Source organism: Esox lucius, chromosome 17 (assembly GCF_011004845.1).
Source record: "Esox lucius isolate fEsoLuc1 chromosome 17, fEsoLuc1.pri, whole genome shotgun sequence".
NCBI lineage: Eukaryota > Metazoa > Chordata > Actinopteri > Esociformes > Esocidae > Esox > Esox lucius.
This window is the reverse complement of record NC_047585.1, coordinates 7,303,028-7,447,206: the sequence shown is the minus strand read 5'-3', so window position 1 is coordinate 7,447,206 and position 144,179 is coordinate 7,303,028. Positions and strand designations below refer to the sequence as shown.

Sequence of the window (144,179 nt, the reverse complement as noted above, 5' to 3'; positions counted from 1 at the left end):
AAACAGCATATGCTGTATGTTAGCCTAAAGCGTATGTTCACTTAATGTATACTCTACATGCATGATGAACCAACAACCTACAAGCTGTACTTCAAATATTGTATAGACGTAAGCATTTTTTTAAATCTTATTTTACATTTCGATGTATATGTTAGACAATTTCAATCAATAGCCTTGCGAAATGTAACAGTCATTCAGACAATGATTTTCCAAAAAGTGCAATACCAATGGTAACAATTATGGAACATGTCTTGAGCACCAGACTTGGTTCTCAATGCAGATTACTCCGCCCATTTCTCTCTCTCTCTCTCTCTCTCTCTCGCTCTCGCTCTCTCGCTCTCTCTCTCGCTCTCTCTCTCACTCACTCTCTCACTCGCTCTCTCTCTCGCTCTCTCTCTCTTATTCTTTTTTGCTCAAACACACACACACACACACACACACACACAAATAAATTCAAGCAATTGGTTTTAGGTCTCAATTGTTATTGCATAATCCACTGCGTATGACACAGGAATAATACTAATGAAACTCGTTGAACATAGGCAAATCATGCATTTTCAGTTTTAATAATAGAATATCGCCCAAACTGTCTGAAAGTAGGCTATTAGTCACATTTTTTGCTCCATTTTTATTCTATTTATAGAGAAAAAAATACATGTTGTTCACGGTTTTCGTTTTCAACACATAAAACCACAGACATTTATACAATATAATTTCACTTATTTATTTATTCTTTAATAGTCATTTTCACGATATATGATAACGATTTTTAGATATACATTCCATCTTTTTGAAACCACAACAACACTACACATACGGGTTTATAACATTTCCACAGGACCCGTTGGATTGCACAGAATGAAAATGTCTTCACGCGCATATCTTCTTTTTATGATCTCTTCACACTTATAGGATTCAGACCCTTAATTCCAGACCTTGAGTAATTTAGTAATGTTCTTGCATTAATAGCCTGAAATGTAAATGCTTTATCATGTGAAATTGGGAATAATTACCAATTTAGTTACCGAATCCTATGGGGATTCGTTATTTTTAGTGACGTGGCAGTATTTTTCCTGTCTATGAAGCGAATATAGGTCAAATGACTTGTGGGCCAACGTCAACCCTACGCTTACGAGAGATAATTATTGCGTATATTAACGTTGTCCCCAGATGTGGGTAGGCCTAAACATGTGTTTTAAAGTTCATTCATTAAAATAAATAAAACACTATCTTAAATCTAATATATTTTTAACGGTTTTCTTTTCCATCTTACAATTTCAGTGTTTAATACCTGTATGTATATCATACATTCAATGCATAGTTAAAATGGCAGAGTTTCACTCATATAGTTTCAATATAGCGCACGGAGAGAATACAAATTACTTCTAAATTAATCAATAAACATATTTGCGATATTTCTACTTGGTCTATTGATTAACAAATTATGTTAACATCATCCACGATATATATTGTGTTGATTTGTCTGGTTGATAGCCTATTATTTATTGCCATTAAGTTAGTTGCCATCATAATAGGTCCTCATAACAATGTATTCGTTAATAATCACATTTAGTCCCAAATGAAATATTGCAAATCACATAAGAAGAAGTGGCATCATATATACCGCACAATTCTGTGTATACCATTTAGTCACTATGCCATTGAACTATCGTCCAAAACCACATAATTGAATGTAAAATACAATTGCTCTCAAGGTTGGAAAACCACCAACGAGAGATAAAAAGACACTGCTCATTTTGCCATTTTGTTTAGGTCGATTAAACTACTGTAAACCTTCACTCCACAAAAATATGGATATGCATTTGTTTTCATATTTATACATTAAAAGTTACATTTTCCATAACGTTTGCAAATTCAGTTGGTTTGTTTTGTGTGCGTGTGTGTGACAATGCAAATGTTTGAAGAGCAAATGTGAGGACGGCATTCTGAACGTGGATTTATTTCGCATGAATTCTGTAAGCAAGTGCTGACTGCGCTCCGTGGAGAAATCAGTTATTCACTTAGGGGGTGTATCGTAACATTTATTTCAGGCAGATTGGCTTTGCTAATCTTCTATACCATATTTGTACGCTTCTACGAGTCCTTCCATTGAGTGGATGAAACCAGATATGGCGCATATACCTCCTATTACAAATATTGCGACATCAAAGAAAACGTGGTGCCATAGCAGCTTTCTCCATAGCAGCTTGAGGTGGAAGAGGCTGGGAAGCAGAAAGCACAGCCCCGCGCCCGTCAAGCTCCCGGTTAGACCCATGAGAAGAGCAAAATGCGGTACATAAATGGCCATGAGCAACGTGAATACAACAAGGCTGCATCTGAGAGTTAGGCCCCAGGATTTCAGACGTCCGTCGCCTCCGTAACAATCTGGAAACCACGTGCGTTCTCGTTCACAGAAAAATGATTTTTCCAATACTTCAACTGCAGCGAAAAATGGCAATGGGTATGACAGTAAGGCTTTTGCCACTAAGAAAAGGTTCACAACAGCCCTGATGGTTGACGGCAGGTTGTCGGTGATTACCTCCTTGGTGGCATCCGCCCAGGTAAGGTAGGCCACTAGAGCGAACAGGCCTTTGAGGACGCACGCGGCGATATGGGTCCAGTTCATCATACAGTGGAACTCGCTGGGCTTCTGCATGTTCCCCTCCAGCGACGGAAGGAAAATCTGAGACGTGTAACTGAACACGATGATTCCAATAGAAATTGGGAATTTCTTTACATCGATGTAGAATTTGACTTTGTCCCAGGCCCAGTCGCGCGCTCTTGATAGACAGTAGGCTATCACCAGAATGTTGATTACGAAGTGTGCGATAGTGCACAGCAAGCTGAATTTAGACACAGACTTAAGATTCTTGAGGAAAGCGCATGGCAGCAAGGCGGCAGTGGCCACGATGGCCCAAGACTTCTGTGAGATGGGGAGGGTGGGGAAGCTGTTGTACATCAGGTTACCGCTCACTACCACGTATAAGATACACGTCATCACCAACTCAATGATCTGGGCTACATTCACAATATGACCACCTAAAGATGGAAACCTTGGCTGACAACAAGCGTTGGCAATGTCCACGTATGAGTCCCTCACACGCACCAGTTGGCCGTCTTCGTCATCCTCGTACAGGCAAGCGATTAGGATTTTCCCCGTGTAGCAACAAACCACCGCGGCGAAAATAATCAGAAACAGTCCGAGGTAGCCCCCGTGGAGAATGGCGTACGGTAAACCCAGAACGAACATCCCCTGAAAACACAAGAGACCACGGATATGAGAAGTTGTGTGCACTTAATTGCCAATTCAACATAAACAAAATTAAGTCTGCAAGTTGTCGATAATTTGTTGGAGATGGCTGGCCAAAATTACATTAAATAGTTAAATATTTTTTGAATGAGTATTGCAGTAAATAGAAAACATGTCTGCGCTCTAGAAGGTAGCTGTATAGTTAGTGGCGTCGTTAGGCCTTGGCATCCAAGGCTATAGCCCCCTTGTATTTTATGAATAGCCCCGGATTTCAAATTGACCAATAATAATTCTAATAAAAAATCCCCTGATCTATTAATCTATAATTCCGGTCACGCATTATGACAATGTAGACGTGTAGACCGCTAGCATGTACATTTACGTTTTCCTCATGTACATTCAAAGCCCAGTACTTTCTGTCCCGGTGGGTGGGGTGGGGTGGGGGGTCAAACTGCTTGCTCAAGTGTCAAGCAGTGTGGCACATTTTAGTTTTTCCCCTAAAACTAAACAGCGGAGTGACCGAAGGAGCACCTTGATATTTGTTATCGTGTACACAATTTTTTTTTATCATAGGTGGTATGCGTAATTTAATTAGTGATATCTTAATAGATTCCTAGGGGTGACATTATTGTTGGTGGGGTTTCTGGGTGTACATTTCATTTGGCTGTGAGCATGCCCAATCCAAATCAGTTTTGTCTTTACCGATGGCGTGACAGAGACAGCTACTGACGTAGAGGTGACTGCAGGTTGATAGCTTTGTAAACACATGACGGGAGTGCACTTGCCTTTCACACATTTTGTATGTTGTCACATAGGCCTACACAGCTGAATACATTGTAATATCTCAACACCTGCCCAAGAAGCCCTACGCTGTATAATCGTAGTTTATTTAACATAGAAACCAAGACCCATAGCACATGCACGACAGACTTGCGTGTATGGTTGGCTATCGACAAAAGAACAGAGCAGAATAACTTAGGCTATGTCTTCTGGGCTTTGTTGAGATGACTGTTTAGAAGGTCATCTGACCTTTCGAATAGTATAGCAGCTGCTTGAGTGCTCCGGATAAACGCAGCCAGTACAAGATCGTGCGTAAAACTGCATCACCGGTTCGTTACGCGTCACTTTATTTTTGTCATCCGGGGATGCTTATCCATTCGAATATTTTAATATATTTTAAACGATGTTTTAAGGATATATCAGACAACGACATCCTAAAACAAATGATTTCCCCCGAAAAACATACAAATTATATTCAAATACCGAAGGGAATCTACGTATTCAACATAAAAACCATATCTGGTGTGTATGTACTTCAGTTGGACTGGATTTTTATTGAAATAACAAACAACTGGAATATAAAAGTACATACATCTTGGACTCACATTTCTCCCACAATATCAATTTGTTTGTTCACGAAGAGATAATTTGAAGACTAATATGTGGCATATATATTCACTTGGTAAATTACAGGCAACAAAGTACACAGATCAACAACAAAAAGAGTGTGAAAGGACAGCTGCAAGTCTCGCCATGTTTTAACTGGTTACCTGAATGCATCTTTACCTGAATTGCATTTGTGACGTTCCAGCCCGCTTCCCATGCGGTAATTTTTGGTGATTTTCCTTCTTCTCCCAGACCTGAGGCTATAGAACCAGAGGTCGGAGGTCCAGTGCCATCTCTCTGGTAGTGACTGTCCCCAGCCAACATTCCGTCATCTCCTCCAACCATCCCGCCCTCCCCACTCCCTTCTCCGAGGTCTCCACCACTCATGTCATCCGATTTCATGATATCCATCTGCAATCCTTGCCGGTGGTCGTAATCCAAATCATCGCATGCGGCGAATCCCAGCCCCTCCTCGTCTGTGGCGGCCTGGAAGCCCATCCTGGCCATCATCCCGCTCACCTTCGCGGTAGATTTATTCGACACCGAGGTGGCTGCATTTGATAGTTTATTTTGAAACTTGCTTCGGATTAAATGGGCCATTGTTGCGTTCTCTATCTGTCTTGCCTGTCGCGACTGATTTTTTATACTTTTATTTTTTTAAATACAACAAAATGCCAACAACTTTAGAATGCAGCTCTGTTTTCGCACATTAATCTAACTAGAGTACAGATGGTGGTCTTATAAAGCCTTGATTGTTGTTTCAGTTGCTATCTCCACTTTTTGATCAAAGTACGCCTTCTGTTCTTGATCATCCCCAGGTTCATGTCACCTTCAGAAATCGGCGCTCCGTCTCTGCATCTTGTTATGGCACTCTCTCCTTTAGCTCGAAAACGTCCAAACTTGATGCACAATTTTCTCAACGAAAAATGGGTATTACGCAGAAGATTACGTAAAATTGCGCGTTGTCGTTTATAATTCTTACCTGGTTTATTAATATTAATGGTTGAGGCAGCACTTCCACAGTTGGTTTTCTCTGGTTGTTACTGATGCCTATGCGGTACGCTTGAGCCTGGGGGTGGCAAGGAGGAGACACGTGTCATCATCAGCCTGCCAATGCAAGGACTCTGCTTCGTGAAACACGTATCCAGCCCCCAGCGCGCGCAGCCACCCCACAGAAGAAAATAGAAGAGATTTGCTGCATTTCTAGGGGAGGTGCTTGCAGTACCCCGTCTCCTCCCCACCCCCATATTCTACAGAACTTTATCCAAACATCCAATGACATTCTTGGGGCTTCGAGTCTTGCATTACTTTGCGTATAAAAGGATCTAGGCTGAATCTGAAAGGAGAAACCCATCAACTATTTGGACCTGGTTATATAACTACCTGATTTGAATTTGACTACATTTGAGTTTCATTTTGAACATGAGTTTTATTTTGAACCAGAGGACGCTAGCAACATCAGTAGCAACGATAGGTGATGTCCCTAACGGATTAACATGGATCGACTTTGAAAATGTTTTTGACTTATTCTGGAAGAAAATGCTTAACTTCATATTTTGTGATTCAAAATAGAGTATTAGTATTACAGTGGAAGTTTATTTACACGAAGCCAGTCGAAGGATAAATATGTATCTTGCTATTGATTTATATGCTTTTTTCATTCGTTAAGAATACCCTTTTTCTTGGTACGCCTAGGCCTTTTTGTGCATTACAAATCTATTTTGATTGGGGGTTTTAGACAAAGCCTATCATTAATTTCGAATTTAGGCAAATACTGCATTTTCAGATTACATAGGAGGTTTTCTATTGAATGTAAAGAACGTCATCAAGATAATTTTTTCTATATCTCCTTAAAAATAATTTAACATTTTTCTCCTTTCGATTTGGAGAACTAATGCTTTTAATGCAAATAATTTGTTTTACATTAATATGATTTCCTAGTTTAAAAAGGAGAAATTACAGGCCTAAATATTTCTGTATGCACATGGATATAGATTTTTATTATCTAAAAGTAAAGTTTTAAAATAACGTATTATAAAATTAACAACAATAGATAGGCCTAGTTTGTAGTCTTGATAATGGTATTGATAACAATACAAAAAGACTCATACTAGCAATCATATTAATGTTAATAATACAAATATTAAACAATCATGAAAATATTATTATGGTCATAATAATAACAACGTGTCAGAAGGAACATTAAGCACAAGTTAATTAGCAAAGAAAATGTTTTTATATGTAGTGAGATAAAAGCTACTTAATTCATTCAAGCCTGCACATGGGAATTAGATAGATGTTTACATTTTGTCACACGAAAGCTTTTCACTGCTCACGTCACTGGTCGTTTGCATGGATGCTGCTTTCCAGTGATTTAATTCTTTATCTTTCAAAATAAAGAGATAAACCATGACACAGACTCTATGCATAGGATGGGATAATTTTATCAGCCCAATAAAATACATTGTTTTGCAATGCAGAGAAAATCCTGAACAATATATTGAAATTCACATGTTTGTTTCATATTTCATTTTGCAGGTGGTATTAGACATTCTGTCTTAAATACATGTTTTACAAAACTCCTCAGAATTCAGATTTTTGAGGGAGTGGCTGTCATTCTGGGCATGGGGAATCCAGTCGTTAGTTATGGGAGTGATTATGATGACGGGAGTGGAGCAAGTATGTCCTTTGTTTATTTCCTTGATAACAAAACACCAATTTCCTAATTGATTACACGCCAAACATAAAAACTTTTTTTGTTCACATTTATTAGGATTTAGGAACAATTTTAGCAGTGTGGATATGGTGAGGTTATTTCTATAATCATCTTTTAAGAAGAGAAATACAAAAAATCAGAGGGGTTTAGCTATCATTATAACTGTGGCTGTGTTAGCCAGTGACCACCCGGATGACCAAACGTCCCGGGTAGGATGAGCTGAGCGCTAAAAGAAAACATGAGAGGTTTAGCCTATCTTTGTAGTTTGATTGCAACCACATTTAACGATCCTTGCAGCAGCGTTCTATAACACGTTCGCATTGCGAATGATTTATTGGGTTTGCATTTTAGCCAACTTCACAGTCAGTACGTGTAGGCTATATATTAGGTAGCTTATCTAAAAAATAAATAAATAGCCGAAACAAAAACATCTAACCGAAATAATAAAAACACGTTTAAACAGTTTATGGAAAACATATTTGCAAATATATAGATATGCCTATTAGTGTACCATCTAAATTTACAAAACGATATTTAACAATATAGCCTACTCTGTTTAACCTAAAATACCTGAGAACAGGTTTACAAATTGCACATTCAAACGTAAAACGGTATTTTCTGAAAAGTCAGAGATTGACTACACGCAGCGGCCGCCCCCAGAGTAGGCTACGTGAAGGGGTTAATCACTGGCAGCGTTATCAGTTGGTCCAGACCTTCTCTGATCTGTACTTAGGACTGTCTGATTGAATATGTTGTAAAATGAAAAGAACAGCCGTGACTAGAGAAAAGAGGGCGTTAAGGGCTTCGTTTGAGGTCGATTCCCCCAGCAAGACCCGGTTTGGTATCAGCCTATATTTTTTAACGATATATTTTTTTTTATTGTAGTCTATACATTTTATTAATTTTGTGCACATTTATTTTAAGGATTTATTATTACTTTATTATGAAGAATATAGGATTTGACAAAAGGTCAAACGACGTTGCTTATCCACAAGCACTAAAAGAAAAGCACAATGATTGATTATAAAACAAAATAGCTTTCCATAGGCAGTGGTTCTTTCAGTCCACTCACTCATGTCCTGTATACATCCTGAATATTTTGTTGACTGCGCAACCCACTTTTCCGTGACCACATTAATGTGGTGCTATTGACGTCTTGTGATTGCAGGCCATATGCAGGTGCAAACCCCCAAAACTCATCAGTAAACGTTGATGGAATTCACAAATGGAGAGCAATTGAATCTGAAAGAACGGGGTTTTGCTGGGTCTGGCTGTCAGACAGATTTCCTCACTGCCATACGATCTTTAGACACGCATTGCAGTTATGTTACAGTATAACACAGTACAGACATTCTGTTTTAATATTGATAAAATCATGATTTCGATTTCACTTCATCAATGTCAATTTTGGTTTGCAATAATTCTTATATGTGTGTATTGTATGTTTTATACCAGTGTTGTAGCCTACTGATAATATTAATAGACTACATGCGGATTGCATGGATGTGAAATTGATTTTATCTAGGCTAATCACTGCTCAGTTTATCACCGATCATCGAAGGCAACGGCGGGTTGAGATGCTAGATCCCAGGAGGATTCTGTGGTTGTCACCTTGAGAATAGAGATTAAAGGAAGATAGCCAATAAGCGATTGTTATGTATAGCTGAGCCAATTCATTTGTATGCTATATTGTTTTTAACCAGTCATAATTTTTTGGACAGGCATAGGCAAAAAATATTTCAGAAGCAGTGTTTAGCTAGTGGAGTGACTCAAGTGCTCAAGCATTATGATTTTGCTCATTCCTCACATACATTTTCCGGTGACCCAACCCCCCCCCCCCCCACCCCTCTCCGTTCCACCTCCGGCTCTGCTGCTGTCTGCTCAGTCCGTTTTCCCATTACACACTTGGCTAAGCTGGCACAAGGTTTTGGCTTCATGTCCCCTACTCCTCCCGAACCATAGAATGATTAATTAGCTCAATAGGAGCAACTGAAGATAAAATGGGTTTGTAAAATTTTCTTATATAAAGACTACATTTAACACAACCAAACCTATGCCTATATCATAGCCAGTAGCGACAACTAGGTTATAACGTAATAAAATGATGATGCTCATACGCGAACACAATATTTGAAGAGCTGATGATAGAGTGAAAGACCGGCAGACCTTTAACTTTTTTACGTTTTACTGTATCTGAGGTTGTTTATTTCACTTTAGTTGATTATTATTTGTTTAATTCTATTTGATTTTTGGTGCGCATATTTTCCACTTGGTACTACAAACATAATTACCCAACGCCATTAAAGCTTATTTTAATTTAGAAATTGAGTGCGTCAGTGTGTTTAGAGGTTGCTGTCTTCTGCAATAGAGGACGTATTCTGCAATAGACTGCGGAGATAGGAGAACCTTCATTGTCACTACTGTGATTATGGAAATATATGTGTTTGTGTGGGTGGGGGTACACTGCTCTGTGCGCCGGAGACAGGCTGGGTATAACACAGCCTGAGCCTTCAGATCATGCGCAGTACCCGCTAACGCATGAGCTCCCCCAGTCTTTGCCTAAAACAATTGGGTTACAAGGGAACGGGGGATTTGATATTCGCAGATGTACGAATTCACACGAGGCTACTTGTATATATTTTTTAAGTCAGATGTGACCATGTTACGAAAGTGGGTTACCCCGTTAATGTTATGCGACATATATCTGCGTGTGACACCATAATACATAGGCTGCATATTATCCGAGCAATTCATTCAAGGATTATTTTCATACGAACAAAAACCTTTAAAACAATAGTCCGCTAAATTTACCCTCTGAATCAACGTTTCCCTGACCTTGACGGATCTAACTGCCTGATGTGTCGCGTAGACAGATCAAGATCAGCGAGCCAGAAAATAACACACACTTCAATTAATAAGGGAACCTGAAAAGACACTTGGTCTCTGGGGAACGCGCACGGCTTGGGGAAATTAGCTTATCCAGAGATAGCTTTTCTCTCTCTCTCTGGAATCCATTAACATTAGCATCACAATCCCAGGTAGGCAGTGAATACACTATCGTGCTGATTAGCCAATATGAAGCCAAATCACAGTGCCAACATCAATTAAAAACACGTACTATGCACATACTATGGGGATAAAAAAAAAAATATATATATATATTTATTGGAAATACTACAACCTTTACCAGGCATCTTGACTTAATGAATAACAGCCTAAAAACAGACTTTGCAATTGATTGAACAGTGGGTATTCAGCTTTAAGTTGCAGAACATTTTTCGCTGTTTTTTTATGTTTTATATAATTTTTACATGCTTCTGTCTCTGTCAGGAAACTAACTACCGTATTTCTCTATTCCCCCAGAGAGGCATCCAGGTGTCGCGGTGGTAAACGCTAAGAGCCTTTTCATTATGGTTCTAATGCCACTGTTTAATGGCCTATTATGAGGCCCCAAGAGACTACCAGGAGAAGTGGTTTATATTAGCCCTGGTCGGCCGTTATTTGCGTGTCCAGGAATATAGCGTTTATGCAGATCTATTTTCTGTAGATCAATTGTAGGCCTATAGCTTAAACCAAATCTCATTATACAAATATGCATATACAATGTGACTATGTTTATTGCACTTTCATCATTAATGTTTATTTATACCCTTTCATTCATAATGGAGCTACTTTCTCATCATCAGTGCATGTGTGGTTTATGCTCGATTGTGGGTCTTATTCTCTCCAGACTAAGTGGCTTCGTTGTTCTTTGGGTTCCTTGTGCTCCCCAGACGCTGTTTGTTTTTAAACCAGAGTGACTCCACTCACTCCATCACCTGGGACGTTCGTCTTTTCGCCGTAGCCGGGATTTCACCTCCCCGCTGCGACACATTAACATTGTAATTGCCTTTTACCACACGCTTTGAACACAATGAACTCAGCTTGTCCGCTGGGACTTGCTGCTTTTGCCCCGGGCTGGCACAATAGCGATGCCATCGATTTATCACACTAGCTGCCCAGAAAAGGACCACCATCATATCGCAGAACACACACACCTTCGGCTAGCACTCTGGCGTATCTTTTTCCTTATACACTTGGCCTGTAGGTCTTGCAAATAAGGAAGCAAACAGAGCCGTTGGATTTCTCAGCACCACGGACAGTGGTGATAGTGAATCATTTCGACCTTATCCTGTTAGGGCCACCCGTGATCCTTGCCAGAGTTACATTTCAGAAATACAGTTTCACTGTATTTGTGCAACATGTAAATTCATTACATCCTTGACATTTAGCATAGGAATAGGCTAAATAAAACAAAAGGTGACAAATTTGAAGAGGGTCCAGATTAGGGGGTGGAGAATGCTAGATGAGTGCAGTAATCAAGTGGAGTGTCTCACTACCCTTCAACACATGAACACACATACATATAAACAACATGCAGGCACACACCCACATACACTATGCTTTTGTTTTTGTTTGAGTCGCTCTTGGCTAGTTTTATTCATTGTACTATTTGATCTATTCCAGAGAAATCACAGCTGGTTAGACTTGTTGGAATACCATCAAACTCTTGATAAGTTAATCAGATGTGGCTGTTCCGGGCAGCAACAAAATTGTGAAACATCTGGGGGTCCCTAGGGGGAGAGTTGAATACTTCTGGTGTAGAGCATGTTTCAGATTGAACTGCATCTTGCACCACGTACCGCACAGATTTCATATTTTGTAGACCAAAAAAAAAGGGTACTCCACCCCTGAGATGATTCTACCTTATTTCCACTCTCTTTTGGAACAAATAAACTCATCCAGACAGTTTTTACATGTTTTCTTCTTTTTAAAGATATGTTTAACTTCTCCATTCTAAGAACTGTCTGGATGAGTTTAATGGCTCTAAACAAAACTGTTTTTAAAAAGGATATATAAAAACAGGGGCACCAAGAGGGCATTTTCCATCATAGAGGCATCCCATGAGGGCACATTGTCTTGCATGTAGGAGCACGTAGAGGCCAACACATTTTCTAGCATGTAGGGCAGCATACATGGCACTGCATCACATGATCTCCATTGGAAGGGTGCCCACTAGAACACTTCATCACATTTCCTCACACATAGAGGCACCCATGAGGACACTGCATCACACTTTTTCCACTGGAAGGCCCCCATTAGTGCACTGCATCATATGTTCTCCAATGGGAGGGCACCCAGAGGTCACTGTATCAAGTTCTTGCACATTGGAGCACCCTAGAGGGCAATATATCACGTTTTCTTGCACACTGGGCAACCGTAGAGAGCACTTTCTAATTTTTTACCCACCATATGGACATCCAAGAGGGCAGTTATGCAGCGTTTTTTTCTGACAGTGAGGATCCAGGGGAGGTGATTGCCCGCATTAGAAGAAAATACCATTGTTTCATAGAATTATTTTTGCGAAAACAGTCAATCAGTCACACAACTCCTCACATTGTTTCAGGACCACGGACAGTAAATGCTGTCAGAGAGATAAAATGTTGCGCTGTATTCAATGTTCTATCCAAAACAGTCTGTTTTCGAGTCCCTGTTATTGTACAAATTGCAATGCTGACTGTCTTGAGAACAAGCTGAGACCCAGTATCTCTATTCCTGTGTTGATTAGAAATAGAATGAATCAAGTGCATGCAACATATGAGGTAAACCAGTATAATCTGTTATCTGTAACAAATCAACCTACTAGACCAGGGACCCCTATTTTCTGTATTAAGCTGGCTTTACTAAATATCAGATCTCTGGCCTAAAAATCATACTTGGTAAATGACATTATAATATCAAACAACCTAGATTTCATGTTTCTCGCTGAAACGTGACTAACAGAAGACTATAGTGCTACTGTTGTCAATGAGACAGCACCTGAAAAATTTGGTTATATGAATGTGTTGAAATGGTAGGAAAGGAGGAGGTGTGGCCGGCCTATTCAAAGATACATTCCAATGCAAAGAAAATTCACTTGGTAATTTTTATTATTTTGAATAACTCTGTTTTACGTTGGAGGGTGCTCCCAAAATTTGTACTCTGCAAATTTTAATGATGATTTTTCTGAACTACTATCTGTTATATCCATTGATTAAAACGTTTTTATTATAAAAGGGGATTTTAACATCCACATAGATAATGATACGGACAATAATGCCAAATAACTTTTTGCACTACTTGATGCTTTTGATCTCACTCAACATGTGAAAGAGCATACACTCACATAAAGCCACATTCTAGATCTGGTTATCTCTAAAGGTTTCGATATTTCCTCTGTCGTGGTTAAAGACTTGTCCCTGTCTGATCATTTCTGTGTCTTTTTTGAATCACTGATCATCCCGGATGTTCAAGTAAACTCTGTTTCTTTTAGGAAAAGGTACATGAATAAGAGTACCAATGCTCATTTGATGGAGGCTCAAGCGGTCTCTTAGACAAATGTCAGTCAGGCTTCTGTCCTTACCACAGCACTGAAACGGCTGTGATAAAAGTTGTAAATGATATACAACTTAATACGGATTCGGATAAAATAACACTTCTGGTTCTATTAGATCTCAATGCTGCATTTGACACTGTAGATCATAGAACGCTTCTGGACAGGCTGGATTATTATTAAAGAGCTGGGTTCTCTGGCCCTAAAAACCAGGGACTAAGGACGTAATCTTGGTGTTCTGAATCAGATCTCACGTTCACCAGTCATAGCAAAGCGATCACCAAAACATTAAATCATTTTAAAAATCAAGAGCTTGGTGTCCCAAACAGACCAAGAAAAGCTCATCCATGCATTAATCTCTAGTAGGGTTGACTACTGTAATGGGCTCTTAACTGGACTCCCCAAAAAGACTGTAAAACATCTGCAGCTCATTCAGAATGCTGCTGCTAAAATGTTAACCAGGACCAAGAGAACAGAGCACATCATTCAGGTTCTTAAATCTATGCACTGGCTTCCAGTCAGTTACAGAATAGATTATAAAGTGGCACTTTTAGTCTATAAAACACTGAATGGTTTAGGCCCCAAGTACATTTCTGATATGTTTGAAAATTATAAACCCAAGCAGGGCTCTTAGATCCATGAACTCAAGTCAGCTAGTTGATCCAATAATCCAAACTAAACATGGGAACGATGCATTTAGCAGTTACGCTGCATACAACTGGAGTAAACTAGCAGAAGATTTTAGACGTGCCCCAAACATATCAATTTTCCAATCCAGGTTAAAATCCTCTTTTCACATGCATAGGACTGAGTGCTAAAACTAAACTGCACTGTTTGCCTTACAGCTTTTATATCTTCCTCATGGAATCTACTACTGAATGTACCAGTACATTTTATTTGTATTTTTAATTTCTACTTTCTTATTCTATGTAAAGCACATTGAATTGCCAATTTGATGTTTTTATTCTAGTATTTGTTTTTATTCTATTGTATTTTTATATGTTTCTTTTTCTTTGTAAAGCACATTGAACTGCTTCTATGTACACTCACCTAAAGGATTATTAGGAACACCATACTAATACTGTGTTTGACCCCCTTTCGCCTTCAGAACTGCCTTAATTCTACGTGGCATTGATTCAACAAGGTGCTGAAAGCATTCTTTAGAAATGTTGGCCCATATTGATAGGATAGCATCTTGCAGTTGATGGAGATTTGTGGGATGCACATCCAGGGCACGAAGCTCCCATTACACCACATCCCAAAGATGCTCTATTGGGTTGAGATCTGGTGACTGTGGGGGCCATTTCAGTACAGTGAACTCATTGTCATGTTCAAGAAACCAATTTGAAATGATTCAAGCTTTGTGACATGGTGCATTATCCTGCTGGAAGTAGCCATCAGAGGATGGGTACATGGTGGTCATAAAGGGATGGACATGGTCAGAAACAATGCTCAGGTAGGCCATGGCATTTAAACAATGCCCAATTGGCACTAAGGGGCCTAAAGTGTGCCAAGAAAACATCCCCCACACCATTACAACACCACCAGCAGCCTGCACAGTGGTAACAAGGCATGATGGATCCATGTTCTCATTCTGTTTACGCCAAATTGACTCTACCATCTAAATGTCTCAACAGAAATCGAGACTCATCAGACCAGGCAACATTCTTCCAGTCTTCAACTGTCCAATTTTGGTGAGCTTGTGCAAATTGTAGCCTCTTTTTCCTATTTGTAGTGGAGATGAGTGGTACCCGGTGGGGTCTTCTGCTGTTGTAGCCCATCCGCCTCAAGGTTGTGCGTGTTGTGGCTTCACAAATGCTTTGCTGCATATCTCGGTTGTAACGAGTGGTTATTTCAGTCAAAGTTGCTCTTCTATCAGCTTGAATCAGTCTGCCCATTGTCCTCTGACCTCTAGCATCAACAAGCCATTTTTGCCCACAGGACTGCCGCATACTGGATGTTTTTCCCTTTTCACACCGTTCTTTGTAAACCCTAGAAATGGTTGTACGTGACAATCCCAGTAACTGAACAGATTGTGAAATACTCACACTGGCCCGTCTGGCACCAACAACCATGCCACACTCAAAATTGCTTAAATCACCTTTCTTTCCCATTCTGACATTCAATTTGGAGTTCAGGAGATTGTCTTGAACAGGACCACACCCCTAAATGCACTGAAGCAACTGCCATGTGATTGGTTGATTAGATAATTGCATTAATGAGAAATTGAACAGGTGTTCCTAATAATCCTTTAGGTGAGTGTATATGAATAGTGCTATATAAATAAACGTGTTTGCTTGCTTGCTGATGGGCAGGCTACTGACAGGCTGGTTCTGGGTCTGGCTGCTGGCAGGTTAGTCCAGGAGCTGGCTGAGGGTCAATCTCATCCTCTTCTTCAAACTCACTGTCAGACTCCTAATTGACAGAGAGCCAAGGTCCTCATTTTCTGAAAATTCTTGATCTTCCAGAGTTGAAGACTCTCCTTTTACACTAGATTATTTCCTTGAAAAACATTTTGAAGGATCCCTGAAGAAAGAACCCTTTTGCCATACTGACCGATTAAGGAGCCACACATGCAAAACCTATTTATTCGTTATCTCCCCAAATTTACAGCAGGGGTAGAGTATTGAATGTTTTGAAATAACATGGTGCAATTCCCACCTGACATTGTGTAGTTTAAGACACTACAGAGGGTGAATAGTGGGGATATGTGGGAGCAGACAGGTTCTCAGTGCTACAAATGTAGTAATGTTGAAATCTTATCTGTGTGTGTGTGTGTGTGTGTAGTTACACTACAGAGGGTGAAGAGTGTGAGAAAAGAAGACTAGGCAGGTTCTCGGTGCTATGTTGAAACCTTGATTTGTGCTCATATGCTTTTTGTCCACAGAGAAACTGGAAGGTGATATGTGATTTTGAAAGGAACATAAATAAGTCCTTATGGACTGGTAGTGTGTGTGCATGTGTGTTTATTTGTTTTCACCTGTCACCTGTTCACATGTAATATAAGAGTGTAAGAGGGTTGCACAGTGTGCACTCAATGAAAATGTTCACAGAAAATTAGCCAAGATCAATGAGTCTAAGGTTGAAAGGTTCTTTTAGTCAACATTGAAAATTGGTCCCATAGACCCTAGTGTGGGTTAATGTAATCTGTATGGACCATAACAATTCAAAACCAAGTCAATTGTGTAATTCTAGATGAATAATATGTTGGTTATTGACGGACATTTTTTGGGTAATTTATTCATTTCGTCTTATGTGTTGAGATTTATCATCTTGGGTCAAATTTTACCCACAAAAATAAAAGTTGTACCCAAATTATTAGCCAACATGGGTTATGCACAAAATCAGTGAACATGAACCGATCCTTAATGGGGTGCCAATAAGGGAATTACTTAGGTTAGAATGCCTACTAGTCTGAATGATTTCACAGCCAGTTCAGACATCCAGTATCTGTTTCCAAAAGTTATAATTTATAAATAATATATAATGAATCTGCAAATGATTGAAATTGACATGGAGATGGTAACTCAACAATGTATAATCTCTATGGAAATATAGACTTCTCTATTTATGAAATAGTTTAACTAAAAGCAAAGCAGGAACTGTTCAAGACATGATTGACTGTCATGCTACTGGCAATTTATAGAAATCAATGGTTAGCACCAATCCCTCATGTAAGATGTAGAGCCTGGAGGCAGGTATTTGGTTGTGTATGTGTATATGTCTGTAGCTCTTGTCTCCTTGTAGCAAGTACAGCAGTGTCAAAAGGTAGTCACAGACAGACACAGTCGATTATATAAAAGCCTTTTGTTCTCATGAAACTTTAATGTGTGTGTGAGAAATGCTGTTTATGATGTTAGGTCTTCTTGTGCTCCTATTCTCTGGTCTGGGCCATGTTGAGTATAGAGAATTTTTTTGAGACACCAGAGGGTTCAAGTGAACCTTGGCCAACATAAGCACAGATTTCTTGCTATGGTGTTTCCTACATACAAACACCACTGGAGTAAAATGTTTAAACTGACAATATATCACTTATCTTTTGGGGTCCTGGCCCTGATGGGGCTCAAGGAGCCCTATTATTTTTGTTAGTTCCATTATGTGGACGCATATTCCCGTGAGATGGCATGCGTTACAGACAAGACACTTTACCCATAGGTGTATAACGTCTGCCAAATTCATCTATTAGACTATGGGTCCAATTTACCCCTAGGTGGCGATCTAATAAGCAATCTAATTCGCTCCAAAAGCCACACTGGCATTTCCACCCTGTATTACCTAGAAGTCTGAAATTTGGTCCACAGGAACAAATGTGCCTCAAGAACTCATGAAGTCTGCCATCTTGGATTTTTTGCCTTTTTTTTTCTTTTTCTAAAACACTAAAAAGTTATCTTCAACGAGAGCGCTGTACCAATCATCCCGCTTTTCAGTATATAGCATCATGGGTATCTACAGATTTGGTATAATGAATGTTGATATCTTTAACATAATGGCTGATATAGGCCAATGAAAAACCTGTGGGTGTGGTCTCAATTCAAATGCAAATTAATGGAAGATGGTGAGCCCTACTGCAACCAAACATGGTATATGGGTTCAGGCCTACAGCAGGAATGCGAGTCTATGGTGATTCAATGGGAGCCCATGGGGAATGCATGGAAGTCAATGGGGAATGAATGGGAGTCAATGGTGACTCAATGGGAGTCTAAGGGGAACGCATAGAAGTAAATGGGGAATGAATGGGAATCAATGGTGATTCAATGGGAATCTATGGGGAATGCATAGAGATCAATGGAGAATTAATGGAGGTAAATAGGGAACATAGAAGTCGATGTGGAATGAATGGAGAGAAATGGAGAATTAATTGGGCTCTATGGGGAATTTAGGGAAGTCAATGGGGAATGATTTGTGGTTAATATGGAATGAATGGGAGTCAATGGTGATTCAATGGGAGTCTATGGGGAACCCATGGAAGTCAATGGGGAATGAATGGAGGCCAATGGGCAATGAATGGAAGCCAATGGAAAATTCATGGGAGTCAATGGTGAGTCAATGGGAGTCAAATTTCTCTTACCAAATTAGAGATAGTACAATCGCAGTAACCATAGTGGTGTTTTTTAGCAATATTTCCCAGAGAGCTGCTGTCTAACCCACTTTCGCAGCAAGATAGACAAACAGTATGATTACTTTGAATATTCCTCTACGTTTCAGCTACTTAAATCTGAAAAAATTACAAAAATACCTCTAATTTTTTTTGTAAAAAATTACAATAAAAAATTACAAAAATACCTCAAACTCAAGATACTGCAGTAACCATAGCAAAGGGATAATTTTCTACTTTTCAAAAACCTCTCCAATGGAATATACTTTCCAAAACAGATACACAGACATTGGTGTACTTACGTGTACCTAGACTTCTTACCGGTTGAAATGAGAAAAAAACGTGAAGAATTTTACCAAACATAAAAGATCCTGTGACTGGAGTAACCACAACCAAGGGCATATGAGCCAGGGGGGACGGAGGGGTCTTTTTTTACATCTTCTACTCCTTGGCTTGTCTGTACGAAGGGAGCGGGGACTTAGCTAGCTATCAGTGTTTCCGCTCTTGTTTAGCTCCTGAACCTCTGTGGTGCTAGAACTAATATCTGCGCAGAAAACATTTTCCACACCCAACACTGGACTTCCACCTTCTGAATGGATTAATTTACTCGTGGATTTTTTTATCAACTCCCTGTGAACTTTCATCATTGGACATCTCTCCACGGTTGAGGCCCCCCCTCCTCAACCCACTGCCAACTCACTGGCTAGCTCCATGGCTTCTCTCCACGATTCTCTCTTTGGCTTTTGTTCTGGCATCCTGGTCACCTCTTGGTTGCCACCACTGTGCCCCAGTCACTTACAATGATTAAGTTGACACTTTCTCCTTGTATTTGTTGGCGAGGGTGTGCTTTCTCTGGGTTTATGTTAACCGGCCTTGCTGCTGGTTGGTGTGAGTTGGCGTGGCCCGGTTGTCTCATCTATGCTATTGCTAACCCTTCTACTGCTAACTCATCTAGTCGTTGTGTACCTGCCAACTCTGCTTCCCATGCTCCTCCTGACAACACCTACCCCTGGATTACTATGGTTCTCTCCTGCAGTTTTTACTTATTAACAATCGCTACTTTCCCTTCACCCTGGAAACTATTAACAACAACTATTGCCTCCCTTTGGAAGTAGCTAGGCGTGCCCGCTCACTGGACATTCTACGCCGATGCCCCTATATCCATCGAGGCTGTCGACGCAAATGGTCAGGAAATGGTAACACCAGCACCAACATAAGATCTTTCTGTTCTAACTCTCACATCAAGTTCTATACTTCCTCTCGCTCCGTTGATTTGATTGACTTTCCCCAACCTTAGTTTACCCTGTCAAACTACCAATCTTGCTCTTTTAAACACCCGTTCTATGAACAATAAATATTTCCTCTGTCACGTCCTGGCTGTGCCCCTAGCCATCTCTGCGCTGGGCTCGGGGCATAGCCGGGACAGGACAGGAGGTGGCATTTAGCCACCTCTACTCCTTTTTTTGGTTTCCCCAATTGGAGGCAGGTGTTAGTTATTGCCTCCAATTGGGGACCCTATTTAAGTTTAGTTTGTTAGGCCCCAAGGCGTGGTTCATTTTGGTTTTGTGTATCCTGTGTAAGGAAGACCCACGTCACTGGTTGCTGCCTTTTTGTTTGTTGGAGTCCTTCTTTCTTTTGTTTGATTAAACATGGATTACCTTCCCTACCTCTACTCTGCGCCTGTGTCCTTTCCACCCCACGACCGTGACAGAATGAACCACCACCAAGAGACACAGCAGAAATGGACGGTAGGGGAACTCCTCGGTTGGCCGGACAGCGACACCGAGGAGGAGGAGAACCCCTACTGTCCTCTGCGGCACACCAGGCCTCCACAGCATCCACCCCGGAGGAGACGTCGACGGAGGCGACGTAAGCAAACCTCCGTGTGTCCGCCCCAAGAATTTCTTGGCGGGGTGCTGTGGGGGCAGGCGGAATGGAAGGACGCGGCCGTGCCACCCGTGCTCACGTGTGGGGTAGTCCAGGTGCCCCAGCCCTGCCCGGTGCCAGCTCCTAGGCGTCGGGCAACAACGCCGGGGGGGCCTATGAGGGCTTTCCCTGGTGTAGGGAGATGTGAGGACTGGTGGGGCTATCGGGACCCGCCGTACCGGTTCTCGCAGCCAGCGCTCCTCGCTGCCTGGGAGCCGCAGCCAGCGCCGCCAGCGCCCCCCGCTGCCCAGGAGCCGCAGCCAGCGTCGCCAGCGCCCCCCGCTGCCTGGGAGCCGCAGCCAGCGTCGCCAGCGCCCCCTGCTGCCTGGGAGCCGCAGCCAGCGCCCCCTGCCGCCTGGGAGCCGCAGCCAGCGCCCCCTGCCGCTTGGGAACCGCAGCCAGCGCCCCCCGCTGCCTGGGAGCCGCCGCCAGCGCCCCCTGCTGCCTGGGAGCCGCCGCCAGCGCCCCCTGCTGCCTGGGAGCCGCAGTCAGCGCCCCCTGCTGCCTGGGAGCCGCAGTCAGCGCCCCCTGCTGCCTGGGAGCAGCAGCCAGCGCCCCCTGCTGCCTGGGAGCAGCAGCCAGCGCCCCCTGCTGCCTGGGAGCCGCAGCCAGCGCCCCCTGCTGCCTGGGAGCCGCAGCCAGCGCAGCTAGCACCCCCTGCTGCTTGGGAACCGCAGCCAGCGCCCCCCGCTGCCTGGGAGCCGCCGCCAGCGCTGCAGCCAGCGCCGCCAGCGCCCCCCGCTGCCTGGGAGCCGCAGCCAGCGCCCCCTGCTGCCTGGGAGCCGCAGCCAGCGCCGCCAGCGCCCCCTGCTGCCTGGGAGCCGCAGCCAGCGCCACCAGCACCCCCTGCTGCTTGGGAGCCGCAGCCAGCGCCCCCCGCTGCCTGGGAGCCGCAGCCAGCGCCCCCTGCTGCCCGGGAGCCGCAACCAGCGCCCCCCGCTGCCCAGTGGCCGCAGCCGCCAGCGCCCCCCGCTGCCCAGTGGCCGCAGCCGCCAGCGCCCCCCGCTGCCCAGTGGCCGCAGCCGCCAGCGCCCCCCGCTGCCCAGTGGCCGCAGCCGCCAGCTCCTCCCGCTGCCCAGTGGCCGCAGCCGCCAGCTCCTCCCGCTGCCCAGTGGCCTCAGCCGCCAGCTCCTCCCGCTGCCCAGTGGCCTCAGCCGCCAGCTCCTCCCGCTGCCCAGTGGCCTCAGCCGCCAGCTCCTCCCGCTGCCCAGTGGCCGCAGCCGCCAGCGCCCCCCGCTGCCCAGTGGCCGCAGCCGCCAGCGCCCCCCGCTGCCCAGTGGCCGCAGCCGCCAGCGCCTCCCGCTGCCCAGTGGCCGCAGCCGCCAGCTCCTCCCGCTGCCCAGTGGCCTCAGCCGCCAGCTCCTCCCGCTGCCCAGTGGCCTCAGCCGCCAGCTCCTCCCGCTGCCCAGTGGCCTCAGCCGCCAGCGCCTCCCGCTGCCCAGTGGCCTCAGCCGCCAGCTCCACCCGCTGCCCAGTGGCCTCAGCCGCCAGCGCCTCCCGCTGCCCAGTGGCCGCAGCCGCCAGCTCCTCCCGCTGCCCAGTGGCCTCAGCCGCCAGCTCCTCCCGCTGCCCAGTGGCCTCAGCCGCCAGCTCCTCCCGCTGCCCAGTGGCCTCAGCCGCCAGCTCCTCCCGCTGCCCAGTGGCCTCAGCCGCCAGCTCCTCCCGCTGCCCAGTGGCCTCAGCCGCCAGCTCCTCCCGCTGCCCAGTGGCCTCAGCCGCCAGCTCCACCCGCTGCCCAGTGGCCTCAGCCGCCAGCTCCTCCCGCTGCCCAGTGGCCTCAGCCGCCAGCTCCTCCCGCTGCCCAGTGGCCTCAGCCGCCAGCTCCACCCGCTGCCCAGTGGCCTCAGCCGCCAGCTCCACCCGCTGCCCAGTGGCCTCAGCCGCCAGCTCCTCCCGCTGCCCAGTGGCCTCAGCCGCCAGCTCCTCCCGCTGCCCAGTGGCCTCAGCTGCCAGCTCCACCCGCTGCCCAGTGGCCTCAGCCGCCAGCTCCTCCCGCTGCCCTGTTTTCGCCGCCGCCAGGACCCGCCGTGGACTGGCCGCCGCCCGGGCCCGCGGATGACTGGCCGCCACCGCCCGGGTCCGCGGATGACTGGCCGCCGCCGCCCGGGCCCGCGGATGACTGGCCGCCGCCGCTAGGGCCCGCGGATGACTGGCCGCCGCCGCCCGAGCCAGCGGTTGACTGGCCGCCCGAGGCCGCGGTTGACTGGCCGCCGCCGCCCGAGGCCGCGGTTGACTGGCCGCTGCCGCCCGAGCCCGCGGTTGACTGGCCGTCTTGTCCCGCAGCGCCTTCACCTGCCCAGGAGCCCCCGCATCGTCCCACGGCGCCCTCGCCTGTCCCGGCCTCAGCGGCGCCCTCGCCTGTCCCGGCCTCAGCGGCGCCCTCGCCTGTCCCGGTCTCAGCGGCGCCCTCGCCTGTCCCGGCTCCCCCGTCTCCTGCTCCCCCGCCGGCCGTCAACCCTCCGCCGGCTCCCCCGGCTCCTGTTCCTCCGCCGGCTGCCGACCTGCCGCCGGCTCCTATTCCCCCGCCGGCTCCCCCGTCTCCTATTCCTCTGCCGGCTCCTGTTCCTCCGCCGGCTCCCCTGTCTCCTATTCCTCCGCCGGCTCCCCCGGCTCCTACTCCTCCGCCGGCTCTCCCGCCGGCTCCGGACCCTCCGCCGGCTCCCCCGGCTCCTGCTCCTCCACCGGCTCCTATTCCACCGGCTATTCCGCCGGCTCCGGACCCTCCGCCGGCTCCCCCGGCTCCTGCTCCTCCACCGGCTCCTATTCCCCCGCCAGCTCCCCCATCTCCTGCTCCTCCGCCGGCTCCTACTCCTCCGCCGGCTCTTCCCCCGGCTCCGGACCCTCCGCCGCCTCCCCCGGCTCCTGCTCCTCCGCCGGCTCCTATTCCCCCGCCGGCTCCCCCGTCTCCTGCTCCTCCGCCGGCTCTTCCGCCGGCTCCTGACCCTCCGCCGGTTTCCCCGTCTCCTGTTCCTCCACCGGCTCCCCCGGCTCCTGCTCCTCCGCCGGCTGTCGACCCTCTGCCGGCTCCCCCGGCTCCTGCTCCTCCGCCGGCTGTCGACCCGCCGCCGGCTCTCCTGCCGGCTCCTGTCCCTCCGCCGGCTCTCCCGTCTCTTGAACCTCTGCCTCCCCGGCCTGTCCCTGCGGCTCCGCCTCCCCGGCCTGTGCCGGCGGCTCCGGGCGCTGAGCCTCCGCCGGTCCGGGTGTGGTCGTCCCGGTCTTGCCCGCGCCTTTGGGGGGGGGTACTGTCACGTCCTGGCTGTGCCCCTAGCCATCTCTGCGCTGGGCTCGGGGCATAGCCGGGACAGGACAGGAGGTGGCATTTAGCCACCTCTACTCCTTTTTTTGGTTTCCCCAATTGGAGGCAGGTGTTAGTTATTGCCTCCAATTGGGGACCCTATTTAAGTTTAGTTTGTTAGGCCCCAAGGCGTGGTTCATTTTGGTTTTGTGTATCCTGTGTAAGGAAGACCCACGTCACTGGTTGCTGCCTTTTTGTTTGTTGGAGTCCTTCTTTCTTTTGTTTGATTAAACATGGATTACCTTCCCTACCTCTACTCTGCGCCTGTGTCCTTTCCACCCCACGACCGTGACATCCTCCTTCATGAACTCATATTGGACAAGAACCTGGACTTCCTCTTACTTACTGAAACCTGGCAAACACCTGCTGATTTTTTCTGCCTTAATCTAGCTACTCCCCCTGGTTATAGCTATCTATACTAACCCCGCCTTACTGGACATGGTGGTGGCCTTGCTGTTTTGCCTGACTGAGGTCTTACCAACATCATTGTAGTATTAGTCATTTTAAAAATGCAGTCTGGTTACATTATCATCTATCTGAGATGACTTTCCAGTTGAAAAGTCCCACCATGCAAAGAAGTCACACAAAGTATAATTTACCAATGCTAGTTAGGCCTATTGCATATTCAGAAATCACTACTTTCTTTAAGTCAAACTGAACGCTTGAGTCCTATCAACACCTGCAAGACATTGGTCGGTACAGAAAGCATATTGAGTTAACAATATTGTTTGGGGTAACTATCTATTTGCTACAACCTTTCCAGACATAATATGTATTGCAAGTTAGCATTGTGGAAACAATTATCGCTCCCAATATTTTCAACCAGACTACCTCTGAGCAAAACTGTGTTGGTTGCACTGGTCCTTCACTGGTAAATAACCTTTTTTTTTAACCAGAACTTTTCTATATCTAACTCAGAATCGAACTAACGAGAATCGAACTAGAAGTGGATTCTAGAAGTGGAAAAAAACATAGAACTATACATTAAAAATACATTTAGTCAAATGTGTCCCCCCCAACATCAGAGTCACTTCTATGCCCTTGACCAAACCAACAGGATTTTCTGATAATTTTACACAAACATGGATGTCATTTTTAAAGACTTTTCACATTTTAAAAATGTATAATTGTTCAATGTTTGCTCTACCAAAGAACCGACTAAAACTTAATTTGAAAGCATAAAAGCAAGCCCCAGTAGCTTTACTTGTAAAGTTCAAATCAAGTTATTATTAATATTAAGCTAGAAACTCCGTTCAAACTTTAAAACATGTAGACTGGTCCAGATTACGTTGCTCTTTGATATATTTTATACGGATATATTATATACTTTTTAAAATATTTTAACTTTTCGGGGCCTGGAGTGGCCTAGCCAGTCTCCAGAACTGAACCCAATAGAAAATCTTTGGAGGGAGCTGAAAGTCTGTATTGCCCAGCGACAGCCCCGAAACCTGAAGGATCTGGAGAAGGTCTGTATGGAGGAGTGGGCCAAAATCCCTGCTGCAGTGTGTGCAAACCTGGTCAAGAACTACAGGAAATATATGATCTCTGTAATTGCAAACAGGTTTCTGTACCAAATATTAAGTTCTGCTTTTCTGATGTATCAAATACTTATGTCAGGCAATAAAATTTCCGGACCTAACTGTAGAAATCAATGGGGAATGAATGGGTCAATGGGGAATGATTCAATGTGAGTCTATTCAATGTGAGTCTATGGGGAATGCATAGAAGTCAATAGGGAATGAATGGGGTCAATCAGGAATTAATTGGGGTCTATGGTGAACATGTGGAATTTAATGGGAATGGAGGACAATGGTGAATGAATGGGAGTCAGTGGTGATTCAATGGGAGTCTATGAGGAATGAATGGGAGTCAGTGGGGAAAGATTTTAAGTTCATAGGGAATGAATGACAATTTTTAAATGGATGCCATGGGGGTCCTGAAAGGAAAGTACCCTGCCATTTCAGCTTGCGGATATATTTTTTAATTGATGTCAATTATTTCGATGAGACAAGTCGTACCTAAGATTATTGGAGAATCCTATAGTAGTGCATCACATTTCAATTTTGGGAATCCTGTGCATTCTTTAAATAGAAAGGGAATAAAATGTTTCCTTAAAAGTTGCTTTGAGGAACCATTTATTGGGTTTGAAGTGTCTAACATACTTATTCACTACATAGGGCACTATAGTGACTATGGACTGATGTGAAGAATAATGCACTATTGAGCGAGCTGTTTGGGAAACATATCATATAAGAATTTAAATGCACCATCTTGTCTCCAAATTCACAAAATGTTGAAATGTTGAAAGGTTTGTGTTTAGCACTCAGTCACTGCGATGCATACAGTGGGGAAAACCTTTGATTTAATTGAAGCTTACAGCAGAGCTTTGAATTGGAGTGCGCTTGGAGCCTAGCTATCTTAGATTAGCATCAGTCAGGTCAAAAAAACCTCTGTTATCCTTTGAAAATGGTTGATTGTAGGTGGGTTTGTGTGTCTCTACATGCTTGTGTAAGAGTGTGCTCAAACGTTTGTCTGTGTGTCACTCTCTGTCTGGGTGACCCATCCCCCACCCAGCCACACTCGGTAAAACTCAAGCACTTATCATCAGCCACCAGTATCACAATAATAGCCTGTCACACATGCCGAAGTAGAATAGACACAGCTATTGATTTCTGGACCAATGTGCCAGACACTGCACAATGACACTGCAGGAGAACAGGATCTTAGTGTAAAAGGTTTGCTTCGTCTCCAGGAATAATAACTGCACATTTATGCTTTGGTCATACGTAAAACAGATTCAACATATCCAACATACTGATTCAAACATTGAATCAGGTTAGTTAGTATACATTAGTTATGTCTTTGCTGATTCCTCACAATGTTTACATGACACGAGAACCCTCAAAACAATACTACTACTGTTTTTTCAGAAATATCTGATTTTCCTTCATCTCTCCCTGCTCGCCCCAGGGGCTCCCTGTGTTACTGCCGCTCACCGCTGATTGCTTTTTGATCTCACTCATGTTTTGTTTAAACAGCATTGGTCTCTAGTGTGGTTGGCGCAATGGAACACAAGCACAGCCCCAGGGTGCATCACAGCAGCTAGCAGCCAGACCTGGGTTCAAACACCATTTGAAATCCCTTCAAATACTCCATCTGGGTTTCACTGAGATTCTCCACTCTAGATGGAACTGATAAAAAAAACCTCCAAATAGGCAAACCCTGCCCATGTGGCAGCTATGGGCATGCTAAAGTGTTTGAAAAATGTAAAATAGTATCTGAATCCAGGTCTGGTATGAGACGCACTAGCTACCTGTGTGTCAATGGGACTGCTGTCTATGAAAGCAGACATTTAGAGACCTGACCTAATGCTACTTTGGCCTTGTAAGTCTCTCCTCTCTCACCCTGGCTGCCCCGGCTACTGAGGGTAGGCCACAACTAAAGGTCAGATGAGCCCATTCAACATATGTAATGTTAGTTGAGACTGACTAATTAAATTGGAGCGACACCAGAGGTGCAAGTTGCACAAAATACAGGTTAGGTGAAGATATGAAGAGAGGATGAGGGAAATGCTGGGAATGTTCCATCTTTTTCTGTTTTCCTTTGAGCTGTGAAACGCAGATAGCTTGACAATTGTCTACAGATTATTTCATTGCATTGATTACATATACTCTGCTATTTAAATGGAATCTAGTCTAAACCCAAACCTAGCTAGGGTATTGTTCCTTGGCTACTCAAACTCCATGCTCTGGCAATGAACTTAGGTGTTGTTTTTCTGGAAGTCTGAATCTGAGTAACTCCCAGATGATTTCTAAATTCAACCGTACCTCTCAGGGATTAGGTTCATATGGAACCATGTCCTAAACCTGGACTGCGTTTATTATGAAGATAAATCAGTGCAACTATGGTCGCTATTAACAGACAATTAGAAAAATGTCGGCCTAAACAACACAATCCTCCAATAAAAAATGACTTGCCACTCATTAGACTCAAACTTGTAACCATCGGACTGAAAGCCAGTTGCAGAAACGAAAAGCCACTGTATTTAGTTATTGATATGTTGAGTGACCCTGGGGGCCGGTTTCTGATCATAGTTTACACTGATCATGAGTTAATAAGGACCAATAGCCCTGGAATATGTTGATATTGAACGTTATTGCGCTGCTGATATGTTCATACAGAAATCAATTGCGTTTTCCAAAATAGTTACATATGTATGTAATTCCTGTGATGCTGTCGTGGCGCACTGCAAAGGGATGTAGGATGACCGGGACACATTAACAAGAGGGCGTATTTATTTTTTAACCAAATGAAAAACACACTCAATAACAAAAACACAAATAGTTAACGAACAAAAGGATAAGATTCTATGGCAGGCTCAACGGACTATGTGGCTTTGGTGTCGCTATCCTCCCTCCCTCTCTGTCTGGGGCACATCTTCTTTTATAGCCACACCATCATCACTGATGAGAGGCAGCTGAGGAGGGGTTGTGCTGTCCCTTCCAGCTGCCTCTAGAACCTTTCGGACGGCTGCTCTCCCCAATGCGCACTCTCCACACCTGTGACCGATGCGCTGGTCCATGCCTCACAGGTCCCAGAATTGGATAGGTTGGACCAAAGCCTGAACACGCATGGCTAAGGCACTGTTTGGAAAACGTGCCATTGTCTGCTTACTGTGACAACATGATCCAATCGCAGATTACTTTTACTTACTAAATTATTATAACCCCACTCATTTTGATGCCTCCACAAGCAAAGTTTACAGAGGAAGATTTCACTTTCTCTCTACAGACACTAGAAGGCAACGGTTGTTGTGTGATAAATATAACCCATATCCCATGAAGGCAATAAGTAGCTAAGGTTGGTGCTTAGGCTTATCTTGATATTGGGAGCACAAAATAACCACATCATTCAATGCAGAATGCTTCCCATTTCCACTCTCATTTTTCTTTTTCTTCTATCTTCAATGGCAGTCACACGCTTCTATTAATCCCTGTCACAAAGCCTTGCTCTGTCTGACCATTCAGTGTTTGTGATTTGTGTGAAATTATTTCTACTGAGGCTCCTGATATTTATAACACAAGGAAATGGAAGGTAATCTTTTAGTCCATCTCAATCATCCCCAGGTTTCTACATCTACATAACAATATGGAGAAACTGGAATTGCTATGTCTAGGTGCCTAGCCATTTACACAATCATTAGCTATATGATCCTTTTCTATGCACCTATGCACCTTCCAGCCATTTCCCTCACCCTGTCTTTTTGAAAGACTCGGACACAGTTGTCATTTTGGGCCAGATGGTGTTGTCACTAGTACCTCTTACCCCGTCTGTAAACGACCATCCTCCTCCACATAATCACTGCAGTTCAGCTCTTTGTTTTCATCCGTAAGTGCACCAGGCAGTAAGGCTGGGGGAATTGCCATAATTATCCCTCTGTGTGTTTGGGAGCACCACTTCCCAACCTCATCCCCTTTTAGACACTCTTTCAAGTTGCCAGCCTGGTCGACATTATCAGTCATAAACCGGGACAACTCTCATGTCCATTCACATCCTCTTCTCCTCTCCTTCACCCTTTCCCTCTGTTCTGTACCGATCATACCTCCACCCAACCACATGACGGGGGTAATCACCCTCCTAAAGCTGGGTTGTTATCAGCAGCTACAGCTGCAATTCATTACAGGATTGAAAGGACAGGAGATTAATAATACCCTGTTCCTCCCACTCTCTCTGTCTACCTCTCAACCACCCAAACCCCTGTCTTTCTTTCTCTCTTCCCAATCTCTCAGTTCCAGTTTTTGTTATTTCTTACATTACAGCTGGTGCTTTTTGGGGGGATAAAAACACCAAAATCATTTGAAATGCTCCATTTTTGAGTGACTGGCTACACACCAGCTGAATGTTATGATCCGGCTGCGTGGAAAGATATTTGATAAGTCAGGATAGATTTAATACATTTGGATCATTACACCAATTACCCAGACCAGATTTAACATCCCTATGGTTTTAATTGAAATTAATCAAGACTCTTTATATTCTATTAATATTTACAGTGTATAAAAATGCATTCACTCCTTGAAGTTTACAAGTCTAAACCGTAGATTCTGTAGCTTCAGGTTACAGTACAGTCAGTTGATTTAAACCATGTTTGTGTTACTTAAATGTTCATTATTTGCTCCACTCCCACATTGGATTTCAGCTAAAAATCTGGTCTAAACAGCATCAGGGACCACTGCTCCACAGAGCTTTCTGTGCAAAGGGCAGTCAGGCAGAATAAATACTCTGTCCGGGCCATGAGAGAAAAGAAGATCTACAAAGACAGGGCATGAAAATGAGGGTGTTGGGGAAAGGGTTTGTTGTCTGAGGCTGGGCCTTTTTCTGCTGTAGTTTGGCCTAGTTAAGGGGGAGGGGTATCAACACACGGACCTACGATTCCTTGATTGCTTTCTTCCTTGCAGTGATATGACTCATTGAGTGGAGCCCTACTATTGTAAACATGGGATTCCCTGTCAACAGTTAACATTACCAACATCACATTCTGTTCATGAGTGGGTGAGGATTCTGAAATTTGTGGTTTGTTTACAGTTTTTCAGTTTTTTTGCTGTACTGCAATTTTCCAATAAACATGAGCGAACTGTTCCCTCGATTTGATACGGGTTCTATATTATTTGACCACTATACGTAACCGCCGATTTCTAACACTTTGGTGCTGTGAGCCGAATGGTTGGAGATTTAGATGCTACCAAAAATAACTGTTTTTTGCTGGAGATTCTGAGAAAATGCTCCCGCAAGGGAGTAGGTATTTGTTACTGTTTCTTAAGAACAGCTGAAAGGTTGGTGAGTCTGAAATCCACACCATTTAACGAACAAATAGAGTAATACAGGAGCACAGGTAGTAATAGGATACCTAGTTACTCCATAACTAGGCCACAATTGGGCATTGTTTAAATGCCACAGCCTACCTGAGCATTGTTTCTGACCATGTCCATCCCTTTATGACCACCATGTACCAGAGGTGGGGGACTCGAATCACATGACTTGACTCGAGTCTGACTCCAGTCACAATTTTCAGGACTTGTGACTTGCTTGATTAAAGTATGAAAATGACTTGACTTGACTTTGACTTGAGAACAAGTTACTTGAGACTTGACTTGAAGTGGAAGACTCGACAATGACTTGAACTTATAATAAACAAACAGCAATAAAATTATTTTATATGTTGTGACATCAGCACGTTAGTCGAGTTCATTATAGTATCAAATAGTATCGTTTGGATACAAGGACTTTGAACTGGACCGTGTTAAAAAGATTGGCCAGATGCAAAATATGCAACAACGTCAAATTTCATTCGTTATTTTAAAAACCACAAGGAAAGGTAAGAAAGTGATCTCTTATATATTCAGTTTCACTAAGATCTATAACAATTAAGTTACTAATGTAATGAATTAATCTTTTGTTTGTCATAATTTGGCCTTGGTTGCACATTATGTTTTTTTATTTCTTGTTAGAAATGTGACCATTATCATTACTGAATACGTCTGGTAAATAGATGCTGCTATGGACGCAGCAGGATTCTAACTAGAGACGGAACGGACTATTTTCTTTAGAGGAAGCAATACAATCGTTTTTAAATGAATAAATTCCTTTTGAAATCAATATTTTGTGTCAAATTATAGATTTATTTGGTAGGTAGCCATGTAATAAGCGGGATAAGGTATAGCGAGGCGGTTGTTATAGCGAATACAACCCCTTCAGGCTGATTCAAGATCCCTCCGCTTCGTCCCCCCAAAAAATTGTACCGCGGAGGAGAAACATATTTGATTTTGAAATCGAGCTTCGCACCGAGCGCACGTCAGAAACAGAGGACAGTGTGTGTGTGTGTTCATCTCTTTAGTACTGTGACTTGACTTGACTTGAAACTTATAAGGACTCAACCTGACTTGCTTAGGGTGAACCCTTGACTTGACTTGCTTGATTTATCTGAACTGTGACTTAAGACTCGACTCGACACTTGATGGTTAAGACTTGAGACTTGCTTGGACTTGACCATGTGTGACTTGTCCCCTTCTCTGCCATCTCTGATGGCTACTTCCAGCAGGATAATACACCATGTCACAAAGCTTGAATCATTTCAAATTGGTTTCTTGAACATGACAGTGAGTTCACTGTTCTGAAATGGCCCCCACAATCACCAGATCTCAACCCAATAGAGCATCTTTGGGATGTGGTGGAACGGGAGCTTCGTGCCCTGGATGTGCATCCCACAAATCTCCATCAACTGCAAGACGCCATCCTATCAATATGGGCCAACATTTCAAAAAAATGCTTTCAGCACCTTGTTGAATCAATGCCACGTAGAATTAAGGCAGTTCTGAAGGCGAAGGGGGGTCAAACAGAGTATTAGTATGGTGTTCCTAATAATCCTTTAGGGTGAGTGTATAAAGGCTAGATACCTTGTCCGCGCTGTTGGCCAATGGAGGTCGACGTCCGCACATGGTGGCCATCTTGCCACAGGCCGCTCACTCACTCGTAACATTGTGTTTTATGGTGCATGTACTTTTTAAATAACCATAACTTGCTAAAATTTTTACCGATTTACAAACGGTTTGGTTTGTTATAAATGAATATACAAACACAAGGTATTTATGTTAAATCAATAAATAGGCTACTAAAACTCAGTGTACAGAATGGCAACATGACACATACACTTTTGTACTATTATAATAAAATTACTATTATAATAAAATAATTTTTATTATTACATGTTTTTTCTTTCTGCCGGATAACAAGCATCTCTGAACTGACCACATTTCAGCCCTCTAGGTCACTTGATATTACTTTAGAAACACAACTGAGCCCTAGCACCAGGTCTTGTGAAGCTGTGTGCAAAAGCAGATCAATATAGAATGAAACTGAGTAATTTAGACCATAATTTGCCAAGCTATGGTCATGCGTATTGTAAAATGCCCTATGGAAACTCCCCATAGGACTTTTGGTTAGACAAAATGCTGACAATAAAATGCTTACTGTGTGGCAACCTCTTCGTGTAGAAGCATAATGAAATCAAATCAAATGAAAGGTAACACTCTGATGTTACTTGTAGACTATTTACATTGTATGTCAGGGGTTCTGATATAGAATGACTACAAAATATATGGAATAATTACACAAAAGTCGAACTTTTTTAACTTTTATATAAGTGACATTTATTTGCAAAAAAAAAAGAATTGGTACATGATTCCCCTTTACAAATATCCAAAAAAGAAATGCTGTAGAGGGAACTACACTACTGTTGAAGTAAAAGAGGACAGTACCTTGAAAACACATACCTTGGGCTAATGCCCTTTGAAAAGGACAGTTATAAAAAGTTTCTGTCGCATGTTGTTGCTCTGTAAGCTGAGGTTTGTAATTCTGGTGATGTGGTGCAGCCTTAACTTAAAAAACAGGGACACAATTAATTTTAACAGCATATGGTGGTGGCTGTCTATCCCATACTGCGTCTCGCCGATGTGCTCCCCTAACACAAACATCCTCTGAACCGATCCTTTTTCGGAAAATGTAAACAACCTCAAGCAGTTTGATGGGCTGTGATCGTCTGGTACTGCCTGATGACTACCGAATGACCCACTCTGCTGCCCTGACGACCCTCACGGTTCCCTCTGATGGAATCACCAGATCTCCATTGTTTTTTAAAGTCAGCAGGTGGTAGCTCTGGTCCTTGATGGCAGATGCAGAATCTGTCACCAGGCTGGCACGGCAGACATCACACGACAGCTTCTTCAGAGCCCGTCGCACAACAAATCCTGAAATTTGAGTTAGTAATATCTTAACTTATAACAATAATCATTAATAAGCATGGGGAAATTAAGGGAGCACTTCTCTTTTTGGACAATCGTGAGATTGTTTTTCCCCAGATTTTGACTATTGGCACTTTTGGTTATAGGGAAAATTTACTTTCAGTTAGCCTTGACCTGAAATGTACATGAGAGTGCTGTCCACAAGACCATCAAAGTGGACGGGAAGGTAGCAGTGGTCATGTACTAGGGCAGGAATGTCAGCAAACAGGGATGTAAGATCTTCTCCTCCTGCTGCAGAGGACATATCTACAGCTGACAGGCTTGTAGAAGTGTCGATGACAGCTGGTAGGGACTCTGTCATCCTGTGCCGTCACATTGCCTCTGCATGGTTTAACAACCCCATACTGGGTCATCAGCTTTACATCCTAAAGATGTACTTGAACTGGCTGGCATTAGGGTTGTTATTCCAGCCACCATAAAAAATAACAAACAAAAAAAAGATATACGAGTATAGTACACAGATATTCAATACATACTTTAAAATGTTTTATGCTTATATTTTTACAAAAAAAGACTCATTAGAACTAGCCACCCCTGAATGATCTTTCCACATAAATACGTTGAATGACATTATCATACAATTCAGACTGTATCAGTGATGATATGTTCTGCAAACAAATAGTCAAACACACATTTTTGTACAGTTGTGTTTCTAAAGTAATATCAAGTGACCTAGAGGGCTGAAATGTGGTCAGTTCAGAGATGCTTGTTATCCGGCAGAAAGAAAAAACATGTAATAATAAAAATTATTTTATTATAATAGTAATTTTATTATAATAGTACAAAAGTGTATGTGTCATGTTGCCATTCTGTACACTGAGTTTTAGTAGCCTATTTATTGATTTAACATAAATACCTTGTGTTTGTATATTCATTTATAACAAACCAAACCGTTTGTAAATCGGTAAAAATTTTAGACATTTTTCTAAATACTCAAGATGGTTTGTGACACTTCCAGGTATTGTGTATGTCTTAGGGTTAGGGTGTATGTCTTCAGAAAACACATTTTACCAAAAAAATGTAATAAATGTATAAAACTGAAAACATTACAAGCATTTGCTGACACTGTCACTTAGTGTTGCGGCTGGTAAATATAAATTATGAACCCTACCAGATGCTCTGATGTAGTTGAAGAGAAGCTCCAAGTGGTCCAGGCTGAACCTGTAGGTCAGGACATATCGCTGTACTTCAAGCAGCACAGGAACCAACCTGATTGAAAATCATGTGCAACTTTGCTGGTTAGCAGCTAAACTGTAACGTTAGCTGCTATAGGTCTCACTCAAAGCTTATTGTTATTAGCCAGCAAATAACTACAACCACATCCACAAATATTGTAATTTAGACAAAAGATTAGTTGTCATAAAATCGTTATTGGTGTCAGTAAAACCATTATAATTTACTTTTATATAACCATGATACAACTATGCTGCACGATTAAGTGGTTTTTAGAAAAGAAAAGCAACAATTTCAACATTTTCAAGCATTCAGAATTATAGCCACGTTAATAACGTTTGTAAGAAACCAAACCGTTTGTAAATCCATCAAGGTTTCAGCGAGATGAGAGTATTTGTGTTCGTGCTGATCACTCAGCTTACATCAGGTACCACAGAGCCCGCCAGGAAGCCTGCCTGTGACAAGATGGCCACCGGTGATGCCGGAAGTGACTGTGCCATGAGATGTCTAGCCTTTATATATGATGTCTATGGTTGAAACTCCTACAATTTAGTTGCGACAGCCATGCAGACAAATTTAATGCAGTGTGCAGCATATGGTCTGAGCACTGACAGGCTGACCCCCACCCCTTCAACCTCTACAACAATGCTGGCAGCACTCATACGTCTATTTCCTAAAGACAACCTCTAGATATAACGCTGAGCACTTCTTTGGTCGACCATGGCGAGGCCTGTTCTGAGTGGAACCTGTCCTGTTAAACTGCTGTATGGTCTTGGCCACCGTGCTGCAGCTCAGTTTCAGGGTCTTGGCAATCTTCTAATAGCCTAGGCCATCCCTATGTAGAGCAACAATTCTTTTTTTCAGATTTCTTTGCTATGAGGTGTCATGTTGAACTTCTAGTGACCAAATTTAACACACCTACTACCCTTTCACATCTGAGACCTTGTAACCCTAACGAGTCACATGACACCGGGGAGGGAAAATGGCTTATTTGGCCCAATTTTGACATTTTCACTTAGGGGTGTACTCACTTTTGTTGCCAGTGGTTTAGACATTAATGGCTGTGTTGAGTTATTGTGAGGGGACAGCAAATTTACACTGTTATGCAAGCTGTACACTCACTACTTTACATTGTAGCAAAATGTAATTTCTTCAGTGTTGTAACATGAAAACATATAATCAAATGTTTGCAAAAATGTGAGGGATGTACTGCTTTTGTGACATACTGTATGTGGACATTTTAGGCTTCCTGCACCAAAGCTCAGGTCTTAGGAGGTTAACAATGGGGCGCCAGGGTTATATTCCCAAGGCATAAGATGTTATGATCTGTAGTGTGATGTTTGCTGTTCAACAAAAGGGCGCCAGGGTTCTGGAATGTTTGATCCCACAGGCAATCAATGTTACGACAAGTTTGTTTCATGTACCACCCACTGGTTGTGGTTGGTGTATTTAAACCACACAGACCCCAGGTGTTTGTCATTCAGACAAACCTGAGTAAACCTACGTGCACATTACAAAACATTGCAGATTCTAAAGTGATCAAGTTAGAAGACGGGCAAACTGGTGGATCCATTTTCAACCCTGAGATACCAGAAGTCACATTTTATAAATTGTCAGACGGCGAGGAGTTTAAACAGGCTTTGACTGATCAAATGACCTTTAGTGCTAGTTTATGGAGCACCTTTTGAAATGTGTTTTACTTGGGGCCAAAACAATGCAGACATAATATGGTAGATGTGTTTAACATCAAAGGAATGAAGCAGTATGACTGTTAGATTGGAGCTATTTCCAGGAAAATGTCAGCAAGTTAGAGTGTGACTGCGTACTGTTTGACCAAGCATATGGAAATGGTCAGGAACACATCTGGTGACTTGCCCAAATTGGTGTCAGACGGTGTTGAACAAAATGCTCTAAACAACTTCATGTATAAACTTCTAAAATGTTTAAATGCTGACAAGAAAGACTCGGGCACCAGTTATGTGTGTTTACGTATGTAACAGATGTTTGTGTGTTAAAATTGATTAGTAATGAACCTGTGGATGTAGATTTTATTTCAATTTTTTTTACAGATTTTCTAATCAGCAGAAATCAGAATGTTTGTGTAACGTTTCTGAAATTCTTGGATGACATGTAACTCCAAAGACTTGAATAAAATGATGTTAAACATGTATTACTTCTCATTATTGAGTAGAAATTGTTTGAAAAGAGCGTACTTGGAGAAAACCGGGGAGATCTTTAAAAATGGTGGGGCAAATGATTGGCTATTGGCCCAGGATACATACACACTACATAGGCCTCTAGCTATTAATTTTCAAAGAAATAGAGTTATTGTTCACAATATAAATTCACAATTTCAACTGGATTTGGTCAACCTGAGTGTTTACAGTGTGGAAAACAATAACATGAAATGTATGTTAACATGTATAGAGGTAATAAGTAAATACGCCTGGATTTGTGTGCTGAGAAATAAAACTGCTATCAAGGAAATGAGGGCTTATGAAGACATATTAAAAGAAAGGGAGGAAGAACTCTCAAATAGGTCCAAACGGACAAGGGGAAGGAGTTTTTTTATTCACATTTTGAATTGTTAATGAAGAATTGTTAATGTTAACATAAAACATTTTGCTACAGGAAATGATGTCAAAGCAAGTATCATTGAGAGATTTAATAAAACGATTGAATATCACGGCTGCCAACACACATCGTTAAGTTGATGTGACTTAAGAATTGGTTCATGGTTACAACCATAGCTACCAACGGTCTATTAAGATGAAGCCTGTTGACGTTTGTGATGAAAATGTTATACAGGTCCTCAAGAACCTGTATGGTACAACAATGATGAGAAGTGTAAACAAAGTTAGAAGTTCCGAGTTGGAGATACTGTGAGACTCTCAAAGCTGGGGAGCGTTTCCCATATGGAAAATAAATGTATTTTAAATATATTTTTGAATACATTTGGAAAATATATTTCCGAACACATTTGGAAAATATATTCCTGAATACATGTGGTAAATATATGTCAAAATGTTTGAAAATGGCCGCTTAAATATATTTGTAAAAAATGTATTTAATGCATTTTTTTAGTATATCAGACAATCGGCAAGGTGGTTTTCCAAACCTGCAACCTTATGCTTCACAGTCAGGAGCACTAACCACTACACCAAACAGGATTAGGTTGCTAGTAGAGGCAAGTAGTGGTATTATCAAGTTTACTTTAGTACGTTAGACTATATTTGTGACTAAGATGAAATGTATTTTGGTAATGTACATCTATCTAAAATGTGTTTCAACACCTAAATGTGATATTTATCAATACGTCTGTAATTAAATTTCATTATTTTACTTTCACAGGACGGGCCTCTCCGAGAGCCATCACCTTATCGTGATGGAGAGGTTTGTGTGTTCCTATGAACCTGAGGGATTGGGATACTCACAAGCCCCCGGCTGAGTGCCGCTATATTGGAGTTTACCCCAGTGGATGCGAGGGTCGCCTCCCTATGCCTACGGGTTGTGGGGCGGGGGATCTCTGACTGTTGTTTGTGCATATGCCCCAAACTGCAGTTCAGAGTACTTGGCCTTCTTGGAGACCCTGAATGGAGTCCTGTATGGGGCACCTGGATAGGCGTGATAGGGAGGAACGGCCTCCCTGATCTGAACTCGAGTGGTCGTTTGTTGTTAGAGTTCTGTGCTAGTCATGGATTATCAATAACAAACACCATGTTCGAACATAAGGATGCTCATAAGTGTACGTGGTACCAGAGCGCAGAAGGTCGATGATTGATTTTGTGATCGTGTCATCGGATCTGAGGCCATATATTTTGGACACTCGGGTAAAGAGAGAGGCGAAGCTGTCAACCGATCACCATCTGGTGGTGAGTTGGGTTAGGGGGTGGGGGAAGACTCTGGACAGACCGGGAAAACCCAAACGGGTAGTGCGGGTGAACTGGGAACGTCTGGAGGAGGCCCCTGTCCGAAAGATCTTCAACTCACACCTCCGGCGGAGCTTTTCTGGCATCCCTGTGGAGGTTGGGGGCATTGAACCTGAAGGTCTTAGGTGCATCAAGGGGCGGTAACCCTCGAACACCCTGGTGGACACCAGTGGTCAGGGAAGCCGTCCGACTAAAGAAGGAGGCCTTCCGGGATATGTTATCCCGGAGGACTCCGGAGACGGTTGCAGTGTACCGACAGACCCGAAGGGCTGCGACCTCTGCTGTGAAAGAGGCAAAACAGTGGGTGTGGGACGAGTTTGGGGAAGCCATGGAGAAGGACTTTCGGTCGGCAACAAGGTGTTTCTGGAAAACCACAGGAGGGGAAAACGGGGAACTATGGATGGGACACTGTTGAACTCAACTGAGGAGGTAATTAGGCGACGGAAGGAACACTTTGAGGAACTCCTAAATCCCAGTAACACACCCTCTTTAGTGGAGGCAGAGCTGGAGGCTGATGGGGAAGCATCGTCAATCTCCATGGCTGAAGTCACTGAGGTAGTCAAACAACTCCACAGTGGCAAAGCTCCGGGGATTGACGAGATCCTTCCTGAAATGTTTTGCTTTGGGTGTGGAGGGGATGTCTTGGATGACACGCCTCTTCAACATTGCGTGGAAGTCGGGGAAAGTGCCTAAGGAGTGGCGGACCGGGGTGGTGGTTCCCCTGTTCAAAAAGGGGGACCAGAGGGTGTGTGCCAATTACAGGGGTATCACACTTCTAAGCCTCCCTGGGAAAGTCTACTCAAAGGTATTGGAAAGGAGGGTTTGGCAGATAGTCAAACCTCAGATTGAAGAGGAACAATGCGGATTCCATCCTGGTCGCGGAACAACCGACCAGCTCTTTACTCTTGCAAGGATCCTGGAGGGGGCCTGGGAATATGCCCATCCTGTCTACATGTGTTTTGTGGATCTGGAGAAGGCGTATGACCGGGTCCCCCGGGAGATACTGTGGGAGGTGCTGCGGGAGTATGGGGTGAGGAAGTCCCTTTTGAGGGCTATCCAATCCCTGTATGTCCAAATTGAGAGCTGTGTTCGGGTTCTTGGTATTAAGTCGGACTTGTTCCAGGTGGGGGTTGGCCTCCGCCAGGGCTGCGCTTTGTCACCAATCCTGTTTGTAACTTTTATGGACAGGATATCGAGGCGTATTTGGGGTGGGGAGGGGTTGCAGTTCGGTGCCCTGGGGATCTCATCGCTGCTTTTTGCGGATGATGTGGTCCTGTTAGCATCATCGTTCTGTGACCTTCAGCACTCACTGGACCGGTTCACAAACCGAGTGTGATCCGGTTGGGATGAGGATTAGCACCTCTAAATCTGAGGCCATGGTTCTCAGCAGTGGAAATAGGTGCCGGGGGTGCGGCTTAAAAAATTCCAGTTTGTCGCCAGGCGTTTGTTTATACAAATTTATTTTATGCCTTACAAACTCATTTGGAATAGTTGCAAAAGGCATGTTGAGACACGCCATGGCCTCTAAGAACTCACCCCACCCCAAAGGCCATCTAGTGTCAGCAATGTTATTGGTTGCTGTCACACTTGAAAATGTATCTCTCCTTTGAAAATGTATTTTCCATTTGAAGTCCATGAAGTCAAATCTTTAGACCTGAGCCTTCTATTTAGAATATATTCAACATTGTTCTTACTCCTCACAGGCACATTTTCCAAAATGTCATCAACAAAGTTAACATTTGAATCAGCAGTTTGATTATTCTCAGTCATGTTTACTACATCAGCCCCAGTCTCAGACCCTGGTAGATTTAGTCAGTGTATTTGCGTCAAGCTCATCCTCTCTAACAACAGTGAAGAATCTTTGTAAAATGGCAGAGTTTCTTTTAGCTTTTTCATATAAATCAGTCTTCATCAGTATATTGCGTATCAATGAGTCCAAATCATTTTCAACAGATTATCTTACATCAGTGCTAATCGTTTTGGATTCTCGCAGTTTTGTTGCGGCACCAGAAACATTTTCTGAGCATGATCCATGTTTTTAACCATGTCTTGATGCAATTAGACTGGATTGGAATGGAACAGTTACGCTTAGTAACGGTAGTAAAAAACCTCCAGATTGGTTATTTTCTTTGTGACTGAAGTGTTCTCTCTAGACATGTATATAATGCATTTTTCACTCTTCACTTGACGCAGCTGTGATTCTGTCAAAGGTATATTACCGCACCTTAGATTAAGAGCAATTTCACAGAGCGATAGAATGAGGTCTGTGGAAGCGGTTTCTAAAATAACTTTTCGTTGACCCGGCAGTGCCTTAACTTGACGCGTGTGATCAAGCTAGAGTGGTCCCTGAAGCGTACAATAACACCAGTGTGATCAAGCTAGAGTGGTCCCTGAAGCGTACGATCACACCGGTGTGATTAGAACGTCTTTTTTAGAATGCACCATTAGCATGCCTAGCTACAAGTAACGTAACAATGGCTGGTCAGACCGCGCTGTTATTTACTCACATTTAGCTCAAACAGTGTTTATAACTTTATTTCCTGATTGTAATTGTTTCAAGACCACACTATGATATTAACCAGGTAAAAACCATTCAAATTGGGACAAGAAGTGTTACTTACGTACCAACAGACAGCCAACACTAATACACAAAAACAAATTATATTAGCGACTACTTTAAATTTTAAATTAGCTAGAAAGATGTGTCGGCATCGAGTAATTGTCTCTGGCCCCCTCCCAGCTAGGGGTGGTGACGAGCTCTACAGCAGACTTGCGCAACTCAATCGCTGTCTGAAAACGGAGTTCTGCCCGTCGCAGGAGGTATAGTTTGTAGATAACTGGCCTTCTTTTTGGGACTCTCCCAGAAATAGGGCCAGGCCTGATCTGCTGAGGAGCGACGGACTCCATCCTAGCTGGAGTGGTGCTCTTCTTTTGTCTAGGAACATTGACAGGAGTCTCACTCCTATAGCTTTAACATGAGATAGGGTGCAGGTCAGGCTGCAGGCTGTTAGCCAGCCTGCTAGCTTAGTGGAGTCTGTCAATAGCATAGCCAGAGTAGTTAGTACAGCTTTACCTATTGCCACTGTGACTCGTTCCAGGCTGAGAAAAGTTAAACAAGGTAGTGCTAACAAAAACAACCTTATTAAGATAAAGCCTTCCTCCACCTCGGTCAAAAATAAAAATAATTGTATCACTTCGCATCTCAAAATGGGACTCCTAAATATTAGATCTCTTGCTCCAAAGGCAGTTGCGGTAAATGAATTAATCTCTGATCATAAACTAGATGCTATTGGTTTATGTGAAACGTGGCTAAAGCCTAAAGAATTCACTGCCTTAAATGAGGCCTCTCCTCCTGGCTATACTAGTGATCATATCCCTCGTGCATCCCGAAAAGGAGGGGGTGTCGCTAATATTTATGACAGTAAATATAAACTTACTCTCAAACATATCACAGATTTTCATTCTTTCGAAGTTTTACTCATGAAAGTTAACCAGGCCGATAAATCATTTTACATAGCTACTATTTATAGGCCCCCCGGGCCATACACATTGTTCCTCAATGAGTTTCCAGAATTCTTGTCTAACCTTGTAGTCATGGCAGATAGTATTCTAATTTTTGCCGATTTCAATATCCGTATGGAAAACCCCCATGATCCTCTTCAAAAAGCCTTTCAAGCCATAATCGACTCAATGGGTTTCATCCAACATGTCTCAGGTCCAACACATTGCCACAAACATACCTTAGATTTAGTCCTGTCACGAGAAATAGATATTGTAGATCTAATAATTTACCCCCAAAATCCTGGATTATCGGATCACTGTCTTATTACATTTACCGTTAAAACAAGAAATTCACTTGCCCCCCAAACAATGAGTTTCAAAAGCCGTACTATAAATTCTCGGATTACAAATAAATTCCTTGATATTCTTACTAGTTCGCTCTTAAATGACAGAGTAAATAAATCTGTAAACGATCAAATCGAGGATCTAAACTCAATACTGCGAAATACATTAGACATAGTTGCACCACTAAAAACTAAAGAAATACGCAACAAGAAACTTGCTCCTTGGTACACCGACAATACTAGAGCACTTAAGCAAGCCTCCAGAAAATTGGAGCGAAAGTGGCGCTCCACCAAGTTGGAAGTATTTAGACTAGCCTGGATAGACAGTACAGTAAAATACCGAAAATCACTCACGTCTGCTCGATCAGCTTATTTCTCCAACCTGATTGAGGCGAACAAAAACAATCCAAAATTTCTCTTTGATACAGTTGCAAAGTTAACAAAAAAGCAAAGCTTAGCATGTGAAGTGGGTCTTCACTTTAGTTGTAATGAATACATGAACTACTTTGATGAAAAGATCGTCACCATTAGAAAACAAATAACTGAATCCCTAAATAGTTATGGTCCTAAAAATCTCGGTTGTCCGGAAAATTTCCGGAGCCTCCCTGATCAGGTGTCAATGGGGACACTTGAGTTTTTTTGATACCGTATCGCTCGACACATTTACAAAATTTGTAATGAGTTCTAAACCCACAAACTCTCAGCTAGACCCGATTCCTACAAAATTACTTAAGGAGTTATTTCCTGTGCTAGGTCAGCCAATGCTGAACATAATAAATTGCTCCCTTTCCTCCGGATGCGTACCAAACTCACTAAAAATTGCGGAAATTAAGCCTCTTCTAAAAAAATCTAATCTAGATCCCAACATATTAAACAATTATAGGCCAATATCGACCCTCCCGTTCCTCTCAAAAATCTTAGAAAAATGTGTTTCCCAACAACTGAATGCCTTCCTAAAGACAAAAAACATTTATGAAATATTCCAGTCTGGTTTTAGATCCCATCATAGTACTGAGACTGCACTCGTGAAGGTAACAAATGACCTTCTAATGGCCTCAGACAAAGGTTCCGCATCCGTCCTGTTGCTTCTTGATCTTAGTGCTGCTTTTGACACTATTGATCACTCCCTTCTCTTAGAGAGACTGGAAACCAATATTGGGCTACGTGGACATGTTCTAGCCTGGTTTAAATCTTATTTATCTGAAAGTTATCAGTTCGTTAGTGTGGATGGCATATCCTCTGACAAGTCAAAGGTATGCTTTGGAGTTCCTCAAGGCTCGGTTCTGGGCCCATTACATTTCTCACTATACATGCTCCCTCTGGGCGATGTAATCCGAAATCACAATATTAACTTTCACTGTTATGCTGATGACACACAGTTATATATTTCAATGAAGCATGGAGAAGCCCCTAAATTAGCTATTTTGGAAGCATGCGTTTCAGATATTAGGAAGTGGATGACAGAGAATTTCTTGCTCTTAAACTCAAATAAAACAGAAATGCTCCTTTTAGGACCCAAAAAACAAAGAGCGTTGTTAGCAGATCTCACTGTGAACCTCGACGGCTGCATGGTCGTATCCCAAAAAACTGTAAAAAACCTTGGCGTTACCCTTGACCCTGACCTCTCCTTTGAAGAACATATAAAATATGTCTCAAGAGTTGCTTATTTTCATCTTCGAAACATCGCAAAAATTAGAAACTTCCTATCAAAAACTGATGCAGAAAAATTAATCCATGCTTTCGTTACTTCTAGATTAGATTACTGCAATGCTCTTATCTCTGGTTATCCAGACAAATTAATAAATAAACTTCAATTAGTGCTGCACACAGCTGCTAGAATCCTAACTAGAACAAAAAAATTTGAACACATTACTCTTGTCCTGGCATCCTTACATTGGCTGCCTGTTAGGGTTAGGGCTGATTTTAAGGTTTTACTCTTAACCTATAAATCAATACATGGACTTGCTCCTACTTACCTTGCTGAAATGATCCAGCCATATATACCTACACGTAACCTTAGATCGCAAGACGCAGGCCTTTTAATTGTACCTAGAATTTCTAAACAAACAATTGGCGGCAGGGCCTTTTCTCATAGAGCTCCACTCCTGTGGAATGATCTGCCAATTAAGGTTAGAAATGCAAACTCAGTGCAAACTTTCAAGTGTCTACTAAAAACTCATCTCTACAGCACGGTTTATAATTAGGTGTAGCCTGGCCCGGGGGCGTGAAGGTGACCAGTAGGCTTGATACTGTCCACCCTTGCTGTCTTGCCAGGTGGGCTCTCGTCGCCACTGGGATGCCCTCCCTCCAATGCCCTTCGGAGGAAGAGTCACTGGCTTGTTGTTGACTCTCTATTGCGCACTTGTGCAGTTGGGCTGTACTCTACTAGCAATACTCGGCCCTCATTCAGGGGGGTTGAGGTTGGTGGGTGTCCCTTTGGTTGATGCCTGGCAATGTGGTTGGATTGATTTCCTGCCTGTTGGGCCCTGTCCGGGGCCTCCCCCGGGTAGGGCCACAGTGTCACCGGACCCCCCCGTCTCAGTTTCCAAGGTGTTACGCTGCTATATTATTGTGCTGGGGGACATGAGGGATGTACTACTAACTTTTCTCAGTTTCCTCCAATTTTAAATTTTAGAAGGAGATGAGGTCCTGGTCCACACCTGCGGATTACCTGGTTTGGGGGGACCGTTGCTGTTCCTGTCCTTGTCCACCTGGTCATACTTCTGACCTAGTCTAAAATCAAATATACTCTGGATTTAGCCAAGAGAAATTTATTTATTATTCCAATTGGACTCTTAATATCTCACCCGGCACAGCCAGAAGAGGACTGGTCACCCCTCTGAGCCTGGGTCCTCTCTAGGTTTCTTCCTAAAATTCGACCTTCTTAGGGAGTTTTTCCTAGCCACTGAAATTCAACACTACTGTTGTTTGCTCCTTGGGGTTTAAGGCCGGGTGTCTCTGTAAAGCACTTTGTGACAACTGCTGTTGTAAAAAGCGCTTTATAAATAAATTTTGATTGATTTGATTGATTGACTACTATAGAGCATCTTAACATTTCCTGGAAGAGCTGAAAACCGATCAAAACCATTGTAAAAACCTTCTAGAAGTTACGTCACCCTTTGTATGCTTTTTATATAGTTTATTCAGTTTCACTGCACTGAATTACTGGTCATGCTTTGTTAGCTAGCGGTTAGCTGATGTTTGCTAGTGGTTAGCTGACGTTTTCTAGCTAGCTACAGTTATACATCAACCAACTTTTCCAGCTCTTAGAATTTGAGTCAACGAGAGAAGCTTGCAATGCAATGCATGTAGTGTTCCTTACCTGGCAAGGTGACTGTTCAAATGCTGGAGTGAGTTCAAATGTTGTAGTGAGTACTGAAGTCACACGCAAAAAAACTCACGCTGGGGGGTCGGTAAGGAATATTTGAAACTCACGCATGAAAAGGTTAAACAGCATCTTCAAAAGTGGTAGATTTCTACGAATGTCTTTAGACATGATCAAACATTCTTAGGAATGTACACAACAGGCCAATCCTCGGAAAACAATCCTGTTCTCAGACAGTAGTCTTCTAGACAGTAGTCTATAAGCAAATAACCAAAAGGCAGGTGTTTTGCATCTTTAAAACTCTCCATGAAAAACAGAGAAAGGTCAGGGTATATTTGTCTTCCTAAAATACTAATCTGCTGATTGTTTTTTAACAAGATTAATTAATTTGTGTTCGAGTTAATAGTTCTACTAGATTTGCCTTTAATAAACATGTTTTGGAAAAGGTAGATGGCACTGAGGTTACGGTGGTGTGAATATTGTGTGAAAACTCTCACCATCTCCAAACTCTCTGATGCACTTTTCATTAAATTGTCAATTATTAAAAGGTTGTTTTTCTGAATCGGTAACAGATTGTCATCACACAATGATGCTGGTAAATCCTCAATAAAAGAAATTTCTCTCAACTTCAACATTTCATCATACAACGGTTGCCAACATGAATAAACCCAGACTATATTCTGAATTTCTTTGGAGAAAACAACATCATCCATTATCCAGCAACATCTTCACAAAATAAGTGTTACCCGAGTTACTGGGTCCACTAATGACACAGCTGAATGGCTGTTGTAGTCGTGGGCAAACCCGCTACGGTCACTATCCATCATAAAATGTGATTTAGTACCCATTAGGCCTTCTGCTGTAACAAGCAGTACATACTTGTTGTACACAAATCTGAAGTGCTTGGAAACTACTCTGTTTTTCAATGTGAAGGCTCTTTTATCTCCAGCCAACCAGTCTTGTTAGCATCTCCAAATTTACAAGACCAGAGTTGTAGCTGTTGAGTGTAATGCCTTTTGTTTTGAGACAGGTTAGACCTTTAATGGTTTTGTAACTGTAAATGTCTTTGGGCCACCACTAACAAATTGTGCGATGCTGTCACCATCTGGTAACTCATCGGTCAAGTCACCCAAAAACGGCCCTAGAGGGGACACCCAATCTCTTTGTCGTGTGACAAAGATCACTGAATCAGTGTCTGTGTAGAGCACACGTCTGTCCAACTTCTCCAAGAGTGAATACAACTCAAGACTAGAATAAGCTGTTGCGAACGTGACAAAAAAATTGCCATTACGTGGTTTATTGGTGTCTGTTTTGTCTAACGCCACTCTACCATCGAAACTGTCTGAGATGAAAGAGAAATTACTAACTTCTCACTGGAGAAAAGATAGTGGCTAAACTCCTCTAGATTGTGTTAATAAGATTAGTCCGCTCACCCATCTTACCCCTAAGACTATTCATTGCCAATTTAGCCAAAGATCACCTAGCACTGTTTACAACAATGTTTTCCTTGTCAAGCTGCACACCTTTCTTTTCATGATATTCACAAATATACTGTTCTTTAGCATCATTGTCAACCACTGATGGTGGGAAGCCGCTAGCTTCCTGCTTGTGCTTTAGGACTGTCTCATGTAATCTGCAAAATAATTTGATGTCCTGATGAAATCCCAGACTTTTAATATTTTCACAATGCGATAACCTCTCGACAGCCTTAACCAGCTCAATAGAAACCCAGGTACCTGTTAAAGCTCTTTCTGAATCAATATGTGAACAATCAGTCACCTGGTTTTCAGACTCTGCACATAGTCTACACAAGGGAAAGAACATCTTAAAACGGGGTGATAAAGGACTTTCGGTGGACACACAGTAACCCTAACAATACCAAAGTAGGTGTCTAAGTTGGGTGTCCAGTCAGATAAGTCATTGTCTTGTTGCAAAATGGGTAATATTATGGAAATTCTTGAACTAATGTACATTGGAGAAATGTCTCCTTTACTGTTACCTGGTGTGTAACGCTGGTCTTTGTTTCTGAAATCTCTGCAGTGGATCATATGACCTCTGACCATCTGTTAATCTGCCCAAACCAATAAGGGTATCGGTCCTTCGTTCTTTAAGAATGTGGTTGACTGCCTTTTACGATGTTCCTCTACCCCCCTTGACAGAAAACACCTAGGGCAGAAAGGATAAGGATATGCTGCATGGAGAGAGTCCGCATGCAAGGAATCTCTCCTGAATGATCTGATCCCTCCTGCTTATATAATCTATCATTGTAATCTTAACCTATGAATATTAAGACAATTTCTCTACCATTGTATTACTTCCTGAGGCCCAAATAAGGGCTTTAGACAATGAGGCACAGAACCTTGCCAGACAGGGCAAGTGGTACACCACAGGAGGTAACACACGGTCAAGATGAATAAAGTGGGGAGCAGGTACAGGAAGGGAGTCGCAGGGTTACATGACAATGGGGACAGTAGAAACAATGGACCTCTAACACCTTGGCCTGATTGTTGCATTATTCAAGAGAGGCTTCTATGCTAGAAATTAAACATATGGAAATGATTCTAATTGAAATGCTAGATAAGTACAATTTCTCCCACAGTACCATTGCAAAAACTTATTTTTCTTTAACCATCATGATATTCACACCGTAGTAATGCGGTTCCGGGTGGGGGCTACATAGCTCTCATTCTCCTTGATGTTAAACTTGTAAGGAAAGTAGCCTATTTCGAGTCCTTAAAACCCATAGCATGTAGCAAGGCCGCCAACTTTATCGGTAGGAAACCGTATCAATGTATCTCTGATTGAATGTGCTGTCTGTAAAAATCATGAGCTTGCTATCATTAGCAATAATTGCTGCGCCAATACCATTGTTAACAAGGTTTTCCATCAAGATGTAACCATTGAAACCTTTAGAGTTGTGTGCTATAAAGGTGTAATCAGTATATTTTGGTTGCCTAAACTTTTGGAAAAAAGCAGGGACACAACCATCTCCGGCCGCACACCATGTCTTTTTATCAAAGCTTATTGCGCACACAAAATTTGCAGTGTGTACCGTTCACAGGCAGTTGTCTCAAAATCATAAAATACACTCACCTAAAGGATTATTAGGAACACCATACTAATACTGTGTTTGACCCCTTTCGCCTTTAGAACTGCATAAATTCTATGTGACATTGATTCAACAAGGTGCTGAAAGCATTTTTTAGAAATGTTGACCCATATTGATAGGATAGCATCTTGCAGTTGATGGAGATTTGTGGGATGCACATCCAGGGCACGAAGCTCCCGTTCCACCACATCCCAAAGATGCTCTATTGGGTTGAGATCTGGTGGGGGCCATTTCAGTACAGTGAACTCACTGTCATGTTCAAGAAACCAATTTGAAATGATTCAAGCTTTGTGACATGGTGTATTATCCTGCTGGAAGTAGCCATCAGAGGATGGGTACATGGTGGTCATAAAGGGATGGACATGGTCAGAAACAATGCTCAGGTAGGCCATGACATTTAAACGATGCCCAATTGGCACTAAGGGGCCTAAAGTGTGCTAAGAAAACATCCCCCACACCATTACACCACCAGCAGCCTGCACAGTGGTAACAAGGCATGATGGATCCATGTTCTCATTCTGTTTACGCCAAATTCTGACTCTACCATCTGAATGTCTCAACAGAAATCGAGACTCATCAGACCAGGCAACATTCTTCCAGTCTTCAACTGTCCAATTTTGGTGAGCTCGTGCAAATTGTAGCCTCTTTTTCCTATTTGTAGTGGAGATGAGTGGTACCCGGTGGGGTCTTCTGCTGTTGTAGCCCATCCGCCTCAAGGTTGTGCGTGTTGTGGCTTCACAAATGCTTTGCTGCATTCCTCGGTTGTAACAAGTGGTTACTTCAGTCAAAGTTGCTCTTCTATCAGCTTGAATCAGTCTGCCCATTCTCCTCTGACCTCTAGCATCAACAAGGCATTTTCGCCCACAGGACTGCCGCATACTGGATGTTTTTTCATACTCAGACTGGCCCGTCTGCCACCAACAACAATGCCACGCTCAAAATTGCTTAAATCACCTTTCTTTCCCATTCTGACATTCAGTTTGGAGTTCAGGAGATTGTCTTGACCAGGACCACACCCCTAAATGCATTGAAGCAACTGCCATGTGATTGGTTGATTAGATAATTGCATTAATGAGAAATTGAACAGGTGTTCCTAATAATCCTTTAGGTGAGTGTATGTAGTGCTCACTGGGGTCATTGAGTTTAGATGTTTTTATGAAACATTTATGACTCATTTCAACAGTCAGATCCACGTTTCAATTGCAAACCTTGTGGCTCTAGCAGTCTAGGTTGGATGGTACAGAGACCCATAACATAAAACACATGCAAAGTGGTGTAGTGTACATGAACAGTGAGAACAAACGACACACAACCAAAGCTACCGTCAAAAATAAAAAGTTTATTAGAAACACACTGTAAAGGGGTTAGGGAAAAGGGGCTGAGCTGGACCCAAGAAATGAAATAATATTGTCCAAACACCCCTAAACTGAACTTGCCTCCCTCAAGCACTGCTTAGCTGACTACTAACCAATACAAAAATACAGAGGGAGGTCCACTCAGTTCTAACTAGTGTAATTAAACAAAGTTTTGGTTGTGTATGCCAGTTTTGGTTGTGTTTATTTCAGTAATTCCATTCAAAAAGTGAAACTTGTAAATTATATTCATTCATTAGACACAGACTGATATATTTCAAATGCTTATTTCTTTTAAGTGGGATGATTATAACTGACAACTAATGAAAATCCAAAATTCAGTATCTCAGGAAATTTGAATATTACTTAAGAGCAATACAAAACAATTATTTTTAGAAATGTTGGCCAACTGAAAAGTATGAACATGAAAAGTATGAGCATGTACAGCACTCAATACTTAGTTGGGGTTCCTTTTGCCTGAATTACTGCAGCAATGCGGCGTGGCATGGAGTCGATCAGTCTGTGGCACTGCTCAGGTGTTATGAGAGCCTAGGTTGCTCTGATAGTGGCCTTCAGCTCTTCTGCATTGTTGGGTCTGGCATATCGCATCTTCCTCTTCACAATACCCCATAGATTTTCTATAGGGTTAAGGTCAGGCGAGTTTGCTGGCCAATTAAGAACAGGAATACCATGGTCCTTAAACAAGGTACTGGTAACTTTGGCACTGTGTGCAAGTGCCAAGTCCTGTTGGAAAATGAAATCTGCATCTCCATAAAGTTGGTCAGCAGCAGGAAGCATGAATGCTCTAACACTTCCTGGTAGATGGCTGCGTTGACCTTGGACCTCAGAAAACACAGTGGACCAACACCAGCAGATGACATGGCACCCCAAACCATCACTGACTGTGGAAACTTCGCACTGGACTTCAAGCAACGTAGATTCTGTGCCTCTCCTCTCTTCCTCCAGACTCTGGGACCTGCAAAATTTACTTTCATCAGAGAACATAACTCAGCAACAATCCTGTCCTTTTTGTCTTTAGCCCAGGCGAGACGCTTCTGACGCTGTGTCTTATTCAAGAGTGGCTTGACACAAGGAATGCGACTGCTGAAACCCATGTCTTGCATATGTCTGTGCGTGGTGGTTCTTGAAGCACTGACTCCAGCTGCAGTCCACTCTTTGTGAATCTGCCCAACATTTTTGAATGGGTTTTGTTTCACAATCCTCTCCAGGGTACGGTTATCCCTATCGCTTGTACACTTTTTTCTACCACATTTTTTCCTTCCCTTCGCCTCTCTATTAATGTGCTTGGACACAGAGCTCTGTGAACAGCCAGCCTATTTAGCTATGACCTTTTGTGTCTTGCCCTCCTTGTGCAAGGTGTCAATGGTCGTCTTTTGGACAGCTGTCAAGTTAGCAGTCTTCCCCATGATTGTGTTGCCTACAGAACTAGACTGAGAGACCATTTAAAGGCCTTTGCAGGTGTTTTGGGTTAATTAGCTGATTAGAGTGTGGCACCAGGTGTCTTCAATATTGGACCTTTTCACAATATTCAAATTTTCTGAGATACTAAATTTGGGGTTTTCATTAGTTGTCAGTTATAATCATCAAAATAAAAAGAAATAAACACTTGAAATATATCAGTCTGTGTGGAATGAATGTATACATTATACAAGTTTCACTTTTTGAATGGAATTACTGAAATAAATCAACTTTTTGATGATATTCTAATTTTATGACCAGCACCTGTAAGTGATGCAGGAATGAACAAAGTGTCTGTCTATCAAAAAGGTTGTGTATCTCAAGAGTGTCTATGTCCAAGTGGGGTAATGCAAAAGAGTCTCTCTGGGAGAACCAACTGACTGGGTTTTTAAACCAGGGATATGTGATGTGCAATTGGGTAATGGAAAAAGGAACAGGTGGTGCAATTAGGATGGGTGTCCACTGATTGGTCCACCTCAGCTGTCAGGCGATGCACTCATGACTGCCAGGTGGGAAACACCAACGAGCACAATCGGGAACATAAAGGACACTACAGCTGTGTTTACAACCGTGAGTTAAAACCTGTATAACACCAATCACAGATGTATGGCACCCCCAGAAAACCTTTCAGGCTCATGATGCCATAGAAATGGCTGTTGTGTAAGTACATAAAGACAGTTCTAGGATGTTGGTCCTTGTTGTTTTGAAACTAAGTAAAAACCCCATCACGGGCTCGGTGAAAAACAATTTTATACCCTGTCATTAGTTCAAACCGGACGATATCCATGAATGTCACACAAGCATCTAAGGCTAAACCAGCATTTGTATGTAGCTCACGACCACTATAGCCATGAACTCATCATAAGTGTATTGTGGGTTCAACAGACCCATCAAACAAATTGAAAAGCACGTAGAATCATTATTCAATACCACATATAAATGCCTTTTTTTTTACTAATCTGATCTAGCAATAGCGTTTGAGCCTACCCCTACCCTCCCGCTTATTGACAATTTGCCGCACTAGCTCTAGTAATTCATCAAACAAAATCTCCCCATTGCTCTGCATAACACTCTTGAGTAACCCGCCAAACGTGGGTTCATTATATTCATCAGCTCTCATGGTCACATGTACCAAGAAGATCAGAGATTCACCAAACAGTTCTCTCTGTAGACAGTCAGCTGGACCTTGTACAAAGTCTGAAGCTCTAACAATCAAAGTATCCAAACCTTCCATAATGCATGCATAAAAGGCACCAAAATCATCAACTTCGCCCATATTTAGGAAATGTACAGACTGTCGTAATTCCACATTGTCAAATTGGTTACGGTGTGTCACTGATATCACCGGTCTGTGTTAAAGATCTGAACCTTTCTAAATCAACCAGGCTGTTGTAATGAGTATGCGTCAGAGAGCTCAGTGGAGAGTCAACTAGATTGTCCAAAAAAATGTGGCTACTAATTTCGGTTAACAAACCTTGCATCTGTGGATTAATGTCTGTATCGATGAGCAACAATGTATTAACTTGCTCATGTGTAATCTGTAGATGAACAGATTGACAGTTTTGTACCTCTTGATGGGGTGACCCTGGTGCCTACATGCGGGGTCTTTTCGTGTTTGTGAGTATTATCTATGGGGGTATCGCTGTGTGTACTTGTGTTAGGTACGGTCTGTTGGATATGTGTTGAGGTTGATGGTTGTTCAGTGTCTGGTCTGTTGTTAGCACTATCTTTCGCCATTTCTCTCGCTAAAATGGCGTGTAAATAATGATCCACTTACAGGTTAAAATATTATTCTAACTCAAACATAAATTTACAAACATCACAGTTTTGATGAGTTGCCTGTAAAGATGATAAATCTTCAGCTTTCGAGCATTGTGAAATGGGATAACTATGTAACAAAAAACTGATGCCGTACAGCCGCAAGGAGGGGGGTCCCATAACTGAAGCCATTATGGTGTTGTAGTAGTCTCAAATATTACCCTGCTCTACACTGTTGGTTGATATATAGAAAACAAAGATTCAGCTAAATGCAGAATGTCATGATGTTAATAACATTTTAGAACACCGCTGAAAATGTCTGTGAATTTTTACACTTCCACAAGAATCATCGGTTCATGACGTTGAGTAAAATCAACCGTGCAGTCCATCTGACACTGATGTTGGCTACTTGGTCTGAAACAAAAACAAAGTGGGTTAACAGAAGACCAAGCGTATACAGGTATTCAAAGCTGATGATTACTAAATGTTAGAAGACTACTGAGACCAAAAAGGTGTTTTTCAAACAAGGCTGTGTTGAATTCCACTCATCCCTATACCATAGATATAAAATATACAATATGAAAGACAGGTAAAAGCTTAATGTTTGGATTGCTCCAATTTTCATTATGTATTTTTTTTATACATTCTTAAAAAATTCAAATGTGTGGTTTGCTAGCTTTTATAACTGCAACACAATTCAAAACAATTCTTTCAAATATAATAACTTGTCCTTACTATGTAAACGGCCTACTCTGGCGCTGGAAACAACAGATGTGTTCTGTGGAAGCCGCGGACTTAATAATGACAACACAACCGCTACGCCTCCAAAGGATTTCGCCTCTTAACTTTATCATTGGGTACACGTCACCTGTAACCATAAAAAAAATTGTGATACGGTCGGATGAAGCTTAACTAGTTCAGGTATTTGTTGATATTTGATACTTCCGGTCAGGTAGAAATGCCGTTCTCATTGCGTCATTTCATTTTATCTATTAAGGACAAACTCATACGTTTACATACACCAGCCAGCGTTTATCTTATTATTCAAAAAAACACTTAACACGCATAATATAGGTCCACAATAAAGCATACAAAAATCTCGCATCCCCTTACACACACACATACACACACACACACACATACACACACACAGTCCCGATCCCATCTTTATATCTTACACAAGAAGTTCTGTACTTGTTACAGTTTTTAGGAAGAGCAGATGGAGCAAGAAGAGGTCAGGATGTAGGAGAAGAAGCAAGAAGAGGTCAAGAGAAGAAAATATAAGAAGACATGGACAGAGAGGAAGGGGAGGACATGGTGTGAGAGGAGGGAGGAGAGGTAGAAGGATACGGTACAGACATGTTTCAAATGAAATCAGAGACACCCTTATTGGCCACTGTTATAAATTATGGTTCAGCCCAGTAAATATTCCTGCTTGTCCAAACATTATTCAGAATTGAAGTTCGAGGTGGACGAACATTCAGGTGGACGAACAAGACTATTTTCAATTGAAGATGAGCGTGCCATTGTTGACATGGTGGTCCAGAACGACCCCCTCCGCCTCAAAGAAATTCAGCAAAGAATAATACAGGACAATCAACTATTCCACAATATTCACCAATGCAGTCACCAATTCATCATGTTCTAAGGAGAAATGGCATCCGAATGAAGCAGGTATACAAAGTGCCCTGTAAGCATCACCCACATTTCAGGATCGTGTTCCTTCCACCATATTCTACTTTCCTGAATCCAATTGAGGTGGTCTTCTCCACTCGGAGGTGGAAAGTATATGATCGTAACCCTTACAACTAAGTAAGTCTTCTTCAAGTGATGGAAGAGGCCTGTGAAGAAATTGTGGTACAAGCATATCAAGGATGGATCCAGCATTCACAGCATTTTTTTCACGATGAAATCTAGAATCTGTACAATAAAAGACCTTTGGCACTCAGCATTGTGTCCCCCCAGCTGCAAAACTGTGAGTGTACAGTAGCTGCATACTCATGGTGGGCAAGATGTCCATGAGTTGCTGGAAAGTGGTGGTTACCCGGGACCTCCGGATCCAGATCTGGGACTTGGCGACTCTTATCCGATACCTATTGGGACAAGCACATAGTTAGAGATTGGTTTTTCTGTCTGAATAAGTATAAAACATGAGAGTTTGACCAACAAAGTGGTCAAAAATACCTCAATGACTATGATCCAATAATGTATGGTGTAGTTAGCTAGGCCTATATCTTGCATTCAAGATGACCACCTCACTAAAGAGCAGGAAAAGATCTTCAGCAACAGCTTTAGAGGTGGCTTCCCAGAGGGACAGCTTAAAGGTACCGGGGAGCGTAATCCACCATTACCAATATTTATTAATAGCCTTTGCAGACTTGGGCAGTGGTTCAATGAGGTCCACAGACTGTCTTGAACGGCACCTTAAATATGAGGGGGGTGGTGTGATGGCAATTTCTAAAATTCCAAAGTTCTATGAAAATGGTAGGTAAGACAGGAAAAATCAATTGCGCAATAAACGGTTTTAATCTTGCTTGCAAGGAGAAAGTATACAGGTTACAAAGTAACGGTGGATAGTTTCTAAATAAAAACATCATTTCGACAGTATTTATTACATAGGAAGAAGGGGTGTGGTAAGATGCTGCCATCTGTTTCATGTCAATCAAACACCTTTCCCTTTGTTCTATCACACACGTCAAATGCTATCTTCCCCCACCTTATCCTTCCTGCAATAATGTTTACCCAAAGGGGCCAACTGACCTTACTGCCCCCTTGCTGTATCTTCTCCTATCCTGTCCTAAAACCCATTGATCTCCATCTGGACAGACAATAGATGCCCCCTATGCAAATACCAGGTCCCACACATTCCTGTACCTATCTTAACAGTGGGACTCAGTCCTTTATACAATCAGAATACATTGTATAAGAAATTTCCACAACAGTGGTCATTGGGGAGCTGTTCACTGGCAGACAGAGCACTCCATGCCGGTCAATGAAACCGGTTCAGGGGACGCATGTTGGACAGTTCCACAATCCCCTGTGCAGTGTCACAGAAGAACCCCTGATGGGTGACCTGCTGTAATAGATCACACAGCGGATTAGTAAAAAGGCAAAATAATGCAATAATGAATTCCAGGTGTTTACTATTGAATGATATGATAGGCACTACTTTATAGAACATAGACTTAAATCTTCCTACAGTTTTTCTCAAATGCTTACACACGTTTTCTGAAAGCATGGCTCATTATCTCTAAACTCTAAACACAATACACATACACCATCAAATGAAAAATACATTTCTAACAGTCAATTGCACACTGATGTGCTCAATGGAAAACACTGATGAGCGGAAAACACTAATATAATCTACTATAATCAGTAGGCCTTTAGCATTTTTTGTGTTACACTGCATCGTGTACAGTAGCCTGTTGTAAACTGTGATGTTTTCATACTCAGATATAAAACACCCAAATACAAGAATATAATGTTTTTTATTCTGAAATACTGTATCTCAGCAAACACAGTTGGATTTGTAAAGTTGTCTTCAAACAGAACAAACAATAAAAAAAAAAAAAAGCTTTCATTTACTGTAAATAAAATGCCAATTACAGTTTTTTCCAATTGCTAACACACTAAAATGACATGCACAGCACAATTATTTAAACTGACACACAGAGAGCAAAATCTTCTCAAATCTCCAAAAGTCTAAACACATTTTCTGCTTTAAACACATTTTGCTATTCAAAATGGCACTTTTTAAATGCACTGAACACGGTTCCCTGCATAAGACAACAATCTAACATAAAGTCACATGTTTGCCATCAAAACACTGCCATTCAAAATGACACTACCTGAGCTAATTGGCCAATACATGTATCACCTGGCCAAACACCTCAGTGGTTTACTATTACCACTTCAATCAGGAAGTAAGCACTATGAAAAGACCACAGGTGAGCACCTTTTGTTTGACAACAACAATGGAAGACGTTGCAGAGAGAGGACGAGGAAGAGGGAGGGTGAGAATGAGAGGGGGAGGAAGAGTGAGAGGCAGGGGTAGAGCTGGTAGAGGAGTTCATGGCCAAAGAAGACAACAACTTTCAAATGAAATCAGAGCAACCTTAGTTGATGATGTCATCAACCATGGGCTGACAATGCAAGAGGCTGGACAGAGAGTGCAGCCCAACTTGAGCCGTTTTACTGTCACCTGTGTCATCTGGACATTTAGACTGGAGTACAGGTATGTAACACATTTACTTTTAAGATTAGTAATTTTTACGGAATGGCTGAAAGAACTTCCCACCACTAGTACAGCCATCCAAATTGCAGCAAATACAGGAACCTATTGTGGTACTTCCAACTGTTTTTGTCGTTTTTGCTGGGCCGCGTAAGTGGAGCTGGCCGAGAAGAGTGAATGTCACTCATTGAATGAGTGAGTGACAGACTGACTGGCTACCCCTTGTTAAATACCATAGTGGTTATAGAAGCGGACTGCCATGTGGGTGTCTGGTGTTTGATCTTTGCCATGGACAGAATAAAGTATGCATTAGGATTTGTTTAGGATAGGCAAAAACTTTGCTGGCTAAAAACTTCAGTAGCTACATTATATAAAGCCAAAAATAAAGCTGATTACGGTTATATTGCGACTATTTCTGGTGGAAGTACGCATCCATGCATGCCTTTTGGGGTAATATAGACCACAACCACTTGTACAGTAAAAGAGGAAGGGTTTTACGATTCTGTCATCTTCTGACTTTGGCAAAAACTATCGTTGCTGCGCCATGAAATGAAATGGCTTTGGGAGTGTAAAGTTCATCTTCAGTCTCACTAGCAATTGCTCAATTCTTATGACTATTCCAAGTAGTAAGTAGATACTAGTAGGCCTATTACTGGCAAATTAAATCCATACAGTTCATAGATGGTATTTGTGGTGGAAGTAAACTTAATAAGAAACATTAATCAGTTTAAACACTATGTTTGATGATGTCTAGCTAAATATTCAATGATTGGCATGATGTTAATGCAAGACAAAATGATCTAATGTCGAGACGCAATTTTCTGACGAGGTAGTATGTCCCAATCAGTCACAATAATGGCATACTAGCTTACTATATACAAAGCAGTACGTACTTCACCATCATCCATGGAGTACGTGCTTGTAGTACGTAGTATGTAGTATGCGGTTTGAGATTCAGCCAATGCTTTCGATTTCCTGGTAGTTCACATAGCATAGTGGTCAGATATTCAACTGTTTATTTTATGGACGACCATCTACAGTAATTTTTGTGCACTTTAGTTCCATTAATAAACGTTCTGTTGCCCACATTATTTCAGCAAAAATAAAAGTAGCATTTGGAGACTATACAGTGCTGGGCTGACTGCCAGCAAACCCTGTGGTCTTGTGTGAACATCCCTGACCTTTGATATTTTGACCCCAGTTCAATTCCCTTCTCACACATTCAGATTTTTGTCTCAGAAATATTTATCCACTCTGTACCTTTCAGCCATTGCACAACAATATATCCATTCTGTAATACCATGAACCTCATATATTTAAGAGAACAACTGTATTATATGACCCTTTTATACTTTTATTGTTTTCTAAAGAAACGAACCAGAAATGGAGTGATTGGAGTCATTGTTTTCGTTATAGGTAGACTGTATAGCTATTAGCTAGCCATCTACAGTAATCCTTGTACGAGAGTACACTTTAGTAGTGATTTGCGAACCATGAAAATTCATTATTTTTGAACAAATCTTTTCAGTGAAATGGTTGTACTGAATCACTGCTCTAGAATATTCGTCCAATCAGTAAATCACTTTTGCGCAAGAGAATCATGGAGCTTTAGGCCGCTGTGAAGTTGGAGGGCAAAGTCTTTCATCCACCATGTTTAACACTTGCCACATGTCACAATCCACTGAAAAACTATAATTTAAAAAGAATTGTGGAATCCAATATGTTAGCCTCATCCTAGAGATATTTATCGGATCTGAAATGTAGGCTATATCCGAGCCGACCTGTATCCCTGAACGTCCTATTCGGATCAGCCACGGGATCTGACAATTAACATTTACATCTCACAAGCTTTTGTTATAGTTCTTCGGGTCAAACAGTTACATTGTTTAGCCTTTGTTTCATTTTTAGAAAGTTCTCTAATTTGAAACGCATATAAGTGGTCTGTGGTGAGGACGCATCTTCCTCTAAATTGTGCGCTTTAATTTATTTCTTGAATACAGTAGGCTGCTTAAGTACATCCTTGAATGGCCTGTGCACAAATGTAGGTCTATAACCGTACATGTGGGATGTCTTACAGTAGTTTAAAATAATTATTAACTGCATTCCAGAGCCGCGGAAAATTATTCTGAAATTTTAGTCGTCACCTCTCACAGTGAGATGCATTGGACATCATGCGATTGCTAATAATATCTTTGAAATGTTTTGACAACAGTCTTAACCATCACGCCTCGTAACATAAAATAGGCTACCTGAACGGCGGAATATAGGCATTTGTTTTGCAAGTTTAGTAGAACCTCAAACCACATGCTGTGAGCAATGAATGCTCAAATAACTTTAACCAACAGCAAAGCATAGGCCGTTTTTAATTATGTTTATTAGCTACTTTCAGGGTATTTTCTTCTTATGATATACTTCACGATATAGTCTGTATTTTATCACACCGATCCAAGAACCATGGCAATCGAGCTTGATCGGACTCGGGATCCCACAATCAACTGCACAATGTTGCATGCTACCAAGTTGGATAATGGATCGGATCTTGCATAATTGGATTTCTTATGTATCCGTGAAGACCTCCACCTCTTCAGTTTTAAGATTTATGGCACATAGGCTGAGCTATCATTAAGTTGTTGGACATTTTTAAATGGCAATCATTTAAGCATCCATAACTACCACCTTAGGCAATTCTGAAATCAGTGGTGTTCCTTTAGTAGAAATCAGAGTGCCTCCGACTCTACGGAAAACAAGTATGAATCGTTAGGATATGATAGCGCTGGCTTTTCATTGCAGCCTAAGACGTGCATGCTCCTTAACTACAGAAACCAAACATGCACAGCTAAATTCAAAATGATGCCTGTGCAAAAGGCTCAAGTGGACAGAGCATGTACAGCGAGTGTTCTCTCAGGCCACGCCCCCTTTTCCCAACATGTTGAGACATGCCCTGGCTTCTGTTTCAGTTCATTAGCTAAGTTTCAGGTGGGGTTCGTGTGCGTTTGTGACCACAAGTAATTTACAGTTATATTATATAGATAAGTTAACAGCATGCACCCCCCAATATAGAAGGCCCAAAATTTCCTGACTTTACTAAAGAAGATAGAGCTCAATATGTGGAGCTACGCCTTTCACTTAGCACACTCCTTCATCCTTCTCAGTCCGAGCATTACAAGTATGCCATCCTGCTGAAGCATGTCAAGGTGCCACATGCACACCAACTTGTGCTTGCTCATGCAGAGTCTAGTATGCCCTACTCTGATGCTCTGAAAGCACTGGATGAACGCTATGGACGTCGATATCAGTTTGTGCTGAAGGAGATAGAGGACATGCCTATCCTCCCTCCGAGATGATAGGGCTCTCGATTAATTTTCCATCAGAGTGCAGTTGCTTGTTGGGATGCTGAAATATCTCCGAGGTGAAGGCTATGAGGAACTCCACTGTGATCCACTCAAATGTGAAACGCCTTCTAAGCAGGCTCCCCAAGCACCAGCTAGAGAGATTCCGTCGTCAACAGTATAGGAAAGACCCGGATAAACTGAAGCTATCGATTTTTCAGAGTGGCTGAAAGCAGAAGTCAGATGTCTGGACATTGAAGCAGAAGTCCAAGGTTAAGATCACTACTATCATGCATGGGACAGGCAGTGCCAGTTACCATCCATCCAATACGCCCTCCCAAGTAGCTCATTCTATCCAAACCCAAGGGAAGGGAAAGTGTTATGGAAATTTTGAGAAATGTCTGTCTTTCTATTGGCTGGTATGTAAATCTTTACTTTGATTGTGACACACATGTCTGTATAATATCAGAGGATTATTAGGTATTTGGGCCATGTCCTCCTGCCTAGACAAAGAAGGGTGTCAGTCCTTTCTGTTCTTTAGGAACGTAGGAGAGAGGGATCTGGTATATGTCTTAGGGGTCATTCTTGATTGGTCACAATGGGTTGTGGGGTTAATCATCTGCCGACCTGGAGGTTGTATAGATGCTTTAAGTTTCCCTTAAGGGTTGAGAAAGTTAACCACATGAGGGAAGACACCATGTCCCTTGTGTCAAGCCCAGGACATGTGATAGAACAAAGGGCATGTGTTTGATTGACATGAGACTGATGGGCAACAACTTACCACACCCCTTCTTCTCTGTAATAAATACGGATTGTTCATGTATGGAGTTAGAGACACCTCAGACGATTATGTGTGTGTAAGCGGTTGACGTGTCTCTCATAATAGTCTCTGTGCATAATAGTTAATAAAACGGTTATAATGTACAAAGATAATTTTGTCTCTGTGTCCCTTACTCCGAGTGTCGATACATTGGAATTTCCATCACAAAAGATGTACTGCCCTTACTGCGAGGCAGAGCATTAAGGTGAGAGCTTCACCAAGCTTACCAAAGCAGAGATGGTGGACTGGATTAAAGTCAAGAGAACGTGCTGGAGATGTGACCTTTCTCACCTAGCCTCTGCCTGTGACCTCAAGAAGCCGTGTGGCCTTTGTAAGTCGAGGTCAACCAGAGGAGTGAGAACGAGCCCACCATCAGGTCGACAGCATAGACTCACTATCTGGATCAGCCAAATGGATATAGCCAGGTGCTGTTAAGAGTCAATTTGCAATACCAGGATAAAGTGTTTGACATGTATGCAGTGCTGGATGATGGCTCTAGAACCATCCTGCTTTCATCTGCAGCACTCCGCCTGGGAGTACAGGGTCATGCAGAAGACCTAACACTCCGTACTATCCGCCAAGACATCAAGACACTGTCAGGCTCACGTGTGTCCTTTATTATTGCTCCAGCTTCCCAACCAACAAAGAGGTTCTCCATTCAAGGTGCTTTCACAGGGAAACATCTAGGCCTTTCTCAGTACAGCTACCCAGTAGCTCAGCTCTTGAGAAGATATCGGCATCTACAAGGTCTTGCTATCCCACCCATCGATGGAGCTCAGCCAACCCTCCTGATTGGATCTGATAATGCTGATCTGATAGTTTCGATTGAGCCAGTGCATTGGTTGTGGCAGTTGGATACAATGCCTTTCAAAAGCGAGAGGTTGGTGACCAGATCCAGACAGGACAAGTACTCAGTGGACCTATTGGAGGCCGAGACCATCCGTGTAGAAGTAAACGGAGTACATTGGTATGCTACACCCCTTCTACAAGTCCCAAACATGCCCAAGCTGCAAGTTTCAAAGAAAGTTGTTATGAAAAACCTGCGAAACACAGAGAAGAGGTTAGTACAAGACCCACTGCGTGCATCTACCTACCAGGAGGAGATCAAGAAACTGGAGACTGCTGGGTACACCACCAAGATTGACTCGTGCGAGGCGGACTCATCAGAGGAGTCATGGTTTCTGCGCCACCACATGGTCAGGCACAACGGCAAGGAACGGATTGTTTTCAACTGTAGCTTCCTGCTTGGCAGACAAAGTCTGAATAACTAACTCCTTCCAGGCCCAGCCTTAGGACCCTCACTCCTTGGAGTCCTCCTGCGCTTCAGAGAGCATCGAGTCGCAGTCAGTGGAGACATTAAAGGGATGTTTCACCAGGTCTGCCTGCTGGACAGAGACAAGCCCTTGCTGAGGTTCCTTTGGAGGGACCTAAAAACGGACGAACAACCATCAGTGTACCAGTGGGAGGTCCGGCCTTTCGGGGACGACGTGCAGTCCCTGCTGCGCGACCTTTGCTCTCCAGAAACACGTCAATGAGTCAAGTCAACCAGGTGAAAATGTCCGTCACAGTGTAGAACAGTGTTTCTACGTTGATAACTGCCTGCAGAGTCTACCTACCAAAGTAGAAGACAGTAACCTTGTGACGAAGCTTAGAACCCTTCTAGCTGCAGGTGGCTTCGATATCCGCCAGTGGGCCAGTATCCAGCCAGAGGTGATTCACAACCTGCCTAAGGAGGCCAAGTCTGACAGCAGCGAAAGCTGGGTATCTCAGATGCATGGTGAAGCTCAAGAGATGACCCTAGGCCTCAGTTGGCACTTCATGGAGGACACACTCTATTACAGGCATCGCCTGGTTGCCCCAAGCCAGACGATCATGCGAAATATTTATAAGAAACTAGCAAGCCAGTATGACCCTCTAGGTCATATCCTGCCCTTCACCACAAGGGCCAAAGTTCTGGTCCAGAGACTGTGGGCCAAAGACCGTGACTGGGACGACCCAAACTTACCAGTTGAACTCCTACAAGCCTGGACTACATGGGAAGAAGAGCTCCCTCAACTCCAAACAGTCAGTCTGTCCCGGAGCTACTTCCCAACAGAAGTTGATGTAAGGGCCATCACTCGCGAGCTTTACGTCTTCTGTGATGTGATGCATGAGTCCGCTTATGGGTCAGTAGCTTACCTACGTGGAGAGGATCCTCATGGCCAAGTCCATGTAGCCTTCGTGCTGGCACGCTCAAGAGTGGCACAGAAGAAACAACAGTCAATGCCACGCCTTGAGCTCTGTGCCGCCCTTACAGGAGCTCAGCTTGCCCAGATGATCCAGAGAGAGCTCACCCTTCAGTTGAGGGATACAGTGCTGTGGTGTGACTCCACCACAGTACTTACCTGGATACAGTCCGAGTCCTGCAGATACAAGGTGTTTGTAGGGACTCGTGTATCTGAGATCCAGGAGCTGATGGATCACCGGTCATGGAGGTATGTGGACACAGAATAACCCCGCAGATGCTATCACCAGAGGGATGACACTATCCAACCTAGCCAAACTGAACCAATTTAGTTAAGGTCCTGCCTTCCTTCAGCTACCACGTGAGAGTTGGCCAGCCACAACTTCTTTCGTGGAAGTCCCAGATGACACAGAAATGAAGAGGTCTGCATTCTGTGGCATCATGGCAGCCATTACTGCTCCAGAGAGCCCAGCCGCTGAAGACCATTCTACCTTCGAAGATCTCCTTGAGGCAACCAGTAGGTCACTGCATGGGGCAGCCTCCCAGTCAAGCGCCCTCAGTGCAGATGACTACGCAGAGGCAGAACTCCGAATCCTTCAAAGAGCGCAATATGATGGCTTTCCAGACAAAATCAAGTACCTCCAAACAGGGAAAGCACTTCCATCCATCAGTCGGCTCTTGTCACTTGCTCCAGAGTACGACGTCTCTAGGGGCCTCATCCGAGTAGGTGGTAGGTTGCGTCATTCTACTAGTCTGGAAGAAGATGTTGTGCACCCAATTGTGCTAGAACCTAGGCACAATTTGGGGTTTTCATTAGTTGTCAGTTATAATCATCAAAATCTAAAAATGTTTAATATATCAGTCTGTGTGGAATGAATGTATACATTATACAAGATTCACTTTTTGAATGGAATTACTGATATAAATCAACTTTTTGATGATATTCTAATTATATGACCAGCACCTGTAGTTGCTATATCAAAAATCAACTGAACTATGATTTCACCATGTTAGCCCTTTATGCGAACTCTAATGACCGCTAGTGTTAATTAACTACTGGTCTGTATCTTTTTAACCGCTCGAGCTACAGACACAAAACCAACTTTGTTTTACATGTTTAGCTATCCCCAGTTCATATGATGAAACATTTATTGAGTTTACCTATGCTTATTAGCGTAAATAGCATTAAATAACTATTAGGCTGTATTGTTTGAACACGCCTGGACTGGTAATCTGGCACTTTTGGGGCAGGAATAACTTGCCAATGACCGGACCATAAATCAAAGACAGCGGCCCATTGGTTCATTTCTATATTGGCACTGGGCTGGCCCAATCACATCTCTTACTAGGCCCCACCCTTCCCCTACTGTCAACTGTTTCTCGTTTCTGTGGATGAAGGTGTCTAAATGGACTAACAAAATAGACTAGGGCAAGGGGATGCGGAGAGGTTATGGGCCAAAAGAAGTGAAACTCTAAAGGTGCCAGTTCATGTGCAAAAAACATTCATGTTTGCTGTAGTAGCTTCATTATATAGAGTACCTGACATTGTGCAGCAACAAGTGATCGTGGAAACCAGGCAGAAGAGCAGTCTTGTGACAAGGAATCTGAGGAGGCACAGTATGAGCGTTGCTGGGCGGAGGGACAGAGTTATCAGGAACAGAGTAGTTGAAGAGGTAAGCATAGAGTACCTTCATGGCTAATAGGGAGAGACTCGAAGGGAGGGGGCAGCAGGAAGGAGGTAGTGTGTGTGTGCTGGCGCATGATGGCATTGATTAAATTAATGAATGTAGATGATAATAAGATAATATAATCGTTGTGGCTATCATAAAGTGAAACTACTTCTGGTGGTCACTCAGTCAATGTCAAATTGCGCAGCATAAACTATTTGGCACTGCTTTTGTAGCTAGCATAGTTCCCTTATGCAGTCGTAACTTCGGCTGACTATTCTAACGTTAACCCTTTATGACAATTTTTGTATCACATTTCCTAATGCTTGTGTCCATGTAATAGATGCTCCTATCTAGACACAAGTAACATGTGAAAGATTGTTCTGTAAGTCCTTTGTTTTATATTATGTCCATCCATCCATCATTTTCCGCTTTTCCGGGGCCGCGGGGGCAGCAGTCTAAGCAGAGATGCCCAGACTTCCCTCTCCTTAGACACTTCCTCTAGCTCTTCTGGGGGGACACCGAGGCATTCCCAGGCCACCCGGGAGTGATAGTCTCCTCTAGGTGGGACAGGCCCGGAACACCTTCCCGGGAAGGCGTTCAGGAGGCATCCGAAACAGATGCCCAAGCCACCTCAGCTGACCCCTCTCAATGTGAAGGAGCAGCGGCTCTACTCTGAGCTCCTCCCGGGTGACCGAGCTTCTCACCCTATCTCTAAGGGATCGCCCAGCCACCCTGCGGAGAAAGCTCATTTCGGCCGCCTGTATCCGGGATCTTGTCCTTTTGGTCATGACCCAAAGCTCATGACCATAGGTGAGAGTAGGAACGTAGATTGACCGGTAAATCGAGAGCTTCGCCTTACGGCTCAGCTCTTTCTTCACCACGACAGACCGATACATCGACCGCATTACTGCAGAAGCTGCACCGATCCGTCTGTCAATCTCCCGTTCCATCCTTCCCTCACTCGTGAACAAGACACCTAGATACTTAAACTCCTCCACTTGAGGCAAGAACTCTCCACCAACCTGAAGTTGGCAAGCCACCCTTTTCCGACTGAGGACCACAGCCTCGGATTTGGAGGTACTGATTTTCATCCCAACCGCTTCACACTCGGCTGCAAACCGTCCTAGTGCATGCTGAAGGTCCTGGTTTGAAGGGGCCAACACGACAATCATCCGCAAAGAGCAGAGACGAAATCGTGTGGTCCCCAAACCTGACACCTTCCGGCCCCTGGCTGCGCCTAGAAATTCTGTCCATAAAAATTACGAACAGAACCGGCGACAAAGGGCAGCCCTGCCGGAGTCCAACATGCACTGGGAACAAGTCTGACTTACTGCCGGCAATGCGAACCAAGCTCCTGCTTCGTTCGTACAGGAACCTGACAGCCCTTAGCAAAGGACCCAGGACCCCATACTCCCAAAGTACCCTCCACAGGATGCTGCGAGGGACACAGTCGAATGCCTTCTCCAAATCGACAAAATACATGTGGATTGGTTGGGCAAACTCCCATGAACCCTCCAGCACCCTGTAGAGGGTATAGAGCTGGTCCAGTGTTCCACAGCCCAGGCGAAAACCACACTGTTCCTCCTAAATCCAAGGTTCTACTATCGGCCGTATTCTCCTCTCCAGTACCCTGGCATAGACTTTCCTGGGGAGGCTGAGAAGTGTGATCCCCCTGTAGTTGGAACACACCCTCCAGTCCCCCTTCTTAAAAAGAGGGACCACCACCCTGGTCTGCCATCCCAGAGGCACTGTCCCCGACCGCCACGCGATGCTGCAGAGGCGTGTCAACCAAGACAGCCCCACAACATCCAGAGACTTGAGGTACTCAGGGCGGATCTGATCCACCCCCGGTGCCTTGCCATCGAGGAATTTCTTGACTACCTCAATGACTTCAGCCCGGGTGATGGACGAGTCCACCTCTTAGCCCTCAGCCTCTGCTTCCTCAATGGAAGACATGACGGCGGGATTGAGGAGATCCTCGAAGTACTCCTTCCACCGCCCGACGACATCCCCAGTTGAGGTCAACAGCTGCCCACCTCCACTGTAAACAGCGTTAGTAGGGCACTGTTTCCCTCTCCTGAGGCGCCGGACGGTTTGTCAGAATCTCTTCGAGGCCAGCCTATAGTCCTTCTCCATGGCCTCACTGAACTCCTCCCAGGCCCGAGTTTTTGCCTCCACAACCACCCGGGCTGTAGTCCACTTGGCCTGCCGGTACCCGTCAGCTGCCTCAGGAGTCCCACAAGCCAACCAGGCCTGATAGGACTCCTTCTTCAGCTTGACGGCATCCCTTACTTCCGGTGTCCACCACCGGGTTCAGGGATTGCCGCCTCAACAGGCACCGGAGACCTTACGGCCACAGCTCAGAGCGGCCACTTCGACAATGGAGGTGGAGAACATGGTCCACTCGGACTCATTATCTCCAGCTTCCCTCGGGATCCAGTCGAAGCTCTGCAAGAGGTGGGAGTTAAAGATTTCTCTGACAGGAGACTTGGCCAGACGTTCTCAGCAGACCCTTACAGTACGCTTGGGTCTGCCGAGTCTGTCCAGCTTCCTCCCCCGCCATCGGATCCAACTCACCACCAGGTGGTGATCAGTTGACAGCTTCGCCCCTCTCTTTACCCGAGTGTCCAAGACATACGGCCACAGGTCAGATGAAACGACAACAAAGTCGATCATCAACCTACGGACTAGGGTGTCCTGGTGCCATGTGCACTGATGGACACCCTTATGCTTGAATATGGTGTTCGTTATGGACAAACTGTGACTAGCACAGAGGTCCAATAACTGAACACCGCTCGGGTTCAGATCAGGGGGGCCGTTCCCCCCAATCACGGCCCTCCAGGTGTCACTGTCGTTGCCCACGTGGGCGTTGAAGTCCCCCAGTAGAACGATGGAGTCCCCAGTCGGAGCACTTTCCAGCACCCCTCCCAGAGACTCCAAGAAGGTCGGGTACTCTGCACTGCCGTTCGGCCCGTAGGCACAAACAACAGTGAGAGACCTATCCCGACCCGTAGGCGCAGGGAAACGACCCTCTCGTTCACCGGGGTAAACTCCAACACATGGCGGCAGAGCTGGGGGGCTATAAGCAAACCCACACCAGCCCGCTGCCTCCCACCATGGGCAACTCCAGAGTGGTGAAGAGTCCATCCTAATTTGAGAAGTAATCAAGATAATTATTTAAAAGTGTTGCATAACTAGGTTCCTGGAAAGGGTAATAGGATTGTGTATTAGAGAGCATTGGAGAATATATTTGTATGACAGTGTTCATTTCGTCAACAAAAATAGTGACAAAAATATTTGTTAAATACATATTTTTCAGTGTTAGTTGATGAAAAGATAACTGACTGAATAGAAACATAAAAATTGTAAAATACTTTTCATTTCTCTTGACAAAAATGTAATTATCTTTGTGGCAGTAGTCGTATTTAACTACCATAGTTGGAAAGGAGCATTTTGGAAAGAGAGGTTCTCAGTGATTTTTTTTCTGAAATTCAATAGACAGTTGTGCTAATAAATTTGCATACACTTGCAGAAATTGTGAAATTTTTGCATTGATTTTGTAAATATGACCGATCAAAATATGACTAGATACTGAGACATGGGGAGCAGAAAATAACTGTCAAAAGACCTGCATAACAAGGTAATGGAACTTTATAAAGATGGAAAATAATATAAACAGATATCCAAAAGCCTTGCAAATGCCAGGCAGTACTGTTCAATCACTAATTAATAAGTGGAAAGTTCGAGGATCTCTTGATACCAAGCCAAGGTCAGGTAGATCAAAAAAGATTTCAGCCAAAACTTCCAGAAGAATTGTTCGGGATACAAAGAGAAACCCACAGGTAACCCCAGGAGAAATACAGGCTGCTCTGGAAAAAAAGACTGTGTGTTTGGTTCAAGGAGCACAATACATCAATACTTGAACAAAAATTAAATGCATGGTCAAGCTTCCAGAAAGAAGCCTTTACTGCACCAATGCCACAAAAAAGCCCAGTTACAATATGCCAGACAACATCTTCACACGCCTCACAGCTTCTAGCACACTGTAATTTGGAGTGATGAGACCAAAATAGAGCTTTATGCTCTCAACCATAAGCGCTATGTTCTGGAGAGGGATCAACAAGGTCTATAGTGAACAGAATACCATCCATACTGTGAAACATGGTGGTGTCTCAGTTATGTTTTGGGGGTGTGTGAGCTCAAAAGGCACAGAGAATCTTGTGAAAATGTATGGCAAGATGAATGCAGCATCTTATCAGAAAATACTGGCAAACAATTTGCATTCTTCTGCACAAAAGCTGCGCATGGGACATTCTTGGAATTTCCAGCACGACAATGACCCTAAGCACAAGGCCAAGTTGACCCTCCAATGGTTACAGCAGAAAAAGGTGAAGGTTCTAGAGTGGGCGTCACAGTCTCCTGACCTTAACATCATCGAGTCAATCTGGGGAGATCTCAAACGTGCGGTTCATGCAAGACAACCAAAGACTTTGCATGACCTGGTGGCATTTTGCCAAGACGAATGGGCAGCTATACCTCCGGCAAGAATTCGGGGCCTCATAGACAACTATTATATAAGACTGCACACTGTCATTGATGCTAAAGGGGGCAATACACAGTATTAAGAATTAAGGGTATGCAGAATTTTGAACAGGGTCAGTAAAAAAAAAAATTGTTGCACAATCATAAAGCATTTTTTTCTTTGTTTTATGATTGTGCCATTCTGTTTTGACCTACATTTGAATGTGAATACCATAAGAAATAAAAGACGTGTTTTGCCTGCTCACTCATGTTTTCTTTACAAATGTTACATATATTACCACTTCTCCAAGGGTATGCAAACTTTTAAGCATATACAACTGTATATGCACAGGCAAAGGCCATTGTGTGGTGCCTGGACACGTGGGTATACCGTAATTTGTTAACTATGAAAACGTTTTAGAATTTTCTATTTTCCCCTCATTCTTACATTTCACACTGATATTTCCATCCATGTATATTAAACTGCGCGAAAAAGAACTTGTGTGCCATAAGCATTTTCCACTGGCTAATTACATTTTGGAAATTTCACGCTTTCATAATGTGCACGATGCTGCGCTTACATTTTTATTTAATAGGCCTAATTTTAGGCAATATCAACATTGTAAGTGAAAATGTATGTGTCCAATTAGCCTTATTTGATATGGTGATATGTTAAGCTACTATAGGTTAATGAACCAATAACTGTGATTAGACTATGTGACTAAAACATAAGGGCATTTTGTTGACTGAAATGGCTCAATCATTATTCGATTGATGACGTTTGAAGCTTCGTTTGACCAAGTTCTTTTCAAACCGGATTGCAGTACCCCACAGTGCAGAAAAGGAAAACATACTAGATCTACATGTCTAATACTGTGGCCCAACCGTACTATACCAGACTGCTGTTTACCTGGTCATGGGTTCAATGTTGTAATTAATAAGATTTTGTTGAATGCAAAATATCAGCCTTTCTTCCTCCACAAATTCCTCTTTTATTGAGGTAACCCTTTTCAATGGTCTTCATTATTCTTTCATCCATACCATTACTTTGAATACATTTAAATACAATACGTCTAAATCAAACATGTCATATAACATTTTGTCCAGCAGATATCCCTGCTGTGCACTGTGTTGGAAAGCATCGAGCAATAAAGCGTTTTTTCGAAACAAGCCTCAATGGTTTAGAATGCCTTGGTTTCCCATCTCTATTGTGTCAGTCAACAAACATCTGTCTCCATTCAGCTGAAAGCTCTTTCATTTTACCAATGGTGATGGATGTCAAAGGCATTTTACATGCATGCCACCTCATATTTATACCCCAGGGAAACAGAAACAGGTGAAAGGCATCTATACAATTCCTTGAGACTGAGACCAACCATAAAGCATAGCATTTCAGAACAGACACCACTTTTTTTTATTTATATTCTTAAGGGGTGCCAAAACCTTTGAATCATATTAATCAATATAATGTTTTAAAATGACGTGTTTTGAAATAAAAGTATACACCTCCCCCTTATGTTTGAGGCCATTCAATTGTTAACTTATTATTTGTTTATTTCTTGCATTCACTTTTGCTTTATTTAATGAAGGGTGCCAATTAATCTTGAATTTTAATGCACATGCAAGACAACAAACATAAATTGCATGTGTATGAAAATGATAATGGGCAAAAGGCTAAGAAAAAAAATCCTCCATGAAAAGTAATATATAAATATATTGGTTCCGCTGAAAATGAAAACATAAATGCATTTCTGTACTGTTCAAAAAGGCAGACTAAGTGCTTCCTCCCCTTTTTTTTCTTTTACAACAGATAATTGAGGCTGCGGCTAATTCATATTATTACTCAAATTGCCTCAATTTGGTTGCCATGGTTATCTTTTTAGCTTTGCGACTCAGTCAGTGCAGGATGATGCAGCCAGATAGGACCTAGAACGAGATGGGGGGGGTGGGGGGGCGTGGACAAGTAAGAGAGAGAAGGGGGGTGGTAGTGCATTGGAGAGCGATACGCTGTAATACATACGCTGTAATACAGTATGACCTGGTAATAGTAAATCTGTCCACAGGCCATATTCCCAGATAGTTGCCATGGTCACAAACATTGTGAGGCCGGCACAGAAATAGTGGGGCTTGAATGAGAGAAGGGAAAAGTAGAGGAGAAAACACATGGAAATAGAGGGCAAAAAAGGATAGAACGGGGGAGAAATTGAGAATACCAGAGAAATTATGGAAAAAAATAAAATAGCATGCAGTATGAGAGCAATGGGCTTTTAGCTTGGATGGAGACCGGAGTCGTTTTAGACAACAGTGCCCTCTACTTCTGAATAGTGGTACTTGATTTTTGTTTTATTTATTTGGGTCCACATAAACTATAGCGTCCGACACTTAACAAAAAGGCATCAAAGGCAAATGACTTGACATTGTACATTACCAAAACTGCACTTCCTCCCTTCTCATAGTAAGCAACGAGCTGTTCACTTATGATAGGCTGGTGAGAATAAATGTATGTGGTCAAGATGACCTCTTTGTCATCGCGGCATGTTTAAAAAAAAAAAAGATTATATATTTCTGTTTATATACAGCAGTTGTCAGCTAGTGACACAGTCAAGAAACTGTGCTGGGCAACTTGGTGCTAATATAATATAGCTACATAGAATGTTGTGCCACATTATATATTTCTTCATACTTCATCTCTTAACATCCGCTCACATGTCTCAGCCACCTGAGCCTGCCCACTCAGCCTTCTTTTCTCAAATGGTATGAGTGTGGAAAAATGTAGGGAAATCATGGAAAAGTAGTGATGCGTGTTGAGTTGGGTGTTCCAATGATGGGAATCACGTGAGGGGGAGGAAGGACAGTTTGTTCTCTTGCACATGTATCATAGCGGCCTCTCCTCCTTCCAACCTCTTCTCATCCCTCTTCTTGCAGTTCTTTTTCCTCACTTATTTGATTATGCAAGGTGACAGGGAGGGGTGGTGTATTTCTCCCCACACTCTGTACATGTTAGCCCTCCCTTGTGGTTCTCCTCATGCAACCATCATCTATCCACCCATTATCCATCCATCCTCCACCCACCCACCCACCCATCCTCCACCCACCCCTCCATCCATCTTCCACCCACCCACCCATCTATCCTCCTCCCAACCATCCTCCACCCACCCATCCATCCTACACCCACCCACCCCTCCATCCATCCTCCACCCATCCCACCCATCCATCCTCCACCCACCCCTCCATCCATCCTCCACCCATCCCACCCATCCATCCTCCACCCACCCCTCCATCCATCCTCCACCCATCCCACCCATCCATCCTCCACCCACGCCTCCATCCACCCACCCATCCATCCATCCTCCGCTCATCCATCCATAATCCACCCATCCATCCATTCTCCGCCCACCCATCCATCCATAATCCACCCACTCCTCCATCCATCCTCCACCCATCCACCCATTCTCCGCCCACCCCTCCATCCATCCATCCTCCACCCACCCATCCATCTTCCACCCATCCATCCTCCACCCACCCATCCATCCTCCACCCATCTCCCATCCACCAACCCATCCATTCATCCTCCATCTATCCTCCACCCACCCACCCATCCATCCTCCATCCATCCTCCACCCACCCATCCATCCATCCTCCATCCAACCACCCACCCACCCACCCATTCTCCGCCCACCCATCCATCCTCCACTAATTTATGTATACAGTACACACACAAACACACAACAATGCACACAAGCCCGCACAACCATGCACATACGCAAACATGCACAGACACACTATCTCTGTCCATATCTTATTCACAGTCTCTCTCTGCTGAGGGATTGAATGTATCAGTACTCATGCTACCCCAGGGGACTGGGTTTCTGTTTGTCCGTGTGGGAACGTGTGTGTGTTTGTGAATTGTGACATGCTGGACTGAACAGCAGGAGATGTCACCAATATCTCAGGGTATTTCTGTCTGAAGCCTGACAGAAATACACTAACATATTCTGTCAGCAGAGAGTCCCATTGAGTACTGTGTGTGTGTCGAGTTGTTTACAAGCATGACACTCCAAATTGAGCTCAGCCTCATCTCATTCTTGTGATGTCTTTGTCTCAAAATTGTATGGACATAATTTAGAAAGGCACACACCTACTCTATGTGGCCAAAAATATGTGGACAAACCTATTCATTATTGAGTTCTGGTGTTTCCTCACAGGTGCACAAAATCCAGCAGATAGCCATGACATCTCCATAGAAAAATTTTGGCGGTACAATCAGTACAATGGGTCATATTCAAGAGCTCAGTCATTAAACGTGGCACCGTCATAGGATGCCATCTTTGCCACAAGTGAGTTCTTGAAATTGCTGCCGTACCAGATCTGCCTCGGTCAACTGTAATTGCTATAATTGTGAAGTGGAAGCGTCTATGAGCAACAACAGCCCAGCCATTATGTGGTAGACCAACCAAACTCACAGAGTGGGGCTGCCGAGTGCTGAAGCACATGGCATGTAAATATCCTGCACACAAATTCCCACAGAGACTCCAAAATTTTGTGGAAAGCTTTTCCAGAAAAGTGGTGGCTGTTATAGCTGCAAAGGAGGGGACACTTCCATATTAATGACCATGGTTTTGGAATGGGATGTCCAACAAGCTCATATGTGTGTGATGGTTGGGTGTTAACATACTATTGGCCATAAAGTGTATATATATATATATATATATATATATATATATATATATATATATATATAAGGTTCTGCACTTCACAGGGCATGTCAGAGGAAAAACCCAGCCATTAAGTCCAGGGACCTCAGAGATGTGTGGAGGCACAGATCTGGGGAGGGTTATAAAAAAGTGCTAAAACATTGAATGTTCCTAAGAGCACAATGCCCCCATAATTGTGAAATGAAAGACGTTTGATAACACCAAGAACCTTCTTAGATCTAGGTTGACTCTGTGAGAATAAAAAAAAATATTGGTGTGATCAAATTTTTTGGTTTGAATTCCAGGTGCTTTTGATATCAGGATTTAAAAAAAATATTTTGAAAACAAGGGGTGGGAAATAATTGAGTAAGAGTACTGATGTAAAATGAAAAAGAGTACTTGGATACTAGGTAGAAATGTATTTCATAAATTGTAGGACTACAGAAAGAAACATTAATGGACTTGGACCAAAAAAGGCCCAGGAATTTCATCCAAAAAGCCCACCTCTGCAATTCACCTCTAACCCCTCCCTCCCATGCTTGCAACCGTCCCACAACTCTATCTAGCTTCCATTATGGTTAAACATGCCATAATCATAAGTATTACAATTACTAAAATACTAAATGTGTATTCTTCAAGTCATTCCACAGATTCTTGATGCAATGTAGGTCGGGGCTCTGTCTAGGCCACTCAAGGACATTTATGTTCTTATCATTCAGCCACTTTACAATTGCTTTTGTATTATGCTTTATGTCATTTTCACATTGAAAGGTGAAACATCTTCCCATTTTCAACTTCCTGGCAGATGTCACTATTTTGCACTGTCAATTTTCCCTACTATCCTGACAAGTGCTCCAGTTCCTGCTGAAGAGAAACATCCCCACAACAGGATGCTGCCACCACTGTGGTTTACTGTAGGCATGGTGTTCTTTGGCTGGAAAGATTTTTGATTTTGGTCTCATCTGACCACAGCACCTGAAGCAACATGTCCTAAGAATTTAAAATTATGCTTTTTGGCAAAGCTCAAGCGAGACTTGACACTGCCTTTTTTTATTTTGTTTTTTATTGTAATTCTTCCATAGAGTCCAGATATGTGGAGTCCTTATTTATTGTGGTCACATGCACACATTGATCAGTCTTTGCCATGGGTTGGAGTTATTACATTAACAGTATTTATTACATTATTGGCTGCTAGAAGGCCTGAGGCTCCTTCACAGTTGCCATTGGTTTCTTGGTAGCCTCTCTGATCAGTCTCCTCCTTGCCTGTCTAGTTTTGCGCTTCTAGTTTTGTGGGACGGTCTGATCTATGCATGGTCTCAGTGGTGCCATTTGCCTTCCATTTATTAATAATGGTCATAACTGTGCTCCAAGTAATAGAAAAACTATTAGAAATCTTTTTATATCCATCTTTGTGCCTTTCTGCAACTTTATCTAGTAAATCTATTGAAGGAACCTTTCTGCCCAGAGTGGATTCTTTGCTTTGAATTGCACTACAAACTAGTGGAGTCCTCTATTATTCTCAACTAATCAAAATCACTACAATTGATCAAAGATTGAAGCCAATTAGCTGTAATTAGTGGCACCATAGCAGTAAGACATTATGCATGCTAATAAAAGTGCTGCAGCAATGTCTAGCAAGCCTTACACAAATAGAATGTTTGTTGCAACAGTACTCAAAACGAATAAGCTTTTACTTATCCAATGCCATACTATCCAGTCCTCATCACGTCGCTAATACTTTTCCTTGGGTGAAGCATGGTTGTAACGTTTTTGTCACATGTCTTGTCTGGTTGTTCATGTAGTCGGGTTGTCTGTGTTTCTGTCATGTTTTGTGTGGCTTTCTGGTCACTAGTGTTGTCTGTAATCTTTATGTTAGTTTTTCTTCAGTTCATGAAGTTCACCTGTCCCTTGTTGTCTCGTCAGTGGTCACACCTGTTAGTCCTTGTTTTGATTAGGCTGTGTATGTAAGCCCTGTGTTTGTGTCAGTTGTCCGTGAGTTATTGTATATATTCTTGCCATCGTTGCTATCCGTGTCTACGCTCCTTTCAAGTTCTTGCCTAGTGCACCGTCTGTCGTGTTTTCTCAGTCCCGGTGTATTCCTGTAGACTTTCTTGTTTTTCCTGTTGTTTGGTTTGTAGTGTCTTTTGTTTTCTGCAGTTTTACATGTAGTCATGGTCTTCATCCAGTCTTGTTCTGACCGTGTTCGCTCTGTTAGACGTCTTGCACTCAATAAACAATCTGCATTTGGATCCTTGCCTCCCGTCTCCTCCCCTAGTGCGGTACAATGGTGGCGGGAGCATCATGCTATGGGAATGCCTCTCAGTAGCAGGGACTTTGAGAATGGTCAGGACTGAGGATAAGATGAATGGAGCAAATACAGAGGTCCTTGGAGAAAACGTCCTTCTTAGCACAGAGGACCTCAGACTGGGTCAAAAATGAATGTGCATGAAAAATGTTGTACATATGTGGGGGGATCAGAAGATCACAGTTCACCAACACTCCTTATCCAGCCTGACTAGAGCTTGAGGTGATGTACAATGAAGAATTAGAGAGACTTCCCAGGTTGGAATATTTATGTACATTAAATATTTAAATTCTTTATTTTCAATATATCTGTAAGTTGAAAAAAATAACATGAGAGTAGATTGATGGCACAGTATGTGCTGTATGTTAATTATCTTAATAAAAACCCTCTTTGGTCATTTGAACTCGATTTGGGTTTCCGTTTAGTATATTTCCCAAAGAGCATATTATTTGGAGATAAGGGATGTGTTTTGATCTTATCACTTCATCTTTAATTATATGTTGGTTTTTGATAGGTCTTTTTAATATGGAAATGTCTTTTTTTTAAATTAAATAATGTTCAAAACAGAAAAACAGGATGTTTGAATACCTTTCATGTTCATTTGAATGTATTAATATATTTCCTGGTGCAGATTCTGAATCATAGCGCTGGCAGGAGCCTGCCTGCCTCTCTCTCTCTGCAGATAGCATTCTATGTTGATTGCGCGCACCATTCATTTAAATGCTAATTGATTCTTAGGCACAATGCTTCAGAACAGGGTCCTCCTTGTCTGGTCTCCATTGGCTGCAAAAGATTCATGCACCCACTGAAAATGAGTAACACATATTGACAGAAAAACCTCTGTGTGTGTTTTCTTGTTAAACATGCTGTGCTTCAGCTGATGCTGAATCTTTAAAAAGTGTGTAGTATTAGCCAGCGTATAATACCTATAGAAGCATGCTTTGGGGTAAATGCTGAAAAACACCAAGATGTTGAATAGATTCAGTTGATGAACGAACACATGCAGACAAACACACACAGAGACACCACCATTACATGGTAATTTGGGAAAATAGAGCATGGACAGCTAAATGATCCATGTCATGTTGCTAGGAGACGCAAGGGCTGGATGCTACAGATAAACGCTACAATTCCACCTCTGGCTGGGAGCAGATGGAGGGAGAGGAGGTGGGGCAGGAGAGAGGACAAGATGGCTGGAAGCAGAAAGCAGGTGATAGAAAGAGAGGGAGAATGGGGGAGGAGAAGTGTAGGGAGGAAGGGGCCACAATCTGGGGTTGGGTGGGGAGCTGTTCACATTCATGGCAAATCTACCCTCCACAGCTTTATTTATTTTCCACACCTTTAGATGAAACGCTAATTGAAAGATGTCATAATGCTAGTTAATTCAGAGAGCATGTGGAATACCTGACCTAGCTAAAGCCAGACATGTAAATTGCACAAACAATTCATTTGGTCATATTTATATTCAAGTTTCATCCATAAATCAGAATGTGTTCCTTATTAAATATGTTCATAATATGATGAAAGGATGAGGAATCAGCAGGGATTGTGTGGGCCAATAAACATGGCCAGGATTCAAAAAAATTTTTTTGGAAGAACCATAACATTTTTTATTCTCCTTGTGGAATGATCCATTATTCTGATGATTATTGTGCGACACATACTGGGTCTCAACCTTTAAGTGTTTATTGGATTTACAAACCATCCTTGTTATCTTTGCCTCCTGCTGGACTCCCATCTCCACTGGGATATCCTCTCCAATGCTATTTGGGGTCATTGGTTTACTTGTGTTACCCCATGTTATACTTAACACTCATCTGATTATAGTGAACTTTTTGGGTTATACTCTGTCATCTATCCTGGTGCTTGGCTGTTGGTTGATGTTCCTTTGGTGGTCTAGGTCTAGGGATTGACAAAGTGGGTGGAGCTATTTTCTGCTTGGCTGGCGAGAGTATGTAACCCCCCGAGAGTATGTAACCCCCCCCCCCCCCAGTTATTGCAGTTACAATTCATCCCAAATGTTTTCAGTGGGGTTGACGTCAGGGTTCTGTGCAGGCCACTCGACTTCTTACACCAACCGTGTCGAAGCATGTTTGTATGGACTTTGTGCACAGGACCACAGTCATGCTGGAACAGGAAAGGGCCTTACCCAAACTGTTGTCACAAAGTTGGAAGCACCCAATTGCCTGAAATGTCTTTGTATCCTGTAGGATTACGATGACCCTTCACTGGATCTAAGGGGCCTAGTCCAAACCCTGAAACACAGCCCCAGACTATTATCCCTTCTCAACCAAACTTTACAGTAGGCACTATGCATTCCTGTAAGTAGCAATCTCCTGGCATCCTCCACATCCAGATTCGTCCATCAGACTGCCAGATAGTGAAGTGTGATTCATCACTCCAGAGAACACGTCTCCACTGCTCCAGAGTCCAGCGGCAGCATGCTTTATCCCACTCCTGTTGACACTTGGCATTGCACATGTTGATGTCATGCGTACGAACAGTTGATCGGCCATGGAAATCCATTTTGTGTAGCTCTGACACAGTTCTTGTGCTGATGTTGCTTCCAGAGGCATTTTGGGACTCTGTGGTGAGTGATGCAACAGATAGGTGATTTTTATGCATTACATGTTTCAGCACTCTGCTGCCCTAATCTGTGAGTCTGCATTGTCTACCACTTGGTGGCTGGCCTGTTGTTGCTCCTAGACACTTCCACTTCATAAATGTTATGTTTCATCTGTTATCATGTAATGTAACCTGAGTTGAGGGTGGATGTCCCTTAAAACACGTCATAACATTAATTAAACTTTAACTATTAATAATGGCACAGAATCGAGGCTGAAGGTTTCACATCTCCCTCTTTACTCTGACAAACCCAGAACCATCAGCAGGCATGAGCAATCCATCCATAAGCGTCATGGACAGTCTAACTTAATAGAGCATCGAGTGCTCATTCAAATACACCACCACAACTATATCACTTACAGTTTACTGGGGAAATGTAGGGTTGAAATGTCACAAACTGACTTGTGGCAAAAATCTTTGGTCTCCTGACCCAGTCCTAAGTTTTGCACTGCAATAGTTCATGTACCAACTTCAGTCTGCATTCTATGCTGAAGTATCCTTTTGGATCTATGGAATGCTCCCTCATATTTCTCTGGTGTCCTGTTTAATATGTCATTGGTAGATGAGTGTTTCCATTCAGCCACTGATTACAGTCATCTAGATGCAGCAGCAAAAATCTAGTTCTGACCACTGAGGTTTAGAATACATTTTGTAGTAAGAGCAGGCTGCATTAGTCTCTGTTCTAAAACTGCTATATATCATCACCTTACTAAAATAATGGCCCAAGTAAATCTTTCAGATTTTTCAGAAAACACAAAAAACTGAACCAAATACTGAAATATACTAAATTATACATTATACTAAAGGTGTAGAATCACATGACCTGTTCAACTGAGGATATAGGCAATTTTATCAGAGGTGGCCAGCACCATGAGTAGATGATTTAGGCAAGAAAATCATTTTTGTGAAAAAATGACTTAGGCCATTATTTTAGGAAGGTGACGATATTGAAAACTTAATTGCTGATATGGACTTTCAGGTTTTCATTATTAGTGAACTACTGAACAAAATACTACAATACACATTTTTATTACAATATTCCATTAAGTATTTTGAAGCTTGGCTTTTGTACATATAATCCTGTGATACAGTAAATTTAGTATTCCCAACTGATGAGCTAGTTAATTAAGACTGACCATCCTGGGACTAATGTGTTGGTTAATCACCATTATAAGGTTAATCTACCAATTGATTAAGCCAGTCCAATCACCTTTACCCTTAAAATATATGTTGTGGTTGTGGTAGCTGTGTGCTGCATGTACATTAAGTTTGTTTTACAATGAATATTAGAGCTTCCATTCAATATTTGTGATTTAATACTGTACACTTTAAAAATATATATTTTAAAAATGTTTTTGTGCCATTCCTACCATTCCTACTAAATTCCACATTGTAAGAGTAAAAAGTAATAGATTTTGATCCAAACATTTTTTGTGTTCACAAAATCATGTGGTAGTTCCATGGTTTACAACAAACAAACGTACTGACCACTGAGCACCGTATGTAGTAAACCCTTAAAGCTATTAAGTGTTTTTGTCAGCTTAATATATCTGAGCACTGCTGTAGTGATGAAAAACTGTAGCATGTGATACCTGAATTCAATCAAACCCTAATTAATGTGTTTTTGCATATTAATCCAGTGGTAATAAAGAACTACCAGACTGGTCTTGGAAACTGTATAAAAACCTAAAGCAACTAACAGATAGGTATAGGATACTGTATTAAAAAGTTCAATTACTACCAATGCTTTCAATTTTTAGAAGTAGAAGGGTGTGTGTACAAGGTTAAGTAAGGTTTTTGGCTGTTAGTGTTAGGGAAAATAGGATTGAATGTAAACCAATTGTAACTCTTCAAACGGCTCTCAATAATAATGCACTACAAGGCTGTTAGAGTTTTTGTGTGTATTCCCGCTCCATGTCAGTGGTCATGGATAGCCTTAATGGAGAAGGAGGTTCTGTTGGGTCCCTACAAGCAAAAACCTTTAAATTATTTGAATCCTTCTTGAATGTACATTTGATCTGTGGACTCAAATAAAGTATTTCAAGCGAGTTTGTGGAGTACAGATGGTGTTCGTATGCATACACACATATGTGTACACACACACATTCCACACATTCAAACAATATCCATGCGCTCTGGCTTTGGCTGGGGTATGTCAGCCTGAGGTGCCTGTAGTCAATAGTTCCCCTGGGGGAGTACAGAGCTTTAAAGATGACCTAGTTCCACTGATTAACATCAGCAGAAGGCCTTTTCTATCACTGCTTTGAATGTGTGTGTTCTATCAGTGCTTTGTGCATGTGCATCGAACTGTGCCATGGACTCAGCCATAGGCCAATTGAGCTTGTGTAGTGAAGCTCAACATACACAAACACGCATACAGACACAGACAGGCAATACTGGCCATATATTGACTTTTATTAAACTTCTGTTTATCAAACATTTGAACAAAGTGACTTGTCTAGTATGGTTGGTGTAATGCATTTTATTTGACGGAGAGGAAATTATGTAATGATGGATGCTCAGTGTCATTATAATACTGCAGACTGAACACTGCTTCATTCTCACCTAAAATGGCTGCTGAAGAAAACTGTGGCGCTGTATGGAACAATTACATTCATGGGAAGGTAATACATGTAGATTGGCAAATAGCCTAGTTGTTAGAACACCTGACCAGTAGCCAAGAGGTTTCTAGATCAAATCCCCAAGCTAGCAAAGGGGGAAACATTTATTGTTTTGTCCTCGAGCAAGTCAATTAACCCTAATTGCTCCCCAGCTGTCCAATGTGGCAGCCCTTATGAAGTAACATCTTGGTTGGACCTGTTGTTCAATTGAGGACTAAAATAATTTGTAGGAACATGCATAAACAGAGGCAGATAGTGTCCAATGCCTAGCTTGATGAAAATAAGCCAACCCTATTCATAGGTTTCATTTTTGTTTCTTGTTTTAAAACAGGAATTCATGGCAAATGAGCAATAGGGGGGGGAAAGGCAGAGGTACAGAAGGGCATCCAAATAACGAATCCAATAAAACTGTACAACAGCAAAATACACTGTTAACGTCAAGAAAAAGATTGAAGGAGCTTACATGACTGTAATGTTACCAACTTCACCAGTATCAGATGCTCCTATTAATTTCAAAGGGCAACATTCATTAATACAGACAATTGCACACCCATAGACACATCCAATCAGTTATAAATAGTCAATCACTTAATCACACTTAATCAAAACAAGACGTAAAAACAGAAACGAAGTCCAGCTTCACTCTCTGTTTTTAAACAAAAGTTCCCTTTGGAGATCATGCATAAAAGTCTTAGAGGTTGACCTTTGATCCTTTGAAGAGTATAATTGTCTCAGTCTTCTGATTAGGTCTCTTATAGAGAGCCTGAAAAGCCCAGAAGAGAACACAGCCGAAGTGTCACAAACAGGAGACAGGGCATCAGTTCATACCGACTGTCCCCACTGCAACAACAAAGACAAAACCAACAAAAAGGAATGCATCTTATACATTCCTTGCCTGTTCCCTTTTTCGTCAAGTGTCTAAGCAGATGGAACAGAGAAATACAAAAAAGAAAGAGAGGAAGAATGAGCGCTGTGGTAGCCAGGTGCTCCAAATCTCCATTTGGATAGACTCTGGAAGTTGACAAGTCAAGCATCGACTTCAGATCCAACCTCTCTTTAGAAAGTCCTATGTTTTTTTTGCTGTCTCTCTGTGTTTTGCTCCTCCCAGTCTGGTCTCCCCCTTATTGTCCAGAGAAAAGGGGGGATAGGGGGATCAGTCTTTGTGTTTATAACTGCAGCAATTCACTTCTTGCTGACTGGGGCTTGAAGCCCCTTGCTGGCCTCTCCCTCTGCCTGTGGCTGTCTCTTATTGCTGCAGCCCTCTACTGGTGGCGAAGGGTTTCAGCTTGATGACCCACTCACCTCCAGGGTTGCTGTTGTACAAGTCCAGGAGATGGGTCTCTGGGTCTAGGCAGTGTTCACCTATGGTACAGACCAGAAACACAAAACATAGGACCACATAATTTCACCATATATATACACAGGCTCATTCACTGAGATCAAATCTCATCAGAAAGGGAATGGTTAAAGACAGTTTAAACTGAGCTACATGTCTAAGCATTTGTCTCCTCCAATAACTGCATGTGGAAATCAATGGGTCATTCTCTCACCGTCAATTTAACTTTCAAGGGCTTTATTGGAATGGAATACATGTGTTTACATTGCCAAAACAGTTGAAAATTGGAAAGATAAAATAGAAATGTATAACAGTTGTGACAGCTCCCTCCATCTCATTCATTACTATGACCTGGCCAAGGTAATCAGTCCAACGACCAGAGAGACATGCTAGTCAGAGTCACTCATGCAACTTAACAAAGATTTCAGCCTGAACAGAGTCTGGAGGCCAGTGGGACTTACCGATGTTTCCACCCACTTCATAGATGGCACAGTCGGGGTAGGTCATCGAACCATTTACTGAACCATTCCTGTGAAAAAAAAGACAGACGCACATGCAATTAGCCATGCTATTTATTCAGTGCTTTCCGTTAACTTGAGCATTTGCAAATTCCGCTTGCAGAATGTCAATGCAGTATTATTGATGGGTCTTAATGCAGTGGCCCCACAGCTTGGCTTTTCCCAGGTCCTGTGTTTTGAGGTTGTGAGAAAACATGCCTTTTCCTGATAATGCATATGTATTTTAGTTCTATACGTTTGTTAAAGAACTACTTACAACCTGATACATGTGAATACTCCCTCACAACCTGATACATGTGAATAGTCCCTCACAACCTGATACATGTGAATAGTCCCTCACAACCTGAAATGTGTGAATACTCCCTCACAACCTGATATGTGTGAATAGTCCCTCACGACCTGATACGTGTGAATAGTCCCTCACCACCTGATACGTGTGAATAGTCCCTCACAACCTGATACGTTTGAATTGTCCCTCACAACCTGATACATGTGAATAGTCCCTCACCACCTGATATGTGTGAATACTCTCTCACAACATTATATGTGTGTTCTGCCAAGAACTCAAGAGGGGACATTATAGACCATATCATACCAGACCATAAAATGTTGAGATATACAGTGAGGGATTTCTTTTTTTATCCCCTGCTGATTTTGTATGTTTGCTCACTGACAAAGAAATTATCACTCTATAATTTTAATGGTAGGTTTATTTGAACAGTGAGATACAGAATAACAAAAATATAAATATATACATTTATTAGCATTTTAATCGGTGAAATAAGTATTTGACCCCTGTGCAATCAGAAATATTTCTGGCTCCCACGTGTCCTTAATACAAGTAAAGAGCTGAGATTAGGAGCACACTGTCCTGCTCCTAATCTCAGCTTGTTACCTGTATAAAAGACACCTGTCCACAGAAGCAATCAATCAATTAGATTCCAAACTCTCCACCAAGGCCAAGACCAAAGAGCTGTCCAAGGATGTCAGGGACCAGATTGTAGACCTACACAAGGCTGGAATGGGCTACAAGACCATCGCCAAGCAGCTTGGTGAGATTATTCACAAATGGAAGAAACCCTCGGTCTGGGCCTCCATGCAAGATCTCACCTCGTGGAGTTGCAATAGGCAGCTGGGACCATAGTGACCAAGAAAGCAATTGGTAACACACTACTTCATGAAGGACTGAAATCCTGCAGCGCCCGCAAGGTCCCCCTGCTCAAGAATGCACATGTACAGGCCTGTCTGAAGTTTGCCAATGAACATCTGAATGATTCAGAGGAGAACTGGGAGAAAGTGTTGTGGTCAGATGAGACCAAAACTGAGCTCTTTGGCATCAATTCAACTTGCAGTGTTTAGAGAAGGAGGAATGCTGCCTATGACCACAAGAACACCATCCCCACCGTCAAACATGGAGGTGGAAACATTATGCTTTGGGGGTGATTTTCTGCTAAAGGGACAGGACAACTTCACCGCATCAAAGGGACGGTGGACGAGACCATGTACTGTCAAATCATGGGTGAGAACCTCCTTCCCTCAGCCAGGGCATTGAAAATGGGTTGTGAATGGGTATTCAGGCATGACAATGACCCAAAACACCGGGCCAAGGCAACAAAGGACTGGCTCAAGAAGAAGCACATTAAGGTCCTGGAGTGGCCTAGCCAGTCTCCAGACCTTAATCCCAGTTGCCAAACATCAGCCACGAAAACGTAATGACTTGGAGAAGATCTGCAAAGAGGAGTGGGACTAAATCCCTCCTGAGATGTGTGCAAACCTGTTGGCCAACTACAAGAAACATCTGACCTCTGTGAATACCAACAAGGGTTTTGCCACCAAGTACTAAGTCATGTTTTGCAGAGGGGTCGAATACTTATTTAACTCATTAAAATGCAAATCAATTTATAACATTATGGACATGCTTTTTTCTGGATTTTTGTTGTTGTTATTCTGTCTCTCACTGTTCAAATTAACCTACCATTAAAATTATAGACTGATAATTTCTTTGTCAGTGGACAAATGTACAAAATCAGCAGGGGATCAAATAATGTTTTCCCTTACTTTAGAATACACATATATGATTAGAAAATGACCAGATTGGGAATGGGAAAGTAAGGATGTGCCTTTGTGGAGTGGAATGTAAGAGTTTAGGTCTAATATGCATATGCTGTTTTAGTCAAAGACATTTGGAAAAAACAAGAAGACAGAAATAGATGGAAAGAAGGGCTGAACATCTAGGAAAGTAATGTACTATATCTTTTAAATAAACATCAAAGGACAATTCATCAAAGGACAATGGGTCCATTATTATTCTGCAAAAGGTTGTCAACAGGAAGGAGTTTTCCTTGGTCATACTCAGGAAAACTGTCAAGGTCTTTAAACTTAATACATTTCATTGAATGAGTGTAGCTTTAATGTACCGCTTCAGCAGGTCCTTGACGTTGTCAGAGCTTTGGAGATGCCTGTGGAACTGAGCCAGCAGGTCAGATGCTCTGGAGTTTGTGTTAACTTGAACTTCCATGGTGCTGCTCATCAACTCTGCCACCTGGATCTTCACTGTACGACACAGCTGGGGTGTGGTGAAACAGTGAGTCTATTATATATAGTCTATTTGCATAATGTTACAGACTTTTTCCATCTGAAGACTTGCAATATTGTAGTTATTTTATTCACATCCTTTATACAGATAATGCAACATTTGTTTGTATAAAGTTTATATTTACAGTGGTCTCTGAACCAACAACATATTATAAACAAATCTAGGTTAGTTAAGAACTTACCTCAGATGAGTTCTTGTCAGGCTTTTCCTTGCTGTCCTGGTGTATTTTCCTCAGCAGGTTCTTGATGCGCCGGTCATAGAACTGGTACCTCCGGTTACTATTCTCATTCAGCTTACGCACCTGGCTCATCAGGAAGTTCGGGATCTGTGAAGAATCAAGTTGTTTTGCAAATTCACCTGGTTCAGTGGTCTGAAGGCATTTTGTTTACATTGAAAGTTGTGTGACATGAATCTACTACCCATCTCAGCTGTTCAATTTACCATCCAGAGAAAGTCCTGGTAGCGTATGAGGAGCCTCATGATATCAGCAGCCTTCTCGGCCTGTCCCTTCTCCACCCCCGGACCCTCATCAGTGAGGCGGGACGGCACAGCCTTGTGGAGGAACAGATTGGGGGCCATGATGGTGGAAACGGCCCACAGGTTCATACGGTTCTTCCTTTCCCTAGAAACCACCTTACTCAGGAACTCCAGCAAATTCTATGAACATTAAGATTTGGTTGTTGCTGAGAGTGATATGGTTGACTTGAGTGGTGATAAAGACATAATGATGTTTTGGTGTCTGATATGAACTGGAGACTTTTGCTAATGAAGACAACAATGTTAATTCATTTTTTTAATCCATTAAGGCAGGAGCATACAATGACTCATTCTTTAAATATACACATAAAATGTGTCTAGTTATGTGAAGTTATTATCTACAAACTTAATTAAATCTTAAAAGAGCATTAGTTGGAATGCTCTTTTAATGGAAGAATGGTGCATACCTTGATTTCCAGCACCGACCAGTCAGAAAATGTATTCATGCATTGTTGTATGTCAGTTTGGATAAAACTTTCTGCTAAATGGCCAATAGAATATATGACATCAGAACAGCTCATGACATTGCTTCCAGACGTTTTGTAAATGTGGAGGTTTAAAATGTGCATGAGATGTGAAGTACATGCTACCTCCGAGAAAGAAAACATAGAAACGCTCCTGTGCTTTTGTTTATTTTTTGTTTTCAATGTAGTGCTTATCAACCAAATTAGGTTTTTGTGTAGTATACAGTATAATCAAACTATTATTTTGTTTTGTTGATTATTATGTTTTTAAGTATTGTATGTCACTTCTTATAATTAGTCATTCTTATGACCCTGCATACAATCTTTAAGGCTGCTACCTACTACTTTTCAGTAAATACCAATTCAAATCCATTCTCTGGTTCAGCGCATGCAACTACAATGAATTCATATGGAGTTGACTGTTTTAACAGACCTCAAAATAGCTTTGTCAGTTATCAATATATCAACATACCTTAAGTGTGTTTCTGTTAGGGTCAGGTAGAAGAAGGATGAGAAGGTTCAAGACATGTAGCTTCTGTTTCAGTTCAGGGATATCTAGATAGGAGAGGAAAGAATATTCTCATCACACTGTCATTTCTGCAGAGTATACAGTGGATGAGGTTTGAATGAACGAAACAAAAAGCAACGTTCATTGGAAGAAGACAAAAAACTGTCAACAGAAAGGAACAGAAACAAATAGGCTGATCTTGTGGTGATACCACAGCCTCCAGCACCCAAGTCTGCAACAGTTTGAGTCCAGCCTAATGCCATTTGACGTAACCTCTAAATTTCCCCACTGTCATCCTCTCTCAATGTTCATTAGCGAAAAAAAGATTAATGTTAGCAAAATGATATTGTTTACTGCCAAAAAAAACACTAAAAAAAAAATAAAAATAAAAAAAGTATTGGGAATCACTGGACATTTACAATGATCACATCTGTAAAGCTTAATGTGGTGTGACAGGAATAGTAGGACTGATGAACCCATGTTTCATCAGCTAGGGGAAGAAGTCTAAATGTCACATGTTATGAATAAGCAGGACATTAGCATAGATGAACACTAACAAAGATTTTTAATTAAAAAACGTACTATGTTGCGACAAGGCTTTACAGGACTCAAAACTCAAGGACAGGTAACTCAGACGTAACAAGAAACCATGACCGACAAAGAGACAGGGAACTAGGGAGACTAAATATGGAGTTGATAAGGCGAAAACAAGACATGTGAGAAGACTGAAGACACAAGTGAAATCAATAAACTCAAGGGATGAAAAACTTGACATAGAATCATAATAATAAAACCTAAAAAAACAGAAATCCAACAATCGGCACGACAATGGCCTTGCCCAGCTGTTACAGTACAGGGGGGTTGTCACAGAAGATGTAAAAGCTTAGATAGAGAGCAATGAGTGTGACTAACTGATGAATTAATAGAATAAGATAAAATGCAAAGATTGACAACGTTTCGATCCAAAAATGACCTTTGTCAGGTCTGATGAAGGTCCGTTTGGGATTGAAACGTTGTCAAACCGCGTTTTATCTTATTCAATTATCAGTTGCATACTCTCTTCTATCATTACCAATATTTTTTTCATCCTACACCTGACGAGTTGGATGTGCATGTTTACACCTTTCTACAGCAACTGATGAATTACCAAGTGTTTGTGGATACTGAGTTGATGTGAGTTGATGTATGTGACTGTGATTCCATGATAAGAATAAGGGTACATTGTTACTTTCTGCTTGGGCCAGCTCACCCCTGACAGCGCTGAATGTGTTCAGGTGCTCTACGGTGAGCAGTGGAGACGGAAGTTCTCTGATGAACTTCTTCAGAAGGGCTGCAGCGTCATTCGGACTGACTTCGTCCCAGCTGAACCTTCCAGAGTAGAAGTTCTGCTCCAGATCCTGCTGTAGTTTCTGATAAAACCATGGGACATAGACAAGATTCAGTAAAAAATGGGCACATTTTTCTGAGCTTATTACTCCTCCTTTTACATGAACCATGTGACTTTTCCAAGGTAGTCTAGCCACCAACAACAAGTGATCCTTTGAGTGTGATGTGCGATAATGCAATAAACCTCCAAAAAACATTTGTGCACCCTGTGAATTGGGTTGAAATACAGTAGCTGAATCTCAACCCAAATGTATTCAATGAAAAGCTCTGGTCGGGTTGAGATTCCTGTTTATTAGACACATTTAGTTGAATGATAGTATGTGTAGCGGTGACGCCTAACAAGGTGTGGTGAGGGATAAACAATGCAATAACCTCTGTGTGATAACCAAATATCATGTAGTGATCTTCATGTGATAACCAAATCTCACCTTGATTCTGGACTGAGAGCCTGGAACGCGCAGAATGCCTTCTGAGTCAACTCCTTTCTTTTCCAGGAAAGAAAGCAGCTAGAGGAAAGACAAAAAGAGGCCTCAGAACACCAATATGAGAATAAATACATTGAAATATATCTGTATTCCAAATGTATTCCAAAATACAGTAAATTGTACTGTGTGCATTGAAATCAACTTCAAAATGCATGAAAAATAGTTTGCACATGTGTTGTATTACATATCCGTATCCTGAAAATGCATCAAAAATATGTATTCAAAGTATGTTCATTCTGGAAAAGCTCCAGTCACACATGTCATGCTCTTGTCTACTTTTTAATACAGGTACTAGAAATTGATGTAGATGTTTAGCTTACTGCTTGGAGGATGAGAGGAGTGCTGGCAGTTGGCTTGACCTTCTGATCGTTCTCCAGTAGCGTGGCCAGTGGAACCCCAAACAGGGCGCTCTCTGTGAATTTGAGAGTGTGGGGGGTTAGCACAGCAGTCAATCCTTATTCAACCTTAACATCTCCCAGGGCTTGTGTTTTTTAGCAGTGACAGGACAGGCATGTGATGTGCGTGCGTTTTGTGTTATGGGGAGCTCTAATACCCGATATCTTCCTCTTGGGGGTTTTGTGCCTCTTCATGTCAAGCTCCAGAAGGTCACAGAGTGCTGTCATGTCAATGAGGGCCAGCTGACGAACCTTCTTCATATCCTGGTTGGACAGGTCCTGGGTACGAGTCACACCCAGACGACACTGGGGGCAGATTACCCTCTGTATGGGGGGCAGACAGAAACCATACTTGTTTTCTGTGTGCAATGTCTATTAAAAGAAATCAATTGACAGACTTTTTTTCTGTCAACTGAGGTAAAAAGGGCTTTATCCAATACATTTGATTCAATATATATTTTATGCCATGTATATTCAGAATACGTGTTGTCAGAAAGGAATAATAGAACACAACAGTTTCTAAGAGCATAAGCGTAAGAGGTTTCATCTCAATAAGTAGTGACACAATTCTCCTAAACTCTCTCTGTGCAGTACGTACATAAAATAATACTTCCTTTCATTCTGAGCTCCTAACACTGTTGTATAACATACTGTACATGGGGATTAATCAGAGTTGGCAAACAGTGTGGTCTTGTGTGGTTCAGTTGGTAAAGGATGATGCTTGCAATGCCTGGGCTTGTAGATTACATTTTCACAGAGGACAAGCAAGAAACAAAAAGGTATGCACTCAGTGCAGTAATTCCCACTGGATTAGAGCATCAATGAACATAGCAAAGAGCAATGAAGTTGCCTCTAGAAATCGATCCTGTGGCAGTTTTGCAATTCTCCACTCTGACGTTTACGAAGGCTTCAGTTAAGTAAATGCTGATCCTAGATTTGTGACAAGGGGCAATCTGCCAGTAACACAAAGAGAAAACCGAGGCAGTGATGGAGGTGAGTGAGAGTCTTACAGGCAGTGTACCGTCCTCTTTCCTCTTCCGGCCGTTGTTCTGTATCTGAGGCAGCTTGGCCTGTTTTAACAAAATGGCTGCCTGTTCACAGTAGGCCACGTCTGTGATGAATATCTCCTCTTTAAGAGCTCCTCCTTGCTGCTGGTCCTCTGGCAAAGATAAATAACCACATGTTAAAAATAAATCCACCATTTTAATGTTGTCGAAAAAGGGTACGACTTCTAACTCCAAAAAGTTATCAAGATCAATTATTACTGATTAATTATGTATATATAATTATTCATAAATAATTATGTATATTTTTTGTTTATCTTCTTGCTATATTTTTGCTGTGTATATATTTTTCTTCTTAATTCTCACAATGTTGTTGTAGTGTGCTCTTCCACCATTTATGATCTTATTACACTCATGTCTCTATAATATTCAATAATACTACCCAGATTGCTGCTAGTTTATAATATTCATTTTTTAAACTGTTGCTAGTGTACAGTGTTTTGCACATTGTTGCATTATTATAATTTTTTGGTCTGGCTGTATTTTTGCTTATATTCGCTTAACTTAACTCTCACTATGTATTTGTCAGGTGCCAAGTCACAATATTTTTATTGTGCAGCATGATGCTGTGTTGTTTGGTACATTTGATAAATACATCTTGAAACTTAAATGTAACTATATATAACCAATTATAACAGTGTATTCCTAAACTGACCACTTCACACAGACATAGCCTCAAATTATACTGGAATGGGATGGCATGGAAACAGCGGAGATCTCTTTCAATTTCTATGAGTGCGCCTTATAGTTGTTCTAACGAAGCTATTTGATGTGGTAAAACACCAGTAAACATATTCTTTGTGCATGCTGAACTGAAAAGATCTTAAATTGAATAGCCTGTTATGGGAAGCAAGGCAAGCCAGTCAGTGGAGTTAGAGTTCCGGATGAATCAATTAGAACAGGAGAAGCAATCATTCATGTCCATATCTTATATTTTTTAAGGGTACTGTATATGACCAGAAATGTGTAGCTAGTTAGTACCTTGTATTGGGATCTTGTGGATTCTCTCCATGCTTTCTTCTGATATAGATGCTATTGCTTCTACACGCTCAGACTCTGGTAGAGGTGTCTGCATGTGAAGAAGAATTCAATCAGATGTCAATGACACGCTACAGTAACAACTGACAGTGGCGGGGAGGGGATGATTGTGGCCAACAGCTATAAAAGTACAAATCCGAGAGTGAATAATAAATAAAAGTATTATGCCAATCCTATTTCAACTGGGGTCCTAGATGTCTTTTTGCATAATTTCCCTGTCAGGGGAATAGGAACAGAGAAAGAGAATGTGTGTTTTCTAATGTTACAAAACTGATATCATCAAAGGAAGAGCAGTGGTACTCCTATCTTGGGGCTGCTGTGAGACACAGAGAACAAAGAATGGCCTTTGTACACAATTTCCTTTTAGTCAGATAGGTCATCCGTCTTTCCTAATAGAGACAGTTACAACTCCTTCCACCCCAGTGAGCATAGACAACAGAAAAATGAATGAACAAGACTCATTAACAAAATTCTTCTTCTCTGTTAACCTTCATTCCTTGAATGTCCACTTGACAGATCTAAAAGAAAAATGTGTTTAAAAATGAATAATTATTAGCTTACAAACAATGTATGTATGTGATTATTGGGTCTAGTTTCTGCTGTGACTGTCCCTGAACAGGAAAAGCATCCTGTTTTTTCAGGAAATAGAAGGGCTACAAGTTCAAAAAGGAATCAGAATAAAAAGATAATCAGTGTCGACAACCAATTTCAGTGAAAACAGTGAATTAGGGGTTGGTCTGACCTGCGCAATAGAGGGGGATGAGCCGAAGACTTCCCTGACGTCACGAGGAGCTGGCTTGTTCCTCTTCCTCAGGGACAGCGTGTAGGAGTCTAGCCTCCTCTGGACGGCTGCGGCCTGCGTACGGGTCAGAGTGGACAGCAGGATAGCCTGGTCAACATCCTGGTCCTCACTGTCTACGCCTTTGTCTTGGTCTGGTCTCTGCTTCTGCTGTCTTATCAGAGTGGAAAGACCTGCATCCTGCAGCCACTGCTTCTCCTGCTCCCCCTCTGGAACACACAGTAGAGGAGAATGAATATACACAATTAAGTCATTGATCAGAACCATCCTCTTAAACCGCACATTACATACACTCATGCTCAAAAGTTTGGAGTCACTTAGAAATGTCCTTGTTTTTACGAAAGTAAAGCATATTTTTTACATTAAAATAACATCAAATTTATCAGAAATACAGTGTAGACATCGTTAATGTTATAAATTACTATTCTAGAAGGAATTTTTAATGGAATATCTACATAGAGGTAGATCATAGAGGTAGACCATAAGCATATAACACTCATATTTATCTATAATACTCAATGCTTCCACCATACTGTTCATACTCCCCCATCCTACTCTATCAAAATTGATGGCAGTTAAAAAAAAGTATGTATATTACTGCCATACTTGCCATATTTGTTATATTCAATACTTCTACCAATATTGCTTCTAGTTTACAGTACTCTTTTTAAACTGCTGCTATGTACAATGTTATGTATATTATTGCTTTATCCTCTTGCTATATTTTTGCTGTGTGTACATTTTCCTTCTTAAATTCTCAGTACATAGTTGTAGTGTGCTATGTCTCTATTTATAAGCTTATTGCACTCATATGTATCTATAACATTCAATAACTCTCCCAACTTATATAATCTTCTTCTCAACTCTCATTACATAGTTGTCGGGTGCAATGTCACAAGAATTTCATTGTGCAGGATGACGCTGTGTTGTTCGGTGCATTTGACAAATAAACATTGTAACTTGAATCTTCAGCATCAGCGTTTGTGGGTTCGATTACAGGCTCAAAATCATCAGAAACAAAGAACTTTCTTCTGAAAGTTGCCAGTCTATTCTTGTTCTGAGAAATGAAGGCTATTCCATGCGAGAAATTGCCAAGGAACTGAAGAACTACTATAGTGTACTACTCCCTTGATAGAAGTGCCCATCATGCCAATCCAACTTGTGGGAGGTGCTTTAGGAAGCATGGGTTGAAATCTCAGATTACTTTAACAAATTGACACCTAGAATGTTTGAAGGGGACAATTATTATTTAAATTAAAAATCATAATTTCGAACCTATATTTCATTATTTCGAACCTATATTTACTATATTTCCTATTCAGTTTGCATTATTTCCTATTCAAACTCATTTTATGTATGTTTTCATGGAAAACAAGGACATTTCTAAGTGACCCCAAACTTTCGAACGGTAGTGTGCCTGGGAGTTTCAAGTTACAACACACATTTGAGTCAGTGAAACTCATATCTACACACAACACACTAGAAAGTCATTAATATGAATACACTTATAATAATTACATAATATAATCCACATTACATTACACAGGCTGGAAACATTAGCAGTCATTGCACTGCATGTGAAATAGAATACTTGCTTGCATGCATGAATGCTGATTTCTGCATGTAAACGTGGATATTTTGCCATTACTTTGACTTTCATGAATTATTAAGTAACCAATGTTCATTGTGTAGGCATAGATGGTTTGACGCAATCAAATAACAGCTAGTTGCCTCTTTTTAGAACAGGACGACAGACACACACAGGTAATGGTCTGACTGACTGACAACATCCCTATATTTCTGTGTTTACCTTCAGAGTGCCTGGAGTCTCGTCTGGCACTGTCAGTATCAAGGTCAGTGTATCCGCTGCCCTGGCTGCGGATGGTCTCCACCTCGCTCCAGAAGGAGTCCAGACACAGTTTGTCAGGGTGCTGCTGCTGTGGCTGTTCCAGCTGGGCCAATGTACTGTCCTCCTGTGTGTGTACAGCTGCAGCTTGGTCCTGGTAGCTTGGCCCGGCCCAGGGCTTTCCGTTCATCTCGGTGGAACTCAGGCTCCTGACAACCAGACAGACAAAAGATACAATAAGAAATAATTTTACATAAACAGAGAAGAGGGAGACAGAGGGAGATCCACATTCTAGAGAGATGGAGACAAAAGCTGGAGGAGGGACTCGGGAGGGAGGGCCAGAGGGAGAGAGGGAGAGCATGGACCGGACACAAAGACTCAGGTTTCCATTGTTCTAAATAATACTGGTCTGTAGGTGTGATACATTCTGTAATCACTAGATGTCACTGTAGAATTGAGTTTCAACCAAGCTTCTCTTGCCATATTATACAGTCTGGTGACGTTAAATAAAAAACCTGAATCAATGAGAGGCTCTGTTAAGTTGCATTTACAGGCATTTTCCTGGCATGGTTTGCATCCACTTGTCAAATTAGAGGGACGTGTCACTGCAAATCATTACCATGTTATTCTGAGTGAACACCTTTATCCTATAGTGAAAGATTTCTATCCTGATGGGAGGTCAATTAATTATTTAATGAGTATGAAAATTATGTGAATGATATGCTATGGCTTTCACAGTCAACAGATCTCAACCCAGTTGAACCCTTTGGGAGACTTTGGACCGATGTGTTAGACAGTGCTTTCCACCACCATCATCAAAACACCAAATGAGGGAATACCTATAGGAAGAACAGTGTTCTATCCCTCCAGTAGAGTTCCAGAGATTTGTAGAATCTATGCCAAACCACAAAGAAGACGTTCTGGCGTCTTTTGGTTGCCCAACACCTTATTGAGACACTTGTTTTTTCCTTAAATTTTTCACCCATCTGTATGTATCCAAAGCTGATTGCATCCTCCTCTTATTGAGATTGCATAATGTCTATTGATTGCATACATTTCTGAGCATGGTAGTTGTAATTAATGCATTTTATATCTATTACTAACCTAGGGAATCAGAGATAAATTCCATGATTAATAATAGAGCTAGAAGTTCCAGTCTGATCGACAATTTACAATGTAGCTGACAAGTACTTATTATTAGTCTGCAGTTGCACAGGGCCCCAGGCGACTTCATAATGACTCCACTGAATAACTTTACTCTCAGTTGGAAGTAAGTTGTTGACTCACATTATCTGAGTGGAATGTCAGATCTTTAAAACTCACTTGACCAGTCAGCAAAGAAAAATCTCTGACATTCCTATGCCCATATGTGCATGTCTGTTTGAGATTTAGATCATGACATTTAAAAATGTTACGGTGTGTGTCATTCATTTAACAGACAGTGTCTTAGTATCAATTTCCGGCCAAAGACTTGCCAAATAGGTCCAGACACCAATACATGACACTCAACTCTTGATACCATCAACATCAGGCCTTTGACATGCTAAACTACTTGATTGTGATTATGCCGCCTAAACAGTAAGGCCACAAGGGAGGATTGACTCGTGTTGCTAGTTTCTCTAAACCTGTTTAAAAAGCTTCTTAGAATAATGTTGAAATAGAAAGATAATCCCAGGGTTGAAATCCAAGTACAGGCTCAGAGTTCATACAAAAAAGGGTATTTCAGAAGATATACAGTCAAAACTGTCCCAAAACAAATCTACCAAGTCTTATCAAAATTCTTATCAAACTCCTACTCAAAAAAGTGCTCAAAGACTAATTGATATTTAAGACAAAAACTATTTCACAGATTAAAGAAAGTTCCTGGTTATAGAAAATAAAATAAGATCATAAAATAAGATCTGGTATTATCCCTCACAACTCTAAGACTGATTATTATTGCTCACATAACCTTCCAGACAAAGTCATCTGAAGAGAATCAAGTCTCGCATCTGCCTTACACACACACACATGTACCCACCAAACACAAAATGACTCACTCAACATGACAACCTGTTCCCTCCCCATCTGTAGGCACACAACCCTTTTTTTGTCTGTATGATGAACAGCACATCATACAGACTAAAAAAGCTACCATACAACATCAGCAAATTTTGCTTCCAGTCAACCATAAGGAAACTAGAGTTGATTTATACTAGTGTTGATTTATTCTAACCTGTCATTCATAATTATATTTCTATTAACAATTTATTTGCAAATTATTAAAACACTGTACAACATTTTATTTAATCATCTGTGTGCAATGTATTCAGATTTGTTTAAGCTTATTTGTATTTGAATTTATTTGTATCTTTTTTATTTTCAAAATGTAAATAGAAAATGTCAAAAAAGGTCAACTGCCTTTATCAGGGACAGAACTGCATATTTTTCCTGGCTGGCTCGAGTATTTGATCAGCCAGACTTTTGTTTACTTTTCAGATGCTCTAATTATTAGGCCACTAAATAAAGCCCTTTAAATTAAATTGAGAGTAAATTTGTCCTGTAGAGTGGGCCCATATAGTCTATGTACAAGTATAAGCCCTGCATTGCCCAGGAATGAACACAAATGAACACAGACATCATGGTACACCCAAAATTTTAGTCATACCTATGATCTCATGTGGAGACTGTACCTGAGTAGAAAACAGCTCAGTTAAGTCTAGAGGACAAACATACCTGTCGGTACCATGGGAGCTTGATTTAGATTGCAGACCCCTGACAGGGCAGTGGATCAGTCGGAGCTTGAGTCTGTTCAGCCGTGTGTGAGGTAAAACCTTTCTGCTGGTGGTGCTGGTGTTAGGAGCAAACCTACACACTGGCTCCTCTCTGCCTCCCATGCCCTCTCGCTTGACAAAATGTATCCAACAGTGGAGTTAACTTCGTTTTACCGTTCTAGATAGTACTACAGCAACAAATCTTTCCTCCCCAACAAAAATGAGTCAATGCTCCAGGGCTTCAGCTAGCTGAATGCACTGAGGTATGTGGATTGGACTGAAGGAGGAATGTGTGAGCAGTGGAGGCTATGGTTCCACACCATGTTCCACATCAGTCGTCAACACCCAGCTAGCTGTCCCCTCCCTCTGAAGACACTCTGGTCCTGATTCCTTTATCACCACTTAAGTAGGCACAGAGTGGATTAGCATCACAGCTGCCCTACATATATATCCCCGCCCACCAAAACACACACACACACACACACAAACAAATTCACACTTCCTGCATAAATCCTCATATCCACCTCAAAATCACAAATACATGTAACTTCACCTAATAGACAACCCAAGTTGCTAAGTTACTGACCTAAAATTCTACTTGCCAACAGTTTTAGTGTGCATTTCAACTAAGAAATGTTTTCAATATTAAGGTATTAGGTTGAAACAGGCAATATTTGTACCAAAAGAAACCTTCCATCACCTGCCTGAATGACTACCACCCTGTAGCACTGACCTCCATCCTCATGAAGTGCTTTCCCCGGCTGGTCAGAACCCACATCTGCTCCATCCTTCCTGACACCTTGGGCCCCTTACAATTTGCCAACTAGCCCTATACAGCTACAGATCGCCCTGATGACACACAGCCCTCTCTCACCTGGAAAAAGGCAACACATACGTGAGGATGCTGTTCGTGGACTACAGCTCAGCATTCAAAACTATTGTGCCTAAGTTTGTTCCAAAGCGCAGGACCCAGGGACGTAACTCCTCCCTTCGAATTTGGATCTTGGACTTCCTGACGAGCAGACCCCAGGTGGAGAGAATGGGCAGCCTCACCTCCTTTGCACTGACCCTGAGCACTGGAGCCCCGCAAGGCTGCGTACTCAGTCCCCTCCTGTTTGCAGACATCACCACCATCCTGGGTCTCATCTCCAACTACCTGGTGGCTACATGGTGCCAGGACAATAACCTCTCTTTCAACATCTGCAAGACAAAGGAGAAGATCGTGGAGTTCAGGAAGCAGGGGGAATCATGCCCCCATACTTATTAATGGAGCTAAAGAGGAGAGATTCTCCGACTTCAAGTTCCTCTGTGTCATCAAAGATGACCTCACCTGGTCCAGGCAAGCCAACTCAGCAGCAAAAATGGCCCAAAAGCGCCTCTACTTCCTGAGGAGACTCAAGACGTTTGGCATTTCTGCAAAAACTCTCACCAACCTTTACAGGTGCAACAGTGACCGAATCCTTGCAGGCCTGCAGTACCAGGCAGCTGCCCTCCAGAGGGTGGTGAAGTAAGTGGAGCGCATATTCAATTGCCATCTCCTCTCTGTGCAAGGCATCTACCACACACAATGCCTTAGGAAAGCACGGAACATTATAATAAACTACAGCCACCCAGGCTACAGTCTGTTTACACTACTGCCGGTTCATAGATGTTACCAGAGTATCAGGGAACGCACTTCCAGACTCACAAACAGTATTTCCCCCAGGCCATAAGGCTTCTAAACCAGCAACATAGACCTATTATCATATTCATCACATGTACAGTTAGGTCTAGAAATAATTGGACACTGACACAAGTTTTGTTATTTTGGCTGTTCACCAAAATAAATTCAAGTTACAGTTAAATAATGAATATGGGTTTAAAGTGCGTTAATTTGTGGGTATTCACATCCAAATTGGAGGAAGGTTTGGTAATACAGCTTTTAAGGGTTTAAAAGTAATTGGACAATTGACTCAATAGCTGTTTCATGGACAGGTGTGGTGTAATCCTTTGTTATTTCTTCATCAACTAAACAGGTAAAAGGTCTGGAGTTGATTCCAGGTCTGGCATTCGCATTTGGAAACTGTTGCTGTGAACCCCCAACATTCAGTGAAAGGAGCTCTCAATGCAAGTGAAACAGGCCATCCATAGGCTGCAAATAAATATATACTATCCAAGCGATAGCAAGAACATTAGGAGTGGCTAAATCAACAGCGTGGTACATTCTAAGAAAAAAGAATGCACTGGTGAGCTCTGCAACACAAAAAGGCCTGGATGTCCACAGAAGAAAACATTGGTGGAAGATCGTAGGATCCTTACCATAGTAAAGAAAAACCCCTTGACAACAAACAGCCAAGTGAAGAACACTCTCCACAAGGTAGACAAATCACTATCCAATTCTACTATAAAGAGAAGACTTGAGAAGAGCATATACAGAGTGTTCACCACAAGGTGCAAACTTTTCATAAGCCTCAAGAATAGAAAGGCCAGATTAGACATTGCCAGAAAACATTTAAAAAAGCCCAGTTCTGGAACAGCATTCTTTGGACAGATTAAACTAAGATCAACATGTAAAAGAATGATGGGAAGAAACAAGTATGGAGAAGGCTTGGAATGGCTCATGATCCAAAACATACCACATCATCCATAAAACACAGTGGAGGCAGTGTGATGGCATGGGCATGCATGGCTTTCAATGGCACTGGGTCACTAGTGTTTATTGATGATGTGACAGAAAATAGAAGCAGCCGAATGAATTCTGAAGTGTATAGGGATATATTGTCTGCTCAGATTCAGCCAAATTCAGTGAAGATGATTGGACGGCGCTTCACTTTACAGATGGATAATGACCCAAAACATACTGCAAAAGCAACCCAGGATTTTTTTAAGTCAATCACCTGATCTCAACCCAATTGAGTATCCATTTCACTTGAAGAAATGGAAACTCATAGTAAAAGACAAAACTTAAGGCATCCCAAAGGAGGAAACCCAGCATTTGGTGATGTCCATGCATTCCAGACTTCAAGCAGTCATTGCCTGCAAAGGATTCTCAACAAAGTAATTGAAAAGGAACATTTTATTTATGATTGTGTTAATTTGTCCAAATACATTTGAGCCCCTGAAATAAGGGGACTGTATGAAAATGGTTGCATTTCCTAAACGTTTCATACAATATTTTTGTTCAACCCCCTTGAATAAAAGCTGAAAGTCTGCACTACAATTGCATCTCCGTCAGTTAATTTAAAATCCATTGTGGTGGCGTACAGAGTCAACATTATGGAAATTGTGTGTGTCCAAATATTTCTGGACCTAACTGTACATTTCAAATGCTCTGATGACTATCTATGCACATTGAATGTACATTAGCATATTTTAATGTAGTATTCATAGGCACTATTATATTTATATTTATAATATTTAATATTTTAATTTCACTTGAAGAAATGGATACTCAAAGTAAAAGACAAAACTTAAGGCATCCCAAAAGAGGAGTGCTGTTAAATCCACTCCAGGGAGTGTTATGGGATTTTTCATGCATTTGTAAATCTTTGTTATTTGTGGGATTCGAATGTGTATTTTTTGTGTTCTCAGATCACAAATGTATGTACGGATTGTCAGTCTTCTCATACAGATTGTCAATGTGTTCACACGGATTGTCACTCTCTTCATACAGATGGACAGATTGGGGAGAAGGAGGAGATCCCTTTTAAGGGCTTTTCCCCCCCATGGGGTTGAGGTGCAGTGGCACATCTTACATGAGAGGAAGACAACAACGATGACATCACTTCCTATGCCTCCTTTGTTCGGCCCACTCCGAGGACGGCCTCATATAGGGAGCGGCCTTGTGGTTAGGAAGTGCAAGAATGCGAGTGGCTCCAACCCGGAGTATTGGTTGCTATGGAACCATGACAATAGAAAGCTAATCCTCCAAAAATGAGCATCACCACAGAACGAGCATATATAAAAGTAAATCATAGCTTTGGGACATTTTACAGTTTGAGGCAGAACAATATTTAAATACATTATTATTTTTACACCTACCTACTTATCGCTACTTATCTATGTAAATTGAAAAAGTTTTAATATTGTTGTTTTAATATTTTTTTGTTGTTGTTGGGAAGAACATTGTTTCCATACATCATCAGGTATAGCTTTGATCTGGCCACCTTTGCCAGTTAAAAACATGATTTTGTATCTACATTTTTTTTCCAGATCTGTATATAGCTAAAAGTCCCCTGCAAAATTATCACTTTCTCTGGTTTTACTATTCATAGGTATGTGTTTGAGTAAAATGAACAGGTTTTTTTTATTCTATAAACTACTGACAACATTACTCCCAAATTCCAAATAAAAATATTGTCATTTAGAGTATTTATTTGTAGAAAATAACAACTGGTCAAAACAACAACAAAAAAGATGCATTGTTTTCAGAACTCAAATAATGCAAAGAAAACAAATTCATATACATTTTTCAAAAACAAAATACTAATGTTTTAACTTCAATATTTGGAATAACCCAGATTTTTTATCACAGCTTTCATGCGTCTTGGCATGCTCTCCACCAGTCTGTCACATTGCTGTTGGGTGACTTTATGCTCCTGGCAAAAAAATTCAAGTAGCACAGCTCTTTTTGATGGCTTGTGACCATCCATCTTCCTCTTGATCAAATTCCAGGTGCAAATTATTAGGAACTAAAATATGTAGAAAAAAGAAAAGATGCTGCAAGTTCATCACCTTCATGGGTCAACCAGTCTCTCCTCTCTGTCTGGCCACAACATTTAATCTACATATCACACCTGATATGCTCCCTTGCAATTCAATGAGGGAAACATATTTTGGCATGATGCAGCCACCATCTACAACAGTCTCCTGTGACATCCTGACAACCAGCATCCATTGCACCTAGTAAGCACAACTGGTCGTGAGGACAGTGACCACAGACTTTCCATCTCCATGTAGAAAATAACTCCTCAGTGGGATTTAGGAATGGGGAGTAGGGTTGCACAATATTGAAAAAATTTGATATTGTGATAATGATCATGAATATTGCAATATCAATATTCATTTCAATATTAAACTTATGTATAAACACAAAGGTTATGGGAAAATGCATTAAAATAGATTCATAACATATGAAAACAACAACTTTTCTTACAGCACGGGTTTATTTCAAATGACAATCATATCGGACAGGTACAACACGAATGAATAAATAAATAAAGACCATGTAAACAGAACATGTTGTACTGGTGGTACAGCAGACATGCCAACCCTGTCCAACTTCTTACAGTACCAGACAAGCGTGGCAAATTGGGATCAAATCCAGTGCAAAGGCACAAAATAAACAAAATATTGCATACTTTCCGTGACATTTTCAATGTGAAATTGCACAACGTGATATTGCGATAACAGTATTGAGTCAATATTGTGCACCCCTAATGGGGAGTACAGTGGGAGAAACTCCTTCAAAAAAAGTGGGTGGGCAACAAACCATTCCCTCATTTGTATTTGAACGATGGAAATTTACGTTGTCTGAAACTAGAACATACGATGGCAAGTAATTTCTTACCAACCCCCTCTCATTCTCAAGAATGAGATCCCTATAAAGAGTTCCCAGGACTGAGATTTTGTATTTTATAGGACCCAATGATGAGAATGTGGCTGGGTACACCATTCCCACATATGGCAGCACACATTGCAATGTTCCCTCCACGCTGGCCTGGCACATCAACAGTGGCTCGGTAACCAATGATGTTATGGCCACGTCTTCTGACTTTGGTCAAGTTGAATCCTGCCTCATCAACATACACAAAAATGTGTGGGGATTCATCAGCCTATTATTGTTGCTCATATCTCATTTGAGTCTTTGCCTTTCTCTGGCTCTTCTTCATCCTCTGTGCCCGACCGTCCCTCTTCCTCTCTCCCTCACCATACCACCACGCACTCTAATGCCCTTTCCTCTTGCATGAGCAGGCTCTTGCCCCTGTCTGTCTCCTGCCTGCTCTATATTCCACAGCTGTAAATTTCAGTCTAACCCTTGCAATATAATTAAGTTATGAGTTTCACCTGTCAGCTAAATTCTGATTGGTTGCTCTAAATTGTGAGGAAACTGAATTGTTCCCCATCTATCCCAAGTCTATCCATCTGACAACAGGTCTCTTTGTTCTCGAGCCAGCAGGCTCAGGAACAGTTTATTTCCAGCTACTGTAACCCTGCTGAACTCTGTACCCAACATTAACTATACCCACCCAGTTGCTACATGTAAGGGTAGACATGTACATGTCTACCTTGGGGACCTCATTGCTGCTATCCCTGCATTTCATTTGCACATCCACCTTCAATTTGCCTTCATTGCACATTTAGAATTGCCAGTTGCATCTGCACATCTATAGCACCTCTATACTTCTATACATCCCACTTGTAACACACTTACAGTTTTTCTCAGTCACTTTGGTACATTTCTCAGATCATTCTTAATGTTTGCAAACCAGTCAGTGCATTTCTCAAAACAATTTGTACAAACAGCACCATGCAATGGATTATCTGCAAAAGCCTGGAACTTGCTCAAAATCCTTAGTTCATCTCTCAAAAGTAAATATTTATGTCAGTGAACATTTCAGTGCCATTAGAATGATAAGTCCTTGTTTCATTGTTCACAAGATAGTCAAAATGCTTAGCCATGTTGTCAATAAAATAGTGTACTCTAAGTATTTTCTGAGGTAAACTATGCCTCTGGTTTTGATGACAGTGATTGGAAATGCACAAGGCTGCCCAATGTCAACAGTACAAAGTTACACATTACTGTATGTGGGATATTGAATGCAACAGATTGGACAGGATTCACACTTATGCTTTTTCTGTTGGTCTGTCAACAAATAACAGTATAATACCATTGCGATACAGAAAATAAAAAGAGAATACTATTTTACAGCAAAAAGTAATAAGATACAAAATGAACAAGTTCAACATAGTTCAACATACACCCCTCAGGCAGAACTGTACGTGCAACACTGTATATGGAATTACAGTGCAGTCTTTCTACACCTCCTGACGTCCTGGTCTGTCGGGCCACAGATTCTCATCCACATCACAACGGATATATTCCCTTGCAATGCAGCACAGAAAGAATATTTTGTAATGTCTTATCCAGCATCTGCAGGCATCTGCTATGATGTCCTCACATGCTGCATCCATGGCAGCCAGCAGGGACATCTAGGTATGTGGCTGAGTATAGAATAGAATAGAATAGTATACAATATGATTATGACAACTGGTTCCACCATTTTGCATTTAATGACTTATGCAATGAACTAATGCCTAGAGGTTTTGGGAGGGAAGACTATTCAACAGAGAACCAGTGTGATATATTTTGACCAACATGACCTGAGGAAAAAGCAGACATTTGTATATAATCAATTTCATGAATGTACCAAAGCATTGGAATTTGTTTTCAAAAGAATGAGAAATTACATTTATGATGTGCACAAGTGACTAGAATATGTGGAGGTTGAACGAGTAGTTTTTTCAGTTGTGATCTGAGAAATATACCAAAGCGACTGAGAAAAACTGTAATACTTATACATTTCCTGCCCTCTTCTATCTGGACTTCTGGTTAGATGCTAACTGCATTTTGTTGTAATGTACTTGTACTGTTCAATGACAATAAAGTTGAATATAATCTAACTATTACAACAATACCAAATAACTATTATGTATCTAATATACAGTTCTGGAAAAATGTAGACCACTGCACCTTGTGATTGTTGGTTGTTCTGTTTAGCATGTAGGGATTTACTCAATGAACATGTGTATAATTGCATTTGACAGTAATATAATTCAAGACCAAATGAATGCAAACTATTTTGATTAGCAAGGCTTACTCAATGCATTTTGTGCCATAGCAATTATAAATGACTACAGTCATGTGAGGAAATTACCTTATATTCACATAGTAATTCATACAGTTTGACAAGGTTTGATAGTCATTTGACAACTCAATCAATCAAATCAAATTTATTTATAAAGCCCTTTTTACAACAGCAGTTGTCACAAAGTGCTTTACAGAGACACCTGGCCTTAAACCCCAAGGAGCAAACAACAGTAGTGTTGGATTTCAGTGGCTAGGAAAAACTCCCTAAGAAGGCCGAATTTTAGGAAGAAACCAGGCTCAGAGGGGTGACCAGTCCTCTTCTGGCTTTGCCGGGTGAGATATTAAGAGTCCATTTAGAATAATAAATACATTTCTCTGGGCAAAATCCAGAATCTATTTGATTCTAGACTAGGTCAAAAGAATGACCAGGTGGACAAGGACAGGGACAGCAACGGGCCCCCCAAACCAGGTACACCGCAGGTGTGGACCAGGACCTCATCTCCTCCTAAAATGTAAAACTGGAGGAGACTGAGAAAAGTTAGAAAGTGCATTCCTCATATCCCCCAGCACCATAATATAGCAGCGTAACACTTTGGAACTGAGACGGGGGGGTCCGGCGACACTGTGGCCCTACCCGGGGGAGGCCCGGAGAGACAACAACAAGCCAGTGACTCTTCCCCCGAAAGGCATTGGAGGGAGGGCATCCCAGTGGCGACGAGAGCCCACCTGGCAAGACAGCAAGGGTGGACAGTATCAAGCCTACTGGTCACCTTCACGCCCCCAGGCTACACCTAATTATAAAATGTGCTGTAGAGATGAGTTTTTAGTAGACATTTGAAAGTTTGCACTGAGTTTGCATTTCTAACCTTAATTGGCAGATCATTCCACAGTAGTGGAGCTCAATGAGAAAAAGCCCTGCCGCCAGCTGTTTGTTTAGAAATTCTAGGTACAATTAAAAGGCCTGCATCTTGCGATCTAAGGTTACGTGTAGGTATGTATGGCTGGATCATTTCAGCAAGGTAAGTAGGAGCAAGTCCATATATTGATTTATAGGTTAAGAGTAAAACCTTAAAATCAGCCCTAACCCTAACAGGCAGCCAGTGTAAGGACGCCAGGACAGGAGTAATGTGTTAAAAAAATGGTGTTCTAGTTAGGATTCTAGCAGCCGTGTGCAGCACTAATTGAAGTTTATTTATTAGTTTGTCTGGATAACCAGAGAGAAGAGCATTGCAGTAATCTAGTCTAGAAGTAACGAAAGCATGGATGTATTTTTCTGCATCAGTTTATGATAGAAAGTTTCTAATTTTTGCAATGTTTCGAAGATGAAAATAAGCAACTCTTGAGACATATTTTATATGTTCTTCAAAGGAGAAGTCAGGGTCAAGGGTAACGCTTAGGTTTTTTACAGTTTTTTGGGATATGACCATGCAGCCGTCGAGGTTCACAGTGAGATCCGCTAACAACGCTATTTGTTTCTTGGGTCCTAAAACGAGCATTTCTGTTTTCCTTGAGTATCAGAGCAAGAAATTCTCTGTCATCCACTTCCTAATATCTGAAAAGCATGCTTCCAAAGTAGCTAATTTAGGGGCTTCTCCATGCTTCATTGAAATATATAACTGTGTGTCATCAGCATAACAGTGAAAGTTTACATTGTGATTTCGGATTACATCGCCCAGAGGGAGCATATATAGTGAGAACAATAATGGGCCCAGAACCGAGCCTTGAGGAACACAACTGTGCCAAAGCAAATTAAATAAACTGTAATATTATTGTGTAAATACAATTCGTAGCTACCTAACCACTGTTGTATAAGCTTGCTAACTTCTTACTAGCATTAAATGCAGAAAATGTAGTCAACATCTATTGTTTTCAAATAACTGCATTATTTCATAATGTACAGTATACACCGATCAGCCATAATATTATGACCACCTGCCTAATATTGTGTAGGTCACCCTTTTGCCGCCAAGACTCCACTAGACCTCTGAAGGTGTGCTGTGGTATCTGGCACCAAGACGTTTGCAGCAGACCCTTTAAGTCCTGTAAGTTGCGAGGTGGGGCCTCCATAGATCGGACTTGTTAGTCCAGCATATCCCACAACTGCTCGACTGGATTGAGATCTGGGGAATTTGGAGGCCAAGTCAACACCTTGAACTCATTGTTGTGTTTCTCAATCCTTTCCTGAACCATTTTTGCTTTGTTGCAGGGCGCATTATCCTGCTGAAAGAGGCCAATGCAATCAGGGAATACCGTTGCTATGAAAGGGTGCACATGGTCTACACAATGCTTAGGTAGGTTGTACATGTCAAAGTAACATCCACATGAACGGCAGGACCTAAGGTTTCCCAGCAGAACATCATGAACAATAGACTATCAAATGCTGTAATTAATAATTTAATTACACTCTCCCTTGATGACCGGGTACGCAATCATTATTTCACCACTATACGAAATGGCTGACTTCTTACAATACCCATCAGCCTGACAAGAGTTACAAAATAATTTTAAAGACTCTTGGGCTTCACCAAACCACATTCAGAGCAATAAAATAGTGTCTATGCCTCCTTGAATTTTTTCACATTTTGTTTTGTTGGTACTTCAGAGTGCATTTAAGTTAGAATTTAATTCCCCATTAATCTACACACCATACTATAACTAATATGCAAATTGACTACTAATTTGAAATGTAATTATATATTAAAAATAGAAAACGTGATATAATCATTTAGAAAAGTCTCCACTACTCCACACCTAAATTAACTTAGCTGTTACCAACCACCTTCAAAATCACACACTAACTTAATTAGCCTCCACATTGTTTAAATTCATTCACATGATTTCAAGATAAACTGCTTTATACCTTTCTTTGGTTTCCCTCTGTTGGGTTGTAACTAAAGAAAACAATCAACCATCAACACCAAGGACCCAATTGTCCCTTAATTAATAAATTAAGGGACAATTTTATGGAAAGATGAGATAGATCTAAAAATATTTGTATGCTCCATGAAGATCCCTTGGAGCACTGTCAAGATAATTATGAAGAAGGGGAAGGTGTATGGCATCACTAAAATCCTGCCTAGAACAGGCCATACCTCCAACTCAGAAAGAGCCCAAATTGTTTTGTTTTGTTGCTTTTCATATTAAATTCAACCGGGGGTAGGGGATTTGCAGTGTTCCAAACTGATACATTTTTTAAAAATCTCTGCTTTTATAAATGGGTGTTGCCCACCCACACCACCCACTGGCGAGATAACGTCCCCACCCCAACCCAAAGGGATTTTCAAGTTATACAGATCTGAAAACACTTGAAGAATAGCAAACACAATTCACGGTTAATATGGTAATTCAACAATTGTTTAAACTACCTTATAAGCACTTTGGCCTTCAACCTAAGGCCTTCAAGGAGAAGATTCCAAGACTTGGGTGCAAAGTAGGTAAACAATGTTGTACCCATCTCGGAAAGAGCCCAAAATACCTCTGGAACTGTGAGCATGTTCGATAGGGTCTATTTCTCCAATTGCTTTTTAGGAAAGATTTGCAGGATGGCCTTATAAACAAACTTTAACCAATGTCTGGACCTTCTAAAAGACAATGAATACAACCAACAATATTGTATAACAGTATGTACAAAAGCTTGCACCGGCAATACAATGTAACACTACATGATAGGGTCCAGACTTTTAAAAACAGACGCTGAAACATGCATGTATAATACATCACCATAGTCCAGCACTGACAAAAAAAAACGATTTCACTTTTATGTCAAGATGACATGCTTTGTTTTCGATAAAAGAAACAAATACTGATCTTAAGTTTTTTTAACCAACTCGTTTACGTGTGTTTTAAAAGAGAATTTACAATCAAACCAAATTTCAAAGTATTTGTACGAAGGAACACAATTCTAAGACTCAGTAATATTTAAAATGATACAAATGAATGATTTTATACCTAGAAGAAAACATATAGTTTATTTTATTTGCATTCAAAACTAGCCAATATCTCTTAGGGAATTTTGTAAAAGTTGTAAATCAGACTGCAAGTGTAAAAAATGTTGTGCAACAGATCGAGCTGCCATGTACAATACTGTTACATCAGCATGAAAGTGAAAAATTAAGTTTCTCGCAGAGTAACAAATATAATTTCTATAAATCGTTAACAGCAAATAACCCAAAATCAAGACTTGGTGAACACCTTTATGAACTGCAGTTCATTTAGTATCAAACATTATTGAAGGCCCTGTGCAGGTCAATAAATATAGCAACACACCTTAGGTTCTTATTCAAGGCTTTGGCTATATTCAGTAAAAGTACTGTGTCCTGGTCTAAAACCAGGTTTAACATTGTTTAGTACTCTATTTTCTGTTAAAAAAAGATTTATAACTATATAACAACTATATACAGTTGTGCTCATAAGTTTGCATACCCTGGCAGTAATTGTGAAATTATGGCACTGATTTTGATAATATGACTGATCATGCAAAAATAAGAAACCAGGCAAGCCTAATTCAGCCGCAATAGAAAGTGCTGCACTCTCGAGATTTGAACCAGAGTCGCCCACGTGGAAAGCTGTGTTGTTAACCACTAAGTATCAATAAAGGTGATGTTAACTAATGTTTTCATCAAGTGAAAAGACGAGAGAATCGTGGAATCTACCAGAAATAGTCGCAATACCGTATAACTAGAAACAGTTTTATTGCGGCCCACAAATAACATTAATAAATGTTGTTGCTCTCAATAGATTTAAAATGAGGTCTTCCCTATGAGAGTCACTGTCTTTAACCGCTACACCTCGGCATTACACGTTTCAGCAGTCACTAGACTCCATTGAGGATTGTGTTAAAGTGACTAACGTTTCTTATTAAGTTTAACTCCACCATAGCGTCTATGGTTTTTGCCACTGGCCGTTTTAACAGCTAATAAGCCAGTAACAGGCTTACTAGTATCTACTAACGTCCTAGGAATAATCATAAGAATTGAGCAATTGCTATTAAGACTGAAGATGAACTATTCCATGCCAGAAACAGTCGTAATATAACCGTATAAGTTTTAGTTAAGGCTTACTATAATGTAACTACTGTATGTTGTAGGCAGCAAATGTGTTTGTCTATCCTGACTCTGCAAAAATGCCTTATATTTAAGGATAGTGATCATATGAAGCCTTTTAATATCACATAGTTGTCTGGCTACATTTTAAATAATAATAATAACAGAAATCACCCAAATGGCCCTGAGCAAAAGTTTACATACCCTTGAATGTTTGACCTTGTTACAGACACACAAGGTGACAAACACAAGTAATAAAAGGCAATTAAAGTTGAATTTCCCACACCTGTGGCTTTTTCAATTGCAATTAGTGTCTGTGTATGAATAGTCAATGAGTTTGTTAGCTCTCACGTGGATGCACTGAGCAGGCTAGATACTGAGCAATGGGGAGCAGAAAATAACTGTCAAAAGACCTGCATAACAAGGTAATGGAACTTTATAAAAATGGAAAAAGATATAAAAAGATATCCAAAGGCTTGCAAATGCCAATCAGTACTGTTCAATCACTAATTAAGAAATGGAAAATTTGAGGATCTCTTGATACCAAGCCAAGGTCAGGTAGACCAAGAAGGTTTTCAGCCAAAACTGACAGAAGAATTGTTTGGGATACAAAGAAAAACCCACAGGTAACTTCAGGAAAAATACAGGCTGCTCTGGAAAAAGACAGTGTGGTTATTTCAAGGAGCACAATAAGACGATAATGAGCTGCATGGTCGAGTTGCCAGAAAGACGCCTTTGCTGCGCCAATGCCACAAAAAAGCCTGGTTACAATATGCCCAACTACACCTTGACTAGGACTAGAGCTATGCATTGGCATTGAAATCAACTCAATAGCCCAGGGAGAGACCTGCAAAGACACACCGTTTACATAGGCGATTTATTTGGAGAAATGGACCTTGTCTTTTTCTAATAATTCCTTGTGGTTTTACAATAACATATTCATGTCACCTATTGACAATTCATGTCGCCTATAGATTGGCTATGTAATCTTCATTTTGTACATTTGTAGGGCCTTATAAGCAAATGAAAATACTATATCCTGTGTTCTTAGAAATAACTGTTCTTTGTATTCTTTTCTTAATCGTTTTTGTTCGTATGAAAAGACCCTCAATACAAACACATTCTTGTATTCTTCAAATTCAATTACCATTTACAAAAAACAAATTCTGTAATTCATAATTTTTTTGTCTATTCTATATAGTTTGATAACGACCCAGTAGATGAACTGATGCTCGTGCTGGTGATGCTGTGGAGGAGAATGTGTATGCTAATTGGCTAGCACGTCCCTCCAAGCAAATGCCTCCCCAGACCATCACTGACCCATCGCTAAACCAGTCATGCTGGATGATGTTGCAGGCAGCATAACGTTCACTAAGGCGTCTCCAGACTCGTCTGTCACATGTGCTCAGTGTGAACCTGCTCTCATCTGTGAAGAGAAACGTGCACCAATGACGGACCTGCCAATTCTGGTGTTTTCTGATGAAAGCCAGTCGAGCTGCACAGTGCTGGGCTCGGAGCACAGGTCCCACTAGAGGATGTCAGGCCCTCATGCCACCCTCATGGAGTCTGTTTCTGACAGTTTGATGTATACCAGTAGCCCACGGGAGGTCATTTAGTAGGGCTATGGCAGTGCTCTTCCCATTCCTCCTTGCACAAAGGAGGAGATAACGGCCTTCTGCTGTGTTGATGCTCTTCTACGGCCCTGTCCAGCTCTTCTCGTGTAATTGCCGTCTCCTGGTATCTCCTCCATGCTGCTCTTGAGACTGTACTGGGTGACACAGCAAACCTTCTTGCGACGGCAGGTATGGATGTGCAATCATGGAGGAGCTGGACTACCTGGAGCTGGACTACCTGTACAACCTGAAAGGACTGCAGGTACTGCCTCATGCTACCAGCAGTGACAAAGACACTAGCAAAACACAAAACTGGAGAAGAATCAGTCAGGAAGTATAAGGAGAGAGCAATTGCCTGTGGCCACCACCTGCAACACCATTCCATTTGTGTGGGTTGTCTTGCTGATGTCGCTCCAGTGCACCTGTTGTCACTTTAATTTGTACCAAAACAGGAGACATTGATTCACAATTGCTTATTCTTTGTGACTGGACAGATTTATTATTTCTGAGATTTAATTGATTTGGTGTTATTTCATGATTACTGTCATTCCATGAATTGTTTTGAGCAGTGTATATTAATGTTTTTTGTTTATAAAATATAATTTTGTTTAATTTAAGAAAATAATAATCCCCTTAAAGGTTATGATTAAATTGCAAATTCCAGTACAAAAACGCGGTCTGTCATGACCTCATTTTATGTTTTATCACTAGGCCTCTCAAATGGGGTGTATATGATTGGATTAGAAATTATCTGGAATCATCTTTTCTTGATCTGGAAGGAATAGGCTGTGAACCTGTTTCACTTTCTGATTTACCATTTATTTATGATGCAATTTCCTTACCATGTATAAAAACATAATCATATTGTTCATATATTCTATCGTCATGGAAAGGAATATGTAAATACTATGGTGTGGCAAATACTATTTCAATTATCCATAAGCGGCATATTACCACAATTTGAATATGTAAATATGAGCTTTTAAGCTTACCTTCCATTAATGAAATGCTTTTGGGAAGGTGTATGTGAATCTATAAACAATATGCTAAGATGCCAAATTAGCCTAGATCCTGTGTATTTTATTTTGGGTCTACACAAAATGGGCATGTATTTTTCCCAAAACAATAAAATCTCTGTTTCAACATTTGATATGTTGTCTTTGTACTATTTTCAATTAAATATAAAGATGAAGGATTTGCACATTATTGCATTCCGTTTTCATTTGCATTATACGCAGCATCCCAACTTTTTGGGAAATGTTGTTACAAGAGGTATTACTGTACTACAAGCATAAATGCAAGCATAAATTGCCAGGATAAATCTGCAGTAACTGTTTTAAGTTAGTGTTTCAATTTTTTCTTACCGGTCCGTCAATCAGTTTGCAGTGACTTGTTGTCTCCTTATACTCATTTGAGACACTCACAGTATTATCCTGCCCACCTTAAACCACCCTGGACTAACTTATGCTATTCAAGTCTCTTTCGGTAAGGGAAGACGAGGAGGACACAAGGTATGTTACTGTTTAGAGGCAGAATTCTACACAGTGCCCCTTTAAACGCATGAAACTGAGGTATGAGGTATGGAAACATAGTCCAGCACTGACACAGTATTAAATCACCCCAGGAGTGACCGTCCTCACAAAATGTCTCCATGAGCAAGGCTTAAAACTGTTCAGGAAGTCAGAAAGAATCCTTGAACAACATCCAGGAATCTGTTGGCCTCTCTCGCATCACCTCGGCTAAGATTAGTGTTTCTTTAAAAAGACCCTAGGCAAACATGGGATTGATGGCAGAGTAGTAAATCGAAAACCATTGCTCACTAAGGAGAACATGAATGCTTACCTTTAATTTGCCAAAAAGCACTTATAGTCAGGTTTGCAAAATAAACCTGAACTCTCAGGTTTGCAAAAATTGAATAAATTATCTTTAAGAGTTCTTCAACAGTTCTATGGACAGATTAGTCAAAAGTAGTAAAACCAAATACTGTTTTTAAAGGTAAGAACCCCATACCAATGACTAAGCATGGTAATATCACACTTTGGATTTGCTTTACTGCATAAGGACCTGGACATGTTGCAAACAATGGCGAAACTATGAGTTCTGCTTTATACAGAGGAATGCCAGCCCAAGTGTCCTTGAGCTGTCCGCTGCTGGGTCAATGCATTATGATTCAAAACGCATACGCAAGTCAACATCAGAATGACAACAAATTTAAAACAGTCAAAGTCCACACTTAAACATCATAAAAAGACGTGGCAAACCCTGCACTCTGGTTATGTTTAAAAACCCACAAATTGAGTAAAGCAGTACTGAATGGAGGAATGGGACAAAATGTATCTACGGTGCTGTGAGGCAAATCAATGACTAAAGGGAAGCATGTAGTTATGTTTACTGCTGCTAATGCTGGAGTAAGCAGTTAGAGTAAATAGCATAATTATTTTTCCACACAGGAAAATGTTGCTTAACCTTTTGTAAATTAATAAAATAAGTGTACATTTTTGATGTTTTTGTTCACTTAGCGCCCCTGTTATCTAATCTCAGGTTATTTTACCTAATCATGATACACATAAAAAAGTATGTACTAAAGTCAGCTCAATTCAATCATTCAATACGCGGCTCTGAAGATAATTACCTGAGGGCAGTGAGGTGACAAGTGTTGAGGAAGGCAGGCCTAACAGGCCTGTCAGCATTACCTGTCAATGAACCTTCTCTTTACCATCTCAACCATTCTCGCTTCTTCTTGCTACAGTATCAATTACATCTAGGGGAATTAGCAGTTTTACCTGTTTTGCTTTGATTTAGTGTTTAATTACAATTAAAGCCTATTGTATGAAAAAGCAAAGTGATTGCATTTATAATCAAATAAGCTTTTAAGCATTAGGGTTTTAGTCAGAAAACAAATCTTGAAGCAACTGAAAATAAATATAAACAAACAGCAGCATTATCCCCAGATTGCCACACAATGTTTACAATAGCTGAAACATTCCCCTGAGGTCTCAATAAAAAGAAGAATGGAGAAAGTTCCAAATTTGATCTAATCTGTCACTTGAAATATGAAAACAAAAGACGAAGCCTTTTTAAAAAGTCATCACCAACCTCCACAACTACAGGAACAATCAATAAATGTGATTGTCTGAAACCCCTTTTCTCTAACACTGTTAGAACACTTGGCAAGGCGAAGAATGAAAAATTCCCATTTTTAAATGTTGTTAGCAATCAGCAATCCTATAACATATGACCAAACCATTACATTTCATTTAATGTTAAAACATGATATTGGGAGTAGCCACTTTGTTCACGATAATGAAATCTAGGAAAAACCTATGAACTGTCATTCTGTGTCTGTTGTTGATTATTGTTGATATTTGAAAAAACTATGGTGAAACGTCCTAAGATATTTTAACATAACAAATTACATAACCAACTAATAACCCAATGTTTCTCATTCATCCTGTTAGTTGGTCAGGCAAATATTTTTTTTTTCATTTTGGCTCAGCTAGTTCTCATAAAGAACAAGAAACCAGGCAAGCCTAGTTCAGCTGGCCTGCAATAAAATGTGTTGATCATGGCTGCCCTCTCAAGAATAAAACGGGGGGCGCCCACATGAAAGGCATTTTCGTTAACCAATACGCCACCGAACTGCACACATGCCAGACATTAGTATAGCCTCTTCACATTATATTATTTTCACTCTACCATAACGCCAAGTTAGAATGTTTTGTTAGACACCATTAACTAGCGTTAAACTGAGTAACGTTTCTTATTAAGTTTACCTCCACCACAAACAGCATCTAGGAACTGTATGATTTTTGCCACTGGCCGTTTTAAAAGCTTATTATCAGGTAATATGTCTCTAGACGCCATTAAATAGTGTAAACTGAGTAACTTTTCTTATTAAGTTTACCTCCACCACAAATAAAATCTATGAACTTTATGGCTTTTGTCACGGGCCGTTTTAACAGCTTAATAGCCATTTGTGAATGACATTGATACAATAACAACTGTATCAATATGAGTGACGATAACTGACAAAGTGTTTGTCTAACCTGAATAAATCCTAATAGCCACCAGAACCGTTTACACGGTCTGGCAAAAACATAGTTATTGATATTTTTTATTAACACTAGCTTGAGCTAAAATAATAGTATGTTCTTGGCCTGGCTGAGTTGAAATGGTCTGTATTTTGCTTGACCATTCTGACTCTACTCTATGATGCAAAATATTGTTTCAATAAATAATTAATTAATTGCTATGTTAAAACATTCAGCAATATGACTTTCAATCAATTTGACGAAATATAAGAATAATCAGTTAACTAAGCCAATAGGCCCTTTTTGTGTTAGTAAACAGTGATGAAGTATTTTCAGCGGAGCTGAACTGGTGGCAGAACGTAACAGTAACCTCTTTACATCCGATAGCAGTGGTTCCCAAACCTCTCCTGGAACCCCCCCCCCCCAGCCATTCCATCTATTAGACGTATCCCAGAGCTAGCTTATTTAATAAGTTGATTCAGGTGTGATAGCTCAGGAATACATCTAATAGATGGAATGGCTGGGGGGGACCCAGGAGAGGTTTGGGAACCATTGACTTATAAGGAATATGGATCACCTGTACACCTTCTCCAATCATTTTGTAAAGAAAATGTCATATCACTGGTACAACATAATCATCAAACCCATTCATTCATAAAATTATTTCATAAATACTGAGTGATGTAAGCTAAACTGTCTAAGTATGAGCAATTTGGTTGGTTTGCATGCTAATTCTGCTTACACGCTAGTTAATGTTACTAACGTTGGTGCATGGTGTTTACCATTGTGAAATAATCTGCAGAGAATCTTTGTGGTTTCTACTGTTACTAATTTATCGTTGTTATTATTATAACTACATCATTGAATTTACCTCTGTGTGATAAACAGTGGACAAAACTTTGCCTGATATGAAATGACCACGGCAGAGACGAGCATTCTGGATGATTTCATCAGTCCAGTCTGTTTAATGGTTTGCAACCATAAATGTCTGCATTTAGCTTAAAAAGGGGTCGCTTCGACAACAGTATTCTATAAAAATTAAAGCCATCTATTTTTGCATTCCTATTCAGACATCCAACAGCACAACAATACTATTTTTTTTCCTTTAGTTGGAGGATCTTGCCCATTTCCCTACAATTGTTCCTGCAGTTTTCTGCCACCACCAAACTTCAGTGACGTAACTGTGACGTCCACTCCAAATGGGTCTATATGTCTACAATTTCCTCATTAGCTATGTTATCACAGCTAATATCATAGGCCAGCGAATAAATTAATTATTGCAGCAAATTATGAAGCGTCCTTGAAGACCGATCATTTTCACAATCTCACAATCATTATCGATTTTTTTAATGAGCGTTAAAATACATTTTTGTTGGACACCCAAAACTTAAAAAGAATATTTTAGGGGGTCCCTAAAGACTAATGGAGGCTCTTGGACCCCCCCCCCCCCTATCCCCCCCTCATTGCAAACCCTCTCCTTGTCACTACTGGCAGCATGAGGCAGTTCCTGCAGCCCATTAAGGTTGCACAGGCAGTCAAGCTCCTCCAGGATGGCACACCCATATGTGCCGTCACAAAGTTTGCTGTGTCTCCCAGTACAGTCTCAAGAGCATGGAGGAGATAGCAGGAAATGGGCCATTACACAAGGAGAGCTGGGCAGGGCCGTAAAAGGGCATCAACCCAGCAGCAGGACTGGTATCTGCTCCTTTGTGCAAGGAGGAACAGGAGGAGCACTGCCAGAACCCTACAAAATGACCTCCAGTGGCCTACTGGTGTACATGTTTGTGACCTGTGCCCTGGGTTCCTCCTAATGCTGCAGGACAATGCCCAGCCTCATGTGGCCAGAGTGTGTAGGCAGTTTGTGGATGACGAAGCCAATGATGCTATTGACTGGCCCTCACGTTCTCCAGACCTGAATCCAATTGAGAATCTCTGAGACGTTATGTATCGGTGCATCTGATGCCGCCAAGTAGCACCACAGACTGTCCAGGAGCTCACCAATGCCCTGATCCAGGTCTGGGAGGAGATCCCCCCCGGACACCATCCTCCATTTCATCAGGAGCATGCCCAGATGTTGTTGGGAGTGCATACAGACACGTGCGGGCATACACACTACTGAGTCCCTTTATGAGTTGCTGTGATGAAATTCACGCAAGTTGGAACAACCTGTGATTTCAATTGTTTACTTAGATTTTCGGTGTGAGTTTGAATCCAGTCTTCAATCAATCCAGTCTTCCATTGATCGTTGTTACATTATTTTGTTCTCAACAAATTACACAATGTACAGTAAAGATTTTGATCTTTAATATATTTCCTTCATTGTGACCTGATGTGAGATGTAAGTGTTCTGTTAATATTTTTTAAACAGTGTATTAACTTTTGGTGTCAGCTGTAAATGGCTTAGAGCTACCAATGGGTCATTAGTCCGTGTTAAGTTAGGACAATTTATCACTCTACTTAGGGGGACACAATAAAATTAATAGTGAAGTATCTGTTATTAAAGGTTTATGGCTACTACACCAATGGGTCATTAGATAGTCATTATTAACGTAGGATAAGCAAAATAATCCTCACTTTACTTAAAGGGACACAAAATAATGAACTAATGGTGAAGTATAAATTATGATGGTGTATTGCTACCAATGGGTCATTAGTTTGTCAAAGTAGGATAATTCCTCCCTTTACTTAAGGGGTCACTTAGTAGGAAACAAAAAACTTAACTAATACAGTCATTGTAAAAGTAGGTACATTCATCACTTAAGGGGACACAAAATAATGATCTAATAGTGAGGTATTGTTGTTAATGCTTTATTAAAAATGAAATAATGATTTGGTGTTATGGATTAATGCGGTATTACTTGTTTGAATACTAGTGATAGCACATGATCCTATAAAGACAATCTGTAAGACAACCACTCTGGACATATGGACATATCATTGCCAACGTAACGCGACCACGTCTCTCTGCCCACTACTGGCCAACTGTAGTAATTGTCCCTCAAAGATACAACCTTCGAGAACTGACATTTTCAATATACTTAATTGATCCCCATTACAAGGAAACAATAGATAACCCCAAATATGACCATACATTATGTGTTTCACACCTATTTGAAGATAACCCCTGCTACTGCAGACAGTACATATGAATGATGTTAAATTAAACTATCATTATCTGGCCTACATTATTAATAATGGTTACCGCCCTGTAATCATATTAACAAATTGGATTATCTTATGAGTAATTTATATTACTTAGCCTATTGTTCATGCAAACTACTAGCTACATGAAAGCATTTCCTACTCTATATCCACATTAAAACTGCAAAAAAACAACAGTACTTTGTAAATAATTAATAAAGTAAGGGTTTTCATTATTAACCTTTTGTTGATGTCTTTGTTCATCATTCGTTTATGTTAACTACTGTATTCGTTAATGGTAGTTCACGTACCCTTATCGGAAAGTGTTACCAAGTAATCTTCTTTGTCACCTAATCAGTGACAGAGAAGAGCTCAGGAATCCTCTTACATAGTTGAGAATTCAACAGTTAAACAAGGCAGAATTGGGATAGAGAGCCAGAGACTTTTATTCAGCCAGTGATCACACAGCACACCACAAGGTGGAAGGTCTTCAGTAAACCTCAGTCAAAAGTTCACTTACTGGTACTCTGACCGGCTTGTAACAACATAGCTCATTATCAATCAGATAGTCTTTGAAAAACAATGTCTGACCTCAGCATACAATATTGAGCTTCAGTGTACAAATATGCGTATGGGCATAAGTAATCCATTCATTCAGAACTGAGGTTCCAAACACTTTTACATGCCTTGTAAAGACTGAGTACGACAGAAGAGTGTTAATTGACAGAATACGCAATTTCTCCATAAACCTAGAAGTGAGTGGATAGTAAAGTCCTACAATAAGCTAAGCCTACCTGGCTTTGGGTCCGGGTGGTCCATTGGCTTTTCCTGAGCCTTGCTGCCCAGCCCGGGAGCCACTTCTCCACAATGGCATCCTCCCCCTCTCCCACAGGGCAGGTTGGGACTGTTGTTGCCTGTCTGCTGCGGCGTCGTAGCACTATAGGAAACAGCAGCTGCCTCCTGCCTAGCTGCCCCCCGGCTCACTCCACTCTTCAAGCTGCTTCCTTGTAATCTCCTCTGGCCGTAAACACATTACAAGGAAGTTGGGACAGGGACTGTTTCATTGAACTCCTGTGTTAGTGGGACGTCATGCTGTCTGTCATATCCTGAGGCAGGAAAGAAGCTGGGCTAGGGCCTGAAAGGGTGGTGGGCAGCATATCTGGTTGGGTCTGGCCATTGTGACAACAACACTGCTACATACCAAGGGTATCTACAAAATACATCAGAATGCCATGAATACCTATACAACAAAATACCCCAAGAAGTACTGAAACAGCCTGGGCTCACATTCATATCTCCCAACTATCCACAGGCAGAAAACCCCACGAGTGAACTATTAAACCTATGGTCCAGTTTCAATTACAAGCACTTTGTAGTCAATAATTCGACTATTAACACTTTGCAAGCTTGTAGAGAGAGATGTTGATGCCATAAATACTACTAAATACTGCCAAAAAACCCTTGTTAAATAGCATAGTGGTTAGAAACACAAACTGCCAAACAAGAGGTTGCTGGCTACAACCTTCAGTAGCTACGTTATAGTAAGGCTAAACTAAAACTTTTTATGGTTACATTGCGACTATCTTTGGTGGATTTTCAAAGAACGCATCCGTGCATGTGACAATCCCTGTGCATGTTGGACTCCGGCAGGGCTGCCCTTTGTCACCGGTTCTGTTCGTAATTTTTATGGACAGAATTTCTAGGCGCAGCCAGGGGCCGGAGGGTGTCAGGTTTGGGGACCACACGATTTCGTCTCTGCTCTTTGCGGATGATGTTGTCGTGTTGGCCCCTTCAAGCCAGGACCTTCAGCATGCACTTGGACGGTTTGCAGCCGAGTGTGAAGCGGTGGGGATGAAAATCAGTACCTCCAAATCCGAGGCCATGGTCCTCAGTCGGAAAAGGGTGGCTTGCCCACTTCAGGTTGGTGGAGAGTGCCTGCCTCAAGTGGAGGAGTTTAAGTATCTAGGGGTCCTGTTCACGAGTGAGGGAAGGATGGAACGGAAGATTGACAGACGGATCGGTGCAGCTTCTGCAGTAATGCGGTCGATGTATCGGTCTGTCGTGGTGAAGAAAGAGCTGAGCCGCAAGGCGAAGCTCTCGATTTACCGGTCAATCTACGTTCCTACTCTCACCTATGGTCATGAGCTTTGGGTCATGACCGAAAGGACAAGATCCCGGATACAGGCGGCCGAAATGAGCTTTCTCCGCAGGGTGGCTGGGCGATCCCTTAGAGATAGGGTGAGAAGCTCGGTCACCCGGGAGGAGCTCAGAGTAGAGCCGCTGCTCCTCCACATCGAGAGGGGTCAGCTGAGGTGGCTTGGGCATCTGTTTCGGATGTCTCCGGAACGCCTTCCTGGGAAGGTGTTCCGGTCCCGTCCCACCGGGAAGAGACCCCGGGGAAGACCTAGGACACGCTGGAGGGACTATGTCTCCCGGCTGGCCTGGGAACGCCTCGGTGTCCCCCCGGAAGAGCTGGAGGAAGTGTCTGGGGAGAGGGAAGTCTGGGCATCCCTGCTTAGACTGCTGCCCCCGCGACCCGGCCCCGGATAAGCGGAAGATGATGCAATGCAATGATGCAATGCAATGCATCCGTGCATGCCTTTTGAGGTAAAATATGCCACATCACAATCCATTGGGCAGTAAAAGAGATTCTCTCGTCATTTCACTTGACAAAAAAGTCAGTTATTGTCACATATATGGATAGTTATTGCATCAATGTCATTCACGATTGAAAGAGAAACTAACCGTGTTGTGCCATTAAATGAAATAGCTTTGTCAGTGTAAAGTTCATCTTCAGTCTTGCTAGCAATTACTCAATTCTTATGACTATTCCAAGTAATAAGTTATTAGATACTAGTAAGCCTGTTACTGGCGAATAAGCTGTTAAAATGGCCAGTGGCAAAAGCCATACTGGTCATAGATGCTTTTTGTGGTGGAGGTGAACTTAATAATAAACGTTAGTCAGTTTACAGTTTTTCTCAGTCGCTTTGGTGCATTTCTTGATACTACTTGTACAAATTCCAAATCATCTAGTCACTTGTGCACATCATTAAAGCAATTTCTTATTCCTTTGAACAAATTGCAATTGAAATTGTACAAGTGTCAGCTTTTTTCCAATGTCATGTTGATCAAAATTATAGATGGTTCTCTTTTTAATAGTCTTACCCCTCAAAACATCTTGGCATTAGTTCCTTGCATAAGCATTTACATGCAAAATTGTTGAACAATTTGTCATAAACTGTCAAGCATAGTCTAATAGCACACATTTCTATTAGACATTTTGTACAAAAACGTGAATGGATGAATCGTGCAGGTGAAATTTACCCTCACTCATGAAGGACTGTAAAATGTTAGTTCAACCAATAATCAACCATTTGTCTAAATTGCTCAAAGGTGCATCTCATGAATAATCAATTGGCAAGCATATATAGACAGACCACAACACAGAGTTGCAATTTTCCAATAATGGATTGACCAGGAAACGAACAGGGTCAACAGCCAAGAGGAGGAAGAAGAGGTGCAAAGATGCGTGGTGGAAGGCAAAACAGAGGAAGAGGCAGAAGAGGACATAGGCGCATATCTGATGACATAAGGGCCACTGTTGTAGACCATGTTGTCCATCATGGCCTTACGATGGCTGAGGCGGGTCGAAGGGTGCAGCCCAATACTGGGAGATCAACCGTGACCTCAATAGTTCAAACGTTTCGAAGAGAGAACAGGTATGTCCACCAATGTACAGTGCACTGTTACTGTATACTTCCTACAATGCTTCATATTACAGTAGTCCACTTGTATTTCACAGCATACAGAAATATACTCTATACAGATACAGACTGCACCTTGCAGGCACCCACCTGTATGTTTTACAGTAAAATGTGTTTGCATAGTTTTTGTCTATGTGAAAGTGTGCAATGCATCACTGCATTTTTCCCCACAAAGCACTGCAAGATTACCTCAAATCGGTGGCAGAGGACGCCTTTTCACACCTCGACAGGAGGAGGCTATTTGCACCATGATCCAAGCAAACAATGCCATGAGACTCAGGTAAATACAAAGGACCATTATAGAAAACAACGATGTCTTTGAAAACATCCATACGGTTAGCATCTCAACCATTGACAGGGTGCTGCATAGAAACCAGATGAGTATGAAACAGCTGTACCGTGTACCATTCCAAAGGAATGAGGACAGAGTTAAGGAGCTACGGTACCAGTATTTACAGGTAAAACATTTAAATGTACTTTACAGCAACATTGTATAGTGGTACATAGTACAGTAAGCATTAACTGCACACATTTCCAACTGTGTGTTCTGGGATATAGCATATAATGGAGTTGGAATCAAGTGAATCCTCTCACAACTTTGTATACGTGGATGAGGCTGGCTTCAACCTGATCAAATGCAGAAGGTTGAAGGCATTTTTCCCAGTCTTCTCCTGTTTTAAACTTTAGGAGGACATGAGGTCCTGGTCCACACCTGCGGAGTACCCCGTTGCTGTCCCTGTCCATCTGGTCATACTTCTGACCTAGTCTAATTTTAAATGCTCTGGATTTAGCCCAGATAAATGTATTAATTATTCCAATTGGACTCTTAATATCTCACCCGGCACAGCCAGAAGAGGACTGGTCACCCCTCTGAGCCTGGGTCCTCTATTGGTTTCTTCCTAAAATTCGGCCTTCTTAGGGAGTTTTTCCTGGCCACTGAAATCCAACACTACTGTTGTTTGCTCCTTGGGGTTTAAGGCCAGGTGTCTCTGTAAAAGCACTTTGTGACAACTGCTGTGATTAATCATTGGTCACAGAGCTACTGTGGATTTGCCAGGCCAACGGGGAGGAAATATCACCATGTGTGCTGCTATTTCGGAGCATGGGGTCCTAACCCATATCCCCCTTATAGGGCCATACAACAACCAGCATCTACTCAACTTTTTAGAGACTCTCTACAGGGCTCTCATCTCCGATGATGAGAGGGGTCTGTTTAGAGAGGATTTGCCAAAGTATGTGGTCATTTGTGATAATGTTTCAATCGATCAAACATCATAAGGCAATGGTTTGTGAGCCACCCGAGGATGCTCATAGAATTCCTCCCACCATATTCACCATTCCTTAACCCAATTGAGTTCTTTTCAGCATGGAGGTGGAAGGTGTTCGATCGTCAGCCACACACACAGATGACCCTGCTGGCTGCAATGGATGCAGCATGTGAGGACATCACAGCAGACGCCTGCAGAGGATGGATAAGGCCTTTCAAAAGATTCTTTCCACCTTGCATTGCAAGGGAAAATATCCGGTGTGATGTGGATGAGAATATGTGGGCCGACAGAAAAGAACGTCTGGATGTGTAGAGACAGCACTAGAACAGTGCTGCGGGCAAAGTTGTGCCTTAGGGGTGTTTCCTGTGTTTCTTTCTAATTTAGTTTTCTTTCCTTTGTGCCCTTTGTCTTTTTCTTACTTTAATTATTTTATTTGTATCTATCATAAAGTAGCACTAGTAAGAGCTGTGAAAAACTAAATCCTGTCCAGTCTCTTTCAATCAATAACCCACATACAGTAAAATGTAAATAGTACTGTTGAAATTGATATATGCCATAGAAGTGCAGCCTTGTGCATTTTCAATACAGTAACTGTCATCCAAACTGAAGCCTAAGTTTACATGAGGTAATACTGTCAAAGTACACAGTTACATTGACAACATGCCTAAACATTTTGACGACCTTGTTCGTGAACTATGACTCCATGACTTATCATTCTGATGACACTGACATGATCATTGGCATGAATATTTACTTTTGAGAGATGTACTAAGGATTTTTAGTGACTGACTAGCTTCAGAAACATATCTATTGTATATTGCAGTTTGTACAAATTGTTCTGAGAAATGCACTTATTATTTAGCACGTTAGGGATGATGTGAAAAACGCACCAAAGCGACTGAGAAAACTGTAACATAATGCTTAAAAATATTTGATGTTAATGCGTGAAAAAATTACCTAATGTCATGAAGATGTACCGACATGCAGCAACTGTATAGTGCCGTGGCGTAGTGGTTAAAGACACAGCCTCTCATGAGGGAGACCCAGGTTTGAATCCATGGAGGGCAACAACATTCATCACTTCTAATTGTGGCCTGGCTGAACTAGGCTTGCCAGGTTCATCTGGCAAAGACTATTACTTACAATCTAGGGGTACCTCAATTGGGGCCACCATTGCCACTGATTATACCAAAGTTTTTATGGGCCTACGGGAACATGAATACATTTATTTAACAAACCTTTTCTTTAAAGCACATTTCTATGTATAAATGGTACATTGATCATATCTTCATTATCTGGGGTGGCATCATCATCCAGTCCATATTCTCCATCCTACTCTTTTTAAAATAGCTGATAGTTTACATTGTTATGTATATTATTGCTATATTTTTACTATATATTTCTTAATTCTTACTACACAGATGTCGGGTGCCATGTCAGATTAATTTAATTGTGTAGAATGACAGTGTTATTCGGTGCATTTGACAAATAAACTATGAACTTAAGCAAGGCTTGCCATACAGTCAATTCTTACGCATCGAGTACTTGCATCCCTAATGAGGATTTTATTGTTCAATCAAACAAACTGTACTCTCCAACTTCCTCAATAGAGGTTACTCCAAAGAGTGTTTTGAATAAGGTCAACGCTATTGAAAGAGCTATCTTACTTCAAAGCAAGGGTAAATACTTTTCGGTGGTCTGCTGTATGACGTACACGCCTCACAGCCTTGACATTAAGAATATCATTAGCAAATATTAGCATATACTGAACACTGTGGATTCTGGGTTATTCTAAAACCCCTCCACTATTTACCCATTCAGGGCCTGTAGCCTTGACATTTTGGTATGCGCTGGTACCTTTGATATATCCAAATCCTCCAAGGAATGTATTGATGATGCCCACAGATTTTTCCCTTGTCGCCACTGCGCAGCATGTACAAGGATAAAAAAATGTATTCATCACTAATAAGGAATAATCAAATAAGGAATTCCGCAACGCGGAAGTGTGTTTTTTCCATTGTGAAGCTAGGATAAAGTACTCAATAAAGTACTCTGTATTTTATTGTCCCTTTTGCATTACGTATCCATGTTCAACATCTTCAAAATTGTCATTGCTATATGCATTATGTTTTGAATATGGTATCCATTTGATGGATAGATTTCTCTTCAGTGCTATTTTCCATTGATATCTCTGACAGCCAGTGCTAAGCCATTAATACTGGGTGTGACATATTGACTCAATAACGTTACCACTATATCACGTTGCGCAACATCACATTGAAAATGTTGCGGAAACTATGCGATTTTCCGTTTATTTTGTGGAGAGACGCGTCCGTTGCATGTGTGGCTTAGTTGTGTTTGATTTAGAGCCCGCTTGAAACCGGTTTATAATGATCATGCTTCATTAGCCAGATGCCCCGTCACATGCAAGTGTGAGCGAACGGGTCCACTAAACGAACATACCTTACCATGTGACATGTGTGCATACTTCAACCACGTGTGAGTGAAGAGAGATAGAGACAGCGAAACGAGTCAGAGGACAGAAAGAAATGACAGAGAGATTGCGAAGCAAATCAAAGGAGCGAAAGAAAAGAAAGAACAGAAAAGTAACAAGATGAGTGTGGCTCAGGGAGACAACAAACAACGGAGATCGAAGAAGAAACGTTAGTGGCCAAAAAGTTACGTCATAGACTGTAACTGTAATTTTGGTCCACATCACAAAAAGCATTAAAATAGTATAATCCAAAATAAATATAAACATCTAGGCATTAAATTATTTAGAAAACAGCGTGATAAAGAAATCATGTGAAAAACATTTTCACTATAGGCTTAAATGTTTTGTATTTTTCCAAAAACCGCTCTCGGTGTTAGGCCTTGTGGATCTATATCCATTAAGTGTAATTGTTCTTTTTGTATTGTTGAGATAAATGTAGTTTAAATAATGCTGATTTAATAACCATGTATTCTTATGTTTTTGTTTTATTAAATTGTATGATGCAGCCAGGTTAGGGAAATATGATTGAATACAATAACCATAAAAAGTTTAGAACTCCATACATTACACTCAGCCATACTCACTCAGACTTTACACCTGGCTCAGATAGAGAGACAGGATTAAAACCCCACAATTAACATACAAATGAAACTTCCCCCTATACAGCACAAAGAGACCTTCTGTCTCCAGCCCCCTGATGTTCTAGTCTAGGTTAGGACAATAGAATGTAAATTACTGTAACCTGATTAAGATTTCACACCTGTATGCAAAGAACCTGTTGATCTATGACCGAGAGTTAGAGCATGTCCTTCCTCATTGGATAGCAAAAACCAAGAGATTCGTCCAACATGTCACCATGCCAACGAAGAGCCAATAAGGATGGGTTTTACTCACGAGAGTGAAAAGTAACCGCCCCTGTGGCGGGAGTATTAAAACCAATGTTCGATCTTGATTCGGGGCAAATATTTTGTGGAAGCTCGAGGGTTGAGCAAATATTTGACCGCTGCAGTGTATTTCATGTATTTTGACTTATCAATTCATATTAATAAATCTTTGTGCTAAATTTCCATTTGGACCGGAGCCTCGTCCTTCTTCAGAAATTCTGATACACGTAAAATTCTCAACAGTATGCTTGTATTTTTTTATTTGTAGAGATATGGTTACAGACTCTCTCCACCTCCATACACTCGTATTTTGAATGTAATTCATTTGGCAAAAAAAACCCCCATAAAAAAACATTAAAGTTGAAGATTAATATGACTGACAGCATTTTGTTTCTTCAAATTTTATATAGATACTGTGATAATGTTGTTTCCGTGAATTATTTTGGCCACAATAATGGTGTAGTGAAAATCTGATATCGTGACAGTCCTATTTCAGAGTCAGAGAAAAATGTACAAGTATAATGTATGTTACAAATGATATGTGCAATGAAGGTAAATTCAAGGTAGCACGTGTAATTGAAATGCAGGGATAGCATCAATGAGGTTCCTGAGGTAGACATATACAGGTGTGCTCAAAAGTATACATACCCTTGGATAATTGGTAATATATGTACAATTTGTATAGAAAACATGAGGGAGCAGGCAAAACACATATTTTATTTCTTATGGGATTCACATTCAACTGTAGGTCATAACAGAATGGCACAATCATAAAACAAAACATGGCAACAAAGACAAAAATTAACTGACCCCTGTTCAAAAGTATGCATACTCTTAGTTCTTAATACTGTGTATTCCCCCCTTTAGCATCAATGACAATGTGCAGTCTTTTGCAGTCCCATTTGTCTTGGCAAAATGCCTCCAGGTCAGTCTTTGGTAATCTTGAATGAACCGCACGTTTGAGATCTCCCCAGAGTGGCTCGATGATATTAAGGTCAGGAGACTGTGATGGCCACTTCAAAACCTTCACCTTTTCTGTTTTTGACCACTGGAGGGTCAACTTGGCCTAGTGGTTAGGGTCACTGTCGTGCTGGAAAGTCCAAGAGAGTCCTGTGCCTAGCTTTCATGCAGAATAATACAAATTGTCTACCAGTATTTTCTGTTAACATGCTACATTCATCAATTTTCACAAGATTCCCCGTGCCTTTAAAGCTCACACACCCCCAAAACATCAGTGAGCCACCACCATGCTTCACAGTGGGGATGGTATTCTTTTCACTATAGGCCTTGTTGACCCCTCTCCAAAAATAGCCCTTATTGTTGTGACCATAAAGCTCTATTTTGGTCTTGTCACTCCAAATTACAGTGTGCCAGAAGCTGTGAGGCATGTCAAGGTGTTGTCGGGCATTTTGTAACCAGGCTTTTTTGTGGCATTGGCGCAGTAAAGGCTTTTTTCTGGCAACTCGACTATGCAGCTAATTTTTGTTCAAGTATTGTCGTATTGTGCTCCTTGAAACAACCACACGGTCTTTTCCAGAGCAGCCTGTATTTCACCTGAGGTTACCTGTGGGGTTGTTCTTTGTATCCCGAACAATTCTTCTGGCAGTTTTGGCTGAAATCGTTATTGGTCTACCTGACCTTGGCTTGGTATCAAGTGTTCCACTTCTTATTAAGTGATTGAACAGTACTGACTTGAATTTGAAAGGCTTTGGATATCTTTTATAAAGTTCCATTACCTTGTTACGCAGGTCTTTTGACAGTTATTTTCTGCTCCCCATGGCTCAGAATATAGCCGGCTCAGTGCATCCATGCAAGAGCTAATAAACTCATTGACTATTTATACACAGAAACGAATTGCAATTTAAAAAGCCACAGGTGTGAGAAATTCACCTTTAATTGCCATTTTCACCTGTGTGTTCTGTCACCTTGTGTGTCTGCAATAAGGCAAAACATTCAAGGATATGTTAACTTTTGATCAGGGCCTTTTGTGTGATTTCTGTTATCATTATGATTTAAACAGGAGCCAAACAACTTGTTATAATAAATGGCTTCATTCGTTCACTATCCTTAAATAATGTTTTTGCTTGATCAGTCATATTTTCAAAATCAATGCCACTATTTCACAATTTCTGCCAGGGTATGCCAACTAATGAGCACAACTGTACATGTAGCAAATGAAAAACTTCCTTCTCAGACTTTGTAAAGCAGTGTCAGAGTCCATTCTTACACATATTTTTACATATGAACATTGATATCGCAATATTCATGAATAATATTATATTTTGTCAATATCATGCAACCCTAGTGTTAATTGTCTGTTTGCTGTCTACTTCACAACATTTTGTTGTTGAACGCAGCCTTGTGTTTACACAGGTTCTTTCTTAAATACCTAATTGCTGCACTGCTAATCAACTATGTTTCTGTATCTTATAAAGAGTGTGTTTCACATAGCACTGATGAAGGCATAAAGCTGAAACATTTGCTTAATATTATTATTTATTAAAACTGGCCGTCTTTAGACCAGTTGAGTATCTGGAGCATCAGCAATTGTGGGATCGATTAGAGGCTAAAAATGAAACAAAAAAACTTTCTTCTGAAACTCATCAGTCTATTCTTGTTCTGAGAAATGAAGGCTATTCCATGCAAGAAATCACAAAGGACATTCATCAGATGCAGACCAAATGAAAAAATGCTGGAGGACAGTTTGACCCCACCTGTCAAGTATGGTAGAGGCAATGTGATGGTCTGGCTGGGGCTTTGGTGTTGGAAAAGTGGGAGATATGTACAGGGTAAAAGGGATCTTGAAGAAGGAAGGCTATCACTCCATTCTGCAAGGACATTTCTAAGTGACACTAAACTTTTGAACGGTAGTGTACAGTGTTGGCCCTGGCCTTTTGGGGCTCCTAAGCAAAATGTAATTTTGCGGCCCTCTCTCACCTAGTTGTCCGGGGCTCACTAGCAGTCCAGGGCCCCCTGGCGGTCGGGGGCTCTAAGCGGCCCCTTATGGCCCTTATGCCAAGGGCCGGCCCTGGTAGTGTATGTATTTACTTTTGAATAGAGTTTAATTAGTAAAAAGGAGAAGGTTGAATGTTAACACCCGTCACACAGTTTCAAAAAATAAAGACTGTCACAGCTCACAATTCTTCAAGGAGCAAGAGTTTAAACATTGTTGTTGGGATAAGAATATCAGCAAAGACCAATGGGCAGCTTACCCAGTCACCTGGATTGTTTATCTATAACTGGCTCAGATCACTACCGATTAGGAAGACACCCTGGGGCTTTCACCTTCTGGCCGAAGACTTTCCCTCCATCTCCCTCCTTATCCCTCATCCCTCCCTGAAATTGTTTATACACAGGGCTTTTGCAGAGGCCTTCCAGAAGTAGGAATTATCTTTAGTCTGAATGTAAATGTATATTTTACAACCAACTTAAGGGCAGATTGTGTTTGTGATGGCAATTCCATCGATCAGAACTTTTAAAGGAGTAAGGACAGAGACAAAATGCTCTTGCACAATTAAGTTTATTTGCAAATTGAGAGACGCGTCAAACGCTTACAAACATAATCATCCGAGGAGTCTCTAACTTAATACATGAACAGTTCATATTTATAGAGGAAAAAGGGGTGTGGTAAGTTGCTGGCCATCTGTCTTGTGTCACATAGGTTTTACCTAAAGGGAGGGCTGTCCCCCCACCTTATCCTTCCTGCCATAATGTTTACTGTTGTGTTTACCTAAAGAAGCCAATTGCTCCTACTTCCCCCCAAGGGCCACATTCCTATGGAACAAAAGGACTGACACCCTTCTTGGTCTAGGCAGGAGAACATGGTCAAAGTACCTAATAATCCTCTGATATTACACAGACATGTGTATCACAATCAAAGTAAAGATCAACATAACAGGCAATAGAAAGACAGACATTTCTCAAATGTCAAAATGTCCATAACATGTTCTAAATAAAGCCACTCACATTCAGTATGTTAGTTCTCAGAAGTCTTCACATATTTTGTCCTCCTACATTAAACATTTTAGTCAATTATTGTTGGGTAATGTCAGGGTATCCTAAAATGTTGAATATTGTGTTTTATTTATGACTCTTAAAAAGCAACATGTAGGAAAGCAAGGCCAGGGCAGAACGTGATGAATGCTGTGTGCCTCATGATGACCTGGCCTTGGTCACCTCAACATGTAACAGAGATCTGACCTGGACAGGAAGTTCTAGATGGGCTTTGCATCATGCTCATCTGATCTCCCCCTCCCCACACGCTTTGAAAGCACCCCTTCCCCTACCTCACAGGTCCAGGGAGGAGAAAGAAAGGGGGGATGGGTTGAGAGAAACAGAAATAGGAAGGAAGAGAGAGGGAGGGAGAAAGTCACAGACAGAACAGGAGGGGGAAGGATATGTAGAGAAAGCTATTTGTCTCTCATTAAAAGGATTTAGAAGGAACAGTTGTATTTGTCAAGGCCCTGATGGCTGCCGGCCTGCCACTTGGCTGAATGGTGGACAAGACGATGAGCAGATGATGCTACTCTCTGGAAAGAGTTGACGCACAGTCAAGGGCACAACACGGCACTCTCTGGGACAGTGGTAAACACGCACCCTTTTCAAGGTACTGAAAGAAGCTAAAGTGACCCAAGACAAAACTAGGGTGCTGAACCATGTTGGAAAGCCAGACAATGTCAACAGAACAGAAGTCTGGTGTCGACATGCTAGTTTAGAAATTCACACTACAGTAGTGAGTACAGTTACAGTATCTCACAGAAGTGAGTACACCCTTCTGATTATATCTTTTCATGTGACAACACTGAAGAAATGACAATTTGCTACAATGTAAATTAGTGAGTGTACAGATTGTATAACAGTGTAAATTTGCTGTCCCCTCGAAATAACTCAACACACAGCCATTAATTTCTAAACCGCTGGCAACAAAAGTGAGTACACCCCTAAGTGAAAATGTCAAAATTGGGCCCAATTAGCCATTTTCCCTCCCCGGTGTCATGTGACTTGTTAGTGTTACAAGGTCTCAGGGGTGAATGGGGAGCAGGTGTGTTAAATTTGGTGTTATCGCTCTCAGACTCCCTCATACTGGTCACTGGAAGTTCAACATGGCATCTTATGGCAAAAAACTCTCTGACGATCTGAACAAAATAATTGTTTCTCTACAGATGGCCTAGGCTATAAGAAGTTTGCCAAGACCCTGAAACTGAGCTGCAGCACGGTGGCCAATACCATACAGCGGTTTAACAGCACAGGTTCCACTCAATACAGTCCTTAGAAATAGACATATGAGTGCTGCCAACATTACTGCAGAGGTTGAAGGGGTGGGGGGTTAGCCTGTCAGTGCTCAGACCATACACTGCACACTGCATCAAATTGGTCTGCATGGAAGCCTCTTCTAAAGATGATTCACAAGAAAGGCCCCAAACAGTTTGCTGAAGAAAAGCAGACTAAGGACATTGATAACTGGAACCATGTCCTGTGGTCTGATGAAATAAACGTATTTGGTTCAGATGGTGTCAAGCATGTGTGGCGGCAACCAGGTGAGGAGTACAAAGACAAGTGTGTCTTGCCTACAGTCAAGCATGGGGGTGGGATTGTCATGGTCTGGGGCTGCATTAGTGCTGCCGGCACTGAGGAGCTGCAGTTCATTGAGGTAACCATGAATGCCAACATGTACTGTGACATACTGAAGCAGAGCATGATCCCCTCCCTTCGGAGACTTGGTCGCAGGGCAGTATTCCAACATGATAACGACCCCAAACACACCTCCAAGACGACCACTGCCTTGCTAAAGAAGCTGAGGGTAAAGGTGATGGACTGGCCAAGTATGTCTCCAGTCCTACACCCTATTGAGCATCTGTGGGGCATCCTCAAATGGAAGGTGGAGGAGTGCAAGGTCTCTAACATCCACCAGCTCTGTGATGTCATCATGGAGGAGTGGAAGAGGACTCCAGTGGCAACCTGTAGAGCTCTGGTGAACTCCAAGCCCAAGAGAGTTAAGGCAGTGCTGGAATATTATGGTGGCCACACAACATACTGACACTTTGGCAATTTGTACATTTTCACTTAGGGGTGTACTCACTTTTGTTGCCAGCGGTTTAGACATGAATGGCTGTGTGTTGTGTTATTTTGAGGGGACAGCAAATGTACACTGTTATACAAGCTGTACACTCACTACCTTACATTTATTCAGTGTTGTCACATGAAAACATATAATCAAATATTTGCCTAATTATCTAGCCTAATCCTGGACTGTGATTACATCATTTTTTGGAATGAATACAGTTTTGAGAGTTAACAATATTTTAAAGGAAGCCTCTCCCGCAATAATTGAAAGTGAACGAGGCAACGGATATAGCATTCATAATTATATTATACATTTAGTTTTCCAAAATGGGAATGCTATATCCGCTGCCCCAGGATCAAAAAGTGAACCTTTTATTTAAGTATTCATTTAAATGAAATTAATAAATAAACAAAATGAGCAAGGCATGGCAACTGGTATTGGTGTAGTCACAGTCACTGACTGAGTAGGCATATTGAGATAATGATCTATTAACAGTATATTCAGGTTTTTAGTATTCAAGACACATAAAATCTTCACTGTTTCCTAATGACAATGTTGACAATAACTTATGCAATGTCTGGTACAGTAAAATAAGCTGAATAATTATAACATGGCCACATATTCCAGATATTTTGAAAATTCAGAACTTAAAAAATCATTTTAAATAAAAAAAATTACTGACACCCTAGCTGACTCAATATTTTGTCAACCTGTAACCATGCAATTTCTATACTTATGGTTGAGATTCCAAAAAGTTTCATTTGGTCTAATTTATCTACAGGAGATTGTCCCAGAAGGGTTGTGGCATGTTCAGTCGTGTTTGGGCAAAGTGCAATCAGTCTTTCGTAGATCTTTCTCTGAGCAGTAGGTTTCTGATACAACCCCCTAGACCAAGGGGTATTCAACTCTTACTCCATGATCAGAAGCCTGTTGGTTTTCTGTTCTACCTCATTAATGTCACCAACCTTGTGTCCCTTGTGTCTAAATCGTCCCTTGATTAGAGGAAAAATTGGTTTTGAGGGGCTTTGATGTCCAGAGTTGAATATCCCAACCCTAAATTAATTTGCCTTGTGTCAGCAGATCAGCTTAAATCAAGGTGCTTTCTCGATCATTTGGAACAATCTTTCCCTAGAATCTTCCATCAAATGTATTCTTGCAGCCAGATCCTCTGAGGTAGAGTACAGTGTCATGCGCCTTAAATGTCTTCATAAAATAATGTAGTGGCTATAGAAACATCAGTCTCTGGAGATGGATTTGTAGCATTGATATTGTGTCTGATCTCCTCAAACAATTCTCAGGTTTTAGTTATTTTCCCCATGCTCATTGTGGTACACAGTCATACAAAACATAAAAATTAATTATCTTCTCAATTCAAACTTGTTAATGCAATTCACAATTGAGTTTAATTACAAAGGAGAATCACCTGCTCAAAATCTAATTATTTCAACTTCTGTAACTACTTCTAGAAGGTTTCATTAAAATGGTCCAGACCATTTTAGGACTCTGCTGAGGAATAGGCTAAGATTAAATAATTCTGATACTTGGGTTTTGTGCAACACAAAGTGTGAAACAGTGGAGGAACATAAATGCAGATGCTTCCATACAGGTCTACTGCATGATACAATTAAGCAATTAACATCCTATAATGCTCAGTGGCATGTATAAAAACACTGAGCAGGCCCAGTTGACCTCAGTTTTGGGTAAAGATTGCAAAAAGAAAGGATGTAAAGTAAGCCACTTTGAAAGCGGGTTCATTATTGGGTCTCTTCCAGGATGAGAATGCTCCAATTCATAGGGCACGAAGGTCACTGAATGGTTTGTATGAAGCATGAAGTTTATGCCTTTCTAAATCATGTTCAGTCATGAGTTCTAGAGACATATCAAGGTTAAACAAAGAATAAAGGATTCATCTGAACAAAGAATGTATTGAAGGTAACAAAAATAAATTTAATAAATTCAAAAAAACAGTCACAAGAAAGTGAAGGAGTCTGAATGCCTTCTGAAGCCACCGTATTTTAATTAACCAGGGCCAATATGTTTGGGCACAACTGTAACGGTTGTGAGATCAAAATCACTTTTTATTGTTCTTATTGCATTGCTAACTGGCTTATAACAGCAACTAGAAATATCAGGGGGTTTTGGTGTCTTCAGTTACCAATATTTCACAGCTAAAGGCTGCATTCAGGCACTCTGTGATGTGTAATGCCTAATAAAATTAGCAAAAAACATCATGTGCATTCAAACATTCCCCAGCTACGATCTTCACGTTACCACATGTACTATTGTGATCAAATGAAAATGTGTTTTAAGAACACTTCAGATGTGTTCATGTGTGAAACACATGTTTTTTAAGGTTGGAGTGTAAACCAGTTAATCTACTATAATCACTTTACTAATTCCTGTGTACTACACCTGAAGCTACAGCCCAGAAATGACATCTCCTTGAGTGTATTAACTAGTTCACCTTAGGTAATCAGATCCTCTGACAATCCCTGTTCTGGGATTAACAATATAATAGAACAATGAGATAGATGAGATTGAGACAACTGTCGCATATTGTGATGCTTTGCAAAAAAACCAAACAATAATAGCATTGTGCCTTTGTAAACAGCAACACCTTGGAGTTCCTACCAACCCCAACCTCACCCATTCCCTGTCCGTCAAACCTGACCAAAGGTTACAGTGACCTTCTTGTAAACCCTTCTTCCCTGTTTCCAGCCAAGTTGATTACAATGCGCTCTACTGTAATGGTCGGGAGGCTACAGAACTTGTAAAAAGCAGCAGAGTAGACTGGCTGCCCTGCATTTCAATGGTCATCATCATTCACATTTTTTGTGGACTATTTGCTCTTACTGAACTAGGCAAAAAGCCCTATCCTTTAAAGAAAATGCTAGGTAGCCTCAGAGATATGCAGCCTATATAAGAGTGTAGCCTATTAAATTTCACCGGTCATGATTACCAGGTATGGAAGTGATTTGGAAAGTCCTATATGGTTTCAGGTTGAACTGATCCAATCACTGAGACAATGAAAAAGTGAGAGAAAGAGAGAAATGCACTGGGGAATGCAACATACACTGAAACCACTAGGGTTATTTCACAAAGCCATCATTGCATATCAGCTTAGTCTGATAACCAGTAGGAATAACCATAGTATTTCCCAGGATGATTTTTGCAGGGTTATTTATAGTTTATTATATATATATTATTATTATTATAGTTGTTTTTTTGTAATAGCTACAGTATTTTTTGCAGGTAATTTAACAGTTTTCTAAACAGAGAATTATCTAATCAGTAATTTGATTTATTGCACCTTTTACTCAGATTGATTGAGGTTGGTTTTATATGATTGATGTCTCAGTGTACAATCTTCCACACACTGGGAGTTACTCTGAATGTGATTGTGATTGATTCAGCCCACAAGCCAGAAGATTTCTAACAACACTCTGTTTAGGGTATAATGTATTTTCAGAAATATCAGAATTCAATTTTAGAGCCTATCCTGGAATCATTCATAAAATATAAATGGTTCTATGTAGGATTGTACTCTGGTGGAACCATATATAGTGACTTATTTGAAAAACACTACAAAAGTGTTCCATGTAGAGCAAAGGGTTTTGCCAAGCACATAAAACGTGCTCCCATACAATGACAAACCAAAGAACCCTATAAGCATCTACTTTTTCATTGTGTACACATTAAACATAACTCATGGATGGATGTTCAATATTGTAATTAAAAGTAAAATAATCATTACAACCATGATATCGCTACATTGTCCACAATAATAATATGCCCAAAGATTTGACTACAACAAAACCTGCAATAACCACAATACAGTACCTGATACATTTCTTCTCGACAAATCTTTTGAGAAGCTTTGGTAACAGTATGCTGCATTATGTGCAGGAGCCTACAATGAATCCACTCCAGCACGATGCACGCATAAAAAAGGGTTCAACACCCTCGCCCACAATACGCCCATAGCAACAGGTCTGAACACCCTCGCGCTAGATGATACCATAGCAACACGTCTCAACACCCTAGCAACTCAACCTGCAACGAGTTACAGGACACGCGACCGGATAAGAAAAAAATACATAACATAAATCCACACTACCTAAAACATTCTGTGGAAATATTAAGAAATTAACTACTCGTGGAGAGTCGACTAACAAACATAAACAATAAATAGGTTTTACGTATTATGTACTATGTCTCATATATCGTATTAATAAGTATTATTCTTACCTTTGAAACAAACATAACACCCCGTCTGAAGCTCCTACTGAATCTCTATGTAATTATGCCAGTAATGCTGAAGCGCCAAGCCTGACAGCATTGAAACCGTAGCTAACAGATGGTGTGTTGCGGCTGCCATCCACGTTTATCTTACTCACCCTCCTTGCGACGTCATCACTACTGTACGGCTGCAAAACGACGTCGAGTTGAGAATTGCTGATGAATGCCTGTCAATGATATGGATACAAACGTTTTTATATCAGAATAATGAAATGGCACTCTAGAGAGTCCGCAGCCTCATCAGCCTCATATGAATATAAAATCGAAAATATTTGTAAACATTACCATATTAATATTCTAGTAATATGCTATGTATAACGTATTTGAATTTTAATTACAATGCCATTTGAGGGTAGCATAATGATGTTAACCTGGAAATTATAATAAACACGTGTATACATTAATCACAGCCAAGTTAATCAGAAGTTGTGCTACAGTTTAGTCCATAAATATTTGAATAGTTTTGTTATTTTTTCTATACTCCAGCACATTGGATTTGAAATAAGACAAAATTTTTTACATTTAAGTGCAAGCTGTTTATGAATTACAGACCCTTTTAGTCCACCCCATTTTAGGGGACCAAAAGTAATTGTACAAATTAACATCATCTTAAATAAAATCGTCATATTTAGTATGTGATTGCAAAATATTTGCATTTGATGACTCCCTGATGTCTGCGACCCATAGACATCACAAGACTCCCTGGTGATGCTCTCTCAGGCCTGTACGTCAGCCATCTTCCGGTCCTGTTTGTTTGTTTATTTTTGCCTTCAGACCCTTCTTTAGCAATGCTCAGTTGAATTCAGGTTGGGCGATTTGCATGGCCGTTCAAGAAAAAACACCACTGACTTTGAAAAACTGCTTGGCTCTTTAGCATTATGTTGGGGTCATTATCTTGCTGCAAAGTGAAGAGCTGTCCATTGAGTTTCGGGGCATTTGCTGTCTCAGAAGATGACATGTGTCTGTACACTTCATCCTACTCCTACTGTTAGCAGTTACATCACCAATGAAGGCATTTCAGCCAGTTCCACTGACCGCCATACATTGCAAAAACAAAACTCCCTCCAACTTATTTTGCAGATAAGTTGGTATGGCTCTTTCTTCCCTGGCCATCTTGTTTTTGAGGCCTTGCAGGCCAGCCGCTGTATTTCAGCTCCTAAAGTATTCTGTGAGTTGTTGTGGTCGAACATCTAATCTATCAGACAGTTTTTTGCAGTTTTTTCTCAGGAGCAATTTTAATCATTGGTCTTCCTTGGTCTAGCAGGTAATTTGCCATTGGTGAGCTAACTAGTGCTTTCTTGTTCCTTAATGTAAGTTGATTTTGGTAATGACTGATCAATTCATTCTGATTAATCCGCATCATGACGGCCAGCTTGACACTTGCATTGACACTTCTTTTATCCTTATCCAAATGCAAAATCTAGAACCAAATTAGAAATGAACTGATCGCTTATGCATGCATTAATGATGCAAACAAAAACACCTGCCTTATTAGAGAACTGTAAATCAATTGTCCAAATACTTTAGTTCCCTATGCACTGTTATTTCTAAATGGTCTATTGAATATGAATGAAAATACTCTCAAATAAAAATGTATAGTCTGTACTAACAGTAACTGACAGACGGACTATAACCACATCATCACTGTAATTTCAAATCCAAAGAGCTGGAATGCTGAGATGAAACAACAAAAGTTGTGTCACTGCTCAAATACTTATGGACTGAATTGTAGGCCTACAATAAACTTTAAACACTATGAACACTATGTACAGTTGGCCTTAATTAGGCCAACAGTCAGCTTTCGCTGAGGAAATAATCTTTCTTTTTGTTCCATCCTATCTTCTAGTTAATCCATCCTGTTTTTGTTTTCATTTTCCTTTCAGTTTCTCTGCAGACACTTCAGTCAGTCAAACTGCATACTGTTGTTCATGAGCACCGAGGCCAGTTAAACAAACCAGTTTGTCTTCCTGCAATTGTTCTATGACACACACACACACACACCACAAGAAGAGGGCTAGCTAGGCCACACCCCCTGGGCAGGCCTCTTCTCCCACATAGTGATGGTTTTTCATAGTTTCCATGGATACAGTGAGTGAAAAGAATTCTGCAGATGGGGAACTGCCTACCTAAAATTGAAGCGAAGAAAGATTTAGCAAAGAAATAATTTGAAGAGGTGTTTGATGACATATACTTTTTGTGAGTATATCTACAGATTAACAAAAACACTCACTTATTGTTCTCTCACTCCCAATATCTTTCAAAACTTGGTATCCTTTTTGGATAAAATATTGAGGGATGTTTCTGGTGAGTGCATACATTTTCTAACTTTCATTTATTGGTTGACAGAATGTTTAATAGTTACTTATATAAAGAAGATTATTTATATATTGCTTAGATTACAATAGATTTAATATACTGTACTTACTTTAATAATCTGCATAGTTATTGTAATTAAATCATAGAACAAATTAACAATTGGAAACAAAATTGAGGAAAAGTTCCTCCCAACACGGTTGCAGATATTCTCACAAATGGGTTGCACTTTCTTTGCTTTTACCTTTCTGGTCACTCCCAAACCAGCTCGATGGGGTCTGGACTCTGTGCTGGCAAATTCATGATTTGAAGCCTTCCATCTTGTTCTTTTCTTCTAAGTTAAATCTGATATTGCCTGGATGTTTTGCATCATTATCTTGCTGTGGGATGACCCCGACCAAGTAGGTGTAACCCAGATGAATATCGCATTGGGGACGCAAAATGCTGTGGTCGTCTTTTTGGTCTAAGCCTAAGTCTAAGTTGTAGTTGGCATGTTTCTATGTTCTGTTTCCTGCCCTATTTAAATTCCTCCTGCCCTAGTGTTTCTTGTCAGTCAATGGTCCATGTAGCGTTAGTGTCTCGTGCGCGTGTAGCCAATGTCTTGTTAGTACTCAAATCCTTGTTTATTTAAGTTTATCGTGCACCTACTTCTGCCCTGTGTCATATGGAACATTACACAATGTTTGACAGTAGGTGTAACCATTAGGAACCATCCTTCCGCCTACACAACGCCGTAGAAAAACACTGTGTGAGGAACAGAAGAATGGTGCATGATGGACCAAAATTATTTTCAATTTTCAGTCCACTGGTGGTGCTTCATGGCCCAGACAAGCCCCCTTTTCTTATTTTGGCATCTTAGCAATGTCTTTGTTACTGCTACAGGACCTGTCAAACCTGCAGCTCAAAGTCTCCTCCTAACAGTAGAAATCTGAGACTTGCTTACTTCGACCAGTGTTAAGTGATGCTTGAAGCTGTTGTCCGGGGAGCCATCTGTCACACAAGCCATTGACACTCAGAAAGGCCTTCTATTTCTTTTGTGGCTTTGGGCCTGCCAGACCTCTCTCTGTCAGAGTTTCCTCCAGTTTCCAAGTAGCTTTTTTGATGTAGGAACCTGTACTCACTGACACCATGGCTTCCTTTGCAGTTTCTCTAGTGGAAGGACCTACATTTTAAGGGTTATAATGGCCCTTAATTAACACATAATTTGTTCCCTGATAAAGGTCTTTTTTATAACACTAAAATGTACATTATTTTTCAGTTTTTGGCAACCTAAACGTTTTTAAACCTTGAATATTTTACCATTTACCTTTTGCACCATTTCAGGTTATTCACTGGACATGAAATGCTTACATTTCAATAAAAACAGGGGTGTTATACAAGTTTTGGTCAGTGGAGTATATTGTTCATAATATATCTATTTCATATTTTAACTTTTTCTTAATATAAACAAGTAAAAGCTATTCAATATCTTTTCGAAGAATATTTGGTTTCCATTGTAGAAGAAATGCCACAAGTGTGTTCGGTTGTTATGTCAAAAGATGAGCTACTTTGATGAGTCAAAGATTTAGATTACATTAAGTTAAATAATGTGATTCCATGATCGCTTTTTTTGTATCCATTTGATTATTTGTTCTATGCTTTAATTTCAGATTACATTCAACTGTGTGCATTTGAATAAAAAAATTACAATAATTTAAAACTTTGGATGTGTATTATATTGACCAACTAGTACATTTTCAAATACATTTTCAACATACATTTTGTGACATACATGTGTATCTATGTCACACATGGAACATTGAAATCAGGTTTTATTCCAAATCAGTGTGTATATATAGATATTGGTAATTTTCTACATTTAAAAATGCTTTTCTTTTTTTCTATTGTAAAGTGTTTTTGTTAAATGTGCCTTTTTTGTAATGCATTTGATGCTATGTTTACTATATCTATGCGAGTGAACATTGTGCACCCAAAATACAGGCACTGTATGTTTGGTTAGATTAAATGGTTTATGACGTTACTTTTGGAAGGCACAATAAGGGGTCACTTCATTAGGTATTATTTAAAGTAATAAACAATGGCTGCTACTTAAGCAGGACTAAATCCTCTGTTATTTTTAACCAGCTCTCCATCTCTTTGGCAATATTTTTCTAATATCCTGTTCTGAGATTTACTCTGATCTAAGAGTGGCATGTTGGGTCTGATGTCAGGGATCAGAGGGCGGGAGGTAAGGAGGTAGGAAGGGATGATTCCCTCTCAAAGTAATAATAAACCCATTAATAACCCAAAATAAAGACTGTTAGCTTGTGATTAAAGTGTTTGTTTTGAATGTGTCTGTAAGGGAGAATAATTATAAAATACCTGTGCACACAGGTTATTTCAGGATGGTACATTTTACCATAGTTTTAATATTCACAAAGAAAACAAGCCTTTTTATACATGAAGAATTTCTTCAGTGATTTGCCTTTAGTTTCTGAGATCGCACAGCAAATCAACCCACAAATTTGAAAAAGAATCAATGGATTCCAATTGAAATTAATGACCTTCTGCCTGGAGTGCACAGGGTTTATGGTCAAACTGGGAATACCATGTGAGTGTTATCGGAGCATTAACAAAAGGCTCAAGCACTCCCCCTTGTTGACAGAGTGGGTGATAACTGAACTAGCAAAACATTGGGAATGTAGTATTACAGGAAACACCTCATTCTAGTATAGACAGTGTAGATCAACAAATTCAAACCTT

The 144,179-nt window shown here is 41.4% G+C and overlaps 2 protein-coding genes across 4 annotated transcripts; both read right to left on the bottom strand.

Moving 5' to 3' along the window:
* Positions 1–608: 608 nt before the first annotated feature.
* On the bottom strand, positions 609–5,796 carry slc32a1 (solute carrier family 32 member 1). Its single transcript, XM_010882011.3, has 2 exons — positions 4,817–5,796; positions 609–3,253 (listed from the first exon to the last, which is right to left on the bottom strand). The coding sequence occupies exons 1-2, from the start codon at positions 5,234–5,236 to the stop codon at positions 2,066–2,068; spliced, it is 1,608 nt and encodes a 535-aa protein (XP_010880313.1). The 5' UTR covers positions 5,237–5,796; the 3' UTR covers positions 609–2,065.
* A 76,927-nt stretch (positions 5,797–82,723) lies between these two features.
* Positions 82,724–139,229, bottom strand: LOC105017410 (rho GTPase-activating protein 40). Of its 3 annotated transcripts, XM_010882009.3 has the most exons (16): positions 139,074–139,229; positions 121,146–121,368; positions 95,887–96,131; positions 94,020–94,285; positions 93,221–93,308; positions 92,186–92,334; positions 91,334–91,499; positions 91,101–91,192; positions 90,724–90,801; positions 90,159–90,318; positions 88,874–88,956; positions 87,842–88,057; positions 87,582–87,725; positions 87,222–87,370; positions 84,748–84,815; positions 82,724–84,312 (listed from the first exon to the last, which is right to left on the bottom strand). In XM_010882009.3, the coding sequence occupies exons 2-16, from the start codon at positions 121,223–121,225 to the stop codon at positions 84,197–84,199; spliced, it is 2,100 nt and encodes a 699-aa protein (XP_010880311.2). In that variant the 5' UTR covers positions 121,226–121,368; positions 139,074–139,229; the 3' UTR covers positions 82,724–84,196. The 3 variants fall into 3 exon arrangements, with proteins under 3 accessions (XP_010880311.2, XP_010880312.2, XP_019910743.2); XM_010882010.3 differs by lacking the exon at positions 121,146–121,368; XM_020055184.2 differs by lacking the exons at positions 121,146–121,368; positions 139,074–139,229 and adding an exon at positions 98,638–98,957.
* Positions 139,230–144,179: the final 4,950 nt, after the last annotated feature.

Bases quoted from the DNA above. Each gene is read 5' to 3' on its own strand.
- slc32a1 (XM_010882011.3), bottom strand. From the start codon at position 5,236: ATGGCCCATTTAATCCGAAGCAAGTTTCAAAATAAACTATCAAATGCA. The intron at 3,254-4,816 runs GTAAAGATGCAT...TTGTGTTTTCAG, and splicing joins ACGTCACAAATGCAATTCAG to GGGATGTTCGTTCTGGGTTT.
- LOC105017410 (XM_020055184.2), bottom strand. From the start codon at position 98,798: ATGGGAGGCAGAGAGGAGCCAGTGTGTAGGTTTGCTCCTAACACCAGC. The intron at 91,193-91,333 runs GTATTAGAGCTC...TCAAATTCACAG, and splicing joins CCCCAAGAGGAAGATATCGG to AGAGCGCCCTGTTTGGGGTT. The intron at 90,802-91,100 runs GTAAGCTAAACA...TCTTTCCTCTAG, and splicing joins CTCCTCTCATCCTCCAAGCA to CTGCTTTCTTTCCTGGAAAA.